This window comes from Capsicum annuum, chromosome 1, assembly GCF_002878395.1.
Source record: "Capsicum annuum cultivar UCD-10X-F1 chromosome 1, UCD10Xv1.1, whole genome shotgun sequence".
Lineage (NCBI taxonomy): Eukaryota > Viridiplantae > Streptophyta > Magnoliopsida > Solanales > Solanaceae > Capsicum > Capsicum annuum.
This window is the reverse complement of record NC_061111.1, coordinates 168,842,880-168,957,165: the sequence shown is the minus strand read 5'-3', so window position 1 is coordinate 168,957,165 and position 114,286 is coordinate 168,842,880. Positions and strand designations below refer to the sequence as shown.

The 114,286-nt window shown below is 34.8% G+C and overlaps 1 protein-coding gene, 1 long non-coding RNA gene and 1 pseudogene across 4 annotated transcripts; 1 reads left to right on the top strand and 2 right to left on the bottom strand.

Moving 5' to 3' along the window:
• Positions 1–34,723: 34,723 nt before the first annotated feature.
• Positions 34,724–41,168, bottom strand: LOC107841145. Of its 3 annotated transcripts, XR_001665388.2 has the most exons (5): positions 40,462–41,168; positions 39,133–39,261; positions 38,979–39,050; positions 38,765–38,885; positions 34,724–35,252 (listed from the first exon to the last, which is right to left on the bottom strand). It is a non-coding gene; the product is annotated as an uncharacterized LOC107841145 (long non-coding RNA). The 3 variants fall into 3 exon arrangements; XR_001665387.2 differs by having other exon boundaries at positions 38,765–39,050; XR_007046666.1 differs by lacking the exon at positions 34,724–35,252 and adding an exon at positions 35,278–35,629 and having other exon boundaries at positions 38,765–39,050.
• Positions 41,169–41,404: 236 nt separating this feature from the next.
• LOC107859480 lies at positions 41,405–68,059 on the bottom strand (annotated as a pseudogene).
• A 13,634-nt stretch (positions 68,060–81,693) lies between these two features.
• On the top strand, positions 81,694–82,131 carry LOC107859486. The gene has a single exon (XM_016704528.2). It carries the CDS (start codon positions 81,694–81,696, stop codon positions 82,129–82,131), a length of 438 nt encoding a protein of 145 aa, XP_016560014.2.
• The last annotated feature ends 32,155 nt before the right edge of the window (positions 82,132–114,286 follow it).

Below are 114,286 nucleotides of genomic sequence, written 5' to 3'. Positions count from 1 at the left end.
CTTCCCTCTTCATATATCTCCATACATTTCAGTCACAATCATCATATTCTTTAAAAATAATAATGCAGGAGTGGTGAAAACTGTCAAAAGTGTAATGCTATCTTTTTCTCTTCAAGTTGCATGTTCATTAATTTATTGACAAAACTAAAAAATTTCACCTTTGAAAAATGATTTTTCCTTTATCTAATTGGTTTTCCGTACTAATGTTACTCCTTATGATCTTTCTTTTCAGTGGTTAATTGTTCTGAAAAATTTTGGCCTCCAATTCTCCAAGATTTTTTTTTGCCATTTTCATATATGAGATGTGACATATACTAACTTTTATATCAAGAAATTTCTCTCCTGTATACTTGATTGATAAAGGGTGCATAATTTTTTGGAGTCAGACTATTGTTCAAAGAACTAATGAGATAATTGTATGGATTTAGTTACTCTTCATTTTGTTCTTGAAACTGTGATAAATTTTCAGCCATCTAATTTATATATGCTCCATTTTAAAATTTTGGATAGTATTTTTAATTGACTTTTTATGTAAGTTAGATGCATATTCAATTAGAATCAAGAAAGTTCAATGAAAAAGCTAGAAAAGGAGTCTTGAGAACGGAAGTAATATATGAAAAAAGATGATTTAGAGATCATGGTTGGTACTGAGAGGTTAAGACAATTTCATATGCAAAGTCATCAAATGAATTGAGAATAAGTGCTCAAAATTTTGTTTCTTTTCAAATAAGTTGAAACTCATCAAAGTGGAGGAAATACAATGATTAGTTTTTATTATATTTTTTAAGATAATCTTATTTTTATTGGCAAAAATAGTTTGTTGTAGATTGTGACTATTTAAACTTTTATTTACATAATTTTTACTATCACATCATATAATTTAGTGACGATTTTGTTTCGTTGGTAAAATAATATTTTTAATGATGACATGATAGGTTTCAACTACAAATTATAAGTCATTTTTATAAAAGCAAAACTTGTCACTAATCTATACATTTAAGGATGAAATGTCTTTCCATATATAAAAAGATAACTTTGGTGACGAAACTGTTTTTGTTCAATTACGAAATACATATAACTTTAGAGACAATTGATATAGTCACTAATTAAATTAAAAATTTAGTGACAAAGTTATTTTGTTGGTATTGATAATATTTTTAGTGATGAAAAGACATTATCAACCACAATTTTTTATACATTTTTTTATGATTGAGTTTCTCATATATGTTATGCATTTGGAGATGAAAAATAAAAATCGTTGTTAATAACTTTTATTTGGCTACGAAATACTAAGTTGTGTTTCTAAATATTTAGCGACCCACATTTAGAGACAATTATTTGACGATTTGTTTTCGTCAGGAAAAATATTTCATGACTAAATATGATTTTTAGGTGACGAAGTAATTTGTTGCCAGTAGTTAAATTTGTTGTAGTGAATTGAAGCAAGTTTTCAGGACTTGGTATGAAAGACTCTCAAAATTCTTATTGGACAGTGATTTCAAAAGAGGAAAGATTGACAACACACTCTTCTTGAAGATCAAGGGGAGAAACTTGCTAATTGTTCAAGTATATGTTAATGAAATCATATTTGGAGCTACAACCAGTTCCTTATATGATGAATTTGCTAAGTAAATGAGTATTGAATTTGAGATGAATATTATAGGAGAGCTCGAATATTTTCTTGGGTTGCAGATAAAGTAAATTGTATCTGGCAAAACCATTTTCCAACAAAAGTATATAAATAAGTTATTGAACAGATTTCACATGAAGGATGCAAAATCCATTGATACTCCCATAAACACTTCTTCAAAATTGGACCTGGATGAATCTGGTCCCTCTGTGAATGAAACTATGTATAGAGGAATCATTGCTTCACTACTATATCTTACTTCTAGCAGGTGTGACATTGTGTTTAGTATGGGGATGTGTGCTAGATTCCAAGCATGTCCAAAGGAATCTCATTTGAAGGCTGACAAAAGAATTTTAAGATATTTCAAAGGAACTCCCGACCTGGTCCTCCTCTATCCTGATGGTGAAAACTTTAATTTGGTTGGGAATGCAGATACAAACTACGTTGGCTACCAACTTGATAGGAATAATACCTTATGATTGGCTCACTTATTAGGGTATTTCTTGATTTCCTAGGGTATCATGAAACAGAATTCAGTGGCTCTTTCCACTGCTGAAATTGTGTATGTGGCAGCTTATTTACATTGTGCTCAGTTGCTTTGGATCAAGCAATAATTTAAAGACTTTGGAATTCTTTCAGATTGTGTCCACCTATTTTGTGATAGAACAAGTGCTGCCAATATGACTAAGAATCTTATTTAGAATAAGAAGACTAATCACCAAGATATTAGACATCACTTCTTCAAAGATAATATCAAGAGGGGACTGATCAAAATGATTTTTTGCAACATTGAGGATCAAATAGCTGATATATTTACAAAAGCACTTATCAGGGACTATCATAAAAAGAATAGGATGAAGCTGGGTCTAATGAGGCAAAATTGACTACATGTTGTGCTTTCTATCTCACTAGGATAACTATGAACTAATTAGCAGGTATCCTTGTAAAGTAATGTTACAAATGTCTAACTCAATCTCATATCTTTGCAGATATACACTCATGGTAAGAAGAAGAAGATTAAGGAGAAGGATGAGACAACGTCAAACACAAAATTTTAGAAAATCATGTAGGGACAAAGTCCCTCATCATGTTAGTATCATGCCTTATCTCTTAATGGAAGTGTTTTAAAATTTCAAGTCGGGTGTGTGACATAGACTTTCGGTCTTATTTTAAAAGTTGCAAATGATTGCTTTAAGTCCAAGAGTCATGTCTATCTAACTAGACACATCGCATCTCTCATACCTCCTCAAATTAGAACTGTTCCTTTTCTTCTCCATTTAAACCCCATTTATTCTCTCGTTTTCCATTTAAACTCCAGTTCTTGCCATATCAGTTCCCTAAATTCTCTCTCACTCCTCTCATTCTTTTAAACATATAACAGTCAAAAACACAAATAGCCATGTCTCAATTATCTCCTTTGTCTCTTTCTCCAAACGAACCCTAACCCCTTTAAGTTGTTTCTCCTCCATCTTCTCTTGTACAAACCTACGAAATCCTTTTTGCTATAATCCAGTTCACTCCATATTTACTTTCAAGTAATGACAGTCTGTCTGATCCTTAGCAAAATAAAAATACATCATCTTCCTCTCTTCTAATAACTATCAGTCGAGATATTTCATTAATTCATACTTTGATTGTCTCTATGCCCATCGAAAAGGGTTCAGAGTCTACCCTAAATTATAAATCCAACCTGTTCCTTAAGTGCCCTTATCATTTTCTCACTCTCAAAACCCAAATTCTGAGAAACCTATTCCTTGAAGTACTTTTGAGAGTCATATTGTTGACAAACATATGTTTTATGAGGATCTTCCTACTTTAAAGGGGACATCTTCAAACATTCTTGACATGAGTGAGGCAATAGGTATCCAAGGGTTAACTGCTCTAAGCGAGGATCCTCCCTGAAAAACTAGTTCTCCCATACCGCTCAAGTGGGATAACACCCTTGTATCCATATCGACGAGATGTTAAAATAATCATCCTAAGGCTATTGAGGAAGAAAGTAATATTTTACCCTTTTCTCTTGATGTAACTGACAAGGTTAAGGGTGAAAATAAGAGCACTGATAGTGATGATGACAATTCATTGTCATGGAAAGTTAAAAAAAAAGGTTGTTCCCCACTTCCAGGCTGCCTTCAAAAGCTGGCAAAGTTCAATAGACCAAGTCAAGTTTATAGAAGTTGATGGATGTTGCCATGGTTTAAAGTCAGCGTAGCAGCCAAAAGAAGAAAAATATAAAGAAGAGAGTCATTGTTGAGTTTGATGTACCCAGAATAGATATTAGGGTTGTGGAGGAGTCTAAATAAACTAAGACTGATAGTAATTTTGAAGAAAAAAGTGATGAAGATATGGTAAGGAGCGTGGCCGCTCAATGGGCTAAAGTTAAGGATGATGATTTTGTTTCACCAAAGAAAGGAAATTCCAAAGGAGTAATAATAAAAAAACCAGTGTTGACTAGTGGAGAGAAAAAAGAGAAAAGGCACAAAGCTTTAAGGGACCAAGTCCTAATTTCAAAACTAACAGGACTTCAAAAGAGTTTGGAGTATCCGTTAAGGGAACTGGTCCCAGTGGGAAAGCCTCCACATCCAAAGGAAAAGGAAAAGTACGTATAAGAGAAGAGAGACAAGAAATATGTAGGACACAAAAGGTCTTGAGAGGGCTTATGTTCAATCTAGAGATTGTTTCCATGCTTGGCATGGCTGATTAGATTATAATAGTAAAGCTCTAGAGTTAGGAGAACTTGTTTAAGCCTCATGTTCCTACTCATTATGAAAAGAAAGTAAGGATGTTTTACGACAACCTTATTTTCTCTAATGATGGTCTGTATTTGATAACACAAGTTAATGATGTAAACATTGCTCTAGACGAGCAAGTGTTGGCAGAGGTGTTAGGAGTACCCACTGAAGGGACTAGGTCCCTAAAAGACGAGAGTGGTTTTGAAATATTCCTGAATCTCTATGGTAAGTCGAATGATTTCAACATTAAGAACTTTACCAAAAAGTCCCCCAAAGGGGGATATCAACTTTTATTTGAACAGGTCAACAAAGCCCTTCTTCCTCGGATTGAGAAATATATTGTTTTCACAGGTCTCGACCTATTCCTAATGGAAGCTTTGGCTAAGTTTAAACATATAAACCTTTCTGGTATTATCATAAAACACATACATAAAGTTATAATGGCAAAGGATGGTAAGCACGAATTAGTCTATGGGTTTTGGTTGAACAAGGTGTTTGCATATTTTGAGGTTCAATGTGGGCCTGAAATGGATGTGTATATCAAGAAAATGTTCATAGTATCCACTTAAGTGAACAATGAGCGCATAACTAGATGAAGTGGAGTAAAGTTGAAGTTTGTGGTGGCAGACCTGATCGAAGTTCAGACAAGATTGATCAGGAAGTTGGAAGATATGACTGCTCTCTTAACCCAAAGGGATAATGATATTGTTACTTTAAAAAATTCAAATTTGAAGGGTCCAGAAGAGGGACCAGGTGGAAGCGAGAGTCTCCACACTAAAAAATAAAATATTGCATGCCAAGGTCAAAAAATTAGAAGCTAAAGTTGAGGAATTGACTCAATAACTAATGAAGAACCATGCAGCTAAAAATGAAAGAATCACCTTTATTCTTCATCAGTTGTCCAATTCCCAGTCAGTTCCTTTTTCCTGATGTCTGTTCAACACGATCACGTTGTGCCCTGACCCTTTAAGCCCAGCCTTTTCAACTCTCTTGTCCTGTTTCTCTTTAAGTATTATTTTGTTCATGTTCCATTCTCGTGATATTACTTGTACTTGGTTTTATGATGCTCTTGTTTTGTATATTGTGTGATGCTACCCTTAATGATTAATGAATATCTTGTGCTTTGATGTTATCATTCTTCTCACTTTTTCTGATTTTACTTACACATGTCAGTGTAGCCTCAATGGCCATGAGTTAACATGTGCACTTATCTTTAATTGGTTTACTACTTTATCTATTTGACGATGCCAAAAGTGGGAAGATGAGGTACAGTATGGGGTGTGTGTAATTGTGTGTGTTACAGTAATAGGGACCATATCCCTATATGCAGGGGAAATGGTTCTGAAAAGAGAGGATGTAAGTATATGTGACAAGGAAAGTAGTTAGGGAAGGCTCATAGTGGATCTTGTGAAAAATGGAGTATGGATCTTATTACAATAATAGAGACCAGATTCCTATACATAGGGGAAATAGTTCTAAAGAGAGAGGATGTAAGTATCAGTGACTGGAGGAATCAGCGAGGGTTGTATTGTAATAAATCTTATGAAAAATGGAGTATGGGTTTGTCATCATCAAAAAAGCAGAAATTATTAAGTCCTTAGTTGTAATGATTGATGTCTTACCCCTTTTTTTACTGAAAAAGAATGATTTTAAGTTCGAAATAGATTTTATTTATTAAAGTGACAAAAAATAAAAATTTATTTTGAAAAGGATTTTTACTATTAAACTCAGAGTCGCCACTTGACATAAATCTGGTGTTCCAAGTCACCTTTGGAAATTCTTTTTTAAAATAATTTGACTCTTAAAACTGATCCACGAATAGAGATTTTGGTTAAGAAATTTTGTTGATCGAGGGAAAAGTGGTAGGAACCCCTCAGTCCCGTTGTTCGACCACGGTATATTCGTGGAGTTATACCAGCTAATATGACACTATGAAATGCATAAACCAATGAAACATGTAAACAAGAAAACAAACAGCCAAGCAATCAAAATTCCAAAAAAATTATGTCTAGTCCAATTAATATAGACTAAATAAAAAGAAGTGTGAAAATAAAAACCTAAACTAATCTAACTACCCTAAGCTATGTTTTACCCGACGCCTTGGGCCTTGATAATGAACGGTCTTCCAAATACAGAATTTCGTGGGGCATTTCCCGATAAATATATACATATGACCTCAGGGCATTATCCGGCAAATAAATACATTTGATAAAAATATGATAGAAATAGAAAAAATCATTCAAAACAATCCATCACACATTCGATAATTAGATTTGCCTATCCATTCTCGACCTAAACATGATACTACCGAGTTTAACAAAGTTAACCTTTATCAATTCTCTAAGTTTAATCCTACGGCTTGCCTACCCAAGATCTAAGATTTTCCTATCAATATCGACCTAAACATGATACTACCAATTTTAATAGAGTTAACTTTTATTCCGATTTAAACAACAACAATGAATCAAGACAAACCAACATTAACTTTTATCAATTTTCAATCGTCATCCCAAATTAAATTTTAATTCAAGGTTCCAAAACAAAATTCATGACTATTATTTCCAACAATCCAACATCATTGTAAATTTAATATTCCACATACACATCACGCATAAGATGAAAATAAACTGAAGAATAACAATTAATCACATATAAATTTACTCAAATTCATAGCACGAAGCACTCAAAATTTTTAAAAAATAACTAAGGATAAGATAAGAGATGGACCTCAATCGACAATTTTATTCTGAATAACTAGCAATGAATTAACCCTTTTGAATCAACGGAATCATAAACAAATCCTAACTATCAAAATCAACTCATCAATCTCGGCCTCTTTGGGAATGTTTAACGATGACAAGGGAATAACACAATTTTCGGTCAATTTTTTGGCGATGATTCACCAGAGTGGCTAGGTTATTGTTGTCACCGCACCGAAACTCCAGTAAGCTTTAGCCAGTGACGGGGAAGAGAGGTTTTGGTAGATTTTGAAATTTTCAATAAGTTTTGATGAAAACAGGTTGGATGTTAGTAAGTTTTAGGTGGCTGGAGATGTTCTTCGACGAGAATCCACTGAAATAGTAACAGTGTTGGGGCTTCACATTTCTCTCCCCATTCTGATCAACTTTTTTTGTGTTTTTCTCACTCTCGATCTCCCTTCTTTCCCATTTTTCTCTCTTTCTCTCTTGTTCCTTCCCCCCCCCCCCCCCCCCAAGTCACTCTCTTCATTGATTTTTACTTTTTTTTTGTTCAATCTCTCTCAATTTTTCTCACCAATTTCACTTTTTTCCCATCAATTTTCTCTCCTCTATTTTTCTATGCACTTTTCTCTATGTGTAACGTAGTGTGTGTTGTTGTTCTTTTTATGAAAAAGGAGAAGTATATGAGTATATTGTGACTGTTGTATGTATATATGTATAAGTATAAAATTTTGTGTGTGAATTGTTATTCTATTAAAGTCTATTATGGTGAGTGTTGTGTGAGTTTATTATGGTGAGATGTGAGTGGATAATGTGAATAAGTGGGAGGTGGGGCCCACGGGTGAGGTGCCAATTTTAGTTACTAATTTTCTTGTTGTTGGGTAAGGTAAAAAAATGTATGAAAAGGGAGGAGGGGATTGGTTATCTTGTCCATTATGGAGGAGTAATTGAATAGGGTAAGATGCATGGTATGGGTGCGGGGAAATGGGATAGATTAAAAAGGGTCAAATTTACGTGTCTACATTATGACCCTCTTTGGTTGTAAACACAAAGTGTTTATAAACAAAAAAATAGAAAAAGAGACAGAATTTGACCCGACCATTATTCAAAGGGAAGAAACAGAAAGATTGTGTGCAATTGGGTCTTGATTTTTGACATCCTACCTATCCAGGTTATGTGGGCATTAGGTCACATGTAGTTTCTGATAACGCTCACCGATACCACATAAAGTAGTATAGGACAGTCTTTGTCAATATCTCAATTCTTGTTATGGCTGAATCCACAAGGAGTGAAAGGTAGAATTCTAGTCTTATGGATCTTAACTCTTACTAAGAAATCACCTGAAATGCAAATAGAGCAAAAAGCATGATTTAAAGTAGGAGATAGTTTGGGGAGAGTATGTGCAAATAGTAACTCAATTTGGCAAACTACGCAACAATTGTAATTTACTTAGATGTAAAGAGAATCTTAGGATTATTTCTGCCTAAGGACAAATTAGGTGTGGGTAAGTTTAGATTTGATTCACATGCTAGTTGTTGACAATATGGTAGGCTAGGTCTAGGGTTCTTGAGGATAAATTATCAACAAAACCTCAAGAATTTCACCTATTAAACCTTTCGGATACCTAACAAGTGTTTTATTATATTCACCTAGTACCTCAATTTGATATCCCTATTTCTAGGAAGATACCCAAGATGTAGTCAACTTTATACTCACTCTTATGTCTAAGATAGTGAGAATTAGTTAACTAAATCAATTAATTGTCTACTATTGCATTGGTTCCCACATTCCTCTTTCAAGGATGATGTGGGTTCCAAAAGTTCACCCAAACCCCACTTTTAAGGATGGTTTGAGCTTTCAAGAGTTTGGGGTTTTCACCCACAAACCCATTTTGAGTATTTGGGGCTTTCACCCACAAATCCTAATCAATTTAGTCAAGCAATAGTAGAACCCATTATCAACTAACTAGCATATACACAAATACATCACAATCCACAATTAATTCCACCTTAGTTCAACATAATCCCATGACTAAAAGACTTAGCTACTCATGAAGAAAAGAAAAAAACATATACCAAAAGAATTGTTCAAGACATCCATTCTTCACAAATACCAAAATCCAAATCTCCAAATCAATTTTACAATTCTTGCCCAGGTTAGGGTTTTAATTTCAAATTCAAAGTATTTCTAGTTTCTAGAATGCCAAAATAGGAAAGGTTTTTAAGCTTTTAAGGGATTTGTGGTCGACTGCTGAAAATTACAAAACTACCCCTGGGCCTAATCCCGCGTTGCCACGATCACACTTCATTTGTTGCGATTATGACTACCATGACTGCGGGTAGATAAATATAATAGCGGTTGATGACCTTCTTGACTGGCAGCAATCGCAACCCTCAGATCGCGATCATGGTAATGAGGTTGATTTCTGCTCCAGGTCTTCCAGCTGCACTTTCTTTCTCTTCTTTTGAACATCTTTCTATCTCATAATCAGTGTGCCTACAAAATGTAGATATTAGTGCATTTAATCATGCATTTGTCCCATTTATACATTTAAATCATGACAATGTGTGCGAATGTCAAGTGCAAATGAGTGGTAAATTCACCGCTCATCAACAACCCCAACTTAAAGATTTTCTTGCCCTCAAGAAATACTACTTCTTACTATGAGACTATGCATATTTATGCCCATATTGAATGACCCAAATGATCATGACTTCAAGCTTGGTTAATACCATAATTTAGCTCCTCAAATATGGACAAAACTATCTTCACAACACCCCTCAACATGAAATGTGATTTTTCAAGGATGCAAGAGACTTTAAAGAGAAATCATACAACAATCTCTAAAACTCTATAAATGACTCACCTTTGACCTCAACTATATTATACTCCTTTTTGCCTCATTTTTTAGGAGATGACAAAATCACCCACCTTGACTTATTTACATGCCTCCTCACAAGAAAGAAAATTTCATACACCAAGTCATCAATAATGCAACAAGGAATTTAAGTGTAAAAACTCTCTATCTCAAGAAATCTCGATGCTAACAAGTACGATGCCATAGGATTGCCCCTATTTTCAATTGCCACTACAATGAAAATACTTGGTTGGAAATCCCGAAGGGCTTTTTGAGCTTGTAACGTAGGTTCGAGGTAGGGTAGGATATCTTTTAGGAACAACCTAGCTAGACCCTCCTTGAACATCTACATCACACTATTCCATCCAACTTTTGGTCATGGGCCACCTTTTTTGTTTGAACTCTTTACATATGTGACTACTTTTTATTTCTTTGGTTCACCCATTTTCTTTTTATTTCTTTTTCTTGCTCACTTTGTGCTTATATTTCCTTTGTTGGGTCATTTCTTTTCTTATTATTTTGTTCTCAATACTTAAGCTAATAGTCACTCACTTACAACTTCGTGGTCCAAAGTTACCTCTTTTAATCATCACCACTACCCCCTCAACTTAGGATTTTAGCCTCAAGTTATAATTTTAAGTTCAAGGAGGATAGGAATCAATAGAGGGATAAAGATTGAAAGGCTCACGGCTTGCAATGTGTTTGCTAAAAAAGGTCTAAAGGCTCAAAGTGGGTGACTAAGGATAACATCTATGCAAGGGTAGGGTTTTTAGTCTAAAGTGGACTTCCAATGTCACAAAGATTGCCTGAGATCATCTTCCTAACCAAGTCCAATCAAAATTAGCCTTGAGAGACTATTGGGGAAAGTTCTAGATGGTATAAGTACACATGAGATTTGGACAAACAAGCTCACCATACACGGCATACAAAATTCGCCAAGGAGGCTCAATTTCCTCTTCCTCTAGAGACAAAGATGGAGTATCTCCCAATTTACATGAGTTAAAATTTTAGAATCGCAAAAATAGAAAATTTTTTGTTACAAGGTTTCTCACGTCCATGCCCCTTGATTTTTTAAACATTTAGAATGGAAGCGGGTGTTGACTTTGCATTTTCACCACACAAAATTTGCTAATTATGGCACCAAACCAATAACGACGCTTTCCCATTAAGAATGTCGTCACTCAATCTATCATAGGGAAAAGCTCATCCATTTACATAAGTAAAATAAAGATAAAGTAGAAATCTAAGGACAACATAACTCATCCATACAAATATGGGCACCATCAAAGTGACTGAATATTACAACCCAAATCAAAATAAAAATCATCAAAAAGAACAGCAAAATATCCAAAATTATCAATAATACGAGCCCAAATAAAATGAATACGAAGGAAGGCACCCCCAACTGAAAAGGTAGAAGTTTCATCACTGCATAAATAATCAACCATAAAGAGAAATAAGGGTTCTCCCTAAAATCATATCAAGAGATGTTGTTACTCTCAAACTCTGCATCATCATTAGTTTTCCCAGGATTGAACCACTCGACTGGGGCCTCATCATCACTCTCCACTTGGGAGGGAAGAAATCGATCATGGGGTTTTAGGACCTTCCACAAGCCCTTCACCCCCTTCCACATCTTGTTAAAGAACCTATCTCTCTTCTTCTCCCTTATCGCCATCTTTTCATGCGCAAACCAAAGATCAAAATATGACGCCGCTAAGGATGAGTAAGATTTCTCAAGCCTAGTAATGGTAGTCCCTGTTTTTTCTAGTCCTCGTAATACTTTGCTTAATTGGCCTGTGACACATATGAATGTCGAGTAGTGGAGGGTTCTCCTGGTCCCTGGGGTAAACTTGACACGAATTCCCTGATGGCTATAATATCAACTCCAATATCCTCAAGAGGCCTGGTGGTGGATGGCCTATAAGACTCAGGCTCCTCACATGTCGACTTCCCCAAGTTGATTTTTGTCTTCTTATTTTTTCCTAGTATACCCTCTCTTCGAACTCTCAAAGGATAAATGGGGCTATAAGGGCATACCTAAATATCTCCAGAATATTCTTTAACCCCAGCTCACCGACAAAGTTCAATAATCAAAGAGGGTAAGAATAGATGCGTACCACTCTAGTTCTTGAAGAATTTCATATCAGAAACCACGAGCTGACCAACATCCAAAGAAATGTCATCTAGAATGTACGCGACTATCCGGGCTCACAAATTTGGGACTAATGTCATGTGGGTGCAAAGGGATACTTGGCCACATATTATGTTTAACCAAATTCGAGACTCAGAAGTAAGTCATTCATGTAGATGTTACTCTTGGTTTTAGCCCACAAGACTTCATTTTTGGGACACAATCTTTCCATTAATTAGCTTTCTGGATCACACTCTTTTTCTTTAAACTCGCCCATGTTTGCATTTAAGAGCCCATAGATATCATTAATTTGCTCTACCCCAAAGTTCACTACTTTTCCTCGGATCTTGATAGTCATGTTGGATGGATCCAATAAAAACAGTATGCTAAGGTTGGCATAGAATTCATTGACCCATTGCTCATTTGCCCTGCACGAATTTAGGGTAAAACACCGCCACTCTGTAGCCTGTCACACCCTTTTTTTAACCCAAAAGATTATGATTTTAAGTTTCGAAAGGGTTTTTATTATTAAGGTGACAAAATAAAATAGTTATTTCAAAAAGAACTTTTTATATTCAAAACTCAGAGTCGCCACATGAGATGAATCGGGTGTGCCAAGTCACCTTTGGAAATTCTTTTCAAAACCATTTGACTCTAGAAACTGATCCGCAAACAGAGATTTCAGATAAGGAATTCTGTTGACCGAGGGGAAGGTGTTAGGCACCCCTTGATCTCGTGGTTTGACGACAGTCACTTAGTGGAGCGTATCGACTAATTTGACATCACGAATGTATAAACCACACAAAAACACATAAAAACAATCAACCACAAACAAAACGAATCCTAAATATAGTGTCCTGTCCAATTATACAGTCCAAAATAAAAAGGTATTGAAAAGTAAACCTACACTAATCCTAAACTACTCTCCAATTCTTTACCCGATGCCTTGGGCCTTAATCACAAGCCTTTTTTGCGTACATGATACTTCGGGGTATTTCCCGGTGAATAAATACATGAAACCTCAGGACATTCCCCTATCAAATGAATACACTCAAATCAGATATGATAAACTAAAAAATATTCAACACATATTCCACATTCAAACACAAAATACCTTAGTCCTAAATATTTCCTACCCGAACCTATATTTGCCTACCCATTCCAACATATCATAATCACGTTCTGACAATATTCATAATCATTCCAAAAACAACAATAAACCAATGTTGATCCAAATTCACTATTTTATCAAATTTTCAATCCTCACTCCCCAAATCCATTTTTGTAACCACATGATTAAACCAATTCTATACGCCATTCATCAATCAAATTTTCACCTCCAAATCCAACATCAAACAAACAACAAACAGGGATTCAAACATGCCAACCACACAAATCATTCATAATCACATAAAATTAGAAGAAGAAAATGTAGAATTGGACCTCAAGAGCTTTTGATTTACTTAATAGAGAATAAGAGCCTTCCCGAGAACCTCAAAGAATACCAACAAATTCTTGACTCTCCAAATCAATGGACAAATAGTCCAAGAACACGATAACCCAAATTTTGATTCGAAAAAAAAAATTTACAAAGCAAAGATGAATACCCGAGACTAAAATATGATAAAAATAGAAGAAACTGCATGGTCAAAACCCTAGTAGATGCAAACAATGGAAAGAATAGCCAGAAAGAGATTGAGTTCCAATAATCTTTAATATTTTCTGACAAGTTAGAAGTTTCCAAGTCAAATTTACTTGGAAAAACCCCAAAAAAATGAGGGAATTTTGATGATTTGAGGCTAGTCAGTCAAGTCAAAAAAGGGAGTCGACTTCCGAAAAGGGTATCACTGGATCGACGCTAAAATCAACCCAACTTACTAATTTCTCTTGAGATCTCCCTCGAACCCCCTTCATTCATTGCCCTCTCTCTCCACTACTATCACTCTTTTACTCTCTCTCTACCTCACGATCTCCCTCTTAATCTCTCTGTGGTGTGATTTTTGTGTGTTTATATACGAAGGAGATGAATTGTGAGCTGTGTGTATTATCATCTATGTGTGTGTGCGTCTACACCTATGGGAGTGTCGTCTTCCATGGAGTTTTTCTCTCAGCTCCCTGTGTGGGTATATTTTCTTTTCTGATGAAGATGATGGTGTATGTATATATTCTTTGAGAGTACCAAAAATGTGAGAGTCCCTCTGTAAATACCGTAGGCCCATGTATTCAATGGGAATCCATTATGATGTGTAGATAATTTTTCTTTTCTTTTTTTTGTCTCTTTTTTTAATTATTTAAGAAGGAAAAAATGTGAGAAAGGTGCGATAGGGGTACACGTGGGTATGAGGTGGGGGTAAGGGTAGGGGTAGGTGGTTAGGATAAGTTGTTAGGATAAGGTGTAAAGGGGGTTAGGACAGGATAAAATTTGTTAGGGAATTTGTTATTTTTGTTCTTTTATGAGGGATAATTACACAGTTGAGGATACAAGGTAAAATAAGGTAAAAAATGAAAAATATTCTTTCGAGGAGGGACAAAATTACGTGTCTACATAGTCTCAACCCTGTCATGAAATGCCGGAAGCTTTTCGTGCACATTATCCAAACATATTTCTCTCTTCAGGAGCAACTTTGTCCTCGGAAGATCACCATAGTAGTGAGTATGACACTCGGATGCCATGAATCAGATGTAGTCGCATTTGTCCATAAGATTATCCTAAAAAACAACAAATAACACAACACATCAATCATTGACATTTTCATGCACAAACTATGTTATAGTGTCCACTAAAGCTTATTGGATAGTTGTTTGGTGGTGTTTGGACAAAAATTTGAAGTGTAGGATTTTTGTGCAGGGCAAAAACTTACTCTCGGTTACCGTGATCGCAGGCCATGGAGACGCGATTGTGATGTCATAATTGCGGTCCTGATGACCGTGATCACGGTATATGAGGCCCATTTCAAACCCATTTCCCCTGCTTAAAAGTTTCAAATGTTAAGCCCCAAGCATGTTCCACTATAGGAATTCGCATTAAAACCGCTGAACAAGACTACTAGGTACTCAATTATGCCCTTAAAATGTAAGACCCATTAGTGAACACTCAATCAGGATATATCTCAAGCACTTGGTGTGCACTCTTTATTTGTCTCAATTTCGCACATATTTTTGGGTATTCAAGACTTCCTCACTTATGTGAACACCATGTTCTAGCAGTGAAATCCCACACAAGCACAATTGATGAACATTTAAGCATGAAAATTATAATTTCAGGCCATCTCTACAACAAGCATCTTATGGCCTATTTTTAACAATCAACACATAAATTCAAGATATCTACCAAATAAGTGATGCAATAGGGATGCAAGAATCCTATTGGAGTGCTCACAAACTTGTCCAAAAATGGGTCCAATTAGAGAGACAATTTGAAAAGGGATTGTGAGGCAAATGGGGAGTTAGATAGTCATATAGCTGAGTCAACCGCAATCGCGGTCAGGGGTTTGTAATTACAGACACGCTGGTAATCACAATCGCAGCCTATGGCCCGCAATTGAGGTAACTGTGGGCATTTTCACACCCCTATTTTCCCATGTTAGCTCATTTCATATTTGGACAGGTTTTTCCTGTTGAGTTCACAGCGCAAAATTTCCATACTTTTTATTTTTTAAGATATTCCAATGCACTCTATAGTACCACAAATGCATGAGTTATCCAATATCCAAAGCTAAAATCTACACTACAGAAATAGAAATAAAGGATACGAGCCACTTTTCATGGAATTTATAGGTTACCTAATACATAGCGCCTTAGTTTACGTCATGGCACAGAGTCATCCTTTGTTATCACGTAGGGTTCTCAAGGTCCCCCTCATTCACCTCTTCAACTTCAACATCAATCACTGATATCACTTGAAGTTCCACAGGTTATTTCTTTATTTTTCATACCCAAAAGATGACCGTATCTCCATGCACTCTAAACCCTTATCACACCCAACTACAAGACAACAATGGATCTTTCGGTGGCTAAGAAAGGTCGACCAAGAATGATGGGTACCTCATGGTTCATTTTACAATCTAGAACCACGAAGTCCATCGAAAGTATGAACTTGTCCACTTTGATTAGAACATCATACAAAATCCCAACCGGTCTCTTAATAGACCAATCTGCCATTAACAATCTCATAGATATTGGAGTTGGGGTATCCAATCCAAATATGCGTTCCGATGGTGAAAGGGATGGCAAAAACTCTGGGGTCTTCCTTCTTTTCCGCAATTTAGCTACTCATGATAGCACTACAAGCATGGGTGACTTCAATTGTGTTACCTTCGATGAGCTTCTTCTTTGATATCATCTTCTTCATAAGCTTAGTATATTCTGGGATCTCTTGGAGTGCTTCAAGAAATAGGATACTGATAGAGTGATTGTTATGATTGTCCATGAATTTATTGAGTTTATCACCCTCCTCTTTTCCTTGAAGACTTTGAGGAAATAGGATAGATACTTGTATTGTTGGCATCACATCACTTTGTGGTTTCTCATTTTCCACCACCTCTTCATCAACTTCCACCAGTTCCTTTCCATCTTCTTCTTCTTGAGATTTTACTGGTGCTTCTTTTGACTTAACCTTAGGCATCTTTTCACCCAAATCTTCTTTAAAGTGATCACCAAGGGTCTTCCCACTCCTAGTAACTATTTTTAAAACTTGAGTTTTATTCTTCGGGTTCATAATAGTGTCACTAAAAAGACCACCCTTTGGCCTAGCATTCAATTGGGTGGTGCCCGATTCGAGTCTCCAATTGCTTAATGAAGGCTGAGTAGGACACCACGGTTTGATTAAGTTGTGAAAAATTACTTTTCATTTCTCAAACCATTTTGTCTGTTCCTTCCACTCTCATCAAAATCCTTGCCAAAATATCTTCGGCTTTGTACTTATTGGGGTCAATAGAACTTGGCTCTTTGTTCTTTGACCGATCATGGGGAGGTACATAGAGCTCATAGTTGCTCTCTCTATATCTCCAATCCGAATCACAATCATAATCTGTCGAACCTTGGTTTCCACCTTGCCTTTGATAGGCGGGGCGGGAGCCCCCCGAGTAATTTTTCAAGTATCGAATCTCCTCATCTAGATTTTTAGCATCCCCATTATCTTTATAGGATTTTGATGCCATGATATTCACTGCTGTCATGGGTGCACCCATCATATATTTTGTCAAAAACTTTGGTTGCATCATCTCTTAGCCATATTCTCCTCTCTTTCTTTATCTTGTTCCTTGTCAACCAAGGATGTAGTGGGAGAACTCTTAGGAACCTCGGCATCTCAGGTATGTCATCCCCGATTTTGCTTGGTAACCTTCTCAAGCAAATTCATTGTCACTTAATAATGCTACTTCTAAAAGATAGCATTGGAGTAACTGGTAAAGGTTCTGCTATGTGACCAGAAGGTCACAGGTTCAAGCCTTGGAAATAGTCTCTGGTAGAAATGCAAGGTAAGGCTGCGTATAATACACCCTTGTGATGGGACCCTTCCCCAGACACCATGCATAGAGATAGCTTTAGTGCACCGGGCTACCCTGTATGATAATGCAACTTCAGAGGAGAGCCCCTCACTGCATTGTTCACCATGATTTTATTGAGTGCATCAAGAGCATGGTAGAATATTTGGAGAAGAATTTTCTCCGAGACCTCGTAGTTTGGATATTTTGTTAGTTTTCCATCGAATCTTTCCCATAATTCGTACAAAGGCTCTACATTCAATTGCCTAAAGTTGATAATCTCATCCCTCAATTGGAGCATTTTAGACGATGGGAAATACCGGTCAAGGAAATTCGTGGTGAGTTCATCCCATGAAGCGACAGACCCGGTCGAAAGAGACAAAGCCATAATACCTCCTCTCCCATTAGAGAAAATAGGTAGAGATGAAGCCAGATGGACCCTTGGATTATGTGTGCAATATCAAAGCATGCACACACCTCTACAAAATTGTTCAAATGTAGGTTGGGGTCCTCATAAGATTTCCCCCCAAAAAGTTCCTTCATTTGCAACATGTGCAACATGATGTTTGTGACATGAAAGACACCATTCCCATGAGTAGGTGGGATATGGATGGAACTTGAATGACCAACGTCATTGAGTTTCCCTTCATCATCAAGAGGTCCATCGAAAGACCTGTCTTGACTAGCATTGTTACTCATGTCTCTGTGTATGCCACGAATATCACCTAGGAGGAAACAAAAATAACAACCAAAATAAATATACAAAACTATAGGTATTTCCTAAATAAGAATCAATACTACCAAAGTAAAAACTAAATTTCACTCTCTGGTAATAACGCCATTTTTATAATGCTCACTTGTACCACATAAAATAGTATAGGATGGTTGTTGTCAATATCTCAACTCTTGTTGAGGTCGAATAAACAAGGAGTGAATGGTAGAATTCTAGTCTTATGGGTCGTAACTCTTACTAAGAAATCATCTGAAGTGCAAATATAGAAAAAGGCATGATTTAGAGTGGGGGTGTGGTTTAGGGAGAGTGTGTCAATAATAACTCAATTTCTCAAACTATGCAACAATTGTAATTTACTTCGATGTAAATAGAATCTTGGAATTATGTCTACATAAGGGCAAATTAGGTATGGGTAAGTGTAGATTTGATGCACATGCTAATTGTTAACAATATGGTAGGCTAGGTTTAGGGTTCTTGAGGCTAAATTGTCAACAAAACCTCAAGAATTTCACCTATTGAACTTTTGAATACCTAACTAGTGTTTTAATTATATTCACCTAGTACCTCAGTTTGATATCCCTATATATAGAAAGAGATACCCAAGATGTAGTCAACTTCATACTCATTCTTTTGTCTAAGATAGTGATAATTAGTCAACTAAATCAATTAATTGTCTACTATTGCCTTGGTTCCCACATTCCTCTTTCAAGGATGATGTGGGTTTCAAAAGTTCATCCAAACCCCTCTTTTAAGGATGGTTTGAGCTTTCAAGAGTTTGGGGTTTTCATTCACACACCCATTTTGAGTATTTTAGGCTTTTACCCACAAATCCTAATCAGTTTAGTCTAGCAATAGTAGAAGTTAGAACCCATTATCAACTAACTAGCATATATACAAATATATCACAACCCACAACTAATTGCACCTTAGTTCAACATAATCCCAAGAGTAAAAATTTAGCTACTCATGATGAAAACAAAGAACATATACCAAAAGGATTGTTCAAGGCATCCATTCTACACAAATACCAAAATTCAAATCTTCAAATCAATTTTACAATTCTTGCCTTATTTTGGATTTCAATTTCAAATTCAAAGTATTGCTAGTCTCTAGAATGCCCAAAATGGGAATGGGTTTTAATCTTTTAAGGGATTTGGGGTCAGCAACTAAAAATTACAAAACTGCCCCTGGACTTAATCTCGTGTTACCGTGATCATACTTGATAATCTGCGATCGCGGATACCGCTATCATGGATAGATAAACACGATCATGGTTGTTGACCTTCTTGAATGGCCATGATTGTGGCCCTCAGATCGCAATCACAGTAACTGAGGCCTGTTTTTACTCCAGGTCTTCCAGCTACATTTCCTTTTTCTTCTTTTGATTCTTTTTAGCTCAAGTCCATATCTTTCTATCTCATAACTTGTGTGCCTAAAAAATATGGGTATTAGTGAATTTAATCATACGTATGTCCTATTTATACATTTAAATCATGGCAATGTACCTAAATGTCGAGTGTAAATGAGTGGTAAATTCACCGCTCATTAGTTCCCATGGTTGAAAAAAATAGGGACTATACCAAGTTGGAGAGTCGAGTGAGGTCCTTTTGAGGTTTCGATACACATTTCTATCAACACATCAAAAATAAAATTTACAAGTTAAAAAGATAAAGGAAAATACAAAAATCCTATCTATGCACCATCTCTCGATTCTTGACTTGAATCTTCAATGCTTTCTCAAGTGATAAAATATCTTCTTTACTCTAGTATGAACTTTAAAATGTATTCTTTCTCCATGCAATATCTTACATTGGAGATGAACTTAAGAATTGACCATGTTGTTCAGGTAGGATTTTTGAATTTGAACTTGAACTTGAAAACTTTATCCTATTCTCCAGGCGGACTCCTGACTTGCAATTTAAAATCTTCACCTTTTCTCCAGGCGGACTCCTGACTTGCAATTTCATAACCCTATTCTCCAGGTGGGTTCCTGACTTGCTATTTCCTCACCCTGTTCTCCAAGAGGGCTCTTGACTTTCAATTTCTTTACCCTATTCTCCAAGCGGACTCCTAACTTTTATTCATCACCCTATTTTTCAGGAGGGCTTCTGACTTTTAATTTCTTCAGCTTATTCTCCAGGTGGGCTCCTGACTTGCAATTTATTCACCCTATTCTCTAGGTAGGCTACTAACTTTCAATTTCTTTACCCATTTCTCCAGGTGGTCTCCTGACTTACAATTTTTTCATCTTATTCTTTAGGCAGACTCCTGACTTAAAATTTATTCACTCTATTCTCCTGGCGGGCTCTTGTCTCAAAGTTACTAGAATAAAACTTATATCAAACAAAGATTATGATAAAGAAAGATTCCATTTTTCAGAAAGTAAAGTCCCATTAAGAGGGTCCTAAGCTTAAATTAAAGTTTCAAGCAACCTAAATAAATTTTTTTATGCCAGTTTATCATCAGAAAAATTTTGTGAGTGTCAAACCAAATCAAAACTACCTGCAAAAATGTATAATGCAATGGTGAATCATGAATCTGATCAATAAATGCATCTCTTATGATTAAAGTTGAATGACCAATACTAGGAAGTATGTCTCCTAAAAATTAAAATGAGGGACTCTGACTAGAAAGTGCGTCTTCTAGGATTAAAGGTTCAAATTAGGAAGTGCATCACCTTAAAAACAAAACTTGAAATGCTCAGATAAGGAAATATGCCTCCTAGGGGTTAAATGGAAGGACTTGACTAGAAAATATGGCTTCTTAAAGTGAAGGTTTAAGTTAGGAAGTATGTTACCTAATAGGTGAAATTTGAATATCCAGACAAAAAAGTGTGTATCCTAGGGGTTAAATGGAATAACTCGACTAGAAAGTGCATTTTTTAGGAATAAAGATTCAAGTTAGGAAGTGAGTCAACTTACAAATGAAATTTTAAAATACTCAGATAAGGAAGTGCGTCTTTTAGGGGTTAAATGGAATGACTCAACTAGAAAGTGCAAAGTGTGTCACCTAACAAATGAAATTTGAATATACAGAAAAGAAAGTATATCTCCTAGGGATTAAATGAAATGAATCAACTAGAAAGTGCATCTTATAGGAGTAAAGATTTAAGTTAGGAAGTGTGTCACCTAACAAATTAAATTTGAATACCCAGACAAAGAAATGCATCTCCTAGGGGTTAAATGGAAAGACTCTACTAGAAAGTCCATCTTCTAAGAGTAAAGATTTAAGTTAGGAAGTATGTCTCCTAGCAAATGAAATTTGAATACCCAGACAATGAAATATGACTCATAGTGGTTAAATAAAATAATTCGGCTAAAAAGTTCATCTTCTAGGAGTAAAGGTTCAAGTTAGGAAGTGTGTCACCTAACAAATAAAAACTAAAATACCCAGTTAAGGAAGTGCGTCTCCTAGGGGTTAAAATGGAATGACTCAACTAGAAAGTGCATCTTCTATGATAAAGGTTCAAGTTAGGAAGTGTATCACATAACAAACGAAACTTGAAATAACCAGACAAGGAAGTGCGTCTCCTAGGGGGTTAAATGGATAACTCAACTAAAAAGTGCATCTTCTAGGAGTAAAGGTTCAAGTTAGGAAGTATGTTACCTAAGAAATGAAACTTGAATTACCCATACAAAGAAGTGCATCTCCTAGGGGTTAAATGGAATGACTCAACTGGAAAGTGCATCTTCTAGGAGTAAAGGTTCAAAGTTAGGAGGTTTGTCACTTAAACAATAAAACTTGAATTACCCAGACAAGGAAGTGTGTATCCTAAGATTTAACTGGAAGGATTCGACTAGAAAGTGCTGCTTCTAGGAGCAAAGGTTTAGGTTAGGAAGTGTGTCACCTAGCAAACAAAATTTGAATTATCCAGATAAAGAAATGTGTCTCCTAAGGGTTAGATGGAATAACTCGATTAGAAAGTGCATTTTCTAGAAGTGAAGGTTCAAGTTAGCAATTGCATCACCTAACAAAGAAATTTGAATACCCAAACAAGGAAATGCATCTCCTATAGGTATAGGATGATGAGTTTGTACCATGATTGTAATTACCAAACCTGTAAATAAATACCGCCTCTTGCATTTACAGGAGTGAGGAATTGCACCTTTTGATATTTAGGATTTGAAGACCTTGATTTTGAAGGTAACTTGAGTTCCTATTTCATACAAAGAAAACTTGTGACTATAAAAACATGGTGGTTGATTTGTGGTTTAAGCTTTCAACGTAATTGCTCTTGCACTTATCACATTTAATCTTGCTTTCAACTAATGGCATATGCCATTACCTTGTTGCACTATTGATCCAAACTCAGACTATTAAGAGTGACTCTAAAACAAGCACAGTATCTCTGTTTTGCTTTGTATCTCAGATAGACCTTTGAACTTGGTATTTCCACGAACCCCCAAACTTGTCTATTCACAAAACTTTCTACATGCCTTGTTCTAGCTTACAATCATATTTCTTTCATATACTGGCCTTTTGTCTTACTTTATGCTATTGAAGAAGTTGATAGCAAGTTTTGAAATCCTTTCTTACATATTTTGACATACACTTGACTCAAAGACACCAGAACAATGATAATGAATTTCACTTTGATGATAGACACAAGTGAACAAAACAAAAGTATAGAGAATAAGCAAAGAAAACAATGAATGTCTTACAAATAGAGAAAAGCAAAATCTATCTAAATACGACAGCCAATTCTAATGATTATGACATACATTTTAGATCAAGCTGCCTGATCTTTTCATCCAAACTTTACCGATTGTTGTTGAGTTAATGACCTTGAAATGGAGTTGCTTCTTTAAGCTCATTTTACTCATATACCTCATCCGGTTTGTGACGTCTCGATGAATTTTTGCCAACAAGCCTCTCTCATTTTTATTTCTCTTAGCTCATCATCATTTTACGGTGTTTGTGGGGGCTTTTCACCCATAAGACTCTCTCATTTTTATTTTTATTACCTCACAATCATCTTACGATGTCCACGAGGATTTTCACCAATAAGACTCTCTTATTTTTATTTATATCAACTTACTACCGCCTTATGATGCTCATGAGGGTTTTCACCAATAAGACTCTCATTTTTATTCTTCTCCTGATTCCTTATGCTGAGAAAGACAAGTAGTACCTAAAATGTGTCATCATATCCATTGCATACTTAGTCTTAACATTCTTAAATATTGATCGAAAGGTCTTTCTTTGGTTGTAAAGTGGCTTATGGACAGAGTTGGAAAGAAAGATTAGCATGAGCCTCGAACGACACTTGAAGTGGAGTGGAACTTACATTTTTTAAAACTCAAACAATGAAAATTGACTCTTGCCCTAGTTTCTTTTGACTGGGCATTCTTCTATTTTTACTTGGTTGGATGGACTTCTGCTTACTTATCTTGTCATTGCAAGAATCAGGTCAAACGTAGTTCAGGAAACTTGTTCTTTTGCTTGGATTTGGTTTCTTTTAATTTTTTTCTCTTTGAAACTTTTTCTAACTTTATTTTCTTGACACTCTTATCTCTTTTTTTTACTTATTCTTTTTTTTTCTGACTCTATTTTTTTTCTCAATACTGCTTGTTTTTTAAAAAACTTTTACTGAATCCATCTTGATTACAAAAAAGGGGTACAAAATAAAAAATAGAACTAAAACTCAAATAGGGTAAAGAAAGGATGACACAATGTTTGGATAGTAGAATGAAATGACTTTGTCATATCAATCCTTTAAAATGCAAGTACAAAACATGCAATATAAAAGTGAATGAAGATCATTTATACTATTTTTCCACCACACTAACTTTAACTAAGAATGTGTGTTACTTCTTCTTTTGCACTTCTCAAACATATGAATCCATCTTTGTACATACCTCACATTGAGCGACTCATACTTTAATGAAGCAAATTTTTCTTTTGTTTCTCTTGATAGGAGTTCGTGCATCCATTGTTTGATTTATTTCAAAATAATTGAGATGTGTCTTTCAACTGATGACCAATTTATTCTTGTGATTCTCAAAATAATTGTCTTAGTTTATTCAGGTAAGACTTCAACTTGATCATCAAATGTCTCAACACTCTACCTATTTTCTCTGATGCTCATTTCTTGACTTTAACATTTTGATTCAATGCCTTGTGATTAAACTGGATTTTAAGATCTGGTTGAAAATTTCACAAGCATGCCATATCACTAGAACCAACATAAAATATACAAACAACAACAACAACAAACCCAGTGTATTCCCACCTAGTAGGGTCTGGGGGGGTAAGATGTACGCAGTCAATACCTCTACCTCTAAAGAAGTAGAAAGGCTATTTCCAATAGACCCCCGGCTCAAGTCACGAGATACCACACAAACTCATAGTAAATCACAGAACTAGATTACATAACATAAATATGACACCCATAAGTATTAGAAAACAGAGGAAAGCACACAGATTCGTAATAAAACATGGAACACGGAATCATAACAAGAATAAAAAACCCCCACGTAATTCCCTACACTAGCGACCTAAACCGGCCCTAGTCTTCTGCCCTAATTCGCGTCCTCCAGACCTTTCTATCTAGGGTTATGTCCTCGGTGAGCTATAACTGCTCCATGTCCCGCCTAATCACCTCACCCCAGTACTTCTTCGGCCTACCCCTACCCCGCCTAAAACCATCCAACGCTAGCCTCTCACACCTACGAACCGGGGCATCCATGGCCCTCCTCTTCACGTATCCGAACCATCTCAATCGGGCTTCCCGCATCTTGCACTCCACTGGAGTCACACCAACCTTCTCCCGGATAGTCTCATTCCGAACTCTATCCCCTCTAGTCAGCCCACACATCCAGCGCAACATCCGCATTTCTGCCACCTTCATTTTTTGGATGTGGGAGTTCTTAACTGGCCAACACTTCGCTCCATACAACATGGCCAGATGGACTACCACCCTGTAGAATTTGCCTTTCAGCTTAGGCGGCACCTTCTTATCACACAACACCCCCGACGCGAGCTTCCACTTCATCCATCCCGCCCCAATACGGTGCGAGACATCCTCGTTAATCTCACCGTTACTATGGATCACAGACCCGAGATACTTGAAACTATCCCTCTTACATACCTCCTGTGATTCCAGCTTTACTACTACCTCATTCTCTCGCCTCACGTCATTAAACTTGCATTCCACATACTCTGTCTTGCTTCTGCTCACCCTGAACCCTTTAGACTCAAGAGTTTGCCTCCACACCTCTAATTTGTCATTCACACCCCCTCGAGTCTCATCTATCATAACTACATCGTCTGCAAAAAGCATACACCAAGGCACCTCCCCTTGAATACGCCGCGTCAACACATCCATCACCAACGTAAACAAAAAGGGACTAAGAGTAGATCCCTGATGCAATCCTGTTAAGACAGTGAAATGCTCTGAGTCTCCTCCCACCGTCCTCACCTGAGTTTTCACTCCATCATACATATCCTTAATCGCTCTGATATATGCCAGCGGTACTCCACTCACCTCCAAGCATCTCCAAAGCACCTCCCTAGGGACTTTGTCATAAGCCTTCTCCAGGTCGATAAACACCATGTGCAGGTCCTTCTTCCTTTCCTTATACTGTTCCACCAACCTCCGCACCAGGTGAATTGCCTCCATCGTCGAGCGGCCAGGCATAAATCCAAACTGGTTTTCCAAAATAGACACTATCCGTCTCAGCCTCACCTCGACCACTCTCTCCCAAATCTTCATAGAGTGACTCAATAACTTAATCCCCCTATAGTTATTGCAACTCTGGATGTCACCCTTATTCTTATAGAGAGGGATCATGGTACTCCACCTCCAAGCCTCGGGCATCTTTGCCGTCTTGAAGATTTCATTAAACAATCCAGTCAACCACCTTACTCCAGCCTCTCCAACGAACTTCCAAAACTCTACCGGTATCTCGTCCGGCCCCGTCGCCCTACCCCTTCGCATCCTGCGAACAGCCTCTCTAACCTCTTCTACCTTAAAACGTCTACAATAGCTAAAATCCCGACACTCCTCTGAGTGCTCCAGTTCCCCTAACACAATAGCTCTATCCCCTTCGTCATTCAAGAGCCTATGAAAGTACGACTGCCATCTATTCTTAATATGGCCGTCCTCCACCAACACTCTACCGTCCTCCCCCTTAATGCACCTCACCTGATCGAGGTCACGACCCTTCCTCTCCCTAGCCTTAGCGAGTCTAAACAACTTTTTCTCCCCTCCTTTCCCCTGTAACCCTGCATACAAGCTCTCAAAAGCAGCCATCTTAGCTGCCGTGACTGCTGACTTAGCCTCCTTCCTAGCTAGCTTGTACTCTTTCCTATTTACCCGCTTCTCTTCTTCGTCCTTACTCTCAACCAATTTAGCATACGCCCCTTTCTTGGTCCCCCCTTTCTTCCCCACCCCTCCTCTCCCCCCCCCACCCCCCCCCCCCGATGATGCCCGGCCCGGCCCCTAGAAACACCCAACACCTCACTTGCATTCTCCCTGATGCACCTAGCTGCCCTATCCCACATATCCATGTCCCCCTACACTCCCACACCCCCATTCCCGCCAACTTCTCCCCTATCTCCCACGCATTCACTGGCGTCAAGCCGCCCCACTTAATTCTAGGTCTACACTCCTTACTCCTCCTCTTTCTATTCTTCTTTATACCTAAATCCATAACCAAGAGCCTATGCTGGGTCGAAAGATTCTCACTCGGGATGACCTTACAATCCTTACACAACGCCCTATCTCCTTTCCTAAGCAACAAAAAGTTAATCTGGGTCCTGGCTATCGCGCTTCGAAAGGTGATCAGGTGATCGTCCTTCTTCGGGAAGCCCGAGTTCACCACCACCAGCCCAAAGGACCTCGCAAACTCCAATAGAGTAGCCCCCTCTTCATTTCTCTCCCCAAAACCAAAAACAAACAACACATATCAAAAAGCAAGAAAAAAGGCACACTCTATTTAGTTGAAAGAAAGGATAGAAGAATTTGAACATAAAAGACAAAGAAACAAAAATAAGATAGATTCCAAACTACAATCCTAGAATAATTTGGATAATAGAAAAGATAACAAAATAAACTACCAAAACCCCTTCCTAGTAAGGAGAGGAGTGACTTCCTAATTAATGAGCTTGACATTTTATCCACTGATTTGCACATCATCATGACTACAGTTTTTACCACTATTAATGTCCTGCACCATAATTAATTTGTCTTGAATCAACCTTTCTACTTCTCTTTTCAAAGCATGACAATCTTAAATATTGTGACCCTAAACATCAGAATGATACATGAGTTAAGAATATATACAAGGAGCGGAATGATAATGCCCCACTTTATCAATCTCTAGAACAAACTGGTATACGATTCTATAATTTGTGTGAAATTATCCCTAGGTTTTTACCTCTTTTTATTATTTGGCTTGGATCAAAAATTCAGCTTAGAAGGACTTTGGATAAGAAAGGGGTTGAACATATGGTTGTGTGCTATTTATTGGATATGTAAATGGAGGAATAGAGTATAATGGGTTTTGGGAAGGATAGCAATGTTGGTAGTGATTAGATGGAGCTTGGGTATAAACTTGGGCTTGAGAATGAGACTAATGGTGATGTGGCCTTCTTGGATATGTGTGTTGCCCAACTACAATAGTAGCTATGTCTTCCTTATTCTTTTTCCCTCCAACATTTCCTAAACTATTTTGAATTTTTTGGGTAGTTGTTTTTAAAGATACAAAATTGACGATACGACCAGTCTTAATCACATCCTCTATCATCTCCCCCATTTTAAGGACCTCAGTAAATGGTTTGCCTAATGCTGATAACAGGTGTTGAAAGACAAGTGTTGAAAGTATGTTTCATCCTGTGCTTGAATAAATACCTCCACCATCTTGCTTTCTTTCATTGGTGGTTTCACCCTAGCCGTTTTTTCACGTCATCTTTGCTATGCTTTGCCATGCTTTCATGCTTTCCCTGAAATTTTTGACACTCTTCTTCGCATTGTTGTTCAAGGAATTTCGTCAAGGACCAAGTCAATATTGTGTTGAAATTATTGCATAAATTTATTAGCCATATTATCCCAATTGTTCCACTTAATAATGTCTTTATCAATAAACTATTCAGAAGTTAAACCTACTAGACTTTTCCCAAAATAATCCATAAACAATTCTTTCTTCCCTCCAGCTTCCGTTAATAGATTGCAATAATACCTCAAGTATGCTACAGGATCATCATGTCTATCATACTTCTCAAACTTTGGGATCTTAAAGTCAAGAGGAAGGTTAACCTTTGAAAACATGCATAAGTCCCTATATGAGACACTTTTGTACCCCTAAGTCCTTTCAAGTTCTTCATAGTCAGCTTCAAACGTAATCTTTTTGGTTATTTCTTCTTGTTCTTCTACCATAACAGTCTTTTCAATGTTAAGATAAATTCAGGAGGTTGGATGTAGCCATAAGGATTAGTCAACTTAAACGTGGGCTCAAGATCAAAATATTGATTACCAGAAATATTCAACAAAGGATCGCTTGTAGAGTAGAAAAGCACAACCGTTGGATGGACATCAAAAGTAGGAGCTTCATGTGGGGGTGGAGCCACAAAAACAAAAATTGCAGGTGGGGCTGAGTATGTGATGGTTTTGTGTTGGGGAGCTAGAAAATGACTATTGGAAATATTGGGATAGTGTGGCCCCGGAGTAAACACTAGTGCAGGTTATGGCGTGTCAACTGAAATAGAAAATTATGCATGTGACACTGGAGGTAAGCTAGAAAGATTGTTTGAATTATCAGTGGAAATGGAGGAGGAGGAAATCCATTAACCCAAGCTCGATGCATTTTTACCATTTGTTATCTTAATTTCTAGATCTCTTCATTAGGTATTAAATTCTCTTTCCCCAAACTCTCTGTCTGATTAGTGACAACAACCTCAGTATTCTTCTTGGCCATAACTAACTTTCTCTTGAACTTGGTAAAATATGAAGGATCAGCCAGAATGTCACAAACTAACTGAATAATAGAAATAATAAAGGCATTAGAATGCAACACTTTTTCAAAAACTTTCTTTTCTTTTTTGTTTTTTCTTTGAAAAGATCACCGAACCCAAGAAAGGTGTATACGTATCTCATCCCTGAGAGAGAAGAATCAGGTGTGTATATTTCATGAAGTTTTGGCGCAAAATGGCCAATCAAACTCTTTCTTTTTTTCCTTTTTATTCTTGAAATTTTAGAGGAACAGAAGATAAAAAAAATTCAAAAGTACACGAAAATCTTTTTGAATTTTTCAGCTTTAAAAACCTCTATGTAAAATGAAATCTATGATTATCAAAGAAAAATCTTTTTGAATTTTCAGTTATGAATTTCATACCAAATGAAACCTAAAACTATTAAAGAAAAATCTTTTTGTATTTTCTTTTAAAGATGTATATGAAACACCTACTATTAATGAAGCAGGATAAAAAAAAAATTAATTTTTTTAAATATGATCACCGAACCCTAGAATGGTTACCTATGTATCTCACTCCTGAGAGAGAAAAATCAAGTGTACGTAGTCCTTCCAGATTGGATAATTAAACATTAAAAAACAGACTGGACCCGACTTAAGATATGACTAAAACAAATGATGAAACACACAATAAAATCTTTTTTGAGTTTTCCAGTTCGAAACTTCATATAAAAATGACACCAACAACTATAAAAGAAAAATCTTTTTTCAGATAAAATTGTTCAAAAATAAGGCACCAACAAAATAATAATATTTTTTTAAAATTTTCGTTGCGAAAACACATGAAGAGACTAAAAGAAAAATCTTTTGGCATTTTCATTAGATGAAATGTACAAAACTTCTAACATCTTTTTGGAATTTTCTTCTAAAAAAATGTATAAAGCTCCTACCAAATAAAATCTTTTTGAAATTTTCAAGTTGTGAATACACGCTAAAGGAAACAAAGGAGAATTCTTGTTGATGTTTTTATTTGTTTGTTTTTTAGGAAAAACATGCAAAAGGTAAAATCCTTTTTGAATTTTTTATTATGAAAACAAAATCCATAAAGAACTCCTATAAACTACGAAACTCTTTTCTTTATCACTTTTTCTTTTTTTTTTCTTTTCTCTCTTTTTTCGAACTTTTCCTAGCCTAACCCACTCTTTTGCTTAATTCTAGCACACACTTCCACAAATCAGTCCATCAAATGACCTTGTTACCAATAAAGATGCAACAATTAATATGTAGGGATGCTTAGGGGTGAGTCTCCTACAAAGGACCAAACGAGTCCCGCTAGGTCACCACATGATGCAAATAAGAATGACCTAAAAGACTGACCTAGGCTGAAGTTTAATTAATGAGGCTTTTGGGGGGAATGTATGATCGATAGTGGTTGTGATAGCTTTCCATCCACTCCATACCAGCCGACAGTTTTTCCTCCTAAAATAAGGGTGAATCAACGAAGGGTCGTGTATACAGCATGTACTACGAGACTTATTGTGAAAGAAATGACTCGGGGTAATGCATATGGTGACAGATATAAAGCGAAAGTACATAAGAGAAAACTGTAAACACATAGCACATAGGCATCCACAATGATAAAAAAATAACACAAATGATAACACAAACTATACGTCTATACACCTATAGTGTCAAACTTAGAAGACACAACTCAACATTGAAGCTCGAATTCTAAAAAATCTCCAGTGGAGCTGCCAGAGCTGTCACACCCCCTCTTTTACCGAAAAAATTAATTTTAAGTTTGAACAGAATTTTATTAAATAAAGTGACAATAAATGAAAATTAGTTTTGAAAAGGATTTTTACAATTAAACTCAGAGTCGCCACTTCGCATAAATCTGGTGTGCCAAGTCACCTTTAAAAAAAAAATTCAAAATGATTTGACTTTTAAAACTGATCCACGAAACAGAAATTTCGATTAAGGAATTCTGTTGACTGGGGAAAGGTGTTAGTAACCCCTTGGTCCCGTGGTTCAACCACGATCGCTTCGTGAAGTTACATCGGCTAATATGACTCTATGAAATACATAAACCAAAAAAATACATAAATAAGAAAAACAAACAATCAAGCAATCAAATTTCAAAAAAATAGTGTCCAGTCCAATAAATACAAACCATATAAAAAAAAGAGTGGAAATGAAAACCTAAACTAATCTGATGCCTCGGGCCTTGATCACGAACGGTCTTTCAAATACAGAATTTCCCAGAGCATTTTTTGATAAATATATACATGTAACCTCTGGGCATTACATGGCAAATAAATACATTTGATAAAAATGCGATATAAATAGAAAAATTATTTAAAACAAGCATTCACACATTCGATAATACAAAATCCTACAACTTGCCTACCCAAAATATAAAATTTGTCTATCAATTCTCGACCTAACCATGATACTACTTAGTTTAACAAAGTAACGTTTATTCCGATTTAAAAAATAATAACCAATGAATCAAGATAAACTAACATTCACTTTTATTAATTTTCAATCCCCATCTCAAATTACATTTTAATCCAAGGTTCAAAAATAAAATTCACAACTATTATTTCCAACAATCCAAAATCATTGTAAATTCAATATTCCATATTCACATCACGCACAAGATGAAAAAAATTTAAGAATAACAATTAATCACATATAAATTCACTCAAATTCATGACATGCACAAAGCACTCAAAATTCTGAAAAAATAACTAAGGATAAGATAAGAGATGGACCTCAATCGATGATTTTATTCTGAATAACTAGCAATGAATCAACGCATTTGAATCAACGGAACCTCAAAAAAAACAAACTATCAAAATCAACTCAGCAAATCTCGGCCTCTTTGGGACTGTTTAACAATGATAAGGGAATAACGCGATTTTTAGTCAATTTTTCAACGATGCTTCGACCAGAGTGGCTAGGTTGTTGTCGTCACCTCACCGGAGCTGCGGTGAGATTTAGATAGTGATGGGGAAGAGAGGTTTTGGTAGATTTTGAAATTTCTGATGAGTTTTGAAGAAAACAGGTCAAATTTTGCTAAGTTTCAGGCGGCTGACGATGTTTTTCGACGAGAATCTGTTGGAACAGTAATAGAATCGAGGGTTCATGTTTCTATCCCTATTTCAATCAACTCTCTCTGTGTGTTTTTCTCACTCTCGATCTCTCCTCTTTCCTGTTTTTCTCTTTTTCTTTCTTGCCCCTCTCTCTCCTTCCTCACGTCACTCTCTTCACTAATTTTCACTCATTTCCTATTCAGTCTCTCTCAGTTTTTCTCACCAATTTCACTATTTTTCCAACCAGTTTCCTCTCCTCTATTTTTCTCTGTGTTTTTCTGAGTGTAATGTGGTGTCTGTTGTTGTTCTTTTTATGAAAATAGAGGAGTATGTGAGTATATTGTGAGTATTATGTGTAGCTGTGTGTGAGTGTAAATTTATTTTTTGTGTATGAATGGTTATTCTATAAGAGTCTGTTATGGTGAGCTTGTTATAGTAAGATGTGAGTGGAAAATTTGAATGAGTGAGAGGTGGAGCCCATAGGTGAGCAACCAATTTGGTTACTGATTTTGTTGTTGTTGGTTAAGGTATAAAACATGTGAAAAGGAAGGAGGGGATTGGATTTTTTTGTCCATTGTGGAGGAGTAATTGAATAGGGTGAGGTTCATGGTATGGGTGAGTGCGAATGGGATAAATTGACGTTTAAAAGGATTAAATTTATGTGTCTACAATTGACAAACCATAAACTTTGACTTGATTCATAAAGAGCCTTGTGATGATAAAACTACAACTACTCAGGGACCGGGTTCATCGCCTCTACGTCTCTTTCACTCTGTCAGCAATACAGCTGGAAAAAGTACCATTTAACGAAAAGTTAGTGGCAAAACTGCAGTACTTTTGGTTCCCGCCAATAAGAGGAGTCCTAGATTTTCTTGTCTCATATATATGCAACATGTTACAATTAGAAAACCTAAGATTCCATACGCAAACAATATCAAATATCTCTTAAAACAATTCATCATCCAAAGCCTCATCACTTACAACAGGGAGCTGCTCAGTCGTCATTTGTGTCACAAGCTCTTGTTGCATTTGGGTCTTTGTTTGTGGTTTGTAAATGTTTAGCCTACTGCTATTGCTCATAAATAGTAGGTGTGTTATCATTGTTGATTGTGTTATCTACAGTTAGTTTACATAGAAGTTAGAAGAGGATTAAGAAGTTAATCCTAGAATCATGGAGTATGTATTCAAGTTTGTTTGAACATAGTGAAGTGGTTGGAAATCCTATGTGGTAGGTTGTGGTTTTACTCTCTTGAGCAAGGAGGTTTTCCCGTAAAATATTGTGTGTTTGTGCATTATTCTTTACGTTTATTTTACTTTTAATCGTGTTCATCACTGCATACGATAGTTAGGAACAAATTCCTAAGTTAGTAGGCGATTTGTGTAGTTCGTCAAGATCAATTTCAAACACGTACGAATAGTTTGACCCTTATTTTCATGTGGACAAATTCTAAAGAGTGTACAAAATTAATACAAAATATGATGTATTAGTAATACTTGCATTACTAATGCGAGTATTAGTTATGCTAAGACTATTTCTTATGCAGTACTTGATTTGGTGTGTTAAAAAGAATTTGTATTGCATATTTCTAAAAAAAAATTATTTACAAATATATCTTTCACAAATATAATGAAAATGATGAGGAAAAGGTTTTGAGAGGTTATTGTGTCTTTACCCAAGCTAATGCATGTATTAAGTCTCTTGCATTGCTAATACCGTGGTTTCTCATTTATTAGTAATGCATAGTACAATACCAAATTGAATGTATAACTAATGCTTGCATTAGTTATACATAGGTTGAGAAAATGTATCAAACAAACAATTAGTAATGCATAAAGATAATGCATGCATTATTTTTTCTAATGTATTCTACCAAAATTTTAATAAAGAGTTTTATATAAAAATTTAATAATAATATGTAAGAGTTGATTAAACTAATAATAGAAAATTAAGCGTTGAGATGCTTGTTACGATAAATGACTTGCGCTCAAAAGTAAGGAGCATAGTCATTTTGTTCCTTCGGATGAAAAATATTTTGTAGAAAAAGAAAATCGAATCATATTTATTTCTGCACCATGACAATCTCACTCGAATTACAGGAACCTATAGATATTAGTAGAGTATATTGGTGTCCTTGCCCATAAAGTCCTCTCCTGTCACAAAGCTAGACTGATCCCCGGAGGTGAAGCCAACTTATTGCTGATTGAATAACACAAAATTCAACTTATATATTTCAAAAAATATATATGGTCATTCATACCAAACACACATTTTGATTTTTTTTTTTTGTTAGGTTGACACCCAATCTAAGAAGCACACCTGTGACTTCTATTTTCTTTTCGCAATAAACTAGTGAATCAATAATTTGTATATTTGGGCTCTAAAGGGAGTAAGAAATGATCCATAATCCGACAGACAACCATTGTTTGCAACAACTTGGAGAAAGAGCTTGGTTCATGATGCCCTTTTTTATTGATCTTGACAATTGACTTTCTCTATGAATGGAAAAGGGATGCTTCAGATCTTGAGTGCTTATTAGTGATAGGACAAAATAAAAAGGAATGACAAAGAAAAAGGGAATGTCCATATCAGATCAATTGATTCGTCATGATAGAGAAGAAAAATAATTCATGAACCATACTCGAGCTTTGCAACAATATCTTAGCTTCAGAATACCGTAGCTTCAACAACTCATCCTCCAGACTTGGATATTCCATTATAAAACGACATTCTTTTATTGAAAATAGTTCTTAAACCGTTCAAAATAAAAGAATTGCAATAAAAGTCCTTCCGAACCACAAAATTGGTAATGTTTGCATCTGTGTTTTGCCAAGACATCAGCTACTTGATTTGCTTCCCTCTGAACATGTAGTTGATTAAGATTTTCAGATCAACTAGAGCGGTTCATTTGATAACTACCTCTTTAGCATGACTAGACATTCAGCAGGTGCCCAATTTTGAGCTGTATGTCCAGCTCCCTGGAGAGAAATTACCGTATTTAGACCCAAAATTAATGTAGTACTCTCATAGTTTTAATTTGTTTGTCTGATTTTGACTTGGAACGAAATTTTAATAATTAAAAATAATTTTGGAATCTAGTGATATTAAACTAAAAATATTTAGAATGTACAAAAATATTCTTTAATCATGTGATCTTAAACATGTTATCTGAAAAGTTAGAAACAAAGAGTTGCCAAAAAAATAGACATTTTTTTAAACGAACTAAAAAGGAAGGCTAGATAAATAAATTGAAACGGAGAAAAATAATATAGTAGCAGCTAACATAAGCAAATGAAAGTCAACTCTTGCCTTCAATGTTGTAAATGTCATTCGGCTGGAGTAACTTCTTGTATAACTATGCAACAATAAAGATTTAAAAAAGGTCAATTTCTCTCTTTCCAGAGAAATAATCAAATTTAAAATTGAAGAAAAGTTAGGCTAGGAATTTAGCCTGCAACTTAACCATTAACAATCCATGGTCTCCAATCATCAACAATCGAGTAATTTAGCGATTTAATCCATATTTGAGTTGATACAAATGGAGTTTTCATGTCATGATCACCACAGTTCTCGACAAAACGGGAAAACAACAAAAATTATGATTATTACGCTTCAATCTCAAGCAATTTTTATGAATCATCAATAAGGAATGTGGCTATGTCCGTTTGTTATATTTCTTAGAAAAATTAAAGGCATAATACATAGATAGATATTTTAACTTGGTCTCAATTAGCAACTAAATACCTCATTTTGAAATGCACATCTAAATACTTTAATTTTAGTTGGCCTCTTAAAAACCCTAACATTGGGAAAGCACATCTAAAATGCACCCCTTTAAAGGTGTCTATGTAGAAAATAACAGAAGAAAAGTATAACTAAGAAAATCTTGTGCTGGACCAAGATGTTAACTTAGATCGAAAGATTCAACTAAAGAAGAGGAAGCTAGAGAGAAGTAGAAGAATTGTACACAGAGAATTTTGTTGTGGAAGAAGCTCTTGAATTGGATTTGCTTTGGGTTGATTGAATTTGTTTTGGGTTTGTTACAAATGCACAAGATCATCTCGATTTATTCTTATTCATGGATGGTTCTAGAAAAACTTCTAGATACATCTACAAGAAAAATCTGGTGAATTTTTATCTTCTACCGCTACTCTAGAATATCTAGATAATTTTATAAGATCGCTTATTCAAGATGCTACATTAAGACATTGTAGAAGAGTGATATTTCAAAAAATCAACTTTAATATTTTTCACACACACCCCTTAAAGTAATTTTTTGGAAGCTACCCTAAACTTGTTGCGGTAGAACTCAAATGAAGCTTTGAACCATTGCCTTGTAAAAATGCTGTCCTTTTCTGACTCATATTCCTTCTTCGGATGATAAAGATTTTTCAGCATTAATTGGTCTTGCAAAGAAATGTTAATACGTACTGACAAATTTTTCATATCGTAATGTAGTGGCCTCAAAATATTTTCTTTTGGCCTTCACGAACCAAGTGAGTCATCTCCTCACCGAATTTCATATTGTTGAGTTCCCAAGCTCCCCCTTTCTCTTAACTCTCAGCTATATTATTTGGAGAAGAATTTATTATAGGAAAAATTGAAACTCCAGGGTTAAATATTTTAGAACCCTCTCTTTCCCATGCAACTTCATAATACAGAAATGATTTATTAGTATCAACTTTCTCATTTGAGTCGGTGATAATCTGACCATCACTTTCTTGTGAAGCCTCAGTACTAGTGTAGGATCCACCACCCGATTTCCTTTCTAACTCTTCAATAACCTGTTTGCCAACTTCAGGGCTTTGAAAAACTATATTGTTTGTCTCACCATCTACTTTAAGTACTTGCTCTGAGTCCATAACTGACCTTGATATGTCACATGGTTGACTAGGAACTTCAACTCCCACTATATCTCTCTCATTGCTTTCTCTTGAATGATCATCATCAACATATGTAACTTCAACTAATGTTAGCTCAAGTTCTACTTCAGCATCCTTTATGTTCAAACTGTTATTATTAATTTCAGAATATGCTTCTTTGATTTCCTCAGTAACAATTGCCATATCACCATTCTGAATGTCTTCAGCATATTCTTTCTTCTGATTGATGACATTAGTGCTTTCCTTCTACACGCGATGAATTGTATTATATCTTGAATTCACGATCCAATCTCTTTCAAAATTGATGGAAGTTAAGGCATTTATTGCCGACTCTCAACTACCAAGCCTCTTCCCTAATCTTCTTCTTCCATAACTGTTTTAGTATGAGTGATGTTGCTCTCCGTGGCTCGACAATAACTTTTCATGTGTCCTACTTTACCACATCGATAACATTTGAGAGACTTATTACTATAATTATTAGAATACTCTTCTAGCGGTCTTGAACCACCCGAGGATCAAGAGTGAGACATCTCTCATGCTTTACCTTTAATGTTTCTCGTGTCAGCTATAACAACGTTTTCTTTCCCTTCTTTGACAAATACATTAGCCAACAAGTTGGCTAGTACCTCTTGTGATGATAACAAATTTTTAAATAATTCCATGGATAGTTGTTGAGGCCATCCTTGAATTGATGTCGCAAAGAAAATATATTTTGAATTCAAACCACAAATAATAATTCAACGTATCTGTGCTTCAAAGATAGCCTCGGCTGAATTTAATAAAGATATCTCAGAACATAAGTTTTTAATCTTCAAGAAATACTCAGCAATAGAAAGATTGTCTTGCGTTGTGATTTCCAATTCATTCTCCAAAATCTTTAGCCTAGCTTCATTCTTCTTATTGAACAACTGATTGAGAGTGCTTTATAGTTCATGAATTGAGTTACAACTTATGATATGGTCAATTTAAGTGGACGAGATGGACCTCTTCTAGATTTGTGTTACTTTCATTAACAACATCCCACAAGTTCTCGCCCATATGGTATGATTTCATACATGTCCTTCATACCTTATAATTGAAATGTTTCAACAACCCCATTCCCAGTCCATTAACGCGATCGCTCAGATTCATATAGGCAAAGTCAGTTGAATCTACCATCAATCCGATCTTGAAATAATATCACGAAGCTAACATGTGGCTATGGCTTTGATACTATATAGAAAATAGCAAAAGAAATGTATAGGTGAGAAAACCTTCTGCTAGCCCAATATTATTAACTAAGATCGAAAGATTCAACAAAAAAAAAGATGTTAGAGAGAAGTAGGAGAATTTTAGGTAAAGAACTTTGTTGTGGAAGAAGCTCTTGAATTAAATTTGCTTTGGGTAAATTGGATTTGATTTTGCTTGGTTAAAAATGTACAATGCAAGATATCCCTATTGATAGTGTACATGTACATCTTCAAAGTTGAGGCATTTACAAGTCGCACTTATGTTAAGTTGAAGTGTTTAGATGGTCACAATGAAAGACATTGTGTAATTATAAATAGAGGCCCAGTTAAAATGTTTATCTTTATTTATGCTTAATTAAACATATAATATTGTATTACCTGTAAATAAGAGATCTCAAGCCTTTAGTGATATAATATGCATGATACGGTATACTGTTGTTGACATTTCGTGTAAAAGGCAAGTTGCTCCTGCATTGTTCCCATTTTTTCCGCTTGTCCCCTATGGTTGATATATATCACTCGTTACTTAGAGCCTGTTTCGCCATGCTTATAATACATCACCATTCAGATTTTTCTTTTTATGTTTCCGTACCTTTCAAACATGAAGAGCTTCTCTAACATTGTCAGTATTGACCCAAATCTCGGAGAGTTTCATCCAATCGCCCTACAAAATATAATAAAAATATAATACAGATAATATAGATCATATATAATATGATATTAGTAGAATTTAATCAAAATCTTACTAGACATTTTACTGATCCATGAAGTGTAGTAGCCATGGATCTTCTTGATCCATAAGAATGGTGAACCCTTAAAGAGACAGGATCACAACTGGGCTCTAGAATATGACTTTGAACAATTCCTTTTAACAACTGCAGTAAACGATTTTTGCCGTTAATTAATTTTGGCGGGAAATTATTTATTCACTTTCACCAAATTAATTGATGCATGATACTTTTCATATGTTCCTTTAGTCTAAAATTTAAGTATATATTAGTAATTCCATATATATCAAATGCGAGAATGTATTAATTAAAAATAGTATAACCACTACTTACTGAATTGAAAGTACGCATATCTCCTGAACAAAGTGCATTGCTGGGTGTCACACCCCTTTTTTAATTTCGAAAAAGATTCGTTTTAAGTTTCAAAAGGATTTTTATTATTGAAGTGACAAAAGATGAAAGTTCATTTCGAAAAATGATTATTTATATTTTTTTATTCAGAGTCGCCACTTGGCATAAATCGGGTGTGCCAAGTCAACTTTGGAAATCCTTTTCAAAACTGTTTTGGACTCTAAAAACTGATCCGCGAACAGAGATTCCGGCTAATGAATTCTGTTGACCGAGGGAAGGTGTTAGGCAACCCTCGATCCTTTGGTTCAACCACGATCGCTTGGTAGAGCGTATCGGCTAATTTGACATTATGAATGTATAAACCACACAAAAAAAAACACATAAAACAATCAATCAAACACACAAAACAAAACAAAACCAAAATATAGTGTCCAATCCAATTATACAGTCCAAAAATAGAAAACATGCGAAAATATAAATCATATTCTAAGCTAATCTTAAAACTACGCTCCCATGCCTTACCCAATGTCTCGGACCTTGATCACGGGCCTCCTCTGTGTACATGATACTTCGAGGCATTCCCCGGATAAATCAATACAAATCCCTCGGGGCATTCCCCGGTCAAATGAGTACAATTTTAATTTTTGTGCGAAAAAATAGAACGAATCATTCACACACATATTCAAACACTCACAAATCGTTATTCCTAAATTTACCCACCCGAACCTACTATTTGCCTCCCCGGCTCGACCTATCATGATTCTATCATATTCAAACATCATCAATGAATCAAAATTTATCCAAGTTTACTTTTATCGAAACCGATCCCTTCTCACATTCATTCACAATGTAATTAATCAATTCTTCGACTATCAATTCAAGTTTTTCACATTCAAATCCAACATCAACCAATACACAATCAAGATTCAAACATACCAAACATACAAACCATTCACGATTACGTAAAAATTAAAGAAAAAGAAGATAAAACCGGACCTCTCAATAATTGATTTATTCCGAACAATGGATTGGAGCTCACGAACCAACAAGCCTCGACCAACCTCAATCCAAATCAATGCAGCCTCGGTATTTCACTGTTTTTGGCAAACCAGTACCAGAATCACGAACGGGGAAAGCCCATACCCATTTTTCGCGTCGTTTTCCGGCGGGACTTGCCGAAGAAACAGAACGAGGGTCGGGTCTTGAACTGGAATCACGTTTTTGGTTTGGCCGGAGCTCCAGCGATCTCGGCAGTCCCAAATCTCAGAGAATTCAAATCGGATTCACGGTGAAAGTGGATTTTCGATCAAGCTCTGGTGGATTTCCCCCTTTTTCCCCAATTCCCTTCTCTGCGATTCACTTCTCTCATTCCCCGATCAACTCTCCTCTTCTCACTATTTCTCTATCTCTCTCTTGAGATCTCTCACTCTCTCGATCTCTATCATGAGCTGTACGTGTATTGGTGCATTTTCCCTCTAGAAGAGAAGAGAAGAAAGAAAAATGGAGTATCGCGAGAGGTCCGTGTTGTGTGGAATCTGTCGGGACTATGGTGAGGTGAGTGTGTGCGTTATGTGTTTCATGGAAGTTGTGTATGATGTTCTTGAGGGTCCAAATGGAAGAAGATCCCTTATTGGTGATGTGTGTGCTGGTATATGTCCTCTTTCAAGAATTGAGATTTTTCTTTTTCTAGTGGTGTGGTGAATGTGTATTCTTGAAGGAATTTTCGTGGTCCCCTTTCTGTTAAGGAAAAAAAAAGGAATAAAAAATATCTGTGGGGTAGGGGTTATCGGTAGAGGTGGTTTATTTTGATTGGGTAAATTATTATAATTTTATTAGGGAGTTTATTATTTTGTCATTTTATGGAGGAATAATTACACGGTTGAAGGTACACAGTAGAATAAAGTAAATAGGTGAAAAATAATTTTTCGGAGGGATAAAATTACGTGTCTACACTTGAGTAGATATGGTTGTACTCTCCTCCACAATTAGCTACTAATGATTGTTTAGTGAAACATAATTAAAGTCACATTAGTAGCTCAATTGATTGGCTATATGAACTTTCACCTTCTTGGTGAGGTTCGATTCTTCGCGTGATTATAAGATCTTCTCTCCCATTTTCGCCACCCCCATTTTTTTTCCTTTTAAAAAAATATGTACCTTAATTGGTGGGTGTTAACTGTTAACAGGGTAATTATACTAAAATTTTGTTGGCGGAACTTCTAAAACGACTAGCTTATTTTGAAAAATGATCTTTTCAAAAGTATTTCTAAGAGTATTTTATTTGCTGGACAAGTGCTTCTTTTAGCTTTTGAAAACACCTTCAATGGTTCAGAGCCAACTTACAGCCAGAAGGCTTATTCGAATCCAATTTGGCGAAAAATTATACTATTTATATATGACTAAAACTATTCTGTATGTGTATATAGATGTTGAACCAGTGGCGGAGCCAAAAATTTAGCAAAAGGTGTGCAAATTTTCTACCCAGTTATGTTAAGGGTGTGCAAAATTAAATATTTACTCATAATAGCTAACATTTAACCTTTGTAGACCACGTAATTACTTGACGAAAGGTATTCATCTGGCCACCCTTCGTTTAAGGTGGCTCCGCCCATGTGTTGAATCCCATTCGACTAGTTCGTGTGTTTAAATTTTGACTCGGCTACCGCTTCTACTACACTCCAAAAAGACTTATTTTTTCTCAAAAATTTCCCCAAATACCTCACTTTTCTAAAATAAACACTTTTGGTCTCTGAAAAACTTGACCAGCCAGGATATAATTAAAACTTGAAAGTCAAAAGAAACAATGTGAAAGAGGAGTAACTTGAAAGTCAAAAGAAACAATGTGAAAGAGTAGTAGCTAATACATGCCTGGTACAGTTCAGCAGAAATAAGACCCATACCATGAGCAAAAGGGATCTTATAATTATCTTCATCAGGGATAATTTTTACTGGATTCCCAAGTATGTATCCCTTAAGATCGATCCATGGCTTGACTCCAGCAACAATTCCTGCAAGGATTATATATGTAAAATATAAGCTCGTTAGAATTACACTATCAGTTCATTAATAAGGTAATTACACATAAATCCTATAATAATCATTAACTGATAATGTAAAAATGACATATAACTAACACCGAGACTATAAATCATATAACTTTAGGGTGTGTTCGGTAATGGGGGAAAATATTTTCGAAATTTTCATATAAGCGCTTAAAAACTGAAAAATAACTTTTCAAGTGGAAGTAGGGAAAATAAGTTTCACCAGTTACATTCCATATGAAATGTATCTCCTCATCCTCCATCACACCTCATCTTCACTGCAAACCCATAGTCCCCATACCAACCTTCCATAATATTTGTCTAAATTATATCGCGACTAGAAATATAGGCTTTTTCCATCGCAAACCAATAATATATTTTCTCTATAAACATGATTCTCTCACTTATTTTCCACCAAACTAGCTCGCTAGAAAAACACATGTTGGAAAATGAATTCTCATTCAAATATTGAGAAGCTTTGTAATTTTTTTTTTTGTGAAAGCAATATTATATATTATTATGTTTTCTCATCAATTCAATCAAACTATCCGTTGGAACACCCAGGAAATATCTTTTAGTCGAAATTTCAATGAGAAAATAGTAATTTTTTAGTATTATATATAAATGTGTTTAGAATAATATATTTTGTTTGTTTATCGAATATAAGAAATAACTTAGAAATTCACGCATGTTCTTAAAAACCATTTACCAAGAAAACATTTTTCTTTTACAGAACATACCCTAAGGGCCCATTTGGAAAGGCTGAAAAAAAGTAGCTTTTAAAAAGTTTTTTAAAAGTGTTTTTGAAAAAACGGAACTTATTTTAAAAATAAGCAGTTACTTGTTTGGATAAAAGTGCTGAAACTGAAAAAAAATTATTGATGTGTTTGGCAAACAAGTGTTTTTAAGCACTTTTTTTTGGGTCAAAATGTCTGAAATATTCTTATATATAGAGAGAGAGAAAAAAAAAATATTTTCATGAATGACTATTAATTTGTGCGCTAAAAAATCTATTTTTTTTGTTAAAAGAGTTTAAATCATTAAACAAAATATATATGTTACTAACCATTATAATTATACTAATAGATAAATAGTTGGTCACAAATGATACTATTTGTTTGATAAAAAGATTCTTAATTAGAAAATATATTACTCGTTGATTGACTAATGACTATCACTATTAAAACATTGGCGAATACGAATATTGCATCGTGAAATATAGATGGATCATTTACTAATCGTTCATGAAGTTTTATATCTTCAATGAGTATTCTCCATATATTTTGGTTGGCGGATTATTTTTTTATTAGAGAAATTCATATGTTGTACGATAATAATTATCTAAATTTAAAAGAATATATTTAAGAAGGAGAATAATATATAAAAATTCATATTTCATAAATTAGAAGTTTCGTAAAAAAGAAGTACTAATATAGCTAGAGTTAAGTTCACCATAAATACAAAAAATAGAAATATTCAATTAATACAACCATTAAAAGCTATTTTGGAGCTACACAAGGGTAATTTTGGAATAAGAGAGAATTTTGAAGGACAAAAATATCTTTTTAATTGGTCAAACTACAATGGCTTAAAAGTAAAAACAAATAAGTTGGGAATTGAAACTTTTAATTTTTGGCTTATAAAAAGTAAATTTTGACTTTTTAGAGCAATTTTAAAACTTGTCAAACACTCCTAAAAGGAAAAGGGCTTTTAAGTCATTTTGACCAACTTATAATCTTATCCAAACACCCTCTTTATAAATGAAATATTTTATTTCAAAAGAATTTGGTTAGCATATTTGAGAAGTTTTAAATTAGTGTGCTTTACAAGACCTTTTTACTTGGAAAGAAAGAAAAAAAGAAAACAAAAAGGAAAAATAATACCGTTACCGCCTCAAACAATGCTATAAATAGCATTTTCTCCTTTTGCCGCCTTAATGAAGTGCTATAAATAGCATCTCTCTCTTTTTGCAAATATATCAATCAATAGCATATACTCCTTACACTATCTAATTTCTTTTTCTTTTCTTAGTTCTAATTTAATTTAATATCACCTTATTATTACTTTTGCTTTAATGTTATAATTTATTGGTATTTGTATTAATAATTTTGTTGATTCGTTTATCCTCTGGTTAATTAAGAAAGACTTATTTAATTTGAAATATCCTCTAATTGATCAGGGAAGTGCTTGTTTAATCTTAGAGAAACATTTCATACTGCTGAAATAGTTTTTTAGGATAGTGCTTAGCACGATTCAAGTATAACTAATATAACTTGTTAAGAATTAGTTAGATTACTGTTATAGTTATCATATTAATTATAGTATAATTACTGAAGTAGTAATATTGTTGTACATTGTTATGTTATTGTATTGCTAAAAATATTAATATAATATTTTGTTAACAGTTAAATAATATTGCTAATATTATTATTTTTTCGTTGTTCCCCAACAATTTAAGAAACTGTGGCATATAATTTTGGTCCTAAAACCGTTGATAATACTGATGTTGGTGTTGCTCTGGCTGCTTCTCTTCCTACCAGTTTGTCAGAAGATTATGATACTGCAGATTATAGGTATGAACATAAACTTGGCTACATGCCTAATGCTAATAATAAAATCTTCATAGAAAATGCATCACAATGCAAGAGAATATGTGAAAGAAATGACAACCCCGCTAAGTCAAAAATAAATTTGACTGAAATGGATGATATCATTATTGCAGCATATCAGAAATGAATATTGAGATCAATGTGAAAAATTGAGTGGTAGACTCTGGTGCTCTAGACACATATGTACAAATAAAAATATTTTTGTATCATACACCCAAGTTGAGAAAGAAAAAGAAAATATTTATCTTGAGACCTCAAGAACTATTCAAGTTCTTGGTAAAGGCAAAGTTATTCTCAAACTCATATCTGGTAAAACCTTGGCATTAAGTAATGTGTTGCATGTTCCTAATATCAGAATTAATTTGATTTCTCTAGATTTACTAAGTTGTATTTGCTTAGAAATAAAGATGATGCATTTGATGTTTTGTGTCTTATAAATCTGGAGTTGAAAATAAGCTTAGTAGAAAAATCAAGAGAATTAGATCTGACAGAGGTGGAGAATATGTATCTTTAAATGTTTTTTTGTGAAAAAGAATGTATTATTCATGAAGTAAGTATTATTCATAAAGTAACTCCGCCTTGTTCTCCTGAATCTAATGATGTAGCTGAAAGGAAAAATAGAACACTGAAAGAAATGATGAATTCTATGTTAATCAGTTCTAATGCACCTGATAATTTATGGGGTGAAGCTATTTTATCTGCGTGTCATTTACAAAATAAAATTCCTCATAAAAGAAGTGGCAAAACTCCTTATGAATTGTGAAAAGGTTATAAGTCTAATTTGAAATAACTAAAAGTGTGGGGTTTCCTAGCTAAAGTTCTTCTTCCTGAATCTAAAAAGAGGAAAATAGGTTCTAAAACTGTTGATTACATGCTTATTGGATATGTTGAACATAGTGCTGCATACAGATTTCTTGTCTTGAAAAGTGATGTACTTGATATTAATACTATAATTGAGACAAAGAATGCTGAATTCTTTGAACATATTTTTTTCATTATATGATAAAATTTCTCATGCACCTATTGAAAGAGAAAATGAATCGACCTATAATATTGAGGAACTGAGAAGGAGTAAAAGGCCTAGAAAGAATATTTTTCTTATGCAAAATGATTTTCAAACCTTACTTATTGATAATGAACCATCAAATTATTATGAAGTTGTATTTCTTCTAACGCTAAATTTTAGAAAGAGGCAATAAAAATTGAACTTGATTCAATTATGAAAAATAATACATGGGTTTTAACTGATTTACCTCTTGGTGCAAAACCGATTGGTTGTAAATGGATTTTCAAAAAAAAAAAAAAAACCTAATCCTGATGGATCTATAGATAAATATAAAGCTCGGTTAGTAGCTAAAGGTTTTTCTCAAAAATAAAATATTGATTACTTTGATACATTTGCACCGGTGACAAGAATTTCTTCTATTCGAATTTTAATTGCCTTAGCATCAATTCATAAGCTTTTTATCCATCAAATGGATGTAAAAACAGCTTTCTTAAATGGTGATTTAGAGGAAAAATTTATATGGTTCAACCTAAAGGATGTGTAACTTCTGGACAAGAAAATAAAGTTTGTAAATTAATTAAATCTCTTTATGGTCTTAAACAAGCTCCTAAATAATGGTATGAGAAATTTGATCAATTCTTAATAAAAGACGATTTTTCTTCTATTGAGGTGGATAAATGTGTTTATACAAAGGTGGTAGACAATGATTATTTGATAATTTGCTTATATGTTGATGACATGCTTATATTTGATACATGTTTAAATATTATGGAACGTACCAAATTATTTTTGTCTACACACTTTGATATGAAAGATTTGGGTAAAGTGAATATGATATTGAAAATTAAAGTTATAAGGGGTGAAGATAGTATAATGTTGTCTCAAGAACATTATGTAGAAAGACTTCTTAAAAACTTTGAATGTTGGGAGGTAACTCCTGTAGCCACTCCTTATGATGCTAATTCTAAATTTAAAAAGAATAATGGTGGCCCAGTTTCTCAGTCTAAGTATGCATAGATTATTGAAAGTCTAATGCATTTAATGAATTTTACTAGGCTTGATATAGTCTATGTCATGGGTAGATTGAGTAGATATACTCATAATCCCAATAATGAGCATTGGTCTGCGTTAATGAGGCTGATGAAATATTTAAAGGAACCGTGAATTATAGTATTTTGTATAGTGGATTTTCTTCAACCTTAGAAGGATATTGTGATGCAAATTGAATCTCTGATTCAGATGAGACAAAATCCACTAGTGGTTATGTGTTCACCCTTGGTGGTGGTGCAGTATCATGGAGATCAGCTAAGCAAACGATTATTGCTAAATCAACTATGAAATAAGAATTTATAGCTTTGGAGTTAGCTGGTACTGAGGCTGAATGGTTAAGAAATTTCTTAGCAAATATCCCTTTTAAAAAGGATGATCTATTTCCTAATATCCCTTTGAAAAAGGATGATTTGTTGCCTAATATCCCTTTGAAAAGGGATGATCTATTGTCTGATATCCCATTGAAAAATGATGATCTGTTGTCTAATATCCCTTTAAACAATGATGATTTGGTGCCTTCTGTGTATATACACTGTGATTGTCAAGCCGCAATTGTTATTGCGAAGAATAAATCTTACAGTTGTAAGAGTAGACATATGAAATTGAGGCACGTTGTTATTAAGCAATTGCTGAGAGATGGAATAATTTCCATTGATTATGTGAAGTCAGAACTGAATTCGGTCGATTTACTGACTAAACCCATGAAAAGAAAATTAATTCTTCAAACATTAAAAGAGATGGGGTTAAGGCCAATATGATTGTCAATAGAGCTGGTAATCCAACCTATGTGATTGAAGATCCCATTAAGTAGGTTCATATAGGTAATAACAAGTCGATATTGACTCTGTCCACTTATTGAGAGTGCTTGAACTGCTATTAAACTTGAGGGATGAGTTATTAACTCTTAATGAATTCATTGTCCTTACGGATGGTGTATTTAAAGTAGTGTACACTTGATGAATTCACCTATATGTGAAGTGGAATGAGGTTGTTCCTATGAGAATTTTGACCTTAGTCTCTAGAGCTCACATGAATACCAGGCGCGCGCATGGTCTATTAGCGTAAAACTGCGTTGAACAATAAAATTACGGTCAAAATGTAATTGATAAAGTCTCTGGCTTACAACAAGAGTTATTCGGTTCATAAAAATATTATATTTCACCGGTAATTCTGTAAGTTAAATTTTATTGATCTAAGCTTGATTCATAGTCCAAAAGACACCAAACCTACTGCATTTTGTCCATACAAATCCAACAAGTTAAAACTGTTTTTCTATAAATTCTTTTGAAATAATGTGGGGATTGTAAGTGAAATATTTTATTTCAAAAGAATTTAATTAGTATATTTGAGAAGTTTTAAATCAGTGTTCTTTAATTTAGAATACCTTTTTATTTGGAGAGAAAAAAAAAAGAAAGAAAAAGGAAAAATATTACTGTTGTCGCCTCAAACAATGCTATAAATAGCATTTTCTCCTTTTACCGCCTTAATGAAGTGCTATAAATAGCATCTCTCTCTTTTTGCAAATATATCAACCAACAACATATACTCCTTACAATATCTAATTTCTTTTCCTTCTTTTCTTAGTTCTAATTTAATTTAATATCACCTTATTATTGTTTTTGCTTTAATGTTATAGCTTGTTGGTATTTGTATTAATAATTTTGTTGATTTCTGTATCCTCTGGTTAATTAGGGAAGACTTATTTAATTCAGAATATCCTCTAATTGACCAGGGAAGTATTTGTTTAATCCTGAAAAATATTTCACACTGCTGAAATAGTTTCTTAGGACAGTGCCTAGTACGACTCAAGTATAACTAATTTATTAACTTGTTAAGAAGTAGTTAGATAACTGTTATAGTTGTCATATTAATTATAGTAGAATTACTGAAGTAGTAATATTATTGTACACTTTTATGTTATTGTATTGCTAAAAATATTAATATAATATTTTATTAACAGTTAAATAATATTGCTAATATTATTATTTTTTCCATTGTTCCCCAACACTCTTAAGCCATTTTGACCAACTTATAATCTTATCTAAACACCCTCTAAATCCATTTTTAGTTTCTTACCATCTGATATCACTTGAGTAACAATAGGAACTGCAATTCCACTATATGAGTCTCCACCAACATAAAAAGGATTATTGAGATATTCTGGGTGCTCAACTAATAACCACTGCAAAATACTAAAGAAAATCAGTAATTAACAAAGCTACGTAAATTCAATTTGTGGCAGAGCTAAAACTTTTATTAAGAGAATTTAACGTACGAAGAAGTCAAAGAAAATTAACATCTTATCCCTCCGTTTCTTTAGTAGTTGTCATAGTTTCCTTTTTAAGAGTTACACGATATAAACTTTGACAAAATTTTAAAATGTAGTTTTTCGTTATATTGATTTGAAAAAATGTTCAAGTTATAGTATTTTTCGTATAATTTTTGAATATCTAAATTTTAATTTTAAAATATCAAATTAATCTAATCTAATTTAGCTTTAAAAATTAATGAAATTTACTTTTGAAAAAAAAAATGTAACAATTAAAAAAGAATGGAGGAAGAGCTATATACCTTATCTAACTCCGCGCTTTCAACTTTTTTAGTACATGCGCAAAAAAAAAAAAATGAAATTCATTAATGAAGAACTCTAAACTAAGTACCTTACGAAGAAATTGATAAGCATGATGAGCTGCTTGTAAATTATTCGAATGATTTGCCTTTACTGTAGTTGCATAGGAGAATCCAGTCCCTAATGGAAAATCCACAAATATAATGTTTGCCACCTAAAGTTTCATTAATTAATTAGCACTAATTGGATGAAGTCAATAATATATCCTTCAAATGTATATACAAAGTTGTCTGATCTCACCTTTGTGTATGCATATGGATTTGAAGACAGTGTTGGCAAACTACCATTATATTCTTTATAATCAAGCATCATAGGTCCGGTGCATTAAGATCATAATAGCAGGCTTAAAAATTTGGGGTAAATTAGTAAAAATATTTTCTACATCCGAATTAAAAATACTATTTTTTTCGAAACAAGGAGAGTATATATATACCAACGTAAGGATAAAAGATGAATACTCCGTCCAGCTCATTTATTGTTTTTTTCGTGTGTCTTTATTTGTTCATTATATTAAAATTAGATGTCTAATTATACTTATTCAGTTTGAAAAATGAATGGATATTCTCCAGTTCATTAATTGTTTATTTTCTTCGTCTATCTTAATTTGTTCATTATATTAAAATCAGTTGTCCAACTATACTTATTTAGTTTGAAAAATGGATGAATATTTTAACCCTCCATCCATCTATACTTATTCATTTTACTAAAAATAAATATTCAACAATATTTGTCCAGTTTAAAAAATCACTAGATAATTTACTTATTTATGTTGATTTTACCCTTTTTATTAAATACTAATTCATTATCGAATGCATTTCTCAAAACATTAGATTTATTATATTCCAAGCTAAGTGTGATATAGTAATATTGCCCATGTTATTTATTACTTATTTCTTAAGGTGTGTGCTAAGTCAATAATAGACAAATAAAGATGGGCGGAGGCCGGGAGTATATTTTGTATCAACTTGCCCTTACTATTAAATACTTCTTCCGTTTTATTTTACTTGTCACTTTTTGAGTTGACACACCTATTAAAAAAAATAATTAATAACATGATTATTTTATCATAATACTCCTATTAAATGATGTTTACACTGTATTTTGAAATTAATTTGAAAAAAAAATAATTAATGTTAAGGATAAAATAGAAAAAAAAAAGTTGTCTTCTCTTGATACGTAAAAAATGACAAGTAAAGATAGAAATTCAATTAAGAAATTAGTGACAAGTAAAAAACGAACAGAGTATTATTCATTAACCCAATGCATTAATTTCTTAAAGTACTAAATTTATTATGTCTCGGCTGCAAAATAGTATGCCTTTTTTTTCTAAAAATAGTTGTTTCAATTTACTTCATCCGTCCATCTTTATTTGTTCACTATACTAAAAATAGATGTCCAACAATACTTGTCCGTTTGAAAAATTAATAAATAATTTATCCATTTTACCCTTAGCATCAAATACGATTCATTATCTAATGGATTTTTCAAAATTTTAAATTTATTATATTCAAAGAATAATCAAGTAATACTACCCCTATCATTTACTATTTCTTATCAGTGTGTCAAATCAATAGTGGACAACTATTGATGGCCAGAGGGAGTAGTTGTCCCATTTATAAAATCAAGAGAAATTTATTACGTTCTTTCAATAGTACCTCTAATATTAAATGACTACACAAAGTGTATATACTTAAATTTAAATTTTTAAAACATAATTAATAAGGGAAATTTGATAAATAAGCTCCTAATAAAGATTTTCTTAAGAGGAGTACCAATCCAACAAGAGTCAACTATTTTGAAACGAACTTATCTTTATTATTTATTATTCTTTAAGATGTGTGCCAAGTTAATAATGAACAAGTAGAGATGATCGGAGCGAGTAGTTCATAAGGTATGTGTCAAGTCATTAGTGGACAAGTAAAAATGGATGGATGATTCAATTATTAATAATACTCCTTTCGAATCAAATCGCGTTTCACATTCTCAATTTAACTAATTTTTTAAGCTAAATTAAAATTATAATAACTCAATGTTCTTAAATTAAAATTTAGATATTTTAAAAACTATACCAAAAATACAAACCTCATATCAATATAATGTAAATATATATATTAAAATATTAATTGAAGCTAATATATAGTTTGACCTTCAAAAAGCGAAACATAAAAAGTAATTTTTGAGATAGAGAGAATAGTTTATTAAAAATATAACGTGTATAAAAAAAATATGAAGAACTCGTTTGGTAGAGTGTATAAGATAATACTGAATATGTTGTATTAGTAATACTGGGATTAGTAGTGCAGAGATTAGTAATACTGAAATTATTTTTTATGCAGTATTTGGTTTGATGCATTGAAAACAATATGTATTTTTATATTTTAAGAAGAATATTGTTTGTTTACAAAAATATCCTCGACATATTATAACTTTGTGTATTTTTTTTTACAAAAGTTTATTATTCTTTTTTTAAAATAAAAAAAAAAGTTAACAATATAACTAATTATTTACTTTAGAATTTTAAGATTTAATCATTCACTTACAATTTTTTTTTTATTATTATTATCTTTTCTTTGTTTGTTCATCATTTGTTTGTTGTTACCACTTTGTGTTGGTTTTAAGTTGGAGGGAGGTGCGTATAACTTTTGGATGAAATAATAAAATCATTATTAAAACAAAATTGTATTCTATAAAGTGTTAAAACTAAGTAGAATTTTTTTCTTTTTATGAATATCCTATTTACAAAATTAAAGCTTGTATGCAATTTGTTTTCGGATTTTGACCAATAAATATTTTTTTGAGTTAATAGAGTATTTTTTTTATAACTAAAATTATTTGGAGGGATATTATTATTTTGATAAATTGAAAAGAAGTAATTCATATTAAATAAATTGAAAAATATTTAGAAAAAAATTACAGAAATTTGAGGACATTTTTGTAAATAATAATAAAATTAGTAAACTAATTTATTTGAACAAATTTATTAGTACAAATATAAAAAATAAAATTAAGAAAATAAAAAAATGTTTAAAAGAATTTGACGGATATTCTTGTCTTTACACATACTAATGACATGATATTAAAATCCATGTATTACTAATACCACCATATGTGATGTATTAGTAATACACCCTATAATACCATGTAGGGTGTATAACTAATATATGGTATTAATAATACATTGGTCTAAAATCCTATCAAACATATTACTCCCTCCGTCCCATTTTACCCGTCCCAAATTGGGATGACACAGTTATTAAGAAATCAATGATTGGTAATGTAACTTTACCATTTTGCTCTCTTAATTGTGTCTTGTTATTAGTTTCAATATTGATGGATGACTAATAACAAGGAATAATCAATTACACTAAGGGTATATGGAAAAAAAAATTGTCCTGTCTTGATAAGTAAAAAATGATAGGTAAAATGTGATATCAAATTAGGAAATTTAGGATGGATAAAATGAAACGAAGAAAATATTAATTAATACTACACTTAATACATAGACTATTTCTCTTAATATGGCCTACCAACTACCCCTAACAGTCAAAATGTAGAGAGTACATTAATACCAAGTTCAAGTACAAGGGAATAAGCCTGTAGAGTTACCAGGGAATGAATGATTTAAAAGTTAAATGAGGTTATAATAGTCAAAGGTCCTCTTTATTAATTATTACTAATAATACTCTTTTCGCGCAAATAACGTTTCACATTATCAAAATTACATTAAAATTATAGTAACTCAATATTTTTAAATCAATATTTAGATATTTGAAAACTATTCGAAAAATACAAACTTGTAATTTTTTTCATATCAATATAATGTAAAAATACATGTTAAAATATTGATTGAAACTAATACAGTTAGACCTTCAGAAAGGAGAAATCTAGAAGTATTTTTTTGAGATGGAGAGACTAATTTTTTAAAAACATAACGTGTATAAAAAAAAAACGCAACAGTTAAGCGAAGGGAAGAGAGTATACTAATACCAAGTTCAAGTGCAAGGGCATTCAATGAAGAGCAACCAGGGCCTCCCGTAAAGGCGTAAACCATAAAATAAGATGATCCGTCTTAGGATTAGACTGTGACTTCACAAAGTAGTAGTAAAGTTGCACTTCATCTGCTTCACCTATTCCTATATACCTTTGGAAATACTAAAACAATTTTAGGATCATATACCTTTTGGAAAGTTAATAATATTGCTTTAAAAACAATAAACTAAAATGTACTTATTATAGACACATCAGGGGTTTGGCTGAGCAAGTGTTTTTTTTGCACAACAGAAAAAGTTATCTTTCATAAGTTAAAAAAATCTTTTTCTCTACAAGTATTTTGAAATAAATAAATAATTTTTGATTATATACCTTTAGAAAAGCCAAAAGTAATGTTTTAAGAAAATTTATTAAAATTTACTTATTTTAGACACATGAGGTGTTTGGCCAAACTTGCATGAGCAAAAGAAGTATTTTTGAGCAGCAAAAATTATTGCTAAAAATGTTTAATTTTTCTCGGAAAGTATTTTTAAAGTCAAACAGATATTGTTATAGTATTATCCAAAGTATTTTTGAAATTGATTAAATTAAACATAAATTAATTTCTTTTTAATTTTTAATTAAATAAGTAAATATTGAAAATTGGACCGAACAGATGGCATACTAACCCACACTACAACATAATGCACATATAGCTAAAGAATATGTCGTAGCTAAATATGAGAAGTTTCATGGCTAAAAACTTTAGCCATAATTTTTTTTTTCTGTAGCATTTGTAGCAAGAAGCGACGTATCTAAAAGTTAGCTACATACTTTACATGGTCTGTGGCTAAGGACAAATACTTATAGCTATAAAAAATATTGTGTTGTAGCTGTAATGGTAGAAAAAATTTTGCTACGAAATATGTACTTATAGCAAATAATTTTATTCTTTTGCTACGGGAAATAAAATATGTAGCAACTTTAATATTATAGCCATGATGTATTCTATTGTGGCAAAAGACTTCATTTGTTTGCTACGAAAATTTAAAATTTGTGGCTATTTTACAATTTAGTCTTGTGATAAGAATACTTATATTTAGCTACGAACTAGAAAATTTATAACTATAAAATGAAGTATTTGCCACAAATATTTTTGTACATGACTAAAATTTATTCGTTTTGCCACGAAAACATAAATTGTAGCTGCTTTTACAATTTGCTATAAAAAGAGAAAATGTGCAATCCTATTTATTACAATTATATATACGTTTAGCCACAACTATAAGAATTCATTGCTACAAATTAAAAAAATATTGTCATAAGCATTATTAATAATAAGAATTTTTATAATGTATCTGAAATAAAAATAAATTCAGAAATTTCATTACTACAAATTAAAGAATTAGTACAAGCTTTTCAACAAGAAAAGTTACGTAATGTACCTACAAATTTATTTTGGGGATTCCAAAATAATTTTCAAATTATATATAATTGTGTTTTATAATTTTTAGAATAGGGACAATATAGAATTATTTGAGACACCATCTTGTTTGAGTCCAAAGATGCATAGTCTTCTATTGTCTCTTCTTTTTTGGTCTTCAACTACACCTCAACTTGATCAACATATGTCCTAATTTGTCATTTCATGCTCTTATTCTATTAATATGCCTATCAATAATGATAAAGTATTTTAATACCAAGAAAATTAAGATAAACTAATTATATATGCAAGTGTGTGCATATATAAAATTTAAAACAGAAAAAGTATGTCTTAAGTGATTTTTTTACTACTAAATTTTTAACAAATAAAAATTTAAAAAATGTAAAGCAATCATAGAAGTAAACAAATCTGTAGACTTTTTTTAACTTCATATAAGACCTGTAGATATGAATTTCAAATTTCAAAGTTTAATACAACAATAAAAATATAATCAATGTAATTTCACAAATGAAGATCTCAAACCTCAATATCCATTTTTAAATTCACGAAAATATATTGTTATTACCTTTATAATAACAAAATATGCATAATCCAACGCAATATTCATATTGTAATACTTATTCCATCCATTTAAGAATTACATATTGTAAAACCTACAAAAAAAAATAAATTGTTAATCAACAATATATCATAAAATTTATAAAATTAAATCAAAAATTAAAAAAAAAAATAGTGGCTGGGAGGGGGCACGGGGGTGAAGGGGAAGAAGGAAAAGGGGGTGGATGTTTGTGAAGTGGTAAGGGGTAATAGATTATTTAATTGGCTTTAAAAATTTTGGGGGGAAATTTGATCCTTTATTTTTCATTTTTTTGGGGGACCAGATTATTTGGGGGACCAGATTAAGTGGCTGCCTATTATATCCTTAACCTAATAGTACTAAGTACGGGCCCAATAAATTTTTTTTTTAAAATTTATTTTAATTATTGTGATTTATAATATTTTTTAAAAATATATAATAGATTTTTTTAAAAGATATTTTAAGCTGTTAATTATTGTAATTTATAATACTTTTTATATAATTTTCAAATAATATATATCGCTCTCGCTGTTTAAACTTTTGTGGCATTAATAGTCAATTATATTTTTAAGAATAATTTAAATTTTAAATTATTGTGATGTATAATATTTTTTTCTTCTATTCCAATTTAAGTGTCATAATGGTTAGATAAACATAATAATTAATTATGAGTGATATGGCAAAGTTACGATTGAAGCAGCGAAATAGACATGTCTTAATGACTCACAACAACTAATTAGAAGTGATATAACAAAATTACTATAAAAAATACTTGTAAATTTTTTTTGATTAACTTATCATTTTATATCTATTTTACTTTTTTTAATCAAATATTATTAATTGATACAATGCATAAATAGTCATAAATTATAAGTTACTTTCCACTATTGTCCTTTTAATTGTTCTTAAATTACTCTACTAGAAAATGTGAAGTATTTAAGAACCTCATTAAATGAAAAGGTAAAATTGAAAGAAATTTCTAACATGTCTCTTGAAGAATGAACAATTTATTTATTTCGAACATTGAAAAATAACTCAACAATTCATTTATTTTGAAATTGAAGGAGTAATAAATTGGAATAACTTAGTGCTTCATCAATTCATCTTTATTTGTTCGGTATACTAAAAATAGAAGTCTAACAATAATTATTTAGTTTGAAAAATTAATGAATAATTTATCATTTTGTGTCTATTTTACCTTACTATTAAATACTATTCATCATTCGATAGATTTTTCAAAATATTAATCTGTTACTCCGTTCATTTTAGTTTACTTGATTTTTATTAACTTGATACACCTGAAAACTTTAATTAGAGATGTATTTTTCTGAATTGATCTTATTAATGGTCCTTTGAAACTCTAAATTTCACTATTATTTATTTATGAAGTATTTAATAGTAAAAGTAGAAAGAGAAAAATATAACATAATTTTCTGAATTTAATAAATTGGACAAGTAAATTAAAATAACTATTTTTAATATAAGGATCAAGTTAAACAAAATAGAGGAAATATATATTTAAAGGGTGATACGTAAAATTACCCCTATTATATATATATTGTTTCTTAAAATGTGTGTCAAACTAATAGTGGACAAGTAAAAATGGACGAAAAGAGCAAACTACTATACTCAATCTGTCCATCTTTACTTGTTCAATATACTAAAAATAGATGCTCAGTAATACTTGTCCTGTTTAAAAATCAATTGATAACTTAGCACTTCGTTTCTAATTTACCATTATCATTAACTATAGTAATTTCGATGATTCATTTCTCTATATTCAAAGGGTGATATTGTATAATTATCATTCTATTTATTTGATTCTTAAGGAGTCTGTCAAGTCAGTAGTGGACAAGTACTAAAGATGAACGGAAGAAGTACCTTATACATTTTTTAATTTAGAATGTTCAATAATTTTAAAAAATCAATGGATAATTTACCTATTTCTATCCATTTTGTCCTCAACATTCAGTACGATTCATTATTTAATACATATTTCACAGCATTAAATTTATTATATTTAAAGAGTAATAAATTTACTCATATCATTTACTGCTTCTTAATTCCTATGTCAATAGAAAAGCGGACAAGTAAACATCAATGGAGAGAATAATAATATGAAAAAAACAAAAACAAATTAAAAGAAGGAATACTACTAAAATTAGTTTGGGAGTCCATAAATTCATTAATGATAAATTTCTAAATTGTCCAAAAATTTATTGATGATAAATATCGAGATTGACGTTTCTTCGAAGTCTGTGGCACTGCATTCATGTGAAATTATAGATAGATTTTTCTATAATATTGATCAGTCCAAGTTGGACTGTCCAACAGATTTATTCCTTCAAATAAATAAAATATTTTATTTTGATTCGCTAGATCATTCAGTTGAATCACTCTATTAGTTTTATATATTTTTTAATAAGAGATCTTTATTTTAATATATAAACTATTTGAAAATTTATTTTCTAATATTTATTTTATAAGTGATCAAATGAAGATTCCTTGACTTCCAAATTTTGATAATTGACAAGTTCTACTTTTAGCATAAGTCTAATTATTGTAATTTGTATATCCTCAACAAGAAAAGAAAAGAGAGTCGACTACTTATATCCATGTTTAACAAGAAAAGATTTTCTCAAAGCAGGGTTTCATATTTACCTTAGGAGAGCAACATTGAAGCATCTATATAAGGAGAAGAGCAACATAATTTTACACTCTTATTGCATACACAGAGAAAGTGTTATTCTTAAGCAATAGAAAATCATAGCAGACATTCAGAGAAGGTCTGGCAGAATTGAGTTTTTACTGTTTTGAGTTTATAGATTTGTTTGTTTTTTGTGAAAGTATAGCCAGGTTATTTTAGTGTAATAAGTGATTCTTGAATTGGTGAGATTTTGTAACAAGAAGAAAGTTTGACTTCTTGGAGAGTTGTTAGTTGAAATAGTTTTAGTTAAGTGTTTGTGTTTAAGTTTTGTTTATTGAGTTGTAATTCGAAATCTTTGTTGAGTTTAATGAATTTGATTTGTGGCTATTACTCCTTAAGAAAAGAGTTTTTCTACATAATTTGATTGTGCAATCTCTTTATAGCTCAATTGAAGATCTTCTAAGGACTAGATTCCTAAAAAGAATTGGAACTATGTTTTCTACAATTGATATCAGAGCTTATCTTTTTATAAAAGGTTAACACCTAAAAAGAAAAGATCTTATGAATGCTTCTCCAATTACTCAGGAAGGGTCCTCTCAAACCAGACCACCCTTGTTTAATGGAAAATAATATGGATAGTGAAAGAATAGAATGATGGATCATCTCATAGGTGAATGTGCTAATCTATGGAGTGTTTTCTTAGATAACCTTACTATTCTAATGAAAAAAAACTAAAGATGAAAGTGAACCAACTCTAAATACAGGAAGGACTGGACTCTTGAGGACAAGGTATGTATTCAAAACAATGCGTAAGCTAGGAAGATATTAATTTGAAGGGTTGGTCTTAATGAGTACAATAAGATCTCTTCTTATCAAAATGCCTAACAAATATGGGATACTTTAAAAACTGCTCATAAAGGAACTTCAACAATCAAAGAGGCCAAAATTAACAATTTGAATAAACAGTATGAACTGTTCAGATTGAAGAAAGGAAAAAACTATTCAAGATATGTACAGCAGGTTCAACGCGATTCTCAATGAAATTTATTCTCTGGGTGAACATATTCCCATTGAAAAAGCTATTAAAAAACTCAGTGTGCTGCCAGAATCTTTGAAAGTAAGATAGAAGATATCATTAAAAGATACAGATCTAGATACTTTGGGGATGGATGAACTTATTGGAAATCTCACCACCTATGAACTAAAGAAGAATCAAGAGAATATATAGGGACTAAAAGAAAAGGTAAAACCATATCTATCTCAAAGCCACTGAGACTATTGATTATGAGAAAGAGAACATGGCTCTAGTCATAATAAGGTTTCAAAGAATATTTAAGAGAGGAGAAAATTTGCAAAGAAGAGCTCCAAAAGTCCAAGAAAGGAAAGTTCAAGTATGTCACAAACATGGAAACCTTAGTACCTTGAAAACTACCAGATAAGAAGAAGGAAGGAGGAAACCTTAGTACCTTGAAATGCTTATTTTGGACATATGATTGGAAACAAGAAAAACTCTCTCTCTTACAAATTATCAAGGTGGAGGTGTTGTTTTTGAAAATAAAAAAACATAAGAAATATTGGTGTTGGTATAGTAGGAAAATCTATTTCTTATGTCATTGAGAATGTATACTATGTGCTTGGATTGAAACATAATTTGCTGAGCATATCACAAATGCGTGACAATGGAAATAATGTGGTGTTCACTATTGTTGATAGTATTATGACAAACTCAGTCAACAAAAATATAGTGATCAAAGGAAGAAGACACAAAAATATATATAAAGCATGTATAATGGACCCACTAAAGCCAGAACTAACTTGCCGTAGTGCCTGAACATACAGTTCATTATTATGGCACAAAAGGTTAGGCATGTTAACTTTTCAAAAATCAACAAACTAGTGTCAAAGGATATGGTGACAGGACTGTCAAAGAAGAAAAATGATGAATCTATAATGTGTGATGCTTGTTCAAAAGTTAAAAATATAAGGTCTTCATTCAAACCTATGAAAATGGTAAATACTGCCAAGCCACTTCAATTACTGCATATGGACTTATATGGTCCTATGAGAGTACTAAGCAGGGGGGAAAATGGTATGTCCTTATAATTGTTGATGATTACCCAAAGTTCATTTGGACACTCTTTTTTATCTCCAAGGATGAAACCTTTGAAATATTTTAGATATTTGTGAGGTTGATTCAGAAGAAACTGAATACTGAAGTGGTAGAAATAAGGTTGAATAATAGTATTGAATTTGAAAACTCAAACTTTCTAAACTTCTATACTGAACATGACATTGATCATAACTATTTTGCACTAAGAAATCGTCAACAAAATGGTGTGGTTGAAATAAAGAACAAATCCTTAGAAGACATGACCAGAACAATGCTTAAAGCAAGTAGTCTTTCTAAAAGCTTCTAGGATGAAATTATGAACACTGCCTGCTATTTGGTTAACAGGTGTATGATTAGATCACTAGTGCAAAAGACTCCTTATGAATTAGTCAAGGGTAGGAAGCCAAATTTGACCTATCTGAGACTTTTTGGAAGTAAATATTTTGTTCACAGTAATGGAAAGGATGCACTAGGTAAATTTGATTCAAAAAGTGTTGAAGCCATCTTCCAAGGGTACTCTTCATAGAGCAAGACTTAAAAAATCTTCAACAAGATGACTATTTATGAGGAAGAAGGCACCCATCTCATATTTGATAAAGAAAATCATGATAAAAAGAAAAGTTGCAAAGATGAAGACAATAATAGGTTTGAATTGACCCATGAATAAGATGAGAAAGAGCACAAAAATATCACTTTAGTTGTTGAGGAAGGTACCATGGATCAGGAGCAAGTGTCCTCCTCAAGGGGAAATACTTTTCAGATGATTCATCTTTACATCCTAAGGCACCTGGTACTTCTCAGCTCACAACTGTAAGGAACTGGAAACCCAAGAGTTCATATCCTACTGAAACATCGTATCTCCCTTAGATTCAGGCATGCAGACCCAAAATAAAGTAAGGAGTATGTGTGCCTACTCTCCTACCTATCACTAATTAAACCAAAGAACATCAAGGAAGCTTTGCAAGATGTAGATTTGATTATTTCTATACAAGAAGAATTAAATCAGTTTGAGAGAAGCAAGGCATAACACTTAGTTCCCAAACCTGTAAAGAGGACTATCATTAGAACTAGGTCGGTGTTTGGGAACAAACAAAATGATCCAGGTGTAGTTACTAGAAAAAAGCCAGTGCCTTCTTTAATAGATAGCTAAATGAAGAAGTCTATGTGATGAAATCACAATACATTGAAAATTTTAAAATATCCAGATTATGTATTTAAACTTAACAAAGCCATGTATGGTTTTAAGTAGGCTCCAAGAGCATGGTATGATAGAATGTTCTATTTCTTTCTTGAATATGGATATACTAGGGGAAAGATTGATAACATATAGTTCATAAAAAGTAAAGAATCCAAGCTTCTCATTATGAAAATCTATGTGGATGATATAATATTTGGAAGCACTGATGGTGTCTTATGTAAAAAATTCTCTACATTGATGAGCAGTGAATTTGAAATGAGCATGATGGTAGATTTGGACTTTTTCTTAGAAGTACAGATAAATCAAACCAAGTTTGGGACATCCATACATCAATAAAATACACCAAAGAATCGCTGAAGAAATTTGAGATTAATGGAGCTATGACAAATAATACTCTCATTGTCACTACCACAAAGCTTGACAAAGATAATGCTGGTGTGTCTGTTGTTGAGACAGAATATAGAGGAATGATAGCTTCCTTGCTATACCTTAGTACTAGCAGACCTGAAATCATAAATAGTGTGGGTATATGTACTAGATTTCAATCATCTCCTAAAGAGTCTCACTTAAAGACTATTAAGAGAATCTTTAAGTATCTCAAAGACACTCAAGAACTGATTATATGGTACCCTACTGGAGACTTCTTTAATCTTGTAGGTTATGCTGATGATGATTATCCTGGATAGAAAAATTCTTTCTGAAATGGCTCACTTCTTGGGACCTTTACTTGACTCTTGGGCAAGAAAGAAACAAAACTCTGTGGCTCTTTCAATTTCTAAGGTTAAATATGTAGCTTCTGCATCGTACTATTCTCAACTACTCTGGATAAAGAAATAACTAAGTGACTATGGAATTAATCTAGGATGTATTACTATCATGTGTTGTAACACAATTGCATTTAGCATGACTAAAATTCCAATTCAGCATAAAAAGACCAAACACATTAATGTAAGACGCCACTTCCTCTGGGATTTTGTAGAAAAAGGGTTGATTTATATGGTGCCTTGTAGAACTGATAAACATATTTTTGACATCTTCACGAAATCCTTGGACAGTGAATATTTTGAGAAAAATAGTTTGGCCCTTAGGCTAATAAATCAACTCTGACAGAAGAAAGAATATAGTTTTCTTTCAATGCATGACTATGAAACTAACGTATGAGATCATGCTTGAAAATTGTTAGACATTATAATTAACTAAACTTATGTTACTTGGATCACATCTATAAATTGAGTTCTCACCTTCAATATTTAATCATAATTTTAATGCAAAAGCTCAAGCAAACACATAAGGACCTAGTCCTCAAGTTAGGTATACACATCATTTACAAAGCATTCACATTATTACAAGTATTAAAAGGAAATAAAGTGTTTTTTAATTAGAACCTCATCCCAATTACCAAACATCGAACATCTACATAAGACAAAATCTTAAGTGAGAAAAACACATAAAAATACTTTTTTAATCATTACTCTCTCTTTGAAAAAACTGACAACTGTCACCTCAACTATTACAGCCTGTATAATCACTTCCTCTTTCTTTCAAAATCTCTTCATATTCATCAAAATGCCACTACAAAATCTTTCTTAAAATCTCTCTTCCTCAACACAAAAGAAGTATCTTTTTTTCTCCAATGGCTTCCCCAAGTCCTTCATCTTCAAAACCTACTGAGTATCAACTACTCTCTTATAGATTGTTTTGATGATGAGGATGTCTCATCTGGTACACCTACCCAGGGTGAATAAAGATCATGATCCTCCTCAATATCTCTTTCTTTTGCTCCATCCAGATTATCTTTACTCATTCCCTCTTTAAACTCCTCTTCCAAACCCTCATCCTAACAAGCTCCAAAGTCTAATTACCTCAACTACTCCTAGAAATATAAGGAAGAAACTAGTGAGGCAACACCTGTTGAGAACCATAAATCTCCCTCTAAGGTAGAATAAGTTAATAGTGATATATATATTATGGTTAAATCAAAGTGTGTTCTTTAAATCTCTGCCCATGTTACTGGTTACAAGAAAAGGTCTACACACAAGCTTTGAATTACTCTCAAGCCTAGGACAAATTTAGTTTCTAAAAATACATCTTTCTTGCCTCTAAAAAAATCCTAACACTAGGAAAAAGGTTGTTGAAGTGAGAGAGGGTAAAGAATCAAAGAGAGCAAGGGTGGCTAGAGGGAAAAATAAAACTGGTGATAGTGATGAACCTATAGATTTTAATGATGAAGAAAAAAATATGGATAAAAATGATGAAGAAGAGGAAGTTACTGGGAAGAAGGGTAAAAACAGGAAGAATCATACAAAGTTTTTGAGATTGGGTCCCATTGGGTACTACCACTCAACTGGTGCTCTGGGGGAAGGATTTTGCTGAAGAGGTACCTAATAAATTCTTTATTGTTTAATCACTAGAAAAACTTAGATTCCAGAGGTGGTTGCACTTGTTTTTATTAAAAAGTCTCATGTTGTTTAAGAAGCCAGTTATAGAATTTTATGCAAATTTGAAATTTTTTGGAAGGTTAAGTGATAAGTTTCAGTGTTAGTAGGGTATAAATTATTCTTGATCCCATCAACTTAGGAGAAATCATAGGTATTTATTCTGAAGGGTTAGAAGAGTATACGTGGAAGAAGAATGTTGAGTGATTGCTTATAAAGAAGTTCACTTAGGAGAAGGGATAGAAGAAGTCTAGGAAATTGAACAATAAAGAGATGGCTCCTATTCATAAGTTGTTGTTCGAGATTGTACATAAGGAGACTACCTAGGGGAGGGAGAAAATATGAGGATTGTTGCAGAGATTTGGGGATCATGAATACTCTATATATGAGTGAGGAATTAAACCTCCATGCACTGATGATCAAACTTATGAAAAAGGTGACTTCTTCTAAGCCTGGGCCTCATGGACTTACATATGGCTTTCTTCTCTCTATTGTGTTTGAAAAATTTGATGTGCCTCAAAGAAAGGGTGTTTCTGCAACTAGGTATGACGTTTACCCTTTTCTCCATGCATGGGTATGACTGCTTAAGTGAAAATCCTATGTGGAAGAAGTGCACCAATCATATCACTCAAACACTTGTAGTCTTGAAAGCAACATAGAAGAAGATTGCTCAGCTGAAAAAAAAATGCTAGTTTAAGGGTTTGTGTGGCTAAATCTAAAGAACATGTGGATTTTCTCATATCAAAAATGCTAAATATGCAGAACATTCACTTAGAACAAATCAAGAAGCTCATGTGTCTCCTTTCTAAGTATAATCCTCCTCCTTCCTCTATCTCTTAAGCCCTGATATCCTTGACCCACATATTTTAGTGGTTCTGATGATAAGATAATTTTTTTTTGATATTTTATAGATAATTTTTGGATGTTTTGTTTTGGGACAATGGTTGGCTTAATATTTTGCCCATCTTACCTTGATCCTTACCTTATTCTAGATATTGGCACTTAAAATTTTTTAATTTTGCCTAACTATTGTGACTCTTTAGATTGTGCCTCTGTTGTCTCAATGGCATTGAGTTAGTTACTATTTGCTTTTAAAGTTAACATTATCTTTATCTGTTTTTTTAATGATGTCAAAAGAGGGAAGTAGTGTAGTGTAGTGTATGTTATGATACAGGAGCAGGATGAAATACAGTAGTGCACATAGCAAAAGGAAAAGTTCAAATACATGATGATTTAAATATGCAATATCTCAGGAGTTTAAGTTCAAATGCATGATGAATGAAATATTCAATAATATTTGGAGTTCATAGACTTATACAAAAATGTAGTTAGGTCTGTCATCATTAAAAGAGGGAGAAACTGAAGACTCCTTCACTCCTAAGATTTGATAATTGAGAAATCCTATGTTTAGTATAAGTCCAAGTATGGTAATTCATATGTCCTCAACAAGAAAAAGTAAGAGAGCAGTCAACTACCTATGTCCTTGTTTAGCAAAGAAAGGTTTTCTCAAAGAAGGGTTTCATACTTACCTTAGGGGAGAAACTGTTATGACCCGAATCAGGGCCTAATCGTGATGGGTATCTCAAACCCACCGTGGTGGTGACCACCCCATAGCCTAACCACCTGAGCATAATAAAGATCAAAGCAGAAGCAAACCAAACCAATGAAAAATATGTATATAAAACCACGAGAGAGAATACGAGTGAAACACAATAACCAAATAAATTTACACTTGTCCATAAAGCCTCTAAAACCAAAATACCAAATTAGGTCGGGACATGCCCCCAAACATGACAATTCAATTCCCACAATATGAAAAAAACCCTAAGGAAATGGCAAAGCTTTATGAAAGATGGAGGCTCATGACTTTACAACAAATCAATGGACAACCGCACCACTTAACGCTGCACATGGGTAACAGAAAAGTCTTTGGCCGCTACACCATGAAATGATGTAGCGTCCTAGGACAACAAGTGGGATAAGCACTGGCATGTAACTCAAGGGAATGGGATAAAATAATGCCAATGAAAAAACCAGTCCAAAATTATATGCACAATATTAATATACATATATATGATGCCGGGATAGGGAAGAGGATCCATTAACATGAAGTTTAAAAATATTAACCTGAACTATGTAGCTCGCTCTGTCCTAATGGCACCCTTGGACTATATGGGTTCGGCTCCCCCTACCGAAAGGGCCTTAGTTCTTGTTACTGCACGAATCGAGGAAGTCTGAGAAAGGGCTACCGACACCAAGGCGATAACTATTCCAAAATATATATATTATGTGCATCAAGCACACTGTCACAAAGACCCCACCCCGACAAATGTGGTTTCCAGTAGTAGCTCCCCCGGGACTACACCTTCACGGTGAGCTGCACAATTTCCACTAAGACCAAATTTAAACATTTAACACATAATCCCATCCATTAAACCAATGAGTCTTTACTATGGAATTTACCACATGGTATCTTCATACCAATTATGCTTACAAGCTTATATAATTATGCCAATTCAATTAAACAATTGACTCTAAAGTTTCCCTTAAAATTGAAAATCATGGCCACCAAGGCCTTTAAAATCCATTTTTATCCATGTATCCATTAATGCAATGCATTAGTTTCAAAAGACAAGTTACATTATGCAATTATCTATGTTCTAAAGCTAAATTTACAAGTACATTGAGGTTAATGCCATATCCAAGTCCAAAAATCCACAATTTGGAGAAACCCATGTCCCCCACTTCAATTACTACACCAATGCACCCATTTAGTCTAAAAAATCATCAATTAAAGCATAAAAAATGTATTTAAACCATGGAAATCCAATTTAAGTAATAATCATCAGAAACTCTCAACCCAAATTTAAACCCAACCCTTAAAATCATTTGAACAATGATTAAACATATGCCACAATATAAAATACAAGTTAGGGATGAGAGATATGCCTTAAATACTAAGAAATTGAAAGAAATTCTAAAGTTGGTAGCTTGAGGGATGAATTCCTTATGAACCTTAGTTTTTTCTTGGTTTGGGAGTTTAAGATGAAGCGAGTAGGTTTTGATTTGAGTAATTGAGGACAATAGGCCCCCTTAGTATTTTTAGGTTGTGGGAAACAAGTATGAAGGGAATAAAAGACCAAAGAGCCCCCAATTAAAACGTTCAGGGAAACTGAGTACAATCGTCATGGGTTAGCCAACAACTCCTGAGGTCTGACCACAAGTCGTTACCCAAAATTATTACTTAGGGGTCAAAATCCTGGTACCTCAATGTTATGACCATGAGTCATTACCTAACCTCAAGACTCATAATGAAAAATCGTGGTTAGGGGATATATCCCTGGGCATCATACTGCTGGGACAACGAGTCCCACCTAACGACTAGTGATGAGTGATACCGACTTGTCACCTGAGTCGTGGTCTAGTTAGTTTTGACTATACTATAGAAATTGGCAAAGTTAAGAGTTTATCACCTGGAAGGCCTATACTTCAAGTACCTAGGGAGTCATATTACCCACCTTAGGATCATTCATCCCCGAATGAGGAGTTAGGGCACCCTTGGCACGAAAATAAGAAAGAATAGAAATAGAACCAATGACAAATTGAAGATACGATTAAGAGGGAAATAAATCTCATGCCTTATGCATTTTTAACCAAAACGAGAAACAAGAATGGGAACATGACCCTCATATCTTCCTCAACTTCTCATGTAGCTTCTTCCACCTCCCGATTACTCTAAAGAACCTTTACCAAAGCTATATCCTTAGTCCTTAATCTACGAACTTACCTATCCAGTATTTCAACTAGGACTTTTTCATAAGTCAAAGAATCCGAAACCCTAACATCCTCAACAAGCACTATCAATGAAGGGTCACCCATTTTCTTTTTTAGCATAAACATATAGAAAAAAGGATCAATAGAAGCCAAACTTGCAGACAAATCTAATTCATAAGCAATATTCCTAATTCTCCTCATAATATGACATGGACTCATATAACGGGGACTGAGGTTCCCCTTCTTCCAAATCTCATGACTTCTTTCATAGGAGAAATATTCAAGAAGACCCAGTCACTAACCTCAAACTCCAACTCCCTCCGTCTCATATCCGCATAAGAATTTTGGTGACTCTGAGTCATCTTAAGTCTTTCCCTAATTACCTTCACCTTCTTTATGGCTTGGTGAACGAAGTCAGGACCAAACAACCTAGTATCACCTACCTCAAACTACCCCCTAGGAGACCTACACCTTCTACCATAAAGAGACGTAAAAAGAGCCATCTAAATGCTAAAATGATAACTATTATCGTAAGCAAACTCAATATAAGGTAAATAGTCAACCCAACTACTATTAGAGTCAATTATATAGGCTTTTATCATATCCTCCAAAGTATAAATGGTACACTCTGCTTGTCCATCTGTTTGAAGGTGGAAAATATTGCTAAGCTTCACCTTAGTCCCTAAACCTTTCTGAAAAGAACATCAAAAGTGAGAAGAGAACTGGGTACCTTGGTCTGAGATGATGGAAACCAGTGCACCATGTAACTTTACTATCTCTTGAATGAACAACTTGGCACAGTGCTTTTTTGAGTAGTTTGTCCTCACAGGTAAGAAGTGAGTAGACTTAGTCATCCAATCCATAATGAACCAAATAGAATCATACTGATTCTGAGACTGCGGAAAACCAATAATGAAATCTATATTAATCATCTCCCACTTCCACATAGGTAACTCTATCTCTTAGAACATGCCCACCAAGCCTAAAATGTTCAACCTTAACTTGCTGACAAATCATACATTTAGCCACAAAGTTTGCCACATCTCTCTTCATATTGTTCCACCAGTAGATTTCCTTTAAGTTATGGTACATATTAGTCAAACTCGGATGAACTGTATATTTAGACTCATGAGCCTCAGTCAAAATATTTTCCTACAGGCCATTAACATCAGGAACACACAACCTTTCTTGATACCTCAATAAAAAATCTCCCTAAATCTCGAAAGTCATGACCTTTTTCTGACCCATATCATCCTTAATCTACATAAATATAGGATCCAAAGCCTATTTCTCATTTACCTCAGCACCAAGAGATGATTTGACCATGTCCAAAACAATCACTCCTCTATGCTTAAAGTCCAAAAGATGAACTCCCAAGTTAGCCAACCTGTGAATATCCTTCCCCAATACCTTTTTCTCCTCATCAACATGGGACAAGCTCCCTATAGACAAACTTCTAAGAGCATCAACAACACCATTAGCTATACATAGATGGTAGTGAAGGCTCATGTCATAGTCCTTAAGAGATCGAGCCACCGCCTCTACTTAGATTCAATTCCTTATGCATAAACACATATTGCAAGCTCTTATGATTTGAATAAATATCCACATGCTCCCTATAAAAAGAATGATGCCAGATTTTCAATGCAAGGACCACAACCGATAACTCTAGATCATAAGTCTGATAATTTCTTTCGTGAACCTTAAGTTGTCTGGAAGCATAAGCCATAACCTTACCATACTGCATCAAGACGCAACCTATTCCCATGCGAGACGCATCAAAAAACACAATAAAACCATCAGTACCCTTGGGCAGGGTCAAAACTGGCACAGAAGTAGCTTATCCTTCAACTTCTCAAAACTACCCTCCCAAGCATTAGACCACAGTAACTTAACCTTATTCCAAGTTAACTTCATCAATAGAGCAGCAATAGAAGAGAAACTCTCCACAAACCTCCTATAATACCTGCCCAAGCCTAAGAAGCTCCTAGTATCGGTTGGACTCATAGGTTTAGACTGTATTTTAACTGCCTCAAATTTCTACGGATCTACCTTGATCCCCTTCCTATAAATAACGTGCCCGATAAAAGTCACAACACTTAGCCAAAACTCACACTTAGAAAATTTTGCAAATAATTTCTTATCCTTAAGAGTTTGTAATATAATTACAAGGTGACTGACACTATCCTCTTCACTTTTAGAGTGCACCAAGATATCATCAATAAATACTATAACGAACAAATCCAGAAACTGCCTAGACACTCAAAATAAGATTCGTGAAAGCAGCCAGAGATTAGTCAATATAAATGACATAACCAAAAACTCATAATGGTCATACCAGGTTCAGAAAATAGTCTTGGGAATATCAAACTCTAAAATTTCAACTGATGGTAGCCCAAATGAAGATCAATCTTAGAGAAATACCTAGCACCCTGAAGTTGATCAAATAGGTCATCGATCCTAGAAAGAGGATACTTATTCTTTATTGTAACCTTATACACTGATGGTAATCTATTCATATCCGAAAAGACCCATCATTTTTTTGCACGAAAAACACAGGAGCACTTCACAGAGAAATACTAGCATGAATAAAGCCCTTATCGAGAATATCCTTTAACTGCTCCTTAAGCTCCTTTAATTTAGCTAGAGAAATCCTATAAAGAGGGATGGAAATAGGATGACTATACAATAGAAGGTTAATCCCAAAGTCTTTCCATATCAGAAGGAAATTCCAGGAAGATCATTGGAAAAAACTTCAGGAAATTCATTAACCATAGGGACAGATTGCAAAGAAGACCCTCCAAATTAGAATCCTTGACCCAAACCAGATAATATAAACACTCTTTTGAAATTAATTTTTGATCTCTAATATATTAGATAAACCTCTCTTTGGGTACTAAGGAACTACCCTCCCATTCCAATACCAGTTTATTAAGAAATAAAAAATTGACCTTTTGGGTTCAACAATCCAAAAAGTATAGCACGAATGAAGAAAGTCCATCCTCATGATAACATCGAAATCCACCATGTCCAGTTTTATTAAATCCACCAATGTCTCTCTATGAAAGATACACACCACATAATCCCTATATATTTTTCCAGTAATAATAGAATTACCTACCGGAGTAGATACAAAAAAGGGGTAGAAAATACTTTTAGGACCAAAACCAAAATGTACAACAACATAAGAGGTCACATAAGATAAGGTGGTACCCATATCAAGTACACAATAAATATCATGGTAAAAGGGATATACCATACCAGTAACAACATCTGGGGATGCCTCAAACTCCTAACGAGTAACAAACATATAGAGACAATTTTGGCCATTGCCAGTATATTAAATGATGCCCTTAGGTGTAGTTACTAAAGTAGTGGCAACTAGGGCCTTGTTCACTCTAATGACAACCCAGGCTGAAGAAAAATCTGACCATGCTAATAATAATAAAGTTCCAACTCCTCCTTTCCTCATAATAACCAAGGTAAAGCTGCCCATAAAATCTATAATAAGGATATGGTGGGGCTGATTAAGCTTTACTGTCTTGAGACTGGGCTCCCTGTTCCTTAAGACCACTTCTTGTTTAATAACGACAATCACTAAAAGGATTAGGATAGAGAGAACTAGCTATAGATTAAGAGCATCCCCAATTATTCTTCTTAGTCTACTGTCGACTATCTCTCATACTATTCTACTGACTTGCACCTTGCTCTGAATATCTAAACTTCTTGTTTAATCTCTCTCCCATCTCTGCTTGCTTCTTTTTGTTAGCCTCTACCTACTGTATATAAACCACCTTCCTGGAGATGTCTATATAATTGTTCAATATCGCACCCTTACACTCTAACACCAAATCATATGAAAATAAAAGCAAATTTCCTCATTTAGGACCTTATAGAAGACACCAACTCTGGAGAATAACGAGAAAACTGGTGAAACTTTAGAGCATACTTTTTTACACTCATCTTACCCCTTTTTAAATTCATAAACTCTTCCAACTTAGCTTCTGTCATTACCCAAACCAGGGCCTTGTCATGATGGGTATCTCAAGTTTGCCATGGACCAAAGATCTCCCCTTTTGCCTAGTCAAATAGAACACAATATAGCTAGCAGTGGATAAATTTTAAACATATAACAAGATAGAATACAAAGCCTCTAAACAGAACAAAACTAATCTAAATCGGGACATGCCCCCAATGATATCCAAAAAGGTAACCAAAGAAATAGTCTATGACAAAAATTGGTCCATGAAGTAACATGCAATTCAAAGAAGAAGGTTCACCACTTCAAGCTAACTTACAAAAAATCTAAGAACCACTTATCACTTTGCAGAAAAAGTAGAAGTGTCTCCATTTCCTTCATAGCATGGGGATACAACATCCAAATACGGTTAGCGGGTTGAGCGCTAGCATATAACTTAGGGATAATGGGATAAAATAATGCCATAATCGATGATTTAAATCACTCAATACCAATGCACACAGTTAAATACATATACATACATACATATATATATATAACATGTCGGGAAGGTGACACAGATTATTATGAACTTTAAAATGTTATCCTAGGTTGTGAACATAACCATTATAATAGTACCCACGAGCCATGTAGGCATAGATCTCACCCCCTAGTCAGGCCTTAGTGCGTGTGACGCACGAACTGAAGAATATTTCTTACATATATGCACAGGGGACTCTAACCTCCTAGTCATATATTAAGGGTGACAGGAACACCCGATTGTAAAGCAAGGGTGGCTCGAACACCCAACCATTTGGATCCTTACGCCGATAAACATGGTTTCCAATATTAGTCCTCTTGGGACCTCCACTTTCATAGCAAACTACACAACCCCCTTTAAGCCCAAATTAAAATATTTAGCTTATAAATCATTTATATAATCAAGGATTCATTCATTAAGGCAATATCAAGTGGTATCATCATACCAACCACAACTTTCAAGCACATATCAATTTTCCAAATCTAACCATTTACCAATAAAATTCTAACCCATTAACTAACAGGACTCCTAAGTTCCAAGTAGGAACCAAACCTTTCAGCCAAGTGGGACTCTAACCCTTACCAATAAATAGGAATCTAAAGTTCCAAGTAGGAACCAAATCATCCAGCCAAGTGGGACTCTAACCCATTGGCAAATAGGACTCCAAAGTTTCAATTCAAAGCCATTTCATGATCACTAAAACCTTTCAAAGGCTACTTAGCCACTTTTTCAAGGCATTAGTTTAAAATAGTAGGCAAATCAAATAATAATTTGCATTCCAAAACCAAACATGCAAGTGAGTTGAGGTTCTCATCAATTTTAATACCAAAATCTAATTATTTGGGGGTATCTACAATCCCTATTCTATCACCATGCCCATGACACTAATACGTTTCCAAATTGTCAATTCAAAGAATAATTATTCCATAAAATACATGAGAAAATATTTAAAAAATCATTAGTCAAAACCCTCAACCCATCATTCAAAACCCACATCAAAATTATGTGAATACCAAATCAATTCATTCCATAATTTAAAATACAAATTTAAGGAAGGAGATACATACCTTAATCACTATGAATTTTTGAGAAGAAACCACCTTTGAGTCCTTAAAGAACAAACTCTTGAAACCTTAGCTTCGTCTTTGAATGGGGAATTTGAGAGAAGAGAGAAGAGCAACTGCTTCAGTATTGAGAAGTTATGGGGTCCTTAAGGTATTTTAGGTCGTGGGTACCTATTAGGGAAAAAAAGAAATGCCCAAAGTTCCCTCAATTAAAAAACTAAAAACTGTTGCCATTGACCATGGGTCACCCTACGACTCATGAGGACACACTAGATTCGTAGGGTCCTAGTCGTACCCTGGGTAGAAGCTAGGACTGTCACACTGGTTTAGTTATGAGTCATACCCTATGACTCGTGACCACACTATATGACTTATTGATTCTAGTCGTAAACAAGGCATAGGTTTGTCACTAATACTGGTTTGCCTACGAGTCCTACCTTATAACTCGTAATGAGCCCTTTTAACTCATAATGATCAAATCATAACAAAGGCAAAAACAAAGGCAACCTGCACTGGTCGCCCTATGATTGGGGTCCTATAACTCTTTATTAACACCTTACTGTTATGGCCAGAAGCTACATCCTAGTCACAACACGATGCTTACGGTCATATGTGACCTAAGCTAACCCATGATCAGGTACCTATTGTGAGCACTGAATAATTCAATGCTGAAATAACATAAGCCAAAGATATACTGATGAATTATGATCCAAAATAAAATATTGAACTAAATTATAATTGCCAAATCTGAAAACAATTGATAATATCTAAAAGTTAAACTGACTATCTAACCATCTAGTCTAAACTTTGGAAAGCCTCTAAAACATAAGGAGTTGATGGGACAAGCCCCCAACTAACTCCAAATGACTGACATGAATGAAAGTACTGTATATTGATAAAATCATAGCATCCTCGATGAATGAGGACATACTACTACTGCTGCTAAGATGGGTACCGAGTTTGCTAAGAGTGGTTAGGAAACTGTGTGGCTGGAACTATGTTATAAAACAACATATCACGAGAGAAAGTATGCGATCAGTATTTTAAATGTACTGGTATGAAGAATAAAGATTAACTAGAATTATGTAAGTACTGACATAAGTACATGAATATGTAAAGACAATTACAATAAAAATAAGTATAGACATGTGCTAAGCTGATCTGATTAACCGAATTAGTTATGCCTATGAGATTGAACGACTGAAACCTAAGTAAATAGATAACTAATGTTTGTACACTGAGTAACTGATATCAGAGTACTGACTAACTAATATCTGAATACTGAATAAGTAATATTTAAATGCTGATTGCGTAATAACTAAATACAGATTAACTGATAACTGATTTATGATTAACTGATATCTGTATACTTGATCATATAAATCTGAACTATACTTAGTTTGAATAACTAGACTAAAACTGTTGGAGGTATCATATAATTGACATGCTGCAATCTAAGCTAATCAGGGTACAACCTGTAATCCCAGCTGGAAAGGTATTCATACCTTGCCACGTGTACTAACACTGGCTGTGTGGATCTACTAAACTGATATCCCACAGGACTAGAGAGTCTGATTTGTCATTGAAAGACGGTACTTACGATGCTTAAACTATGAATTTATGTGTGAACATAGGATATTTTGTTAGATATGATGAACTTTGGTGTATTTTGCAGGTAAAATAGGTCTACAACAGTATTTGAATGAAAAGAGAAGAAAAAAACCTAAAAAAGACCAATTTTGATAAGGATATGTCAGCTCTTGAGTTATAAACATCCAATATGACTCATATGCTGAATAGTATGCACAATAGAACCAAAATCCAACCTGAAGAGCTAAGTATGGGGAAGATACAACTCAGGTATCCAAGTCGTAATCTAGGAAACGAATTGTATAGAGAAGCCGTAAGCATAACAAAACCTAAGCTACTACTCAAGAGTTAAAGTATCAGAAGTATACAAGTCAGAAGTATAAGTAAGAATCGTATATATAAGTTGTACACAAACCATTGTTCACAGCTTGGAAAGATCTACGTCCCAGGTGGATACGACTAAAGGACACGAGTTGTACACTAAGGTATGACTCATAAGTAAAAGTCGTATGCTGAATAGAAAGTTGAAGCCTTAGGAGAACAGACACTAGAATGGATACGAGAAGGCAGGGTACGACTCATATGATGCCGGTATGAGTTAAGACTGAGTCGTACCGACTGCCGATATAACTTTACCTTTCTCATTTTTATTAGGATTTTTATGATATTTGAGATACTATAAATACCCTATGGTTTATCTTTTATTAAGTTATGGTCTTTTACATCTTATTACATACTTTACAATACTTTTACAATTATTCTTGAGATTTTAGGTTTTTATTCAATTCAAGAATTTGTAGTTTAATCATCTTATTCTTATGCAATTAATTTTATTTGTTCTTTATTGATAATCATGGTTTCTTGCACAAACATAAGTGGCTAATCTCCTTTATTAGGGTTTTGGGAACCCTAGCTGATTAGCTATATAGAGGGAGTGTGATACTTATTTGTTCTAGGGTTTATGCATGTATCATAATCTTCTTCATGATAATTAATTTCAAGTAGCTACAACATCCTAAGATAGCCTATATTTGTATTCATTCCTACTAAGGAGTTTATGATTGGGAAATGAAGTTAAGACAGTGATTTGGGATCCTTCTACCTCCACCTTTAGTCCCTACATCCTATCTAATCACTTGAGCCTAATAAGTGAGAGTGAACTGAGGCCGTATCAAGGAACAACATGGCAACGCCCTGAGACCTAACAAGTAAAGTTTGAGGTTTATCTTTGTACCTTGTACACAGTTGATAGTACCTATCTTGTAGACTTTGTATGCAGAACTATAGAATAGTTGGGTTAATCATGAGAAACTTATAGAGTTAAAAAGCCAGCAGGAACATAAGACTAGTGTTCGTCTACTACTATCTACAATTCAAAAGAATGCAAAATTTGGTTACTACTTACAACTGATACTAAAATCCCCTCATTTACTTTCCCGTACTGCTTTTGGATTACATCAAGTGAAGAAACAATTTATGTTTTCCCTATGGGATCGACCCCAACTTAGTTGAGTTATTATATTTGTAATCAACTGCATTATACTTCTATTTGGAGTGTAGTTTTAGGCGACATCAAATTTTAGCGCCATTGCTGAGGACAACAGTTTAAGTAGTGAATTGAATTAGTAAAATTCACAGGTTTTTATTTTCAATTTTGATTTGGCATACGCCGGCATATGACAAGCACTAGGAGTAGAGGCAATTCCTTACTCCCATTCAATCCAGAGATAGAGCAAATACTTCAAACACCAAGAAGAATGTTAAGACAAGTTTGAGATAGGGTGAAAGACTCCTCACCTATGGATCCAAATGCAGCACTCTCGCGTGATCCACTAGATGCACAGAATGTTATAGGCATACAGATTCAACACCTATTAGAGCGAGAAAGAAGAGAAGTTAAAGAGACTAGGCTTGATGTGGAGGCTAAGTAAGCTCAGCAAGGTAGATTGGTCAGGCCTAGACAAGTTTTTGATCATCGAGACCAGAGAGGCAGAGCTCTATTTATTCCTGCATATCAATACTTAGACCCATATGAGGAAGATGAAGAAGATATGGGTTATGTTGAGCCTAATGAGTAAAGATCCATTGTTCCTCCTGCCTTAGCTCCCAATGTGAAGTTTGATATTACTAGTACTATAATCCAACTGTTGAATTTGAAGGGTATATTTTTGGGTGCAGCTATGGATAACGCAAACATGCACCTTGCAAATTTTCTTGGGATCTGCACATCTTATACTGTTCCTGGGGTTGATCAGGAATCCTTGAGATTGAGGTTGTTCCCATTTTCTTTAACAGGTGAAACATCACTATTGTTAGGGGAAATTCTAAGAAGATCTATTACTACTTGGCACAAGTTGAAGAAACTATTTCGTGGAAGATTTTTCCTTTCATATGGATGCTACAATTGAAGGAAGAAATTTATAATTTTCGATAGTTACCTGCAGAATCTGTGGATGACGCATGATTTTGATTTTAGAAAAAGCTGAGTATGGTACCAAATCATAGAATTAGAGGATCTAACATTTGAGAAACCTTCTATAGATTGCTGAATGATAGTTCAAGAGAAATGGTGGATACTATTTCTGGAGTAGTATTCATACGTCCTCAGTGAGATGTTAGATGACATTATGGTGACTACTAGAGGATGGCATACTAGAGATTCAGAATGTGGTAGTGGTACATATGACTTGGATCAATGAATACTTATGGGGTAGGTACTGATATGGTAGCACAATAAGTTGCATAACTTTGTACAAATATTAGGTTACTGATAAAACAATTCGCATCAATGAATGCCTAAAAAGTGAATGCAGTAGTAGCACTGGGGTCTACTTCTAAACTATTCGAGACTGAATCTAAAGAAGAGGTAAAGTACCTAGATCATAGATTGGTGTATTTTTTAGCCCAAGGGCAAGGAAATCAAGGCTAAAACTATTATAATAATAGATATAAAGACTAAAGTAGAGAGAGATGGTGATTAGCGGCATAAAGATGACTATAAGGAGAAAAGTGACAAGTACATTCCACCAGATAGTTAGGATACAGAGTCTAGAATAGAGGCACTTTTGTCTAAGCTGGTCAAAGGTCAAGAAAGTCAAGAGAGCTGCCTAAAGGATATCAAAGTAGATTTATCAGGTTTGAAATAGAAAGTTGAGTCACATGGTACAACAATTAAGTAGTTGGAGTAATAATTTAGTCAGATTCTAACCATAGTAAATCAGAGATATCCATGCTCTTCTGAGCAATACAGTGGTAAATCCTAGAAATGATAGTCACTGTCATGCCATTACCACTCGGAGTGGTAAAGTCACTGTAGACCCACTTGTACCACTATTAAGGAGCAAAAGACTGATAATGAACCTATTGATGTATAGAGCAATAGCAAGCAAGATGTAGGAGAAGAGAAGGTTTCAGAGCCTTTGGTGAAACCTCTTCTAAAACCTCTTCTAAAACCTCTTCCTCCTTATCCACAAAGGCTGAAAAAAACATGAAGATGGTAAGTATAAAAAGTCTTTATCCATGCTAAAAAACTATTAGTCAACATACCTCTTATAGAGGCATTGGTGCAAATGCATGGGTATACAAAATTTATGAAGAATTTGATCACCAAGAAGAGAGCAATCAGTTATGAGCCAGTTGATAATGTTCATCATTGTAGTGCTATAGCTACTAGATCATTGGTGGAGAAGAAAGAGGAACCTGGTGCTTTCACTATACCTTGCACCATTGGATCTTTCAACTTTGCTTGTTCTTTATGTGATTTAGGTGCTAGTATCAACCTTATGCCATTTACAGTATTCAAACAGTTGGGGTTCGGAGCTCCAACACCTACTACCATGAGACTAGTGATGGTAGACAAGATGGTGAAAAAGCCAGTTGGTATTTTATATGATGTATTGGTGAAAGTGGCTTCTTCATATTTCCTGCTAATTTTGTGATCTTGATTGTGAAGGGAACTTTCAAGTCCCAATTATTTTAGGAAGTCCATTTTTGGCTATAGGAAGAACATTGATTGATTTGGAGCTAGGGTATCTGATGCTGAGATTGAATGATGAATAGGTGACATTTAACGTATGCGAATCCATAAGACAACCTGATGAGTTGAGAGTGATATTTGTTATTGATGTGTATGATGAAGAAGCAAGTTCATTCCACAATGTTGATAGAGTTACTCTTTGGGATGATAGTTCTGATGCAGTTGTTCCTATTGAAGAGAGACTAGGTGTTGAAGCATTGGCAGCTGTTATCATGAATTTTAACTCTGATGGTATTAAAGAGTATGCGGATATAGTTAGTGCACTGCATGGAAAGGGTTATTATGAGTTTGTACCAAAGAAGCTTGATTTAGATATGAAGAATAGAACTACTCCACCTGCTCGTCCATCTATTGAGGAGACTCCTGTGCTAGAGTTGAAGGCCCTTCTATCTTACTTGTGATATCTATTTTTGGGGTCCAATAATACTTTGTCGATTATTATTGCAGCTAATATGAGATAGTCAGAAGTAGAAACATTATTGTCAGTATTGCAGAGATTTAAGAGGGCCATTGGATGGTTCTTTGTAGATATTATGGGTATTCTGCTTAGTTTGTGTACTTACAAAATACAGCTTGAATCAGATTATGTTCCATCTATTGAACACCAGTGTCAACTTAATCCTCCTATGCAAGAGGTGGTGAAGAAATAAATAATAAAGTGGTTAGATGCTGGTGTGGTATATTTCATTACTGATAGCAAGTGGGGTAGTCCGGTACAATGCGTTCTAAAGAAAGGCAGAATAACTGTTGTGCCTAACGGGAAGGATAAGCTAGTGTTGATGAGGCTAGTCACTAGATGGAAAGTGTGTTTGGATTACAAAAATTGAATGCATGGACTCAGAAGGATCATTTTCCTATGCCCTTCATGGATCAAATTTTAGACAGGTTAGCAGACAGAAGATGGTACTATTTTCTTGATGGATACTCAGGCTACAATCAAATCAATATTGCACCTTGATGACCAAGAGAAGATTAATTTTACATGTACTTATGGGACTTTTGCATTCAAGCGCATGCCATTTGGGCTATGCAATGCTCCAACCACATTTCAGTTATGTATGATGTCAATTTTCTCTGATATGGTAGACGATACCATCAAAGTATTCATGGATGATTTTTCGATTGTTGGTGATTCTCTTGAATAATTCCTAAAGCACTTGGCAAATGCTCTAGAAAGGTGTGAATAAATCAACTTGGCACATAATTGGAAGCAGTACCAGTTTATGGTTAAAGAAGGAACTGTACTTGGGCACAAGATTTCAAAGAGAGGCATAGAGGTTGATGAGCGAAGATAGAGGTGATTGAAAAATTACCCTACTTAATTTATGTAAAAGGAATTTGAAGCCTCTTAGGGAATGCATTCTTTTATAGGTGCTTTATTAATGACTTCTCGAAGATTGCTAATCCTCTTTGCAAACTTCTTGAGAAGGAGGTATAATTTAATTTCAATGATGCATGTAAAAAGGCATTTGAATGCTTAAAGGAGAGGTTGGTGACTTCACTAATCATTATGTCTCCTGATTGGTCCTTACCTTTTGAGATTATGTGTGACGCTAGTTGATTAGACTCAGGGGATGTACTAGGCCAATAAAAATAAAAGATCCTTCATGCCATCTACTATGCTAGTAAGGCACTAATCCTTCTCAAAACAACTATGCCGTGACAAAGCAAGAGTTATTAGCAGTAGTTTTTGCCTTTGAAAATTTAGATCTTACTTGATTGGGACTAATGTGATTATGCACACTGATCATGCAACATTGAGGTACCTAATGACTAAAAAAGTTGTAAAGCCTAGGCTTACTCGGTAGGTACTGTTGTTGCAAGAATTTGACTTTGAGGTGAAGGACAGAAAAGACATGAAAAATCAAGTTGCATATCACTTGTCTAGATTAGAGGAGGATGCTATGTAGAAGGTTGCAAATAGGTTGGAGATTGATGACAGTTTTCTAGATGAGCAGATATTGGCAGCTTCTCAAGAACTAATTCCATGGTTTGTAGATTTTGCAAATTACTTAGCCAGTGATCTAGTCCCAGAATATTTTTCTTATCACCAAAGAAAAAAATTTATGCATGAGGTAAGGAATTTTTTTTGGGATGAACCTTATTTATTCAGGATTTGTGCAGATGGATTCATTCATAGGTACATACTTGAGGTGAAGATGATGAGCATACTCAAGGCTTGTCATTCTTCGCCAGTCGAGGGTCATCATGGAGGGACCCAAACAACTCATAAAATTTTGCAATGTCGCTATTATTGGCCAACAATATACAAATATTCTCATGATTATGAGTCTGCATGTGATCAGTGTCAACGACAAGGTACTATTTTTAGAAGGCATGAACTTCCTATGACTCCTATTTTCCAAGTGGAACAGTTTGATGTATGGGGCATAGATTTCATAGGACCATTTGTGAGTTCGTGTGGCATAAAGTATATACTTGTGGTAGTTGATTATGTTTAGAAGTGGGTGGAAGCAATCACACTTCCTAATAATGCAGCATGAAGTGTCATTGCATTCTTGAGAAAGAATATTTTTTGCTTGATTTAGCATGTCCTTAGCTATTATTAATGGCAGAGGGTTACCTTTCTGTAATTATCTATTCAAAAGATCGCTTGAAAAGTATGGAGCAAAACATAGGGTGGAAACACCTTATCATCCACAGATTAGTGGACAGGTTCAGATGTCCAACATAGAAATCAAGTTCATATTGGCGAAGACTGTAAATGCCGATTGTACTGATTGGGTAAGAAAGTTAGATGACGAATTGTATTCTTACTACACAACGTATAAGACCCCCATAGGTGCTTCACCATATCAGCTAGTGTATGACAAGGCTTGTCACCTACCAATTAAGCTTAAGCATAAGACACTCTGGGCGTTGAAGAAGCTGAATGTAGATTGGCAAAATGCAGCCAAGTCAAGGTTAAATGATATCAATGAGTTGGATGAATTCCAGCTTCGAGCATATGGAAGTTCAGCACTTTAAAAAGAAAAGATGAAGCTGCATCGCGACCGTAAGATTGAGAAAAGAATATTTGAAAAGGGTGATTAGGTGCTGCTTTATCAGTTAAAACTCCATTTGTTTCTAGGTAAGTTAAAATCAAGGTGGTGCGGTCCATACACGATTTTAAAAGTTTATCCCTATGGTGCTTTAGAATTAAAGAAGGATGGCCAGTTCAAGGTGACTGGTCAAAGAGTGAAGCATTATATGGGAAATATTGAAGAAGTGAATGAAGTTGTTGATATTGACTTTGATGAAGACTGAGTAATCAAGGAAATCACATCGTGCTACGACATAAATCAAGCATTGCATGGGAGGCAATCCATGAGGTTAGTTGGTAAAATCTAAGTATCCAACTTAGCCACGTCGTGCCATAATGTTAAATCAAGTGTTGCATTGGAGACAACCTATGTTTTTGTAATTATTCATTTATAGGGTAGTATATTTGTTCAGTGTGCAGGAACAAGGAAGGCATAAAATATCTAGAGAAGTTGAAGAGTTTTTGGTCATTCGAACTCTTTATGAGTCGTATATAGATGGTACGACTCATGAGTAGGAGTTGTATTGACTTGGCAGAAAAATCAGAATTAGTTAAAAGTTTTTGGAATAGATACGATTCTTAGAATGAGTCATACTCATCACCTTGAGTCGTACCTGCTCCAGAACCCAAGTAAGGTTCTAGGTCTATACGAGTCAAGAAAATGACCATAAGCCTGGGTACGAGTCATATACATAATTCATACCCATTCTTACTAGGTCAGATTACTGGTTAACCCAACCCAAATCTTGAATTAAAAAGGTAAAAGGGGTACTCGATTGGCACCCGATAGACCAAACTCGTACCCATTTCAAATTTCACCCCAAATTCAAGATTTAATCCATAAGAACACTTATAATCAACTTAATTAAATTACCATCAACTTTAAATTTTTCATTCTTCTTGAGTTGAATTCAAATTCAGGAGCAAATAGAATTGAATGTAAGAATTGAATATCTTCAACCACCAAGGAAGTTGTGAATCTCATCTCTTTACTTTTCAAGTTAAAATGTGTAATGTTTTATACTATGAACTTGGTTTGAGTATGATCTACATAATTGTTGAATTGTTGGTACCCTAATTTAGGTGTTCTTGTTGAAAAATAGGAATTGGGGGTAGATCTAGGTTTTGGGAAATGGATTTTGTGTGTTAGGTATCCTAAAATGATTGATATTGCTAAAAATTGTAGTGGGTATTTTGGGAAATTGCTTTAGAGTCAAACTTTAAAGTTGGACTTCTATGTTGCAGTGGATATGATACCTCTTATAACTTGTATCCACAGGTATGGGAGTCATAATGGGACTCGTACCCACTGACAACGTAAAATCTAACAATTTTAAGGTTCTAGAATAGATACAACTTGACCATATGAATCGTACCCCATCCATACAACTTGTACATATAGAACCATACCTATCTGAGAGGATTTAAGCTAGAATAAATGTTTATAATCTACTTACAACTGTTGGTAACGAGTTGTACCTTGCTGGTACGATTGGTTAGAAGGAGTCGTAAGCTGACCTGTGAACAAATGTCATGCGCTGTACAAGATACGACTCATACGAGTCGTACCCAGTAGGTACGACTAGTGCCCACCACTCGTACCCTGACCAAAACAAACATATTTAACTTTAGTTTCATGTTTTTGTTTTCTTTTCTTTGCTTACTGAATAATAAAGGTAAAATTGTTGAAACCATGCCTCCAAAGAACGCTTCCTCATCCAAATAAGCTAAAAAGAACACTAAGCAAGCACCAATTGCTAGTGTGGAATCCAGTGATTCCAAATTTGAGATATCAATAGATAATAGTGGTGAATTATTGAGAAAAATACCATAAGAAAAGCTGTAACAAAAGGGAGAGTAGCTGTGAAAGCAAAGGTAAGAAAATGGTTCCCTAAGAGCCAGAATCACCCCAAGGGGCCCGAGGAGAAACAAACCGACTCTTTATCCTCCCCACACACCACAGGATACTGGCTATGATGATGATGATGCTGAATCCAGTTCAGTAGAGTCTAGTTCTGAAGAAGCTCAAGGATTAGAAAAAATGGATGCTACCCCTATAGACTGACAAGATCCCTCACTTGCACTTACCACTACACTGGTGCCCATCGTTGAATGATGGGGTACCCTGGTATGTAGGAGAATTTCAATAGTGGGTTGTTCTAACTTCCATGTGGCAAGATCAGAAGAGTAATATATCCTATGCGAAGATTAACTACTAGCGGGATATCTAAGTAATCAGGTTTTAAAGAGCATTTTCGGTAGTATGGATTTGAGTGGATGACAAGGGTGCTTAGAAGATATCGTGAGGTCCTCATTATTGAATTCTATACAACATATAAAGGTGAGATTTAAAGGTAATACCCATGGGGTCAACTGTGGAAGGGTGGTGAGCCTATGACTTCATTGATGATTGATGGTGTACGGGTTGATATTTCCCCCTGAATTATTAGCAGATTCTTGTATGGACCAGAGTATCAAGCTCTGGTCAACATAGGTGAGATGGACTATAGAATGGAGGAGATGAAGAAGATAACAAATAGGATATTTGGTTTTGGGGACAAAATGGTAATTTTTAGATGGATAGTGGAGCGTATAGCCTCGAATGGGCAAAATATTGTGTGGACTGTAGGAGGCCTCGGGGTGGTCTCATAGAAGATAAAGAAGATTATGCTCAACTTTGAGGGCAAATCTTGGTGGAATTTGGATCGACACAGGCTTTGTCCAACCACTGGTAATGATGTTCTGAGCCCAGTCCGGGAGCCAATGATAGCCAGTTTCATGGCCAACAATAAGTTTGATGTAGCAGTGTTCCTATCTTGAAAGATGAGGGATTGAGCAGTTGAGGGTAAGAAGGCATTGCTGGACTACCCCTGTATTATCACACAGATATATGGCTGCGCGAGTGCTAGAACTCCCTAGGATAGATAAAATGATCGAGGCCAGGAGAACCACAGACTTAGGCTTGATTAGAGTTGCGGCTAACCTATTGGGCCGGTAGGCAAGGCAGGCAGCAAATATTTTGGCAGGTTTGTGCCTGCATGATGCTCAGGCTATTACCACTGGTACAACTAAGGCTACTAAAGCAGGTGCACAGACGGAGGGCTCACATACAGATGTAGCGAGTACCTCTAATGCCCATTACTAGTCTAAGATGTGCCACCTAGACCTCGAGGTATGCCATCTGGTGTTATGCTTATTTCACAGGTTCTTTAGAATGAGGTCATAACACAACTATCCATACTGGAGGGTAAGGTAGGCTATATGAAAAGAGGCGTGAAGAGTTGGATCGATGCAGAATTTGAGAGCTAAGACAGATGGGTCCAAGGGTTCCTAGATGCTTTTAAGTCAAGGATCACTCGACAGTTGAGTGGTGAGAAGATTCCTAATGTTGTTGATATCAGAGTTGAGGTTACAGAAATTAATAAAATGGTCACAGAGCTTTATGAGAGACCAGTAGTTGCTGAGCCTATAGTTGAGACAGTGATCCCTACTATCCATGTGCCTAACAATTGGCCAATCCCAGTAGATGTACCAGTTGATTAGATCGAAGATCAAAGATGAGAGAAAATAAGAATGATGAAGGAAGATGAAGCAGCTAGAAAAAGGGCCAGAGCTGAGCGCATCCAGGATGAGCGAGATTGGGAGCATAGGGTCCATGAGATGGCCTTGGGAGCTAGTGGATTGAGAGCACCAGTTATTGATGCTAAGGGGTAGATGTTATGCCCCAATTGTTTTTGAATTAGTCTCGTCTAATGTGATGGTAGCTAATGAGAATGGGATAAGACCTGAGGGCCTATGTGCTGATGTTGATATGTTGATGCCTTGAGCTCCTAGGTATGACCTTTATCCTTATTTTCTTTATTTTTGTAGCACTGAGGGCAGTGCAACGATCTTTAGTTAAATCTGGGAGTATCTTAAAAGTATAAGTAGCTAAAACTAAAAGTTTGTTTTAACTTGTAGGTTTGATACGAGCAACTGAGATAGGAAGAAAATCAAAGTGCTTTTGGCAACAAATTATTTTTGATTGAGATGTTTTTTAGGATTTTGAAAATTTCATTTGTAATGAAAGCTTTTGTTTTTGATTTTTGATGATGAATTTTGATGTGTGGTTTTTGAAACATTGTTGTTTTAAAATGATTATCATGATATTTGTGGTTAATAGAATTGAGTTAAAAAATTGACCCCTCAAAAAAAGTTTTTCTTATGACTGTGTGATGAGTATATTTGAGTGAAACTATTATAAATCTGGAAATGGCACTAGGATTAGGGATAGAACAATTACGGACAAACAATTGCATTGATGAATGTGTAGTACTTGGTAATGTAGCCTTGTGTAAGTGCATGTGAGGAATATTGAGTTCCCGGTGTGTTGAAGTCCAGAACTTGCCAGATTACTTTTACCTAGGTCTAAGTTAGTCAAGCAGGAAGTGGTCATAGGCCCTTTTTGTATGAGTCCACCTGAGCCAAAAATGTCCTAACCAAACGAATTAAATTAATCCCTTTTGATCCAAATATTTGATCCTTAATAGACTAATTTTACTGTTTACACCAATTTCACCTTTCTATTGGCCTAACAATGAACCTGTGTTAGCCCTAGGCTTCTGTGGACACTGTGCGCCTCACTTTAGGCAAATTACCTAAGTTCAGGGTGGCTATCATAGGGGTGTGTAAGAGAAACGAGTATGAAGAAAGTTGCTAGAAGAAAAATAGTTGGAACTTGAGCAGGTGTGGTGAAAATAAGAGAAAGAAAAGTTGCAATGAAAAGCAAAAGAAAAAAAAAGAATAGGAAAAACAAAAGTGAGAATACCACGCCTGGCCTAAGTCGAATATGCTTGAAATAAAAAGGGAGACATAAGGGAGGAAATTAAAAGAAGAAATAGAAAAAAATTAGTAGACCCCGAGAATGTGTAGTGTCTAGGAGGATTAGTCACTAAATGAATTCCAAAAGATATCATACTATCCCCAAACTTTCATTACAAGCCGAATAAAGTCCTATAGTGATCTTATCGTGACTGTCTGAAAACTTAGGAAAAGAGCATAAGGGCAAGCCTATGGTATTCTGTTTACACTAGTAATACTTCTTTGTGAGTTAGAGAGTCATTTGTTATATCCCTAAATAGATTGATTTATCCATACAAAGAGTGAATGGAATTTCGTTGACTGAGCGCACATGGGTTTTGTTGCTAGGTTACTAAATTATTTGGTGAATGTAATTTGTGTCTATGCCCAATTGTCTATTCCTAATGTAATTCCATCATTAGCTTCTCTCATGTTTCTACATATTCTAAATCATTATACGCAGTTTGAATTTGAAAAGTTGGAAGTAAGAGGGGAACGACAAGATTGAAATCGAGTTCAAAATCACTGCCATGGGTAGCTTAAGGTCTTCCTATTTATGCATCTGTATTCGGAAATTGTGTTTGTTTTTTATTGCTTGAGGTCATGCAAAACTTTAAGTTGAGGGTGTTGATGTGTCTTGGAAACACGACACTTTCGATGCTTAAAACCGTGAATTTATGCGTGAACTTAGGATATTTTGTGAGATATGATGCACTTTGGTTTATATTTTAGGTAAAATGGGTCTACACAGTGTTTGAATGAAAAGACAGAAAACAAAGATATTAAGGAATATACATACCTTAAGCACGATTATCCAAAGCAGGAAAAAAAGAATGGATATTTGAACTTCATGTACTCTTAGGCTTCCCAAGTAGCTTCTTCAGCCTTATGGTTCCTCCATAGAACCTTTTTTGAAGCCACTTCCTTAGTCCTCAAACGACGGACTTGCCTATCCAAAATTTCAATCGGGACTTCCTCATAAGACAAGGAATTCAAAATACCCACACTCTCCAAAGGGACAACCAAGGAAGGATAACCCATACACTTCTTTAACATCAAAACCTAAAAAACCATATGGATAGAACCTAGACTCGAAAGCAACTCCAACTTATAAGCCATATTGCCCACTCTTCTTAAAATCAAGTATGGATAAACATATCGAGCACTGAGCTTCCTCTTCTTTACAAACCTCATCACTCCTTTAATGGGAGACTCCTTTAAGAATACCCAATCACTCACATCAAAATATAACTCCCTTTATGTCACATCATATAGAACTTTTGGTGACATTAGGCGGTCTTAAGCCTATCCCAAATCACCTTCACCTTCTTCGTAGGTTGGTGAAATAAATCAGGGCCAAATAATTGAGTCTTACCAAAGTCAAACACCCAATAAGAGACCTATACCTCCTACCATACAAAGCCTCTAACGACAGCAACTGAATACTCTAGTAATAGCTGATACTATACGCAAACTCTATGAGAGGAAAATAATCCATCCAACTACCACCAAAATCGATACACATGACTTTAGTATATCTTCCAAAGTCTAAATAGTCCTCTCCCCTTGTCCATCCATATGAGGGTGGAAAGTGGTGCTAAGGTTCACCTTAGTCCCCAAACCACTCTAAAAAGAATGCCAAAAGTGCGATGAGAACTGCGTACCTCGACCAGATATAATAGACACAGACGTACCATGCAACTTGATGATCTCCTAAATGAAAAGCTTACCATAATCCTCCGCAGAATAATTAGTCTTCACTGGCAAAAAGTGCGTGGACTTAGTTATCCTATCAACGATGACCCAAATCGAATCAAAGTGACTTCGAGATAGTAGAAGACCAATAACAAAGTCCATATTAATCACTTCCCACTTCCATATGGGCAACTAAATCTCTTGAGATAGACCACCAGGCATCAAGTGTTCTACCTTCACTTGCTGGCAAACCATACACTTAAGCATAAAATTTTCCACATCCCTCTTTATGTTATTCCACCAATAGATCTCTGTCAAATTATGGTACATCTTTATTGAACGAGGATGAACTGTGTACCTAGACTCGTGAGCCCCAGTGAAGATCCTCTCTCATAGCCCATCACCATTAGGAACACACTATCTACCCTGGTACCTCAAGATACTATCACCACCAATCTCGAAAGCCATAACCTTCTGGTGACCCATATTATCCTTGATTTGCATCAAAATAGGATCTAAAACCTGTTTCTCCTTTACCTTAGTACCAAGAAGTAACTTCACCACCTTTTGAATGATCATACCTCCATCTTCAGAGTCTAAAAGATGAAGTCTAAGATTAGCTAAACGGTTCATATCCTTCATAAACCCTTATTTTTCTTTCTCCATATACGATAAGATACCCATAGAAAACCTTCAAAGAGCATCAACAACCACGTTAGCTTTACCTAGATAATAATGGAGACACATGTTGTAATCATTAATAACTCAAGCCATCTTCTTTTACTGAGATTCAACTCCTTCTAGATGAATATGTACTGCACGCTTTTATGGTCTGAATATATGTCAACATAAACTCCATACAAGTAATGGTGCCAAATTCTCAAAGAAAAACAACAACCAATAATTCAAAATCATGAGTCGGATAGTTCTTCTCATGCACCTTATGCTGCCTAGAAGCATACGCCACCACCCTGCTCTGCTTTATCCAAGAACACCCTAGTCCCACATGGGATGTATCATAATAAACAATGAAACCATCAGTACCCTTGGGTAGAGTCAAAATTGAAGCTTAAGTCAACTTATCCTTCAACTTCTCAAATCTACCCTCACAACCATTGGACCATAGAAGAGAAACTCTCTGTAAACCAATTTATCCAATGGGGTAGTATCAAAGAGAAACTCTCTGCAAACCAATTTTAATACCTAGCTAAACTCAAGAAGCTCCGAATATCAATTAGAGTCGTAGGTCTAGGCCACTTCTTAAATTTCTCAACTTTCTTTGGACCCACCATGATCCCCTCGCTGGAAAAAACATAACCAAGAAAGGTTATAGCATTTAACTAGAACTCACACTTTGAGAACTTAGCATATAAACACTGATCCTTTAGCATTATATCCTTGCACTCCAACACCGTCCCGAGACAAGCCTGAAGTGAACTTTCTCATCCTAGCCCTCATGCTAGATACTAGCTCAGGGACATAGCGATCCAACTGGTGAAATCATAGGGTGTACTCCTTCACACTCATCTTGCCCTCTTTCATATTCACAAACTCTTTATCCCCTGCCTCCCTCAACTCCTGAGGAAAGAAGCAATTAAGAAAGGTACAAGAGAAGTTATCCTACTTAGATAGCTCAACCTCATCTCCTCTAAAATGTTCCTACTCCTTATACCACTGATATTCTACATCCTTCAACTGATATGCAGAAAATTCCACCACCTCAGAGTCAATAGCATGCATCATTCGAAAAATCTTTTCTATCTTATCTACAAACCCTTGAGGATCATTCTCAACCTTGGAATAAGTGAATATCGGGGGATTCAAACTTATAGACTGGACAACCCTAGTGGCCTCAGAAGATAGTGCAACAGAACCAACATGATTAGGCTAACGAGATTGATAAGCCACCAACTGAGTCAGCAGATGAATAGACTGGCAAAACTCAGCATTGGAAATATCTCTTTAGGGCAATGGGGCATGATCATCATCAACCCAAGAAGCCTAGGAAGGACTGATAAAACTCCATGAGGGGTAGTACAATCAGGATCTAGGACCCTAGATCGGGTTTGAACTCCATAAATGAAACGAGTTACACCACATTATCCTTAGGTGGGATAAAAGAGGTTCCGAAAACATCGGATCTTTGTGGTGGCATGATCTAAAATGTGATCAAATAAAATTAGAGAAGTTTTCAAGACCTTAGACTCCATAGGACAAAAATATATCACAAGAAAAAAAACATTCCTAAATGCCTTGTAGCCCCCCCCCTTTATAAGTGTGGCGTGCTACACACCAATAAAAGAGACTCTATTTGACATAACTTTATGGACACCCAATTGACCATGAACCTAAGATCTGATACTAACTTGTCATGACCCAAACTAGGGCCTAGCCGTGATGGGTATCTGAAGTCCACCATGGATCAGAGACTACCCCTTTTCCTAGTCAAATAGAACACAATATAGCTAGCAGTGGATGAATTTTTAACATATAAGAAGACAGAATAAACAACATTAAGAATGTGCTAAAAATCCATAATACCAACTCCCAATCCACAATAATTCACAAAGCCTCTAAATAGACTAAAACCAATCTAAGTCAGGACATGCCCTTAACGATAGCCAAAAAGGTAACTAAAGAAACAGTCTATGACAAAACCAAGCCATAAAGTAATAGGCCATCTGAAAAAAAGAGGATCACCGCTTCAAGATGACTCACAAAAAATGTAAGAACCACCTATCACTATACAAAAAAATTAAAAGTGTCTCCATTCTCTACATCCCATGGGGATACAACAATCAGAGATGGTTAGTGGGTTGAGCGCTATTATGTAACTTAGGGCTAATAGGATAAAATAGTGCCATGATTGACAATTTAAATAATTCAATACCAATGCACACAGTCACATGCCTACACACACACGCACACACACACATACATATATAAAATATATTGGGATAGAGAACAAGTTTTAGAATAAATTTCAAAACATTAGCCTGGGTTGTGCAGTATAACTATCATAATAGTACCCACAAGCTATATGAGCCCCAGTTCTTACCCCCTGGTAGGGCCCCAGTGTGTGTAGCTACACGAACTAGAGATTTTTCATAACATATATACAAAGGGGACTCAAACCTTCCTGTCATACATTAAGGGTGATAGTAACATCCAATCATAAAGCAATCATGGCTCGAACACCCAGCCATTTAGACCCCCACGCCGGTAAACGTGGTTTCTAGTATTAGTACTCTTAGGACCTCCATTTTCATGGTGAAATACACAACCTCATTTGAGACCAAATTAAAATATTTAGCACATAACTCATTTATATTATCAAAGAGTCATTCACTAAGGCAATATCAAGTGGTACCGTCATACCGACCATAACTTCCAAGACATATCAATTTGCCAAATCTAACTATTTACCAATGGGACTCTAACCCATTAACTAAAAGGACTCCAAATTACAAGTAGAAACCAAACCCTTTAGCTAAGTTAGACTCAAACCCTAGCCAACCAATAGGAATCCAAAGTCCCAAGTAGGAACAAATCATTTAACCAAGCAGGACTCTAACCCATAGGCTAGTAGGACTCCAAAGTTTTAATTCAAAACTATTTCATGATCACCAAGATATTTCAAAAGCCATTTAGCCACATATGGAAGGCATTAGTTCAAAATAGTACGCAAATCCAAATGAGAATTTGCATTCCAAAACCAATCATGTAAGTGGTTTAAGATTCTCTTCAATTTTAATACCAAAATCCAATTATTTGTGGGTATCCATAATCCCCATTCCATAACCTTGCCCATGAACCCTAATGGGTTTACAAATCATCAATTTGAAGCATAATTATTTCATAAAATACATGGGAAAACATTTAAAAAATCATTATCCAAAACCCCTAACCCATTATTAAAAACCCACATCAAAATCATGTGTATACAAAATCAATTCATGCCATAATTTAAAACACAAGTTTAGGGAGAGAGATACATGCCTTAAACACCAAGAATTTTGGAGAATAAACTACCCTTGATCCCTTAAAGACCAAACTTTTAAATCCCCAGCTTTTTCTTTAAATGGGGAATTTGAAAGAGAGAGGAGAGCAACTATTTGAATATTGTAAAGTTATAGGGTCCCTTAGGGTATTTTAGGTCATGGGTCCCTATTAAGGAAAGAGTAAAATGTCTTGAGTTTTATGTTGAACTAAAGTATAGTGAGAATGTGGTATAAGATTACTAATAAAGTATGAAAAGTTTGTGTGGGTCATGATGACCATAAATTAAATTGTATAATAAATTGAGTTAAGGCATTGACCTATCAAAATGGTTGAGTAATGAAGGCTCCCATTAGGACCATGTGATCATGGATAATGTTGAATTGGTCAAGTGGGTTAAAGTCCTTATATATGAATTGAGTAGAGGATGATATATGGGCAAAGGGTTGGAGTCCCGATGTCAACTAATGATAGTTTTGATGGCTTGAGGTTTAAGTCCCTTGCCTTATGAGATGGATTAAAGTTGAAGTCCCTTGTATGAAATGGATTGGAGTTGAAGCCTCTTTCACTATAAAATTTCTCGAGGTTAAAGTCTCTTATTTGAAGAGATCTCTTGAGGTAAAAGTAACTTGCCGAATGAGATGGCTTGTGGTTAGTGTCCAAGTAGGGCATGAGGTTAGATTACCTTGCCTAATATATAGGCATAAGGTTTAAGTCCCTTGACTAGATAAATGCATGTGTGTTTAGAGTCCCTTGATGAATAAATGTGTACGTGGTTAAAGACTTTGACAAATGAATGTGTGTGCATGGTTAAAGTCATTTGTCCAACGGTATATGAATGTGGTTAAAGTCCTATTCCTAATTAGAAATGCTTGAACCTATAAGTATGAAAGGTTGGAGTCCTCCATTATATGTATGATGAATGAGTTCTTCTAAAGTATTGATAAGACTTGTCTTCTTGATTAACATGTGATATGTCTATAAGTATGGATAACGTTATGAATGTGATTGAACATGATATATTGACTTGTTGTTAAATCAAAATATCATTTAATCCTTATCCTTGAGTTACATTCTAGCACTTTAATCGCTAACCATATCTAGACACTATGTCTCCATGCGACATAGGGGATGGAGCATCATTTTGCTTTCCTACACAGTGATTAGGTGATCGAAGAAGTTCGTGCATTAACTTTGGAGTGGTGAGCTTCCTTATTTTGGAAGATATTTATTCTCGGTCTCTTATATTTAGAATTAGTCTTATTTTGACTTAGTTAAGCTATTGTCGGAGGCTTGTCTCGACATATATTTTTCTATTCATCAGTAGGTATTGTGGATGACTATGGACTTGGGTATATTGGTTAGTTTGAATAATCAAGTGATATGTTTAGACATTGTTAAGCTATGATTTCTAAGTGTGGTTTCTGCTACCCTTATTATATGGTCGAGATTCACCCGACCCTTGTGATGGATGTGATAATGATTAGGTTAAGTTATCGGGGCGACCTCCGATTTATGTGGACTTAAGGTAACTGTACAACATAGACCAATTTCGGGGTGTGTCAAGTGGGTATCAGAGCCTAGGTTCATGGTCAGTTAGGTGTCCATAATACCGTGTTAATTAGAGTTTCTTTTATGGGTGTGAAGTATGCCACACTTATAAAAGGGGAGCTATGAGACATTTTAGGAATGTTTCTCTTTCTTGTGCTTCAAATCTCAAGCTATACAGTCTAAGTTCTCTGATTTCTCTGATTTTTTTTTGCTATCTTTTAGATTATGTCTCCAAGGAGATTTGAGACTCAAGCAAACCCTTCTGAGGTCCCTATGGACGAACCTCATCTAACTTCTGGAGTTTGGACCTGGGCTAGGGCTACGACATCTGACCATCTTCGTGGGGTTCCACCTATCCCTACCAACCTCGACTATGAAAGCTACCCTCCTATTCTGTCACCTCAAAGGGATGTTACTAATTCCTAGTTTTATTGATGGCTCAATTGGTAGCCTCTCAATTAGAGCATGGTGCTCTAGCTATCATTTCTTCTGAGTCCACAAGAATTGGCTAATTTATGAGGTTGAGCCCTTCTATGTTTTCTGGTATGAAGGTTGAGGGATGTAATACCCCATATTTTGAATGTACTTGTTCTATTTATATGGAACATGGTATTGATGGTGTAGATGGAGTTTTAGAGACTTCCCATACGTTTTAATGTGACACGACCAAGTTAACATCCATACAACTATTTAACTTGGAATAGTAAGCCATTATTTGAATCTAAAGTTTAAAGTGACCAAGTATGTATGAGTTTTAAGCTCGATGAAATGGATTAAGAACTGAAAATGGTGTAATTTATTGAGGTGCTTTCTTGACTTAATTAATCTAGTAGGTGGGTCACCTACTTGAGTCGCATGAGAAAAGTGAATGGACCAAGTCCATGGATCAGATTTGGACCTTTATTAGTATACATATTTGGGCCCAAATTAAGTAAAATAGGAAGGAAATAGAAAAAAGGCGCAATACTTAAGTCTTAGAAGGCCCAATTTAATTGAGCCCAACTAAGAATTAAGCAAGTAGGTGCATCACCTACTTTGAAATTTTGAGCAGCATTAACCCTTAAGTAGGTTCATCACCTACTTGGAGTAATTTGTGCCTGAAATGGGGTCAATAAGGGAGGTTTTAGAGGGCCAATATAAGACAAATGTATCTGGTCTTTTTACTCATTTTAAACATAATATCCATCCTTTTAATTTCAGCTTTCTCCCTTTTATATCAAGGATAAGAACAACAAACCTAAAAATCCCTTCTTGGGTTCTTGAAGAAAGCCTTATCTTTGTAAGCTAAGGTAAGTGAAAACACTTAAGGTTTAGCTTAATTATCTCATGGAAGATTAAGAAAACATGCTTTAAGTGCTTAATTTATAAATACATGGCAGAATATAGAACAAGCTGCCTACTAACTTTCGTTGTTATTAAGAGACTTCTCTTTTCTTCTTTGGTTTAAAGTGTGAAGGAAAGTTCAAGTTATTGAAGAGTTAAATTTTAAAGGATAAGCTACAAAAATTCAGGTAAGGTGACTACTCCATTTTTATCCTTCTTATGTATGAGTTTGGGTAAAGAATTACGGATGTGTTGTTATTAAGGAACTCAAGGGATGATGAGTTCAATATTTAGTTGCCAAAGTAAAAAAAAATTTGGGGCTATTTTGTAGACTGTTTTATGTGTATGTGTTTTGAGATGCCAGGTTGGTGTTGAAAGGTGTGATTAGTTTGTATTGAAATATAGAAAAAAGGTGTGTTGGTACACCACCAAACTAATTATTGCATAAACTGCTGACCATTCTATATGGTATACCGTTTGGAGGGTGTAATAAAGCAAAAGTTATTTCGGGGAATCTTAAAAGAATCTATATGGTATGTGGATATAATTGGAGGATAAAAGGGATTAAAATAACACCTTTTATTTATAAATTAAGTGCTTACTATCCAGCTATTGTTTTGGCTAAGTTAAATAGCCTACTGTGTTGGCTAGTAACTAATACTAGTTTTACCATATACTTTATTGTAGATAATTAATCCTAATGGTAGGAAGTTAACTGAGTTTTCATTGGAGTTATACAACCAGGCATGTAAGGCTACTTTATGTCGTATTCTTTGGCATGAAATCCAACACTTTTGGTATTAAGTAAGCTTCTAAAGCTTTCCCATAACAAATGATACCGAGTATCAACTCATGATCTCCCATCTAGCTAACGGCCTTGCTCCAGCTCCCCAATATGTTAAAATACCTCACCACATACTTATTATCAAGTATAGATTTTTACATTCACTATCAAGTCTCAAGAGTTCTCCTTTAAGTCAAATAAGACCCGTATATTATTTTCAACTCCTAAATATTTCATTCATGTACAATCTTCTCTATATCTCTTTGTCATTGTATTAAGTGTTTATGCACATGTCTCTTATTGGTAGATTATTTTTCAAAGGTACCAAAATGTTATGACCAACAAAGTAACAATCTCAAAGTCTAAATAAACTATATAATGGAAATCTTAATTAAACAGGTAGCAGATCAGGGGAATAAGTGTAGCATGGGACAATCCCGATACCCTTATATATGGGTGGAAACTCAGGGGCAAAACCCTAGCATGGGCTGATCCCAATCTATTTATTCATGGGTGGTAGCTTAGGGGCATTCACCTAGCATGGACCGATCCCAATTTGTGTATTTACCACTGATGAGCTGGTCATTTGTATTATATGGCTTACAAATATTATGAAATAAGAAGGGTAAAATCAAGAAAAAAATGTAATGTACCTGATCCCACAAGTATATATAAAGGTAGTCTACTTGTACTATTTATACACTTATACCTGATTTTTATTGATCTCTTGAATCATGTGTAGTACCTTCAACCTTACATATTCAGTACATATTTTCATACTAATGTCCCTCACGAGGGACCTGTATTCCATGATGTAGGAACAAGTACTTCAGCTAATATACCTCCCTAGAAGGAGCAGGGATATCTAGTGACTATTGGTGAGCTCCAATTTTATTCAGGGCTTTCTAAGTTCATTTTATATATTTTGGTAGTGTACAATAGTTAAGAGTAAGGCGGGGGTTTGTCCCTACCTTAACTAAGTGTCTATGTATCTATTAGGGGTTTTGTAGACCAATGTAAAATTAAGCATGGTAGTGTCTTGTTCCTTAGATGTTATGGCCCCAACTGTCAAGTCTTTTACATATAATTTGGTGGTTGCCCACGTGGTTGTTATCATCGATGAATTCTATCATATTTGATCAAACCTTTTGTTATCATATTTACATGCATGAGATGTACAGGGTCATAGGTTGGTGCTTTCAGGCATTTACAGCTACGGATACCAATCCGCCAGAATGGGATTTGAGGCGTGACAAGAGTGTTATTAGAGAAGGTCATCCTAGGAAGTCTACAAAGCCGTTACTACATAGAGTCTTATTTATGGGTGTGTTGTGCACCACATCTATAAACAGGAGGCTATAGGACATTTAGGGGTTGTTTTTTTTTCTTCATATTTTAGATCTGCAATAGAGCCCAAGTTATAGGTGAAGTCATATTTAACCATTAAATATGTTTTGTTTCTCACTATAGTAAAGATGCCAAGTACAAGAAATAGTAAGAATACAGGTAAGGAAGTAGACGTGGCTGCCAGAGAAGTGACCAGCAAGTCCCCACCTAGATAAGCTAATCAAAGTGAGGCCCAAGCTCAGTTTGTATCACAAATCTCTTCTACTCCATCTCTAGAAGAGATAAGGAGGGGAAGAACAACATCCTCAGAACCACCTATTAATTTTATTGAGTAATATCTAAGGAATGTGGTGCAATTGGTAGCTCGTATAGTTGCTAGACAAACTCAAGGACAAGATATTCCAACCACAGGTTCTAGTGGTGCAGATAGGGCAGCTAGCATACAGACGTAGGATTTTCTTAAGTTAGATCTTCTCACATTCACCGAATCATATTTTAATAAAGACCTATATGAGTTTATTGATGAAATTAAAAGGGCTTTAGATGTCATGCATGTATCGAGTAAAGAGACAGTTGAGTTAGCAACATGTAGATTCAAAGGGAAGGCTATATTTGGTATGAAGACTGGAAATAATTTAGGGGTATCGATGCACCTTCAAATAGTTGGAAAGAGTTCAAAGAGGAATTTCTTGATCATTTACTTCTATTTGATATTCAAGAGGCCCACATGAATCAGTTCTTGAATCTTCGCCAAGGAAATATGACCGTGAGAGAGTACAACCTCCGATTTAACTCATTGGTTAGGTATGCTACTAATATACTAGCTACTATGTGTGATAGAGTTTATTGATATATGGATAGATTAGATCCATATCTGTTTAGAGATTGTACTATTGTTGCTTTGAATAAAGGCATGTACATATCAAGGATACAAGCTTTTGCACAAAAAATAGAGGATCTAAGGCAAAGAAAAAGAACACAAGAATTGGAAAGAGGGTATACCAAGAGGGCCAGATCTACGGGGAAATTTATGGCATCCTAAGGAGAGTTTAAGCCTCAATTTTCTAATAGACCGCGTAGGACATTATCTTCTTATTTTGCAGATAGTGCTCTATTACAGTTTCAAGGGTCCAAGGGCAATCAATTTGGGTAACGCTGAGACTGGGGCTGAAGTGAGTCAAGTCTTTAACTCTTAAAAACTCTTCTCACAAAAATCTAACCATTGGAACATAAATTTCTTTGGGGTTAGTCTAGATATAGGAGATGCAATAGATGAGAAACCTTCAATGAAACAACGGTAATAACTGGTTAAACCCAAGAAACTTCTAATGTCGAATGGGGAGATAGGTCTAGGCCGATTTCTTACTGCTTTTATCTTTTGGGGATCCACTCTAATGCCACAACGGAAATAATATAACCAATAAAGGCTACTGATCTTAGCCAAAATTCACACTTGTTGAATTTGGCGAATAATTTATGATCTCTAAGAGTTTGCAAGACAATTCTAAGATGATCTAAATTATCATCCTTACCACGGGAGTACACAAGGATATCATCTATGAATACTATGAAAAATATTTATAGATACTGTTTGAATACTAGGTTCATGAGGTCCATGAAAGCTGCTGGGGAATTAGTTATCTCGAAAGACATGACTAAAAACTCAAAATGACCATAACAGGTTCTCAAAGCTATCTTTGGAATATCACATTCATTTACTTTAAGCTGATGATAACCGGATCTAAGGTCTATCTTTGAGAAATAACTGGCACCTTGGAGTTGATCGAATAAGTCATCAATTCTCGAAAGGAATATTTGTTCTTGACTGTATCTTTAATTAACTGACGATAGTCAATGCACATACACAAAGAACTATCTTTCTTTCGCACGAATAGGATGGTAGCGCCCCATGGAGAAATGCTAGGCCTTATAAAACCTTTATCTAAAAGATCTTTGAGTTTCTCTTTCAACTCCTTAAGCTCTATGGGAGACATACGATAAGGAGGGAGAGAAATAGGCTGAGTAGTTAGGAGAAGGTTAATACCAAATTCTATTTCCCTATTAGGAGGTAACTTGGGAGATATTCTAAAAAGATATCAGTAAACTCATTAACTACACTGACTAACTGAATTGTTGGAGCATCAGACATAGTGTCTTTAACTCGAACAAGATGATAGATACACCCTTTAGAAATCAACTTTATGGATTTAAGATAAGATATGAAATGACTTTTGCGAGACACTAAATTACCTGACCACTCAAAGACTGGCTCATCTAGAAATTAAAACTTCACCACTCGAGTGCGACAATCTACGGTTGCACAATAAGAATAGAGCCAATCCATACTAAGAATAAGATCAAATTCAACCATATCTAACTCTATCAAGTCTGCTAATATGACTTTATAGAGGACAGTGATAGAACACTTTCTATAAATCTATTTAGCAACAACCGACTCACCTACTGGAGTAGAAAACAAAAAAGGCTCAGGGATCTTTTTAGAACTTAGCTCAAAATTTACTGCAACTAATGGGGTCACATAAGAGAAATTTGACCCAGGATCTAAAAACACATAAATATCAAGATAAAAGATACAAAGCATACCAGTAACAATATCTAGTGAATCCTCCTGCTTTTGATGGGATGGTAAGTCATAAAATCAATTTTGGCACTGACCACCACTGGTACTGGATGAAGCACCCTGACGAGGGGCTGGGCGACCTAGAGGAGCTGGTGCACTAGCAGTCTAAGTCTGGGGACGAAAATCCCTATTTCCCTGTCAAGCACGCAGGAACTTTTTGATTCCGTGACCTACCTATCCATGACCATAATAACCTTTCTAGCCCCACAAATATTCACCTACATGATTCTTACCACACTTAGTACATAGGGGATGATTGGGCTTCCCACTCACACTATTATGAGATCTAGACATAGAAGACTTACCCCACTGTTCCTTCCCGTTCCTGGTTGTGGGAGCACTGGCTGAAGAAGGTGCGGGCATAGATGACTGATTCTAAAACTGTGAACGATTTCGGCCTCCAAACCTATTCTGACCATAATCAAACTGCCCTATCCTAGCCCTCTTATTCACTCTCTCTCTTTCCTTCAACTTCTCTACCTTAATATATTGAGCATGTATCATCAATCTATCAAGATCTATCTCTCCAGTAAGTATAGCAGTCCTACACTCTTTAAATACAAACCCGGATACACCAGTCACAAATTTACTCATGCTTGACCTAGGGTCAGCCATCTGATCAGGGGCATACTTAGACAACTGAATGAACTTGAGCTAATACTCCTTCTATCATTGAGCCCTGCCTCAGGTTCATGAACTTGTCTAAGAACAAATCCTAAAACATCTGCCAAGTTATGGGAGCTGCATTCTCCCCTCTACTTTTCTTTCACATCACTACCCAATCATATGCAACATCCTTCAACCGATAGGATGCCAATTATACACTCTCCTCTTCAGAAACATGCATTATTTGTGTAATCTTTTTCACCTCATCTAGATTAAACTATGGGTCCATACCTGTCTTTAACCTAAAGAATTTCGACTGATTCATTCTCATAAAATCTCGAATTAGGGTTGTGGCTAAGTCCCCATCTTACTAAAGTGGGGATGCATCCTGATGGTTGTGCTGAACATTAGCTGTCACAGCTTGGGCTAGCACCTGAAAGGCAGCTCGAAACTCTGCATGTGACATATTCTCATTCAAAGGATCTGTGGGCTGAGGTGGCTGGTTATCATTTCTGTGTGAATTAGCTTGACAAGGAGACAATTTCTGTCATGTGAAAGCACAAGTTAGAAGAAGATAGAGACACTGAATGCATGATAGATCATAAAAGAAGAGTTGATTTCCTACAATGCTCCATAGCCTCTTGCTCATAGATGTGGTGCACTTCACATCGGTGATCAAGACTCTATGTAACGTGGCTTGTTGACTCCTTAGGACTCTCTAAACCTTAAGATCTGAGACCAAGTTTGTAAGGCCCTGAAATTTGATTCTCGAGATGCCACATGGTGCTACAAACTACAAGTAGTCTTGAGCTAACTCTGGCTACCTTTTCTAAATCTAAATCTCAAAATAGGGAAACTATAAATGAAAAATCATAATAAATGTAGAAAATTGTCGGAATAAGCAAATATTAAAAATCTGAATACTTTAAATAAAATCTAAAACTGAATTTAGTAGTTCGACAAGCCTCTACTGACTGAATATAGAGAGTCACTAGGACATGCCCTAGTTGACTCAAACTATCTGAAATGAATAATAGCGTCTACTAGTAACTAAAAATATAAATAGCTAAGTTCCCAAACTATGAGGACTCATCAACTGCAGGGATGTAGATGAGATGCTCGAAAATCACTTACGCTGCTGAGACTGAGCACTGAACCTATATTATGAGACAATATAGCACATAGACATATATGTGGATCGGTACTTTAAGGATGTACTAAGTATATGGGGGTGAATAAAATAAGTAAAAAATATCATCATAATTTATAAAATCATGCATGCTAAAGGTAAATGACTCACATAAGCTTGAGTAGTCTAAAAATTGAAGACCATAAATCATGAACAATAAAGCGTATATTATAAATCTTGTGAGCCATTACCCTTAGTTCTAAAATTTGTATTCTGTTCTTATTCTCAAATCATATAGGCTAAGTGAAATCTGTAAGTTTGTATAGAAATACTCTATCTTAAAGGGTTTAGAAATCTGAAATCTTATTGTGAATGGAAAATGCTTTATCTGAAGACTTTAATGAAATACTTTATCTTTTATTTAATCGGAGGTTCTTCTAACCGACATAAACCATGCGAGCATTCATGAAGTCCAACGTTCTTTTCCCCATAAGGAGGAATCCTCACATTGGGGAGAGAAGTCATACTCTTTCCAAGGAGTATAACCTATCTGAGTGATCATATATCTATTATCCATGTAGAAGTGGGAACAATCTAAATCCTATGTTGGTACGTAGCTTTGGGGTATGAAACCATAGTAACTTACTCATCTTGATGCTAAATACTACTCCCGTTAAACCTATATGCTCATTCTAAAGAAAATCTAGTTTTAAAATAATCTAATGGTTTATGATGAAAACCAGCAGTATATCTGTAAAGTTAAATATGTAATCTGAATTCTGTAAAGTGGATTTCATATCTATTCTGAGACTAAAAGGTCAAATCTTTATCAATAATCTAAAAAGAATCTAGTAATAATGTGATCATAGACAATCAATATTGAAATAGCAATACTCATTAGGGCTTAGTGACCCAAGCATGAAACTCATTTTAAGCATCTTAAAATTCATGCTTGATAATGTAAACATTTATAATTCATCATAAAATCTAGAAGTTTCTACAATATGCATGAAAATATGAACAAAATCATGTAATTCAACTTCTAAATCAATGGAAATCACATAATCTTATGAATAACAATATTGGGTATAAACCCTAATTTTAATTTCATGGGAAATCACATAAAATCAAATAACTTTTGTAACTAAAAATAAGTTTTGGGCACAAGGATGAAAGGAGTATCCTTGTTCATAACCCCGCATACCTTAATTGATGATCTTTGATGAAAAGCTTGAATCTTGGATTCCTATTGTGCTTTTAAAGATGAATTCTTGGAGTACTTGTATTAGGAATCCTTAATCTTGAATTTTCTTGGAGAATTAATAGAGGAATTTGGGTTTCTTGAACAAGGAGCATTGATGATCTAGGGTTTAATTTTGAGAGAAAAGTGATGAATTTGGGCATAAAGGGCCTTGAGTATGATAAATTCTTTGTTTAAGATGGATTGGGGCTGGGTAAGTTTTTAAAATACCCCTTTTAAATAATTAAATAGACTGAAAAATGCACATTTTTCGAACTGGATGGCCACCGCGACGTGTCACTATCGCGGTGGCTCACTAAAAATTGACAACTGGGAACTGGGTAGATGCCGCGACACGTCACCATCTTGATGCCCCTTTGAAATGCCATTTTGGCCTTCGGCGCAACGCGCCAACATCGCGGAGGGCACTGGAATGGGACAATTGGGAAAATGGGTTTCTCCAAGACGTGGGGATATTGTGGAGCCTTACTTGAATTTGACGAATTTAATTTAAACTATCTCCGCGATGCGCTAGTGGCCGAAATGATGCTGTTTTATGACTAGTACTTAAAATAGCCATAACTTCTCACTTGGCTATCAAATTTGGGCGAATCTTATACCGTTGGAAAGCTAATTCAATTTTCTACACAATGAAAGGTCTAAATCTGAAAAATTCTATACAAAATCTTTAACCTTCTAGGGACGAATTCAAGATAAGAAAAGTACGAGGTATTACATTTCCCTCTTTACCTATTTGTTAAAAATTCATAGGATTTTTGTTCCTTTATTAGTTTATTTTCTTTCTACTAAGTTAATTTAACATATTCTTCTCCTAAGAATACCATATTTATTTTCATATGACTATCTCCTCAAAATCAATTTTTTTTTCTATTTTTGCCTCCCTCCATAACGTCTTTTTCATTTTCTTCATATGAGAATTAGAGATATATAACACAGGTTATTCTGCCTTGAGGAGGAATTGGCCCAAGGAAAACTCCACACATAGTACACTAATGAAGAATTCCATCTATGTAACACCAAAATAGTTACACCAATGATCTATGCTTCTTCTTGTTGCTTCCATAAACCCAAGCTCCCTCCTCCACTAAATAATCAATGTAGCAACATCAAAACATGGCCGTTCCCATTGTCGCAAAAACTACAATGCAACCGACCCAAAATACTTCCTATAGCTACTAAGACACCATTCTTCCATCACCACAAGTTCATCGTTAAAGCACCGACAACAGTCAGATTTGAGTTGCCTAGTCGAATTTTGGTCTAGATCGCAAGTCAGGTGTCATCAATGGTTCGTTTCTCTTGTTTTATGTCATTTATGGGATACTTTAATAAGAAAATTCTACTTTTTAAGGTTTGTCTCTTGATCTCATTCTGGGTTAGTGCTTAAATCTTTTTTGTGTTTGATGTCTTACGTTATATTACATATTTTTAAGTATTTGGAGCAACTTTTCACATTGGGCATCAGTGATTTAGTTTAGTGTTGTTTGTTTGTATTACGGTACTTATATTTTGAGATTAGTATGTTTTGGATTATTTTATTAGAAAATAAACTTTTATTTGAAGTTTAGAGATCAAATTTTGATCTTATAGATCCTACACGATGACAATAATGCAAGTATAAGTTTTTCCATTTTTACCCTTTCATGAAACATGACCTCTTAATTGTTTTGATACGAAATGATGAGTTCTCTGAGGTTTTCTCATTCGTATAATGTTACATGATTATCCATGAGCTTTATATTGTTAAGAGTTGGTTGCTAATTTTATTGAATAAATTTAGAGCATTTACTGTTAACATCTTTATTATGATTATAAATTAGGCCTAATGTTGGGCACTAATAATAATAAGGTTTACATGAAGTTCTAACTTGTTTAATGCTAATGATTTCCACCTAATTTTCTTGACTGATTTGAGTGTATTACTACTTATAATATTGCTTCAATGTTTGGGGCAGAATTAATTAGACTATGTAACTTTGGATTTAGACCAATATGTAAGGCTCAAATATATTAATTAGATGGGAAAAAGGCTAGATAATGTACATATTTGTCTCAAATATTTTGTCTAGTAAAAAATGAGATCTGAAACACTCATTTTTTTGAACTCATTTTCCTTCTTAGGTGCTTACTTTGATTAAGAGATTTTATTATTCCATCACCTAAATTTTACTTTCGGTTAGTTAAAAATTATGAACAGACATACTATTATCGATATGAGCATTTTTTACATGTATATCATGTTGGAGTGGAATCACTTGGAGATCAACTGTGAGTGATGGATTCAATGCGTAAAGTGGAGCTCAAATAGAGTCGTCACCACATCGAAGGATAGTTACATTTTGGGAAATATGAAAAAAGATAGGCTATAACTAACTTCTCGTATAAAACATATAGATCTTTATTAGAAAATATAAAGCACCTCGTTACTCCCTTCTTTTCAAATTTTATGTCTCTATTTTGAAAGTCTCAAAGACTTGAAAACCATTACTACTATAGTAAATTATCCTCATGCTTTGATACAACCTTTATATTATACACACACAAACACACACACACACATATATGTATTTATGTATGTATTTATGTATGTATGTTTGTATATATACATATATATATATAAATATATATTTTTCTTTACATTACTTTTAAATACCAAAATATTATATTAGTACTCTTAAATAAGTTTCTTTAAGAATTTTTTTTGTCTTGTCTTAAGGCGTTTAAGAGTGCCGACATATGAATTGGAATAGAGGGAGTAACATCGCATTGAGCCTATTTCAGCCTTTTAATGCCCTTAACTGAACTAGGTGATATAGGGACAAATTGAGAAGAAAGACCCTCTAAGTTAGTGCCCTTAACCATAACTAGGTGATATAGACACCCTTTGGAAATCAATTTCAGAGCTCTTATATAAGAAATGAACCTTCCCTTAGGCACTAGGGAACTCCCTTCCCACTCAATTACTGGTTCACTCAGGAATTGGAAAATGACCCTTCGGGTATGATAATCAAGAGAAGCATAGCACAAATGGAGTTAATCCATCCCCAAAATAACATCAAAATCTAATAGCTCCAACTCTATCAAATCCACCAAGGCCTCCCTGTCATAAATAAATACTGCACAACCCTTGTAGACCTTTCTAGCCACAATAGAGTCACCCACCGAGGTAGACATCAAAAAGGGATTAGGAATACACTCAGGACTGAAACTGAAATAAATAGCCATATAAGAAAAAGTAGACCCCGGATCAAGCTGACAATACACATCACGGGAAAAGTGTCATAACGTACCAGTAATTTAATCACGAGATTCCTCAAATTCCTAGCGGGTTGCAAGAACATAATGAAGGTTTTGACTAGTCCCAGAGCTGGAAGTTTCACCCTTTGGTGCAGGAGCTGATGGAGTAGCAATAAGAACCTTATTAGCCCAGAAGCAACATTTCCTGTGGGGAAATTTCTCTGCATATATCCTGGTTGACCATAATTAAAACATCTATTCCTTTCCTTGCTACAAAAATCATGATGCAATTGACCACAAAGACGACAAAGAGGATAGAACGGGGCTGAATGAGCTTCACTAGCTTGCGACGGGGCACCCTATACCCTAGGACCATCACTGTTCTTAAAACAACAATCACCATATGGCTTTGGATAAGGGGCACTAGCCATCCAGTAAGAGTTAAAACTTTTCTAATTCTTCTTAGACCACTGCTTACCACCTCTACCGCTTTGTTACTGGCTTTCTCCCTAATCGGAATATCTAAACTTATTACTTTTCTGCTCTTCTATATCTGCTTGCTTTTTTTTTTCTCTTTAGCCCGCTGCATTTACACCATAAGCCTAGAGATATCCATGTCATTATTTAGCAGTCCAACCTTGCACTCCATGACCAAGTTCTGAGACAACCCAAAAACAAACTTCCTCATCCTACCCCTCATAGAAGATACCAACTGAGGAGCATAGCAAGACAATTGATGGAATTTCAGGATGTACTTCTTCATACTTATCCTACCCTATTTTAGATTCACAAACTCTTCAGCTTTTGCCTCCCTCAATTCCTACAGAAAGAAATGATTAAGAAAAGCACCAAAAAAATAATCCCACAATGCCAACTCTGCATCATCACCCCTAGACTACTCCCACTCCTCGTACCATTATTATGCCTATTTTTCATCTAATATGCAGTATATTCCACACCCTCAGAGTCAGAAGCATGCATAACTCAGAAGATATTCTCTATCTCATCTATGATCCCTTAAGGATCCTCCTCAATCTTAGAGCCAGTAAAGGTTATAGGATTGAGCCTCATAAGCTAGCCAACTCTAGTAACCTCAGAAGAACTCAAAGTAGTACCAACAGGACTTGATTGATGTGACTGAGATGTCACTATTTGGGTCAACAAATGAATAGAACGGTAGAACTCGACATTAGTAATATCTCCTTTGGGAGATGGTGCATAATCATCATTAGCCCGAGAAGCTCGAAGAGGACTGGTAGGGACTGGTGGAACTCCACAAAGGGTAGTACAATCAGGAGCTGGGATACACTACACACCCATAAGAGACTTTACTTGACATAGCTTTGTGTACACCCAATGACACCAAACTTAGGCTCTGATACTAACTTTGTCATGACTTAAACTAAGGCCTGTCCATGACGGGTATTTTAAGTCCACTGAGGATTGGAAACTACCTATGTTGCCTAGTCAAATAGAATACAACACACTTAATAATGGATGAATTCCAAACATATAACAAAATATAATAATTAATGATAAGGATGTACTTAGGAATCATAATACAAAAACCCAATTTATAGTAATCTACAAAGCCTCTAATCCAAACCAAACAATCTAAGTCGAGGCATGCCCCTGACGATAGCCAAAAATAAGTTTGAAAATAAGTATTTGATAATATATAAAACAAGAAGCAATGACCTTTTGGAAGAAGGAGGCTCACCACTTTAAGCTGACTGTCAATAACTCAAAAATCCAATCACTGTGCAGGAAAACTAGAAAAGCCTTCGGACCCTTCATTGCATGGGATACAACATCTATAGATGGTTAGTGGGTTGAGCGCTAGCATATAACTCAGGGATAAGGGGTAAAATAATACCATGATTAATAATTCAAAATCATTTAGAATCAGTGTACACTACCATATACAATTACATATATATATCATATGCCCGGATAGGGATCAAGCCTTAACATGAACATAAAATATTAGCCTGGGCTGCGTAACTTAACTGTAATAAAACTACCTATGGGCTATATGGTCCAGTTGTCTCCCTCGATCGGGCCCCAGTGTGTGTTACAGCAGAAATCAAAGATATTATAGGAAGCTGAGGAATTCTCATACCCTACGCCATCCAGGATACAAATTTATGTAGTGTGAAATAAGCAAACAATCATCAAGACCAAACCTCACATCAACAAATATAAGTTTCTAGTATCAATCCTTCGAGACTCACCCTTTCACGGCTAGCTACATGACCTATTGATTAATCTAAAGAGTCAATCATTATGGAATTATCAAGTGTTATCATCATACCGACTAGAGCTTGCAAGAAAATGTCATTAAGCCATTACTTTAGGGAATTCTTATACCCCAAACTCTATTATTAAAATTAACTTGGGGGATTCACTATATCCCATAAGTTTTTCAAAATCATTCTTATTTGTTTAGCCATTCATGCAATGCATTAGTTTTAAGAAAAGTTGGCCAAGTCAAATGATTAATCACATTCTAAAACCAATTATGCAAGTGGGTTGGTGTTCTCATCAATTTCTGTATCAAATCCAATTATTTTGGGGAATCCTTGTACCTCTGGTTCCATTGATTATTAATTTGGGGAATCCTTGTACTCCTATTTAATTCACCACTCCCATGCACTGCAATGAGTTCACAAATCAGCAATTCAAATATAATTACTCCATAATAGTCAAAGGAAAAGAAATTAAACGAATTTCATATAAAACCCTCAACCCATAATTCAAAATCCAACATCTAAACCATGTAAATAATAAACCAATTCATGGCATAATAAAATGACAAGTTTAGGGAGAGATATTCTTTCCTTAATCACCAATACATTTGAAGAAAGAATCACCCTTAGAGCCTTAGATGACCAATTTATTGAAACCCTAACCTTGTCCTTGAATGGGAAATTTTAGAGAGTTTAAGAGAGTGTTTATATTTGATAGAGGTTATAAATAATGGGCCCAAGGTTTTTTATATAGTTGGGTCTAAGTGGGTGTAACGCCTCAATTTTTTGGTCCTTCAAAATTTTTAAAATTTTATCCTCACTATCCTGACTATGACTCATAATATGAGTCATAGGGTATCATGGGGGATCCTATAACCCAATTCCTAAGGTGTCTAGTAAATGTTGATGGTCTTGCTGTCCTATGTACGACCTGGAGAAGTGATCCATCAAGACACATGATGAGTCATTGGTCTCAAATCATAACCCAAAAAGTGTGTGGCTAAGTTCTGATCTGAGTATGAATGGCTCACTATGAGTTATGAAGACTTGTTATGAGTCGTTTAGTGTAAATTAGAGGGTGACCAGTGTAAGTCCCAGTGGTTCTATCTTGTATACGGTTGTGACCCTACAAGTCGTAGGGTCATGAGAGTCATATGATAGAAGTTATGGGGTCAATAGTATGGGTGCCCCCTAATACTATCTCAGTTCTGACTTATTGTGGCAAATTGTAAGGTGTTGTCACAAGTTAATGTGTGACCCATAGTTACTGGCAATACTTTTTATAGCTTTTAAGTTTAGGGAACTTTTGATATTTCCCACTTTAACCACTTAGACCCCACGTCCATCCATAAAACACCTTTAGAGCATTCTTCCCACACTTTAATATATCAAAGACTTTTTTTATTCTCTTTAAATCTCGTCAAGAAAGATACTTAGGGTTTCTAAGAAGTAGATCATCTAAAAACTCAAGGGTTGAATTCTTTTTGTGAAACTTGGTATTTTGGGCATGTTACTCTTCCCTAATTGCTAATTTCTTAAAAGCCTATGTTGTAAAGTGTTGTTTATATGATATAATATTGCTTTTGAAACATGGGTTGAGGGTTTTTGAATAACTATTATTTATGTGATATTTCATGTTTTTCCCTACATAGGTTATGTTTAAATAGTGGTTTAAAAATCAATATGATGCATAAGTATGGTGAATAAACTAGGGGAATGTGATTTTCCCCAACTTGTGACTTTTGAAATAGTTATGACCTCAACCCTACATTGTGAAATTGGTTTTGAATATGAAAAATATGCATATTGAACTACTCTTGAACTATTGCCTAATGTGAAAAACTAATGAAGCATAATGGTTTTGAATTGAACTATACGAGAATGTGTAATTCCCCAAGCTAATGCAAAATTGAACTAAAAGGCTATGAATTTTCCTAAATAGTGAAATTGTTTAGGCATATTGCTGTCACCTTGCAAATGTAGTTGGTATGACGATACCAACAATGTATGCCTAAATATTTATTATGGTTCAATGAATGGAAATGTGTGATTAATGATTAAATTGGTCTTTAGTGAGCATTGTGTAGCTGATACATGAAAGTGGAGGTCCCAAGGAATCTCTATTGGAAACTGCGATTGCCGATGCGGGGGTCTATATGATCGAGTGGTTTAAGTCACTTTTTTAATTTTTGTATGATTAAGAGATTTGAGTCCCCCATTTAATATTACATAATTGGGTGCTTGTTTTACCTTGATATGTCGAGAGGTTTGAGTCCCCTATAGTGCATATGTATCCCTCTGGTTTGTGTGATCATACGCACTGGAGTCCTACCAGCTATAGGGGAGCTGGGCTCGGGTGACTTCTTTTGTTATTATGATTGAGCTACACAATTTTGGCTAAAGTTTTAAAAGTTCATGCTAATCGTTGTTTCCTTGACCGACATGTGATATATGTGTGTGTGTGTTGCATATGATTATGTGTATTTGATTTTAACTGGTTTTGAATTGTTATTTTTGACATTATTTTGTCCTCTATCTCTAAGTTATATGCTAGAGCTCTAACTACTAATTGTCTTCAGATGTTGTATTCCCACTAAATGTGGGTACTAGAGATACCTCTATTTTTTTAGCACAGAACTAGGTTGATCGAATCAGATCATTAGTTTATTTTGGTGAAGTGGTAAGCATCCATTCTTCGGAAGACTTAGAAATTTCATTAGTTCCTATCATAGATTAGAATTGAGAGTTTATGTTAATATTAACATCATCATTGTCATTGTCATCTGTCTGAGTTGGGAACATGTCCTCACCAAGACTGGCTTTGGTTTTCATTTGCATAGAGACTTTTTTGGATTACTATGGACTTGGGTGATATTGGCCGATCATTGGTTATCTGTTATAGACATACCTTTTATTCTTTAAACTTATTATGTGCTATCTTGTTATATGTTCAAAAATTTATCTGACATTGGGGATATTGTGTTGTTTGGCTAGGTACAGAGGGTGTTCTCCAGTCTATAGTGCACTCGACATACCCATCACGGCTAGGCCTTAGTTCGAATCATGACTAATTAGTTTCAGAGCCTAGGTTTGGTGTCATTGGGTGTCCATAAAGCCCTGTCAAGTAGAGTCTCTTTTATAGGTGTGTAGTGCACCACACTTATAATGGAGAGGCTACGAGGCATTTAAGAATTTTTCACTATCTTGTTATTTCATTTTGAACTATAGAGTCTAAGGTCTTGAATCTTCTCTAATTCCCGTATGTTTGCTTTTTAGAATATGCCTCCCTAAAGATTTGATGTTTGCAAAAACTCTTCTATTCCATCTAGGGATAATTTGGGCGGAGCTTGTCCTACTCAAGGATTTCATACTTGGTCTAGGGTCAGTTCTTCTAATTTCCCTAGTGGAGTTCCACCAGTTCCCCTATCCCACCTCAGGCACCTCAAGCTGGTGTGTCTAATGCTGAGTTTTGCCAGTCGATCCATTTGCTTAATCAGTTGGTGGTCTCCCAAACTGAGTGTGTTGCTTCTATTGCATAATCATTTGAGGCCACTAGAGTTGGCTAATTTATGAGGTTGATTCCTCATACTTTCACTAGTTCTAAGGTTGAGCAAAATTCTTAAAATTTCATTCATTATATAGAAATTTTTTTTCATATAATGTATGTTATCGATGTGAAGGGTGTGGAGTTCACTACCTATCAGTTGAAGGATGTGGTATAAGATAGAACAATCTAGGGATAATGATGCTGAGTCCACTTTGTGGGATGACTTCTCTTGTAACTTTCTTGATCTGTCTTTCCTCAAGAGTTGAGAGAGGAGATTGTAGAGGAATTCATAAATGAAGCAAGGCAGGATGAAAGTGAAGGGTATGCCTTGAAGTTTCATCAGCTGTTGCGATATTCTCTGAAATTGGTGTCTAGCATGAGGGCTATAATGAGGAAGTTTGCATCTGGGTTGTCCCATGAGTTGATTTTGGAGAGTAAGGACACTTTGTTGAATAAGGACATGGACATCTCTTGACTTATGGTGTATAGGCAACAAGTGGAAGATGAAAAAAATAAGTAGGCAGAAATGAGTGAAAGGCAGAGTAAGAGGTTTTGGTATTTGGATAAGGGTGAAGGTCAGTAGCAGAGTAGTAGAGATGGTAGGAAGTGGTCTATGAAAAAGTAGGGAAATTCTGGTCCTACGCTATGACTAGTGCTTCTTATCTGAAGCCGTAGGGTTATCACCATTTTTAGAATAGTATGGGTCCTAGGGAACAGGGTGCCTAGCCTCAGGATAGTGGGACTCTGTCCGCTCCATTGTATCCCCCTGGTAGGTTCTGTGGTCAGGTGCACCCTAGTGTTTGTGAAGAAGAGAGGAACAAGTGTTTTAAATAGGATTTAATTGGTGATATGCAAAGGGATTGTCCTTCCATGGTTTCTTCTGGGGAAAATAATATTCTTGTTGCTACTTCATCAACTCCTGTACTAAAGTGTGCTAATTCTACTTCTGGCTCTGGCACTGGATAAAACTGTTTGTACGCTCTTGCTATCCTCTAGGATTTTGAGGCGTCCCTCGATGTTATTACTGATATGCTCAAACTTTTCTCTCATGATATATATTATCTACTTGATCTTAGGTCTACCCTCTCTTATGTGACCCCTTACGTGGCTATTTATTTTGGTTTTGATCCTGAGAGTATGTAACGCCCTAAATCGGTACCCAGAATGCTACACAATACCATGACCCTGAAGGACCACAAGCTAACCCATGACTGATATCTGTACCTGAACACTGCATAATATACTATATAAATGCAGAAATAGTAGGCTGAAACATGCCATAAGGTTTAAAAATGATAAACATCCGATAAAACCATATTTGAATAATGTGGTATGACAATACCAAAACTGAAACAATGCCAGAATACATCTAGTCTGGAAACACTGTAATCTGAAAGCCTCTAAACTTTCTGAATAAGGAGTTGATGGGACATGTCCCCAACTAACTCCAACTAATAAAATAAACTAAGTAATAAAAAAATAAAGTAATGATCATGTCCTCGAAGGATGAGGATTCACTGCTAACTCTGACTGCTGAAATTGGAATGATACTGATGCTTTGGAGCTCGTGCTTCAGAACCTATGGTATAGAATAAAACATCATAGCACAAATGCGTCAGCACAATTAAATGTACTGGTATGCATGTGAGTTAGGCTGAATGCAAAGGGTTCAAATGCATGAACAATTCTATTGCTGCCCCATTGACTGAGTTGACTCAGAAGAAAGTGAAATTCTTATGGTTTAATGCTTGCGAGGGTAGTTTTGAGAAGTTGAAGGATAAGTTGACTTCGGCTCTGGTATTGACTTTACCTGAGGATACTAATGGTTTTGTAGTCTACTGTGATGCATACCGGGTGGGACTGGGTTATGTATTAATGCAGCATGGTTGAGT

Excerpts from the sequence above, each read along its gene's own strand:
- LOC107859486 (XM_016704528.2), top strand. The coding sequence starts at position 81,694 with ATGTCCTTAGCTATTATTAATGGCAGAGGGTTACCTTTCTGTAATTAT.